Source organism: Oncorhynchus mykiss, chromosome 18, assembly GCF_057628025.1.
Source record: "Oncorhynchus mykiss isolate SJ-2025 chromosome 18, ASM5762802v1, whole genome shotgun sequence".
Lineage (NCBI taxonomy): Eukaryota > Metazoa > Chordata > Actinopteri > Salmoniformes > Salmonidae > Oncorhynchus > Oncorhynchus mykiss.
The window spans coordinates 65,552,153-65,696,331 of record NC_143039.1 but is presented as its reverse complement, the minus strand read 5'-3'; the positions used below and the strand labels follow the sequence as shown (position 1 = coordinate 65,696,331).

The 144,179-nt window shown below is 45.0% G+C and overlaps 4 protein-coding genes across 7 annotated transcripts in view; 2 read left to right on the top strand and 2 right to left on the bottom strand.

Annotated features, from left to right (window-relative positions):
- The window catches only part of LOC110496867 (DNA-binding protein SATB1), a 22,660-nt gene extending 4,093 nt beyond the window's left edge, over positions 1-18,567 (top strand). Inside the window, exons 6-12 of the mRNA XM_036953347.2 lie at positions 6,075-6,186; positions 6,345-6,889; positions 10,805-11,014; positions 11,120-11,191; positions 11,355-11,975; positions 16,035-16,232; positions 16,405-18,567. Coding sequence (XP_036809242.2) covers positions 6,075-6,186; positions 6,345-6,889; positions 10,805-11,014; positions 11,120-11,191; positions 11,355-11,975; positions 16,035-16,232; positions 16,405-17,271 — 2,625 coding nt within the window. The 3' untranslated portion in view covers positions 17,272-18,567. The remainder of the gene's footprint in view (positions 1-6,074; positions 6,187-6,344; positions 6,890-10,804; positions 11,015-11,119; positions 11,192-11,354; positions 11,976-16,034; positions 16,233-16,404) is intronic.
- A 28,272-nt stretch (positions 18,568-46,839) lies between these two features.
- On the top strand, positions 46,840-74,635 carry LOC110496593 (TBC1 domain family, member 5). 2 transcript variants are annotated; one of them, XM_036953348.2, is made up of 23 exons: positions 46,840-46,964; positions 54,019-54,077; positions 56,764-56,885; positions 57,587-57,650; positions 57,828-57,936; positions 58,618-58,707; positions 58,785-58,859; positions 59,610-59,677; positions 59,868-59,970; positions 60,289-60,377; positions 60,491-60,541; positions 60,678-60,747; positions 60,912-61,084; positions 61,190-61,332; positions 64,684-64,790; positions 65,283-65,368; positions 65,496-65,773; positions 65,983-66,039; positions 67,314-67,519; positions 67,640-67,739; positions 71,136-71,215; positions 72,906-73,157; positions 73,272-74,635. In XM_036953348.2, exons 3-23 carry the CDS (start codon positions 56,783-56,785, stop codon positions 73,551-73,553), a joined length of 2,586 nt encoding a protein of 861 aa, XP_036809243.2. In that variant the 5' UTR covers positions 46,840-46,964; positions 54,019-54,077; positions 56,764-56,782; the 3' UTR covers positions 73,554-74,635. The 2 variants fall into 2 exon arrangements, with proteins under 2 accessions (XP_036809243.2, XP_036809244.2); XM_036953349.2 differs by lacking the exon at positions 65,983-66,039.
- Positions 74,636-74,968: 333 nt separating this feature from the next.
- Positions 74,969-118,672, bottom strand: LOC110496592 (inactive phospholipase C-like protein 2). 2 transcript variants are annotated; one of them, XM_021572574.3, is made up of 12 exons: positions 117,788-118,672; positions 100,230-100,331; positions 99,856-100,005; positions 99,354-99,514; positions 98,179-99,052; positions 93,779-94,993; positions 93,201-93,450; positions 92,616-92,902; positions 89,750-89,953; positions 87,583-87,658; positions 79,944-80,053; positions 74,969-79,824 (listed from the first exon to the last, which is right to left on the bottom strand). In XM_021572574.3, the coding sequence occupies exons 1-12, from the start codon at positions 117,983-117,985 to the stop codon at positions 79,642-79,644; spliced, it is 3,810 nt and encodes a 1,269-aa protein (XP_021428249.3). In that variant the 5' UTR covers positions 117,986-118,672; the 3' UTR covers positions 74,969-79,641. The 2 variants fall into 2 exon arrangements, with proteins under 2 accessions (XP_021428249.3, XP_021428252.3); XM_021572577.3 differs by lacking the exon at positions 117,788-118,672 and adding an exon at positions 106,476-106,580.
- Positions 118,673-134,627: 15,955 nt separating this feature from the next.
- Positions 134,628-144,179, bottom strand: part of LOC110496591 (butyrophilin subfamily 3 member A2) — a 19,938-nt gene continuing 10,386 nt past the window's right edge. The window contains exons 2-13 of one of the 2 annotated variants that reach the window (XM_090209099.1): positions 143,194-143,559; positions 142,686-142,967; positions 142,141-142,260; positions 140,416-140,457; positions 140,220-140,240; positions 140,100-140,132; positions 139,855-139,887; positions 139,738-139,758; positions 139,512-139,546; positions 139,154-139,171; positions 138,752-138,775; positions 134,628-138,584 (exon numbers count right to left, since the gene is read on the bottom strand). In XM_090209099.1, coding sequence (XP_090065225.1) covers positions 138,480-138,584; positions 138,752-138,775; positions 139,154-139,171; positions 139,512-139,546; positions 139,738-139,758; positions 139,855-139,887; positions 140,100-140,132; positions 140,220-140,240; positions 140,416-140,457; positions 142,141-142,260; positions 142,686-142,967; positions 143,194-143,559 — 1,100 coding nt within the window. In that variant the 3' untranslated portion in view covers positions 134,628-138,479. The remainder of the gene's footprint in view (positions 138,585-138,751; positions 138,776-139,153; positions 139,172-139,511; positions 139,547-139,737; positions 139,759-139,854; positions 139,888-140,099; positions 140,133-140,219; positions 140,241-140,415; positions 140,458-142,140; positions 142,261-142,685; positions 142,968-143,193; positions 143,560-144,179) is intronic. The other variant, XM_021572572.3, reaches the window with a different exon arrangement.

Below are 144,179 nucleotides of genomic sequence, written 5' to 3'. Positions count from 1 at the left end.
AAAATTATCAATGGAAATCAAAATTATCAACCCATGGAGGTCTGGATTTGGAGTCACACTCAAAATTAAAGTGGAAAACCACACTACAGGCTGATCCAACTTTGATGTAATGTCCTTAAAACAAGCCAAAATTAGGCTCAGTAGTGTGTGTGGCCTCCACGTGCCTGTATGACCTCCCTACAATGCCTGGGCATGCTCCTGATGATGGTCTCCTGAGGGATCTCCTCCCAGACCTGGACTAAAGCATCCGCCAACTCCTGAACAGTCTGTGGTGCAACGTGGCGTTGGTGGATGGAGCGAGACATGATGTCCCAGATGTGCTCAATTGGGTTCAGGTCTTGGGAACGGGCGGGCCAGTACATAGCATCAATGCCTTCCTCTTGCAGGAACTGCTGACACACTCCCAGCCACATGAGGTCTAGCATTGTCTTGCATTAGGAGGAACCCAGGGCCAACAGCACCAGCATATGGTCTCACAAGGGGTCTGAGGATCTCATCTCGGTACCTAATGGCAGTCAGGATACCTCTGGCGAGCACATGGAGGGCTGTGCGGCCCCCCAAAGAAATGCCATCCCACGACTGACCCACCGCCAAACCGGTCATGCTGGAGGATGTTGCAGGCAGCAGAACGTTCTCCACGGCGTCTCCAGACTCTGTCACGTCTGTCACATGTGCTCAGTGTGAACCTGTTTTCATCTGTGAAGAGCACAGGGCGCCAGTGGCGAATTTGCCAATCTTGGTTTTCTCTGGCAAATGCCAAACGTTCTGCACGGTGTTGGGCTGTAAGCACAACCCCCACCTGTGGACGTCGGGCCCTCATACCACCCTCATGGAGTCTGTTTCTGACAGTTTGAGCAGACACATGCACATTTGTGGCCTGCTGAAGGTCATTTTGCAGGGCTCTGGCAGTGCTCCTCCTTGCACAAAGACGGAGGTAGCGGTCCTGCTGCTGGGTTGTTGCCCTCCTACGGCCTCCTCCACGTCTCCTGATGCACTGGCCTGTCTCCTGGTAGCGCCTCCATGCTCTGGACACTACGCTGACAGACACAGCAAACCTTCTTGCCACAGTTGGCATTGATGTTACATCCTGGATGAGCTGCACTACCTGAGCCACTTGTGTGGGTTGTAGACTCCGTCTCATGCTACCACTAGAGTGAAAGCACCGCCAGCATTCAAAAGTGACCAAAACATCAGCCAGGAAGCATAGAAACTGAGAAGTGGTCTGTGGTCACCACCTGCAGAACCACTCCTTTATTGGGGGTGTCTTGCTAATTGCCTATAATTTCCACCTGTTGTCTATTCCATTTACACAACAGCATGTGAAATGTATTGTCAATCAGTGTTGCTTCCTAAGTGCACAAACACGTACACACACGCACACACACACACACACACACACACAGGCATAAACACATACATACACACACTCACGCACGCACAAACACGTACACATACACACACACACACACACACACACACACACACACACACACACAAACAGGCCTAAACACGTGCACGGATTGCTGAGACAAATAAGGTTTGCGGGCAGAGAGAGATATAAGGGATGTTTATCTTTTAATAGGGATAGGCGTCCCGTCAACGTGGCAGTTGTAAATCATGCAGCGCTGTGTGTCACGATCGCAGATGTCAGAGAAACAACAAATGTGGGTACATATAAGTGTCTTATATCGGCTGAAAGCTTAAATTCTTGTTAATATAACTGCACTGTCCAATTTACACTAGCTATTACTGCGAAAAAATGCCATGCCATTGTTTGAGGAGAGCTCCTAACAACAAAACACTTTTTTCCCCGCGACAAGTTTGATAAATTCACCTCTGAAGGTGAAATGTGTACTTACATTCTGAAATCTTGCTCTGATTTATCATCCCAAGGGTCCCAGAGATAACATGAAGTGTCGTTTTGTTAGATAAAATCCTTTTTCATATCCTAAAAATGTCCATATAGCATGATCCATTTTATATTTCCACACGTTCAATTTGCAAAGAAAGGAATCTGTGAAAATCTCACCCTAATGTTGTTTCAACCAGTCAAATCACATTCGTATTTATTCCTCAGAGATCCTAGAATGTAACCAGACTTACCTATATCATTACGAGTGTAGTATATCCTATAGGACACCATTTCAAAGATGGTGGTAGAATTTTTATTTTTTAAATGGTTGATTTTTTCTTTATATTTTCTTCTTTTTTTATTTATTTTACCTTTATTTAACTAGGCAAGTCCGTTAAGAACAAATTCTTATTTTCAATGACGGCCTAGGAACAGTGGGTTAACTGCCTGTTCAGGGGCAGAATGACAGATTTGTACCTTGTCAGCTCGGGGATTTGGACTAGTAACCTTCCGGTTACTAGTCCACCGCTCTAACCACTAGGCTACCCTGCCGCCCCTTCTACCAGATCTATTGTGTTATATTATTCTACATTCAATTCACATTTCCACAAATTCAAAGTGTTTCCTTTCAAATGGTACCAAGAATATGCATATCCTTGCTTCAGGGCCTGAGCTATAGGCAGTTAGATTTGGGTATGTCATTTTAGGCTCTGCTGGCACATACTATACCACTGTACCCTTCTGCTACTGTCTGTCTCTTCCTAGTCAATCTCTGTCTTTCTCTTTCTTTCTGTGTGTGTTTCTCCTACTTGTTGCATGCCCAGCCTTTAGCTCAGCGGGCTAAAACAGCCTTGTAACAGGCAGGCAGGTGACCCAAGTTTGAACCCAGTCGGCCACACATGCACAGCATCTAACTCACACACTGAATTGCTTTCCACACACACACACACACACACACACACACACACACACACACACACACACACACACACACACACACACACACTTGTTACTGTGAAGGAACACAGTGTAGAGGCACCTGCTGTTGGAGAACAGATGGATGTGTGTTGTGAATATTTATAACAATCAAAATAGTCTGTCTGTTACTCACCCTGAGAGCAACAACTACAGCCTCAGTCTAATAAACAGACATTCTCTCTCTCTTTATTTTTATGTTTGCTCCCCCTCCCCTCTTTCTAGCTCATTCTCTCCCTCCAACTGTCTCCCTCTCTCTTTCTCTCTCTCTGACTCTGCCCCCCCCCCTCTCTTAATTCAATGGGCTTTATTGGCATGGGAAACATATGTTTACATTGCCAAAGGAAGTGGAATAAAGAAAAGTTTCTCTCTCTCTCTCTCTCTTTCTCTCTCTTTCTCAGATTAGAATAAATATGAAGTGATTAAAGGTGTAATCAGATGTTAAAATGACACAGGATTGTCTTGAGGGATTAACTTCAGCATCCATTTCTTAAATGACTGATGCCACCTAGATGAGGTAGCATACACACACACTCATCTGTCTTTGTGAAAGAGTTTACCTGCGGGTGTGTTTTAATAACCCCGGTCTGAATCTGTTATCATCAAACATTCTATGTTCAGCTGAGACACACACACACCCAGGGAGAGAAATGGAGTCTGTTAAAACTAAGACAAAATGAGAGACAGAGCGATTATTTCAAATGTGAATTGTTACTTATTTGTCGCTTTTTTTGAAACTGATGTATAATAACTTATTTCTGACTTCAAGTGCAATTATTGCCCAGTTCTTGAGCTCTGTTGCCAAAAGGAAAATAGACTGGGCCTCAGGCTAGCGTATGTACAGTATATAACATGCATTCTATTTAATAGACTGGGCCTCAGGCTAGTGTATGTACAGTATATAACATGCATTCTATTTAATAGACTGGGCCTCAGGCTAGCGTATGTACAGTATATAACATGCATTCTATTTAATAGACTGGGCCTCAGGCTAGCGTATGTACAGTATATAACATGCATTCTATTTAATAGACTGGGCCTCAGGCTAGCGTATGTACAGTATATAACATGCTTTCTATTTAATAGACTGGGCCTCAGGCTAGCGTATGTACAGTATATAACATGCATTCTATTTAATAGACTGGGCCTCAGGCTAGCGTATGTACAGTATATAACATGCATTCTATTTAATAGACTGGGCCTCAGGCTAGCGTATGTACAGTATATAACATGCATTCTATTTAATAGACTGGCCCTCAGGCTAGCGTATGTACAGTATATAACATGCATTCTATTTAATAGACTGGGCCTCAGGCTAGCGTATGTACAGTATATAACATGCATTCTATTTAATAGACTGGGCCTCAGGCTAGCGTATGTACAGTATATAACATGCATTCTATTTAATAGACTGGGCCTCAGGCTAGCGTATGTACAGTATATAACATGCATTCTATTTAATAGACTGGGCCTCAGGCTAGCGTATGTACAGTATATAACATGCATTCTATTTAATAGACTGGGCCTCAGGCTAGCATATGTACAGTATATAACATGCATTCTATTTAATAGACTGGGCCTCAGGCTAGCGTATGTACAGTATATAACATGCATTCTATTTAATAGACTGGGCCTCAGGCTAGCGTATGTACAGTATATAACATGCATTCTATTTAATAGACTGGGCCTCAGGCTAGCGTATGTACAGTATATAACATGCTTTCTATTTAATAGACTGGGCCTCAGGCTAGTGTATGTACAGTATATAACATGCTTTCTATTTAATAGACTGGGCCTCAGGCTAGCGTATGTACAGTATATAACATGCATTCTATTTAATAGACTGGGCCTCAGGCTAGCGTATGTACAGTATATAACATGCATTCTATTTAATAGACTGGGCCTCAGGCTAGCGTATGTACAGTATATAACATGCATTCTATTTAATAGACTGGGCCTCAGGCTAGCGTATGTACAGTATATAACATGCATTCTATTTAATAGACTGGGCCTCAGGCTAGCATATGTACAGTATATAACATGCATTCTATTTAATAGACTGGGCCTCAGGCTAGCGTATGTACAGTATATAACATGCATTCTATTTAATAGACTGGGCCTCAGGCTAGCGTATGTACAGTATATAACATGCTTTCTATTTAATAGACTGGCCCTCAGGCTAGCGTATGTACAGTATATAACATGCATTCTATTTAATAGACTGGGCCTCAGGCTAGCGTATGTACAGTATATAACATGCATTCTATTTAATAGACTGGGCCTCAGGCTAGCGTATGTACAGTATATAACATGCATTCTATTTAATAGACTGGGCCTCAGGCTAGTGTATGTACAGTATATAACATGCATTCTATTTAATAGACTGGGCCTCAGGCTAGCGTATGTACAGTATATAACATGCATTCTATTTAATAGACTGGGCCTCAGGCTAGTGTATGTACAGTATATAACATGCATTCTATTTAATAGACTGGGCCTCAGGCTAGCATATGTACAGTATATAACATGCATTCTATTTAATAGACTGGGCCTCAGGCTAGCGTATGTACAGTATATAACATGCATTCTATTTAATAGACTGGGCCTCAGGCTAGCGTATGTACAGTATATAACATGCATTCTATTTAATAGACTGGGCCTCAGGCTAGCATATGTACAGTATATAACATGCATTCTATTTAATAGACTGGGCCTCAGGCTAGCGTATGTACAGTATATAACATGCATTCTATTTAATAGACTGGGCCTCAGGCTAGTGTATGTACAGTATATAACATGCATTCTATTTAATAGACTGGGCCTCAGGCTAGCGTATGTACAGTATATAACATGCATTCTATTTAATAGACTGGGCCTCAGGCTAGCGTATGTACAGTATATAACATGCATTCTATTTAATAGACTGGGCCTCAGGCTAGCGTATGTACAGTATATAACATGCATTCTATTTAATAGACTGGGCCTCAGGCTAGCGTATGTACAGTATATAACATGCATTCTATTTAATAGACTGGGCCTCAGGCTAGTGTATGTACAGTATATAACATGCATTATATTTAATAGACTGGGCCTCAGGCTAGCGTATGTACAGTATATAACATGCATTCTATTTAATAGTACTATATGTTGCGTTGATCTGCTGTGGTTTAGTATTCATAATGCTTTTCCCTGCCACTGTTACGACTCCATCTTCTATTTTTTTGTGTCTTTTGTCCCTCTTTCTCAGAGTATGATCTCCTCCATTGTTAACAGCACCTACTATGCAAATGTGTCGGCCTCCAAGTGCCACGAGTTTGGCCATTGGTATAAGCACTTCATGAATACCAAAGGCATCATGGGTAAGACTACAGGGGGGATTAAAGGGGTAGTTCACTTATATTGATCCTCAATGCTAATGTTAGCAAATAGTAGCTTTGACTTTTTTATATTTACTCCCCCTCTCATTTCTGTTTCTCTTCCTTCATCCCTCTCTCCACTATTCTTTTCCTCACTTCAGAGATTGACAGCTTCTCTGACCAATCCCAAACGAGCTCCACACACCCATCAACCAAACAATCATTCCCAGGCAGCACAGCCGAGCAGGTCTGCACCTCACCCCTCCCCTTTCCTCACGGGGGTGCCACCCACACTTCTGGGCGTAGTTGTCTGGCCCCAAGTCTCTGCCCCCCGGGGCTGGTGACCGCCCCCCTCAGCCCCCAGCTAGTCAGCCCCCAACAGATAGTCATGGCCCAGTTCCTCAACCAGCAGTATGCAGTCAGCCATATGCTAGCCCAGCAAAGCCTGTCTGTATCTGTTTCCACCTCCCCCCAGCAGTTCCTCAACCACCCCCCTGTGGGGAGGCCTCCCCCCTCCCTGGCCCTAGCCAAGGGCCTCGACCCCCCGCCCCAGGGTGGACCACCAGGACCTGGGTCTGGGTCCCAGAGCCAGGTGTGTGGACCATCAGACATCTCATGTGAGATCTACCAGTGGGTGAGAGAGGAGCTGAAGAGAGCAGGCATCTCCCAGGCTGTGTTCGCCCGTGTGGCCTTCAACAGGACCCAGGTAGGAGACAGACAGGGAGATAGGGGTACTGTATGTATGGGACTGTGCTGTAAACTAAGGGTTTAAGTAATTAGGGGGTGGGGTTAGTGAAGGACAGAGTGTTATGGTGTGTGTAAACTGTGTGCTGGTGTTATCGGATTGAGTGTGTGCGCGTGTGCATGGTGATTAGCTCTTGGCATGGCCTTTGCCGCATTGTCTGTTCTGTGTGTGTGTCTCTGTGTGTGTGAATACATGTGCTGGTGAATGTGTGTGTGTGTGTGATCTGTCTGTCTGTGTGTGCGTGTGTGCCAGCTCTTCTCTGCAGTAGGAACTCATGCCAGCGGTGAAGCAGCTGCTTGGTCAGCTAGTCACTCTCCCTCAGAGAGTCTCTACCTCTCCCTATCTAATCACACTTACCCAGAAAGTCTGTACCTCTAAAATCACACTTCCCCAGAGTCCCTACCTCTCCCTCTCTAATCACTTCCCCAGAGAGTCTCTACCTCTCCTTCTCTAATCACGATTCCCCATAGTTCCTACCTCTCCCTCTCTAATCACTTCCCCAAAGAGTCTCTACCTCTCCCTCTCTAATCACGATTCCCCAGAGTCTCTACCTCTCCCTCTCTAATCACTTCCCCAGAGAGCCTCTCCCTCTCTAATCACGCTTCCCCAGAGAGTCCCTACCTCTCCCTCTCTAATCACTTCCCCAGAGGGTCTCTACCTCTACCTCTCTAATCACACTTCCACAGTCTCTACCTTTCCCTCTCTAATCACTTCCCTAGAGAGTCCCTACCTCTCCCTCTCTAATCACTTCACCAGAGTCTCTACTTCTCCCTCTCTAATCACACTTCCCGAGAGTCTTTACCTCTCCTTCTCTAATCACACTTCCCCAGAGTCTCTACCTCTACCTCTCTAATCACACTTCCCCAGAGTCTCTACCTCTACCTCTCTAATCACACTTCCCCAGAGTCTCTACCTCTACCTCTCTAATCACACTTCCCCAGAGTCTCTACCGCTACCTCTCTAATCACACTTCCCCAGAGTCTCTACCTCTACCTCTCTAATCACACTTCCCCAGAGAGTCTCTACCTCTCGAATCTCACTTCCCGAGTCTCTACCTCTCCCTCTCTAATCACACTTCCCCAGAGAGTCTCTACCCCTACCTCTCTAATCACGCTTCCCCAGAGAGTCCCTACCTCTCCCTCTCTAATCACACATCCACAGAGAGTCCCTACCTCTCCCTCTCTAATCACTTCCCAAGAGAGTCTCTACCTCTCTAATCACGATTCCCCAGAGTCTTTACCGCTCTAATCACACTTCCCCAGAGAGTCTCCACCTCTCCCTCTCTAATCACACTTCCCCAGAGAGTCTCTACCTCTAACTCTCTAATCACACTTCCCCAGAGTCTCTACCTCTACCTCTCGAATCTCACTTTCCGAGTCTTTACCTCTCCCTCTCTTATCACACTTTCCCAGAGAGTCTCTACCTCTACCTCTCTAATCACACTTCCCCGGAGAGTCTCTCCATCTCTAATCACACTTTCCAAGAGAGTCTCTATCGCTCTAATCACAATTCCAAAGAGTCTCTACCTCTCCCTCTCTAATCACACTTCTCCATAGAGTCTCTACCTCTCTAATCACAATTCTCCAGAGTCTTTACCTCTCCCTCTCTAATCACACTTCCCCATTGTCTCTACCTCTCCCTCTCTAATCACACATCCACAGAGAGTCCCTACCTCTCCCTCTCTAATCACTTCCCCAGAGAGTCTCTACCTCTACCTCTCTAATCACAATTCCCCAGAGTCTTTACCTCTCTAATCACACTTCCTCATAGTCTCTATCATTCTAATCACAATTATCCTGAGTCTCTACCTCTCCCTCTCTAATCACACCTCCCCAGAGAGTCTTTACCTCTCTATTCAAACTTCCCAAGATTCTCTACCTCTCCATCTCTAACCACACTTCCCCAGAGAGTCTCTACCTTTCCCTCTCTAATCACACGTCCCCAGAGTTTCTACCTCTCTATTCACACTTCCCCATAGTCTCTACCTCTCCCTCTCTAATCACACTTCCACAGTCTCTCCCTCTCCCTCTGTTTCTCTCCATCCCTCCATTATGCTTTCTCATCTCTCTATCCATCTCTCTACATCTACTTCTCTCTATATCTTCTTTTCTCTGTCCATCACTTATTATCTTCCTTTCTTTTTAGATTTCCTATATGTATTTCCACCTTTTCTCTGTATCCAACTTCATGACGTCTCCATTTGACAGGTCTATCCCTTGTTTTTCTCATTTCATTTAAATCTTTCTCCTTTCCCCATTTCATACCTTTCTCGCTCCCTCCCTCCCTTCCTTCCTCCCTCCCTCCCTCCCTCTGTCTATCCTGTCTGCTCCTGCAGTTAGAAGGCACTCACATTAATGGCTTCGAGAGAGACCTAGCCCACTGTTACTATTACCGTCATTATCACCAGCATCATCATGGGTGTCATTATAATGATCAAAGGCCGCAATTATAGCCACCTGCCCCGCATTTCTCTGTCGCTGTGACAACTGGGCTCTTCGAACAGGTAAAAGGGAGTGGGGCTGAGGAAGGAATGTCTCACATGGGCAAGGTGCCAAGGAGTAGAGTGGATGGGGCTTGGAGTGTAAAGACCTTATTGGAGTGTGAAGGCTTAATAGCTAGGGTGTGTGTGTGTGAGGAGTGAGGGGGGTCTACATTAGAGGGGTATAGTCCTAACAAAATTACATATATTTTGGGTGGGAGGGAGAGCAGAGTAACCCCCTATTAGAGTCCCATTGTATGGAAGAGTGAGTGACTGCTGTACGAGCTGGAGCTGACAGATAACAACTTAATAAGGGACTAATCCGTTTATTAGCAGTGCTTTAGAAGGTGTCTGGAGTTGGTCATCTGCTATGTTGACTCCAGCACTGTAAAGGGAAAAACACTACCTGTGAGGACGTGTGCTGTCTGGGTGGGTGTGAGTCTCTATGTTCAGAGGCTATCCTAGTCTAGACTAATGGCCTTCAGCCAGTTTTAGTATGAAACTTGCAGGTTGACGTTTATTAGCTTTTTTAATGTTAGAGTTAGACATTAGGGTTAGCAGTGTGGTTAAGGTTAGAGTTAAGATTAGGGTTAGGTTTCAAATCAGACTTTATGACATTGTGGCTGTGCCAGCTATTGACCACTCTACAGAGCTTCCTGCAGAACAACATTTATAACCAAAATACTAACCTGCACAAAACTTTCCATTAGGGTTTTGTTTGATGGTGTTAATAATGTATCTTTATCATTGTCTATAAGTTTCTTTTGGCCTGGTCAACATTACAGGGCTGCAACCCTGGAAGTCTAACTTGCCAAGTGTGACACACTCTCATTCATTTAAATCAGGGGTCTTCATCTTTCTCTTGCCCAGGAGCCCCCACCCAGGTTGATAAAGTGATTCATTCTTTGCCTGGCTACACAAACTCCTTGCTCCAGCCAAACTCTACAACATGCCCATGGACATGAGTTTATTCTCCACAATGAGTTTGGATCTGAGTACCTCCCAACGATTTCTAGAATGGAAATCCATCCTAGACCGTCTGATTGGTCCCAGAAACTGATGGGTTGGGCCAGAGCCAGAACACACGTGGGTAAAGCGGCGTGGATAAAAATTGTCATTGGCTGATTGATACTCTGATTAGACCAATCGCTGATGGCTTTGGTTTGTACAGTGCCCCTCGTCACCACAAATTACTTCAATGATGGCAATCCCAACCTGAAGTATGTAGCGAACGACAGAGCTGCGGAATAATTCAGTTTGAGTCGTCAGGCAAATTCCTGCTCTGCTCATGCTGACAACAGTTGCATGTCCAGTGTAGCAGCTGTTTTCACGACGTAGTGATTCTATTTCCATGGTGTGTATCTTGTCTTCATGTGTCTTTCTATCCTGTGTGTCAGGGCCTGCTGTCTGAGATCCTGCGTAAGGAGGAGGATCCTAAGAGTGCGTCTCAGTCTCTCCTGGTCAACCTGCGGTCCATGCAGAGTTTCCTACAGATACCGGAAGGTGACCGCGACCGTATCTACCAGGAGGAGAGAGAGAGGAGTCTGACCACGTCGACCATTATCAACCATTCACCCAACAACACTACCACACCACGCCACACACAGGTCGGACAGACAGAGCGAGATGGAGTGTGTGTGTGTGCATGTGTGTGTGGGTTGAAGTTATATCTTGTTCATGATAGTCTAAGATGTATTCCTCTGATGTTTCAGACCAGAAAGGAAGAGGGAGACTTTGTTAAGGCTGAAGATTGGCCCTCCCAGGTTTCCATTGTATTTCCTAAAGTAAGCTCTCTCTCTCTCTCTCTCAAAGTGTAAATGCTTTATAGCCAAAGTGACAATGGCAACTTCTCTGCTAATCAAACTGAAATCAGAACAGAAGTATCTTTACTAATCAAACGATACAGCTGTTTTAGTAACCACATCAACGCCTCTCTCCCCTCTGCAGGTGAGGCTGTCTCCAGTAGCAGTAGTAAACAGAGGGGTGAAGAGCGAGGGATGTGTTCTAGACAGAGGGGTGAAGAGCGAGGGATGTGTTCTAGACAGAGGGGTGAAGAGCGAGGGATGTGTTCTAGACAGAGGAGTGAAGAACGTGGGATGTGTTCTAGACAGAGGGGTGAAGAGCGAGGGATGTGTTCTAGACAGAGGGGTGAAGAACGTGGGATGTCTTCTAGACAGAGGGGTGAAGAGCGAGGGATGTGTTCTAGACAGAGGGGTGAAGAACGTGGGATGTGTTCTAGACAGAGGGGTGAAGAACGTGGGATGTGTTCTAGACAGAGGGGTGAAGAACGAGGGATGTGTTCTAGACAGAGGGGTGAAGAGCGAGGGATGTGTTCTAGACAGAGGGGTGAAGAACGTGGGATGTGTTCTAGACAGAGGGGTGAAGAACGAGGGATGTGTTCTAGACAGAGGGGTGAAGAACGAGGGATGTGTTCTAGACAGAGGGGTGAAGAACGTGGGATGTGTTCTAGACGTCAACAGTTCTATCTATGAGGAGATCCAACAGGAGATGAAGAGAGCCAAGGTTTCTCAGGCCATGTTTGCCAAGATGGCCGCGTCCAAGAGTCAGGTATACACAGACACGCACACACAACACACACAAGCACGTGTACACACACACACACACACACACACACACACACACAAACACTCACACAAGCACAAAGAAAAGAGAGTATGGTACTCACTGACTGAGGGATACCTATGGAAACAATGCTAATCTTGCCCTGAAACAGAACAAAACGTTTATTACAGACTGATATTAGTAAGTGTGTAACACACACACATTTCCGCAAGGTCCTATAATATCAGATTTCGTATGTGATGTATGAATTTATGAAAACATCTTTACACAGAGCCACGTTGGGCAGTAACCGGTTGTGTAGGAAATGATCAACTAGCAGCTGCTGTCTATGGAGAGCTCTGATCACCGCATCAGACAGTTATTGTTCTATAAATCACCAGTGTACACACACCCGCTTGCATGAATGCGCACACACCCATAAACACGCACATGTCACACACATGCGCACACACTTATACACAAACACACACACACACACTTGAACACACACCAAATGCGTGCCAACACACAGACACACTGGTGGTTCCATTGTGCTAGTTTTCCAGGCAGAACCATCAGCTTGTTATTGTCTTTTGTTTTGGGATCATTTCCCTCTGTAGAATGGAGTGATTTCTGTCTTTCTCTCTCTGCCTTTCTTTCACTCTCTTTCTAGCTTCCCGTCTTGCCTGTTTGGCAGGCAGCACCATGGAGCTCACGTTAGTGTAGGGCTGTTTGGCAGGCAGCACCATGGAGCTCACGTTAGTGTAGGGCTGTTTGGCAGGCAGCACCATGGAGCTCACGTTAGTGTAGGGCTGTTTGGCAGGCAGCACCATGGAGCTCACGTTAGTGTAGGGCTGTTTGGCAGGCAGCACCATGGAGCTAACGTTAGTGTAGGGCTGTTTGGCAGGCAGCACCATGTTGGAGCTCACATTAGTGTAGGGCTGTTTGGCAGACGGCACCATGGACCTCACATTAGTGTAGGGCTGTTTGGCAGGCAGCACCATGTTGGAGCTCACGTTAGTGTAGGGCTGTTTGGCAGGCAGCACCATGGACCTCACATTAGTGTAGGGCTGTTTGGCAGGCAGCACCATGGAGCTCACGTTAGTGTAGGGCTGTTTGGCAGGCGGCACCATGGACCTCACATTAGTGTAGGGCTGTTTGGCAGGCAGCACCATGTTGGAGCTCACGTTAGTGTAGGGCTGTTTGGCAGGCAGCACCATGGACCTCACATTAGTGTAGGGCTGTTTGGCAGGCAGCACCATGGAGCTCACGTTAGTGTAGGGCTGTTTGGCAGGCGGCACCATGGACCTCACATTAGTGTAGGGCTGTTTGGCAGGCAGCACCATGTTGGAGCTCACATTAGTGTAGGGCTGTTTGGCAGGCGGCACCATGGACCTCACATTAGTGTAGGGCTGTTTGGCAGGCAGCACCATGTTGGAGCTCACATTAGTGTGGGGCTGTTTGGCAGGCGGCACCATGGACCTCACATTAGTGTGGGGCTCTTTGGCAGGCAGCACCATGTTGGAGCTCACATTAGTGTGGGGCTGTTTGGCAGGCGGCACCATGGACCTCACATTAGTGTAGGGCTGTTTGGCAGGCAGCACCATGTTGGAGCTCACGTTAGTGTAGGGCTGTTTGGCAGGCGGCACCATGGACCTCACATTAGTGTAGGGCTGTTTGGCAGGCAGCACCATGTTGGAGCTCACATTAGTGTGGGGCTGTTTGGCAGGCGGCACCATGGACCTCACATTAGTGTAGGGCTGTTTGGCAGGCAGCACCATGTTGGAGCTCACATTAGTGTAGGGCTGTTTGGCAGGCAGCACCATGTTGGAGCTCACGTTAGTGTAGGGCTGTTTGGCAGGCAGCACCATGGACCTCACATTAGTGTAGGGCTGTTTGGCAGGCAGCACCATGGAGCTCACGTTAGTGTAGGGCTGTTTGGCAGGCGGCACCATGGACCTCACATTAGTGTAGGGCTGTTTGGCAGGCAGCACCATGTTGGAGCTCACATTAGTGTAGGGCTGTTTGGCAGGCGGCACCATGGACCTCACATTAGTGTAGGGCTGTTTGGCAGGCAGCACCATGTTGGAGCTCACATTAGTGTGGGGCTGTTTGGCAGGCGGCACCATGGACCTCACATTAGTGTGGGGCTGTTTGGCAGGCAGCACCATGTTGGAGCTCACATTAGTGTGGGGCTGTTTGGCAGGCGGCACCATGGACCTCACATTAGTGTAGGGCTGTTTGGCAGGCAGCACCATGTTGGAGCTCACGTTAGTGTAGGGCTGTTTGGCAGGCGGCACCATGGACCTCACATTAGTGTAGGGCTGTTTGGCAGGCAGCACCATGTTGGAGCTCACATTAGTGTGGGGCTGTTTGGCAGGCGGCACCATGGACCTCACATTAGTGTAGGGCTGTTTGGCAGGCAGCACCATGTTGGAGCTCACATTAGTGTAGGGCTGTTTGGCAGGCAGCACCATGTTGGAGCTCACATTAGTGTGGGGCTGTTTGGCAGGCAGCACCATGGAGCTCACGTTAGTGTAGGGCTGTTTGGCAGGCAGCACCATGTTGGAGCTCACGTTAGTGTAGGGCTGTTTGGCAGGCGGCACCATGGACCTCACATTAGTGTAGGGCTGTTTGGCAGGCAGCACCATGGAGCTCACGTTAGTGTAGGGCTGTTTGGCAGGCGGCACCATGGACCTCACATTAGTGTAGGGCTGTTTGGCAGGCAGCACCATGTTGGAGCTCACGTTAGTGTAGGGCTGTTTGGCAGGCAGCACCATGGAGCTCACGTTAGTGTAGGGCTGTTTGGCAGGCAGCACCATGTTAGAGCTCTTTGTTGTATCTTCTCACTGCGTCCGCATGGCTTTGTGTGCTATTGCTGGGCTACGGCCAGGTGTTTGTGTGCCAAAGTAATTGTGTAGAGGACAAGAGCTTGGCACTGTCGCTACTTTCCCTCACTGCCTCCTCCTCTCCCTCACTGCCTCCTCCTCTCCCTCGTTGCCTCCTCCTCTCCCTCTCTGCCTTCTCCTCTCCCTCACTGCCTCCTCCTCTCCCTCATTGCCTCCTCCTCTCCCTCACTGCCCCCTCCTCTCCCTCTCTGCCTCCTCCTCTCCCTCACTGCCCCCTATTCTCCCTCTCTGCCTCCTCCTCTCCCTCTCTGCCTCCTCCTCTCCCTCTCTGCCTCCTCCTCTCCCTCTCTGCCTCCTCCTCTCCCTCGCTGCCCCCTCCTCTCCCTCGCTGCCTCTTCCTCTCCCTCTCTGCCTCCTCCTCTCCCTCTCTGCCTCCTCCTCTCCCTCTCTGCCTCCTCCTCCCCCTCTCTTCCTCCTCCTCTCCTCCTCTGCCTCTTCCTCTCCCTCGCTGCCGCCTCCTCTCCCTCTCTGCCTCCTCTCCCTCTCTGCCTCCTCCACTCCCTCTCTGCCTCCTCCTCTCCCTCTCTGCCTCCTCCTCTCCATCGCTGCCTCCTCCTCTGCCTCCTCCTCTCCCTCTCTGCCTCCTCCTCTCCCTATCTGCCTCCTCCTCTCCCTCTCTGCCTCCTCCTCTCCCTCTCTGCCTCTTCCTCTCCCTCGCTGACTCCTCCTCTCCCTCTCTGCCTCCTCCTCTCCATCGCTGCCTCCTCCTCTGCCTCCTCCTCTCCCTCTCTGCCTCCTCCTCTCCCTATCTGCCTCCTCCTCTCCCTCTCTGCCTCCTCCTCTCCCTCTCTGCCTCTTCCTCTCCCTCGCTGACTCCTCCTCTCCCTCTCTGCCACCTCCTCTCCCTCTCTGCCTCCTCCTCTCCCTCTCTGCCTCCTCCTCTCCCTCACTGCCTCCTCCTCTCCCTCTCTGCCTCCTCCTCTCCCTCTCTGCCTCCTCCTCTCCTCTGTTGACTAGTCGTTTGAACTGTAGTTATTTTATATAAAACATCAATAACAATGTTGTTTTCTGGTCATAAAAACAGAAGCTGTGTTTCAGTATCTTTACAAAAGATAGTATATTTTAGTATCTTACTTGAATGGGTTCTGAGAAGGTTTGTATTTCTATTCTATGGGTTCTCTGTCCGGGTTCTGATGTGGGTATGTGTGTTCTGCAGGGCTGGCTGTGTGAGCTGCTGCGCTGGAAGGAGGATCCGTCCCCGGAGAACCGAACCCTGTGGGAGAACCTGTGTATGATCCGGCGCTTCCTGAGTCTGGCCCAGATGGAACGAGACGCCATCTATGAACAGGAGAGCAACACTCTGCAACAACACTGTACAGACAGACTCACACAGCTGGTCAACAACAACACACTGGTCAGTCTACTCTGGATAGCCTACATACACACATACACGCATGGAAGCACACGCACACAACACAAACACAATTCAACAGTGTAAATGTACATGCATATATACACACTCAAATGTGTATATCATCAGCTTCCATTGGTTTGTTTGTAACTTAACATCCATCTGTCTCCACCAGCTCCAACGCCACTCCCCATTGCAACAACAACACCATCAACGAACACTGACCGCTCTGTCCCAGCTGCCCTTGCAGCCCCAGGCGGAGCCTCGCCTGCCGCCACGACAACCATCCACAGCATCACCGGCCGAGACTGAGGGGGGTAGGGGGCAACTGAGGACCTGGTGGGGAAGTAGTCAGGGTGATGGGAGGGAAGAGGATATTACTGGCAGGGGCTGTAGGGGTTGGGGCCAAGGCAGGGTTAGGGGTGTGTGTAACAATGACAAGGAAGGGGGAGAGGGACAGTGGGCGGGGGGCAGACAGACTAACGGCGAGGGCGATGGTGGGAGTGATGGCGAGGGGTTTCGGGTGTCCCGAGAGGCACAGGGGATCCTGCAGAGCTTCATCCAGGACGTTGGTCTGAACCCAGACGAGGAGGCTGTCCACACACTGTCAGCCCAGCTGGGCCTGCCCAAACACACCATCCTCAGCTTCTTCCACAGCCAGCACCACAGCTACACTCACCAGAACCATAGACAGCACTACAGTGAGATCCAACACAACCAACATCCGAGCCAGGACCACAACCACAGAGAGAATCACAACCAACACCACACGGACCAGGACCAGCTCTTCTATAATGGAGCAGGCCCAACCCAGCCTAAGAGAACTACACGGGAGGAGTGGACCGTAGATCTCACTGGACAAATGGGGGTGGGGGGGGGGGATATGGAGCGGGAAGAGGAAATAGAGGGGAAGGGGGAGGAGGACGCCATTTTGAAAGAGTTGGATGTGAGCAGTCAGACTAATGCCGTCGCCACCCTAGAGGAGGAGCAACATGATTCTAACCAATCTGAGACTGCCCAACCACATGACTCTGATGAATAACATGAGTCCATCCACTAGTTGTCCCCTTTAACCCAATGAGAAGGCATCAATTTGATAGACTCATCTAGCTCTGCAGAAAATAATATTAGCCTTTTCTGAAGAACTTTAGTAATGAATGATGTGGTGTTATAGGTGTTTCCCTTATTTGTAATGAAACATTTCAATTAAAGACTAACTGTGAAAATAAATGAAATGGTGTAGTTATACATGTATGCAGAGTTAGTTTAAAGGCCCAGTGCAGTCAAAAACTAGATTTTCCTGTGTTTTGGATATATTTCCTCACTGAGGTTGGAATAAAACAGTGACATTGTGAAAAGTATGATAATGCCCTTTCAGTGTAAGAGCTGTTTGAACATGTTTGCCTGTTTTGGTGGGGTGGAGCTTTGGCCTGCCTGGTGACATCACCAGACGCTAAATTAGTTAATACACCAATAAGAAAGAGAGTTCCAAACCTCTCTGCCAATTAACAGCAAATTTTCAGTTTTCCCGTACTCACTCAGACCACTCCCAGACAGTCCTAGCAAAATTCTTGCTTGAGAAATTGCTATTTGCTAATAAGCTATTTTTGTTTCTTTTTGACCATTTTAACTAAAAACAACCACAGTAAGGTACTTAATTGTTACCTAGAAATTCTTTGACATTGAGATAAAAATGGCTGCATTGGACCTTTAACTGTTGAGGATCTAATTTGAAAGACATTATGCCAACAAATGCCTTGTTGTATGTGGCACTACCCATCTGTTCTATGCCTAGATCATCCTCTCTGGATTTAAAAGACATTGAAATGTGAATATTGATATTGATCCACTGTCAACAGCTGTATTATAGACACATGATACAGTATAGTGTTTTGGTTTCTTTCTCTTTTACAAAACTCTGACAACTATGCTTTCTTACATCGATCTGTCATAATGTCCACGTACTTGTCTCTTTGACTGACAGTAAAATGTAAAAGTGTCTTAAAGTCTTTGCTGATCAACATAGTTGAGGGACATCACTCAAATGTTGTATGCAAATTATTTCACTCTAGCAAATGTAGTGTAGGTCAATTGTCTAATTGTAGAAGAAAAGGCTAAATATGCAAAGGGTGTGTGTGTGTGTGCATTAATTCGTTCCTATCTTTGAATCTGTTTTTGTTGAAAATAAAATGTATTATTTGTTTTAAGAGTTCATTCCATTGATGCATGAGTTATATTTGAAGTGGTCGTTTTAAACAGCAATGCATTGGATGCAGAATAACATTAAAGCTGTGATTTACTATTTGTTTCATCACACATTAAACACTTATAAAATGGAGCTGCTACTGATGAGTGTTTCTGTAATATGGTACAAATCTCCTGTCTCCATGCTGAACCACAAAGTTCCTGATCAGTCAACTCTACTTTTACCAGACAGACTAAGCTAGGTAGATAGGCATGTTCTCACCTGCTCAGTTATTATTCCATTGAAAAGAAATGAACTACTGTAAAAAGTTGTTTTGATTAGAAGTCAGTCTTGTCATTTCGCAATGAATGTAACATGGGGAAATGGAAATAACATTTCACATATTAGTGACCTGTAAGATCCAAGGTCGTGGGGGGTCAGTGTTAATGGCTTGAATGGCAGCTACAGCTTACTGTAATTACAAGCAAAAGTTTTCCAATACCATGGAATCATAAAACTTCTTATCAGACATGATTGGAGGTATGTGTGTGTGTGTGTGTGTGTGTCTGCTCACATACAGTACAGTCACGCACACTTACACAAACACTTGATGCATAAACACACACCCACACGGTCACATGCACAGTTAATCAGAGTTATTTACCAAACACGTTTTACTATTGAAAACATATGAACATTTATTGTATCCAAATTAAGACTGACCTATGCCCATAAACATACACTTTGACCTTATTTGATAACGCATCAGCAAATCTATTGATAGATGGGTAATTCCAAGATATGAGTGCCTTTTCCGTCCACTTTGATATTTTAAGTAGAAACGGCACCAATATTGAATTTTAAAAGCCTTTTATATTCAATGAAGTGCCCTTTAATATAGACAACATGGAGAATTAAATAAATCTGATTTTATATATGAATAAAGACTTGCGAATGTGCCAATATTCAGCATTTTGACATGTCCTTCCGTGTACCAACTGTGACTTCCAGGAAGTTTTTAACTCACTTAACCCCAGAAGTTTTCACAAAGTAATTTCTGAAGATATCATTTATTTTATGAGTTTAGTGGTTAATTTTAAGGTAAAATAACAACAACCTGTTTCTCATCTTAAGGTCAACCCTGGTACGTGGACTGAACTCTCATTTTAATATGGTGAAAGTATAGAACATAGAACATCTAATAGTAATATCATGGTGGTTCTACTATTATTAGCATTTTTTATATTTTTGTGATGGAAAACTGAGTGGGATGAGCACAACACGTCAGCCCTATTACTCACAGATGGACAGGCTAGGAATGTTTGAATTGTTACATTTTCGGGATGAAGTTTGCATTCAATTGCCCCTCCCTGTTGCACCCAGCTTCTTTCACCTGTCACAAGGGGATTTATGGCTGATTTACAGTGCATTTAGCCTTTTCTTATGTTACAGCCTCATTCTAAAATTGATTAGATTGTTTTTTTCTCATCAATCTACACACAATACCCATAAAGACAAAACAAAAACAGGTTTTTAGAATTGTTTCCAAATGTATTTAAAATAAAAATGGAAATATACATTTACATAAGTATTCAGATCCTTTAATCAGTAATTTGCTGAAGCACCGTTCGCAGAGATTACAGCCTTGAGTCTTCTTGTGTATGACCACAAGCTTGGGACAGTTGTATTTAGGGAGTTCCTCCCATTCTTTTCTGCAGATCCTCTCAAGCCTATCTTGGATGGGAAGCTTCGATGCACAGCTATTTTCAGGTCTCTCCAGAGATGTTTGATCGGGTTCAAGTCCGGGCTCTGGCTGGGCCACTCAAGGACATTCAGAGACTTGTCCCGAAGCCACTCCTGTGTTGTCTTGGCTGTGTACGTACTTAGGGTTTTTGTCCTGTTTGAAGGTGAACCTTCGCCCCAGTCTGAGGTCCTGAGTGCTCTGGAGCATGTTTTCATTAAGGATCTCTCTGTACTTTGCTCCCTTCATCTTTCCCTCGATCCTGATTAGTCTCCCAGTCCCTGCCGCAGAAAAACATCCCCACAGCTTGATGCTGCCACCACCATGCTTCACCGTAGGGATGGTGCCAAGTTTCCTCCAGACGTGACACTTGGCATTCTGGCAAAATAGTTCAATCTTGGTTTCATCAGACCAGAGAATCTTATTTCTCATGGTCCGAGAGTCCTTTAGGTGCCTTTTGGCAAATTCCATGCAAGCTATCATAGATCTTGCACTGAGGACAGGGCTCCGTCTGGTCACTCTACCATAAAGGCCTGGTTCTGATTCTCCCATCTCCACAGAGGAACTCTGGAGCTCTGCTAGAGTGACCATCAGGTTCTTGGTCACCTCCCTGACCAAGGCCCTTCTTCCCCGATTGCTCAGTTTGGCCGGGCGGCCAGCTCTAGGAAGAGTCTTGGTCACCTCCCTGACCAAGGCCCATCTCAGTTTGGCTGGGTGGCCAGCTCTAGGAAGAGTCTTGGTGGTTCCAAACTTCTTCAATTTTAGAATGATGGAGGCCAATGTGTTCTTGGGGACCTTTAATGCTGCAGAAATGTTTTGGTGCCCTTCCACAGATTTGTGACTCGACACAATCCTGTCTCGGAGCTCTACAGACAATTCCTTCGACCTCATGGCTTGGTTTTTGCTCTGACATGCACTGTCAACTGTGGGACCTTATATAGACAGGGGTGTGCCTTTCCAAATCATGTCCAATCAATCAAATTTACAACGGGTGGACTCCAATCAAGTTGTAGAAACGTCTCAAGGATGATCAATGGAAACAGGATGCACTTGAGCTCAATTTCAAGTCTCATAGCAAAGGGTCTGACTACTTACACTATGCAGATAAGGTATTTCTGTTTTGAAGGTTTAATAAATTAGAAAACATTTCTAAAAAATCTGTTTTCACTTTGTCATTATGGGTTATTGTGTGTAGATTGATGAGGATTTTGTATTTTTTAAATCCATTTTAGAATAAGGCTGTAATGAAACAAAATGTGGAAAAAGTCAAGCTGTCTGAATACAAATTCCATGCGAGCTATCATAGATCTTGCACTGAGGACAGGGCTCCGTCTGGCCACTCTACCATAAAGGCCTGGTTCTTATTCTCCCATCTCCACAGAGGAACTCTGGAGCTCTGCTAGAGTGACCATCAGGTTCTTGGTCACCTCCCTGACTGTAAGATGAAATTGTCAACCCTGTTACTTTATTGGGCACTTAATTGGCACTTACTATAGTAATTTTTTTATTTAACCTCTTGAGATGGGATTTTTTTATTTATTAAGTTGAACATGTGTTCTTATGACAGAATGTTAAAAAGAGGTGAAATCAAAAATATTCTTCACCAATATACACATCTTAAAAGGCACCGAATTGTTAGAATGACCTACGATGCACAGTTAGAGTTATTTATCAGACACGTTTTACTATTGAAAACAAATTAAGATTTATAAATGTTGTACTAAACCACATGTTAAATATTAGCAGCAGGTAATGTAAATGTTATAAAACTGTTATAAAACCAAGGTCAAAGTGTATGTTATGGGCAAATGAAGACCGATCTATGCCCATAAACATACACTTTGACCTTAGTTTAATAACAGTTTTACAACATTTACATTACCAAATCAGTACCTGCTACTAGTATTTAACACGTGGTTTAGTGCAACATGTATAAAAGGCAGTGGGACTGAGGAGTAGAAAAAGAAGACTGACTTAACTGTAGCCTACAGAAGAAAAACAATACTTAACTTCCAGCACAGAATAATGATAGAGTGAGCAATAACTCTTACTCTAGTGTTTCTGTGCCTGCTTTGAGCACAGGGTCTCACTAATGATCCCATGGAGAAACAGGTCCTCACAGGAGAAGGACAGATAGAGGGAGAGAGGGAGTGGGGTTAGGGTCAGAGAAGAGGAGAGATAGTGAAAGCGAGGGGGTGGGGTAAGAGAGAGGGAGAGACGGTGGGAGAGAGAGAGAGTGGGTGCCAGAGGATGAGGATGAATACCATTCAGGCTGAGGTGCAGGGGGTAGAGGAGTTGTCTGAATCCCCGTTTCTGGAGGCCAGGCTGACAGCTGCTGAGGGTCTCTTAGAAGAGGAGAGAGTCCTGGTGTCTGAGCTGAGAGCTACACTAGAGAAACAGAGCGTCATGCTGCAGAGGCTGAGCGTACAGAGAAGAGGTACAGTATTTTACCATACCAGTGATGTTCTATACTGTGGTTGTTCTTTTGTAACAGAGGAGACTTTCAGGCAAGTTGAGAACAAGTTCTCATTTACAATTGTGACCTGGCCAAGATAAAGCAAAGCAGTTCGACACATATAACAACACAGAGCTACACATGGAGTAAAACAAACATACAGTCAATACAGTAGAAAAATAAATCTATATACGATGTGAGCAAATGAGGTGAGATAAGGGAGGTAAAGGCAAAAAAAAGGCCATGATGGCAAAGTAAATACAATATAGCAAGTAAAACACTGGAATGGTTCATTTGCAGTGGAAGAATGTGCAAAGTAGAAATAAAAATAATGGGGTGCAAATGAGCAAAATAAATAAATACAGTAGGGGAAGATGTTTGGGCTAAATTATAGATGGACTATGTACAGGTGCAGTAATCTGTGAGCTGCTCTGACAACTGGTGCTTAAAGCTAGTGAGGGAGATGTGTTTCCAGTTTGAGAGATTTTTGTAGTTTGTTCCAGTCATTGGCAGCAGAGAACTGGAAGGAGAGGCAAAGATATAATTGGTTTTGGGGTGACCAGAGAGATATACCTGCTGGAGCGCGTGCTACAGGTGACCAGCGAGCTGAGATAAACGGGGACTTTACCTAGCAGGGTCTTGTAGATGACCTGGAGCCAGTGGGTTTGGCGACGAGAAAGAAGCGAGGGCCAGCCAACGAGAGCGTACAGGTCACAGTGGTGGGTAGTATATGGGGCTTTGGTGACAAAACGGATGGCACTGTGATAGATTGCATCCAATTTATTGAGTAGGGTATTGGAGGCTATTTTGTAAATGACATCGCCGAAGTCGAGGATCGGTAGGATGGTCAGTTTTACGAGGGTATGTTTGGCAGCATGAGTGAAGGATGCTTTGTTGCGAAATAGGAAGCCAATTCTAGATTTAATTTTGGATTGGAGATGTTTGATGTGAGTCAGGAAGGAGAGTTTACAGTCTAACCAGACACCTAGGTATTTGTAGTTGTCCACATATTCTAAGTCAGAACCGTCCAGAGTAGTGATGCTGGACGGGCGGGCAGGTGCAGGCAGCGATTGGTTGAAGAGCATGCATTTAGTTTTACTTGTATTTAAGAGCAGTTGGAGGCCACGGAAGGAAAGTTGTATGGCACTGAAGCTCGTCTGGAGGGTTGTTAACACAGTGTCCAAAGAAGGGCCAGAAGTATACAGAATGGTGTCGTCTGCGTAGAGGTGGATCAGAGACTTACCAGCAGCAAGAGCGACATCATTGATGTTTGCAGAGAAGAGAGTCGGCCCAAGAATTGAACTGTGTGGCACCCCCATAGAGACTGCCAGAGGCCCAGACAACAGGCCCTCCGATTTGACACACTGGACTCTATCAGAGAAGTAGTTGGTGAACCAGGCGAGGCAATCATTTGAGAAACCAAGGCTATCGAGTCTGCCGATGAGGATGTGGTGATTGACAGAGTCGAAAGCCTTGGCCAGGTCAATGAATACGGCTGCACAATATTGTTTCTTATCGATGGCAGTTAAGATATTGTTTAGGACCTTGAGCATGGCTGAGGTGCACCCATGACCAGCTCTGAAACCAGATTGCATAGCGGAGAAGGTGCGGTGGGATTCGAAATTGTCTGTAATCTGTTTGCTGATTTGGCTTTCGAAGACCTTAGAAAGGCAGGGTAGGATAGATATAGGTCTGTAGCAGTTTGGGTCAAGAGTGTCCCACCCTTTGAAGAGGGGGATGATTGCAGCTGCTTTCCAATCTTTGAGAATCGAAAGATTGGTTGAACAGAGGTTGAACAGGCTAGTAATAGGGGTTGCAACAATTTCGGCAGATCATTTTAGAAAGAAAGGGTCCAGATTGTCTAGCCCAACTGATTTGTAGAGGTCCAGATTTTGCAGCTCTTTCAGAACATCAGCTGACTGGATTTGGGAGAAGGAGAAATGGGGAAGGCTTGGCCAGGGTAGGGGTAGCCAGGTGGAAAGCATGGCCAGGCGTAGAAAAATGCTTATTGAAATTCTCAATTATAGTGGATTTATCGGTGGTGACAGAGTTTCCTATCCTCAGTGCAGTGGGCAGCTGGGAGGAGGTGTTCTTGTTCTCCATGGACTTTACAGTGTCCCAGAACTTTTTTGAGTTTGTGTTGCAGGAAGCAAATTTCTGCTTGAAAAAGCTAGCATTGGCTTTTCTAACTGCTTGTGTATATTAGTTTCTAACTTCCCTGAAAAGTTGCATATCACGGGGGCTGTTCGATGCTAATGTAGAACGAAATAGGATGTTTTTGTGTTGGTTAAGGGCAGTCAGGTCTGGAGACAACCAAGGGCTATATCTGTTCCTGGTTCTAAATTTCTTTAATGGGGCATGCTCATTTAAGATGGTGAGGAAGGCATTTAAAACAAATGAGGATGAGGATGCCTGGTCGGTAGCATCCCACCTGCCCATAAGAAGTTTTAAGACTGCACTTTTAAAGAATGACCAGGCATCCTTACTGACAGGATGAGGTCAATATCCTTCCAGGATACCCGGGCCAGGTCGATTAGAAAGGCCTGCTCGCTGAAGTGTTTCAGGGAGCGTTTGACAGTGATGAGTAGAGGTCGTTTGACCGCTGACCCATTACGGATGCAGGCAATGATGCAGTGATCACTGAGATCTTGGTTGAAGACAGCAGAGGTGTATTTAGAGGGCAAGTTGGTTAGGATGATATCTATGAGGGTGCCCGTGTTTACCGCTTTGGGGAGGTACCTGGTAGGTTCATTGATCATTTGTGTGAGATTGAGGGCATCAAGTTTAGATTGTAGGATGGCTGGGGTGTTAAGCATGTTCCAGTTTAGGTCGCCTAGCAGCACGAGCTCTGAAGATAGATGGGGGCAATCAGTTCACATATGGTGTCCAGAGCACAGCTGGGGGTGAAGGGTGGTCTATAGCAGGTGGCAACAGTAAGAGACTTGTTTTTAGAGAGGTGGATTTTTAAAAGTAGTATTTCAAATTGTTTGGGTCCAGACCTGGATAGTAGGACAGAACTCTGCAGGCTATTTCTGCAGTAGATTGCAACACCGCCCCCTTTGGCAGTTCTATCTTGTCTGAAAATGTTGTAGTTAGGGATGGAGATTTCATAGTTTTTGGTGGTCTTCCTAAGCCAGGATTCAGACACGGCTAGGACATCCGGGTTGGCAGAGTGTGCTAAAGCAGTGGATAAAACAAACTTAGGGAGGAGGCTTCTAATTTTAACATGCATGAAAGCAAGGCTATTACGGTTACAGAAGTCATCAAAAGTAGAAAAAAGCTGCAGTAGTTTATGTGTCGGGGGGCTAGGGTCAGTTTGTTATATCTGGAGTACTTCTCCTGTCCTATTCGGTGTCCTGTGTGAATCTAAGTGTGCGTTCTCTAATTCTCTCCTTCTCTCTTTCTCTCTCTCGGAGGACCTGAGCCCTAGGACCATGCCCCAGGACTACCTGACATGATGACTCCTTGCTGTCCCCAGTCCACCTGGCTGTGCTGCTGCTCCAGTTTCAACTGTTCTGCCTTATTATTATTCGACCATGCTGATCATTTATGAACATTTGAACATCTTGGCCATGTTCTGTTATAATCTCCACCCGGCACAGCCAGAAGAGGACTGGCCATCCCACATATGCTCTCTCTAATTCTCTCTTTCTTTCTCTCTCTCGGAGGACCTGAGCCCTAGGACCATGCCCCAGGAATACCTGACATGATGACTCCTTGCTGTCCCCAGTCCACCTGACTGTGCTGCTGCTCCAGTTTCAACTATTCTGCCTTATTATTATTCGACCATGCTGGTCATTTATGAACATTTGAACATCTTGACCATGTTTTGTTATAATCTCCACCCGGCACAGCCAGAAGAGGACTGGCCACCCCACATAGCCTGGTTCCTCTCTAGGTTTCTTCCTAGGTTTTGGCCTTTCTAGGGAGTTTTTCCTAGCCACCGTGATTCTTCACCTGCATTGCTTGCTGTTTGGGGTTTTAGGCTGGGTTTCTGTACAGCACTTTGAGATATCAGCTGATGTACGAAGGGCTATATAAAATAAATTTGATTGATTGATTGATCAAAAGAGAGCGCCTGGGAAATAGGAGTGGAGCTAGGCACTGCAGGGCCTGGATTCACCTCTACATCACCAGAGGAACCGAGGAGGAGTAGGATAAGGGTACGGCTAAAAGCTATGAGAATTGGTCGTCTAGGACGTCCGGAACAGAGAGTAAAAGGAGATTTCTGGGGGCGATAAAATAGCTTCAAGGTATAATGTACAGACAAAGGTATGGTAGGATGTGAATACAGTGTAGGTAAACCTAGGCATTGAGTGATGATGAGAGCGATATTGTCTCTAGAAACATCATTGAAACCAGGTGATGTCATCGCATGTGTGGGTGGTGGAACTGAGAGGTTGGATAAGGTATAATAAGCAGGGCTGGAGGCTCTACAGTGAAATAAGCCAATAAACACTAACCAGTACAGCAATAGATAATGCATATTGACATTACGGAGAGGCATGCTTAGCCGAGTGATCATAAGGGTCCAGTGAGTAGTGATTAATTAGGTAACATTGATAAATAAGATGTTTTGTCAATTTTCATAAGTATACTTAAGTGGGAAAAGTTACTCGGGCCCCAGAGAGGGGAGAGGTCAGGTTTGTCTTCATATGTGAACGTTTAAACCATGTGAAGGGATGATTGAGGGGGAACCAATTATCTCTCGGCTCCACAATGTCTGTGGAGTCACTCCCTACTTTTCCCATTGGGGGAAGAGTATGGCAGTGTCTGGAACCATTGTATGTCCCCTCTGATGTTGACCTAGTATATGACCTAAGAGGCTCACTGTCTCGTTGGGGTTGTATTTGAGATGGGAGTAATTGACAATTGATATATGCTATTGGATGAGGTAATGGTTTTTGTGTGTGTGTGTAGCGAGCATGCGAGCATGCGTTGGTGGGTGTGTGTGTGTGTGTTTGTGTTGATGCATCTGAAGTACGATAATTTACTGTACGTGCTCTGGTTGTAATACACCCTCTCTCTTGGTTCAGGATTATTCACAGCACCAGTGAGAGGAGTATACTTCTTCACTTTCTACAGCCATGCAGGAGGTGAATGGAGAATAGTGTGAGCCTTGTTCAAAAATGGGCAAAGAGTGGTCACTGCTATGGATCATTCCAGTAGAGCAGACATTGCTGACACAGTGGCGAATGGAGCTACCTTTCAGCTGAACAGGGGAGATCAGGTGTACATGCGTCTTGCGGCCAACACACACATCTTTGACGATTCACAACGCAAAAGTACATTTAGTGGCTTCCTGCTTTTCACTGTGTGAGTCCCTTATGATTCAAGATCATTTGGTCACGATAATGTCACCTATATAAAAATATCTGTATTTCAATCTTATTTTGTATGCATGTCATTTGTATGTGTTGTACTGTATGTAATATCTCTTACTGATGTGTCCTTTGTTTGTATGTTCTACCTCTTTTTGGTCACTAAAAAGTCCAGCCACACAGGTTCAGTTTTATCAAGTGAAGGCTGCTGAGGGGAAGACGGCTCATAATAATGTCTGGAACGGAACAAATGGAATGGCGTCAAACACAAAGAAACCATGTATTTGATACCATTCCACCGACTCCGCTCCAGCCATTACCACGAGCCCATCCTCCCCAATTAAGGTGCCACCAACCTCCTGTGGTCTCATCAAATGTTGTTCTGTGTTTAACTCCTACTGTACATCCACCCCTCACAGACACACATGTTCTGGGGTACAAGATAACTTGTTGGTTTGATGAGCAGATAGTGTAAAGAACAAGAAGGCCCGCACACTGTTAAAGCTCCCAATTCACTGATTTATCGACGTTTCCATTCCAAACAGATCTTCGTCAAGTCAAACAAACAAACTTAGTGTTCACATCCCAAAATATACACGTCACCTCACATGACTATTGCGGACATGACACATAGTAGATGGTGACCAGAAACGTTATAATTTGGTATCAATGTTAGCTCTAGTGTCAGGAGTAATCTAACCACAAACTGTTGTAAATGATGAAGGCAGGTAATAAACACAAGTCATAAACACCATTCAAAGGAGATTAAATCCTTCAGAGAAGCTATTTTTATATTTTTAAAAGCACCTCCACACAGTAACTGGAGTGAAATCATCTTAATTATTCTTTATTGTTGTTCAAGGCGAGGACTTTTTCATCAACTGCCCATTTTCTCTCTTTAGATTATTTTTAGTTTATAAAAAATAAAAAAAATCTCTCAAGACAAAAAAAAATATTGTTTTCAAAGATCATTTCTCACATATTAATGCGGGAACAGGATTTATGCATTGTGCGCAGAGAGACTATGAGACAAACTGCCTCTAATTCCTTAATTTATACTCTGCTGTAGAAGAGAGAAGTAGAACACGGGCACATGACAGTTCATAGATCAAAAAGCTTTCATTAGTCACACATTAGCATACAGTTGACTTTATATATATATACAGTGGGGAGAACAAGTATTTGATACACTGCCGATTTTGCAGGTTTTCCTACTTACAAAGCATGTAGAGGTCTGTAATTTCTATCATAGGTACACTTCAACTGTGAGAGACGGAATCTAAAACAAAAAATCCAGAAAATCACATTGTATGATTTTTAAGTAATTAATTTGCATAAGTGTTCTGTGTCTTCTTAGTTAAGATTTCCCTTCACTGGAACTAAGGGGCCTAACCCAAACCCTGAAAAACAGCCCCAGACCATTATTCCTCCTCCACCAAACTTTACAGTTGTCACTATGCATTGTTATAGGTAGCATTCTCGTGGCATTCGTCAAACCCAGATTAGTCCGTCGGGCTGTCAGCCGGTGAAGCATGATTCATCACTCCAGAGAACGCGTACGCGTCCACTGCTCCAGAGTCCAATGGCGGCGAGCTTTACACCACTCCAGCCGAAGCTTGGGACTGCGCATGGGGATCTTAGGCTTGTGTGTGGCTACTTCATGAAACCCATTTCATGAAGCTCCTGGCGTACAGTTACTGTGCTGACGTTGCTTCCAGAAGCAGTTTGGAACTCGGTAGTGAGTGTTGCAACCGAAAGACAGGCAATTTTTACACGCTATGTGCTTCAGCATTCGGCTGTTCGGTTCTGTGAGCTTGTGTGGCCTACCACTTCGCGGCTGAGTCGTTTTTGCTCTTAGACGTTTCCACTTCACAATAACAGCACTTACAGTTGACCTTGGAAGCTCTTACAGGGCAAAAAATTGATGAACTGACTTATTGGAAAGGTGGCATCCTATGACGGTGGCACGTTGAAAGTCACTGAGCTCTTCAGTAAGGCCATTCTACTGCCAATGTTTGTCTATGGAGATTGCATGGCTGTATGCTCGGTTTCATACACCGATCAGCAACGTGTTTGGCTGAAATAGCCAAATCCACAAATTTTAAGGGATGTCCATATACTTTTGTATATACAGTGTAGCTGGGAAGGGGTGACGATACCAGCCACTACAACTTCCTGAGTGATTTACCACAATGTACTTTCCCACCGTGCCTGACTACTTTGATAGATCAGACCAGATAGATCAGAAGTGTTGAGTTGATGGATGATTTCAACAGATGAACACGTTTTCCCATCATGCACATTTAACTATTTCAATGAATGCTCAACCAACCTGTAACTCTCCGACACAGGGCATTGATAGAAACTGGTGTTTTATTGAAGAGAGGTGGCATGCACAGTTTAGCGGCTTTATCTAGTTCTAATGTGTATTGTGTGACAATGCAACAACAAAAAAAGTTGATCTGTCCGAGTGAATCTGTGTCTTGTCAGACATAGGCTATGGCCTCTCAGTGCTCTGTCTGACTGCAGTCTCTCTCTCTCTCTCTCTCTCTCTCTCTCTCTCTCTCTCTCTCTCTCTCTCTCTCTCTCTCTCTCTCTCTCTCTCTCTCTCTCTCTCTCTCTCTCTCTCTCTCTCTCTCTCTCTCTCTCTCTCTCTCTCTCTCTCTCTCTCTCTCTCTCTCTCTCTCTCTCTCTCTCTCTCTCTCTCTCTCTCTCTCTCTCTCTCTCTGTGTATGTCTGCTCAATGATGTCATCAGATTGCGAAGAGTTCAAGCCCCATTTGCTCTGAATGGCTTTTAGCGTAATTCAATAAAGATTTGTGGCATTCTGTCATCTGCTAGCATGACGACGTCTCTGCCGGGGCCAGCCAGGGGCCGTGGAATCCTCGTCATCGGTAATATTAGCGATAATAATGGTGTTTCTGAAAATGCAGCACATCTGAGTATTATGATGATGATGACGATGGTAATGGTGATGATGATTAGACATTGTTGTTTCGTTACTCTGCCCCTCCTCCCCGCCGCCCATATCAACATCCTTCTACATTACTCTTTAAAGGTCCAATGCATCTGTTTTATCTCAATATCACATCATTTCTGGTTAACGACTAAGTACCTTACTGTGATTGTTTTAAATTTAAATGGTCAAAAAGAAACAAAAATAGCTTCTTAGCTAAGAGCACTTTGTCAAGCAATAATTTTGAGGACTTTCTGGGAGTGGTCTGACTGGGGAGCGGGTAAATGAAAATTTGATGTTATTAACACAGAGGTTTGGAACTCTCTTTCTTAATATTGGTCTGTTAACTAATTTACTGCATGGTGATGTTACCATGGAAGGCCAAAACTCCATCCCACTTAAACAGGCTGAAATTTAAGGCATTCTTTTCAAACAGCTCTTACACTGAAAGAGCATAATCCTAATTTTCACAATTTCACAGTATTATTTCAAACTCATAGTTTGGAAATGAATATACAACAGTTGAAAAATCATGTTTTGACTGCACTGGGCCTTTAATGCAGGACAGGTTGATGACCCCTTATACCCCCACTCTCTCCCCCCTCCCCTCTTTCCCCCCTCTCTCCCATCAGACATTACTGAGGTTCTGAAAGGGGCTGTAGACTTGTTGCCTTTTACTGTGATGACCTTCCTGACTGTGACCAAGAAGTCAACTCTGAGAAGTATGAGGCACTATGAGCATTGAAGTATCATCAACACTGGTCAAAAGCAATCTTAAAAAGAGACCCCAGTACAGATGGTTTCTCTCTTGCACACTCACACTCACACACACACACACACCTTTTCTCATATAAACTTCCGTCGTACTTTGTACTTTATATACAGTGGGAAGAACAAGTATTTGATACACTGCCGATTTTGCAGGTTTTCCTACTTACAAAGCATGTGGAGGTCTGTAATTTTTATCATAGGTACACTTCAACTGTGAGAGATGGAATCTAAAACAAAATCCAGAAAATCACATTGTATGATTTTTAAGTAATTAATTAGCATTTTATTGCATGACATAAGTATTTGATACATCAGAAAAGCAGAACTTAATATTTGCTACAGAAACCTTTGTTTGCAATTACAGAGATCATACGTTTCCTGTAGTTCTTGACCAGGTTTGCACACACTGCAGCAGGGATTTTGGCCCACTCCTCCATACAGACCTTCTCCAGAACCTTCAGGTTTCGGGGCTGTCGCTGGGCAATACGGACTTTCAACTCCCTCCAAATATTTTCTATTGGGTTCAGGTCTGGAGACTGGCTAGGCCACTCCAGGACCTTGAGATGCTTCTTATGGAGCTACTCCTTAGTTGCCCTGGCTGTGTGTTTCGGGTCGTTGTCATGCTGGAAGACCCAGCCACGACCCATCTTCAATGCTCTTACTAAGGGAAGGAGGTTGTTGGCCAAGATCTCGCGATACATGGCCCCATCCATCCTCCCCTCAATACGGTGCAGTCGTCCTGTCCCCTTTGCAGAAAAGCATCCCCAAAGAATGATGTTTCCACCTCCATGCTTCACGGTTGGGATGGTATTCTTGGGGTTGTACTCATCCTTCTTCTTCCTCCAAACACGGCGAGTGGAGATTAGACCAAAAAGCTCTATTTTTGTCTCGTCAGACCACATGACCTTCTCCCATTCCTCCTCTGGATCATCCAGATGGTCATTGGCAAACTTCAGACGGGCCTGGACATGTGCTGGCTTGAGCAGGGGGACCTTGCGTGCGCTGCAGGATTTTAATCCATGATGGCGTAGTGTGTTACTAATGGCTTTCTTTGAGACTGTGGTCCCAGCTCTCTTCAGGTCATAGACCAGGTCCTGTCGTGTAGTTCTGGGCTGATCCCTCACCTTTCTCAGGATCATTGATGCCCCACGAGGTGAGATCTTGCATGGAGCACCAGACCGAGGGTGATTGACCGTCATTTTGAACTTCTTCCATTTTCGAATAATTGCGCCAACAGTTGTTGCCTTCTCACCAAGCTGCTTGCCTATTGTCCTGTAGCCCATCGCAGCCTTGTGCAGGTCTACAATTTTATCCCTGATGTCCTTACACAGCTCTCTGGCATTGGCCATTGTGGAGAGGTTGGAGTCTGTTTTATTGAGTGTGTGGACAGGTGTCTTTTATTCAGGTAACAAATTCAAACAGGTGCAGTTAATACAGGTAATGAGTGGAGAACAGGAGGGCTTCTTATAGAAAAACAAACAGGTCTGTGAGAGCCGGAATTCAAATCAAATCAAATCAAATTGATTTATATAGCCCTTCGTACATCAGCTGATATCTCAAAGTGCTGTACAGAAGCCCAGCCTAAAACTCCAAACAGCAAGCAATGCAGGTGTAGAAGCACGGTGGCTAGGAAAAACTCCCTAGAAAGGCCCAAACCTAGGAAGAAACCTAGAGAGGAACCAGGCTATGTGGGGTGGCTGTGCCAGGTGGAGATTATAACAGAACATGGCCAAGATGTTCAAATGTTCATAAATGACCAGCATGGTTGAATAATAATAAGGCAGAACAGTTGAAACTGGAGCAGCAGCACGGTCAGGTGGACTGGGGACAGCAAGGAGTCATCATGTCAGGTAGTCCTGGGGCATGGTTCTAGGGCTCAGGTCAGTTGAAACTGGAGCAGCAGCACGGCCAGGTGGACTGGGGACAGCAAGGAGTCATCATGTCAGGTAGTCCTGGGGCATGGTCCTAGGGTTCAGGTCCTCCGAGAGAGAGAAAGAAAGAGAGAAGGAGAGAATTAGAGAACGCACACTTAGATTCACACAGGACACCGAATAGGACAGGAGAAGTATTCCAGATATAACAAAATGACCCTAGCCCCCCGACACATAAACTACTGCAGCATAAATACTGGAGGCTGAGACAGGAGGGGTCAGGAGACACTGTGGCCCCATCCGAGGACACCCCCGGACAGGGCCAAACAGGAAGGATATAACCCCACCCACTTTGCCAAAGCACAGCCCCCACACCACTAGAGGGATATCTCCAACCACCAACTTACCATCCTGAGACAACAAAGCCCACAAAGACCTCCGCCACGGCGCAACCCAAAGGGGGGGGGGCCAACCCAGACAGGATGACCACATCAGTGAATCAACCCACTCAGGTGAGGCACCCCCTCCAGGGACGGCATGAGAGAGCCCCAGTAAGCCAGTGACTCAGCCCATGTAATAGGGTTAGAGGCAGAGAATCCCAGTGGAAAGAGGGGAACCGGCCAGGCAGAGACAGCAAGGGCGGTTCGTTGCTCCAGAGCCTTTCCGTTCACCTTCCCACTCCTGGGCCAGACTACACTCAATCATATGACCCACTGAAGAGATGAGTCTTCAGTAAAGACTTAAAGGTTGAGACCGAGTTTGCGTCTCTGACATGGGTAGGCAGACAGTTCCATGAAAATGGAGCTCTATAGGAGAAAGCCCTGCCTCCAGCTGTTTGCTTAGAAATTCTAGGGACAATTAGGAGGCCTGCGTCTTGTGACCGTAGCGTACGTGTAGGTAGGACCAAATAGGAGAGATAGGTAGGAGCAATGGTCAGAGCTAATGGTGGGAAGCTTCGGCGTCTCAGACCACGTAACGGGAGGAGTAGAGACCAGAGAAGACTCGGCCTCTGACTCCGACCCGGCCTCTGACTCCGACCTGCTGCTTAATGGGGAAAACCGGTTGAAAGTTCCTGTCGGCTGAATGAGCGACACCGGTTGAGCGTTCCTACAGCATTTCCTTCCAGAAACCGAGAGAAAGTTGTCCGGCTGCGGGGACTGTGCCAGAGGATTTATACTACTATCTGTACTTACTGGTGGCACAGACGCTGTTTCATCCTTTCCTACACTGAAATTACCCTTGCCTAACGATTGCGTCTGAAGCTGGGCTTGTAGCACAGCTATCCTCGCCGTAAGGCGAGTACAGCGACTGCAATTAGAAGGCATCATGTTAATGTTACTACTTAGCTTCGGCTGTTGGAGGTCCTGACGAATCGTGTCCAGATAAAGCGTCTGGAGTGAAAAAGTTGAGTAAAAAAATATATATATATAAACGGTAATTAAAAGGTAAAAACCGTAAATTTGTCAGTAGCAAAACAGGTTGGCAACAAAACGCACAGCAACTCGAAAACAAGTCTGCAAGTTGTGACCGGAAATGACTTCAGTGTTCCATCAATCAGGGATCATAGAATTCCTACTGGTTGGTAGGTGATCAAATACTTATGTCATGTCCCCGCTGTTTATTTTCTTAGTGACTTCTCCAACAATTATCATCAATTGTCTCTAATTATCTCGTTAACTTTATCTTAATCAGCACTAATGAGTTTGATTGTTCTGAGAACCGCCTCGCTGCTCTTAATAATCAGTGTCTGCTTCTCTATCAGTGTTTCAGGTGCTCACCAGAACCCTACAAGGCTCTTAGCAACGTACATGTATGTATACTTTACCTACCAACAGTATATATAGGTCATAACTCAGTTATTACCCAATAATACTATAAATTGTCCCTTCCTGTATTATACTTATGCTAAAATCTTTATTGTATTCTGTTGCCATTTACTTTATGTTCGTATTCTTATTTTAGTGCTATTTCTTATTGTTGTTGCATTGCTGAGAAGGAACTTTCAAGTAGGCATTTCGTTTGATGATATACAGTATAAAGGAACTAACAAGACTGCCCCGGTAGAGCTCCTAATCGACAGCTGTACTTGTTGCATTGAGTTGGGTGGAAGCTCTCCAGCACTCTAATAATAAAAAATGATTCATTTAAGATTGACTTAGAGTGGTAAAATTTTACATAACAGTGGCAGCATCATGCTGTGGGGATGTTTTTCAGCAGCAGGGACTGGGAGACTAGTCAGGATCGAGGGAAAAATGAATGGAGCAAAGTACAGAGAGGTCCTTGATGAAACCTGCTCCAGAGCACTCGGGACCTGGGGCAAAGGTTCACCTTCCAACAGGGAAGTGACCCTAAGCACACAGCCAAGACAACGCAGGAGTGGCTTCAGGAAAAGTCTCTGAATGTGCTTGAGTGGCCAAGCCAGAGCCCGGACGTGAACCCGATCGAACATCTCTGGAGAGACCTGAAAATACAGTGCCTTGCGAAAGTATTCGGCCCCCTTGAACTTTGCGACCTTTTGTCACATTTCAGGCTTCAAACATAAAGTTATAAAACTGTATTTTTTTGTGAAGAATCAACAACAAGTGGGACACAATCATGAAGTGGAACGACATTTATTGGATATTTCAAACTTTTTTAACAAATCAAAAACTGAAAAATTGGGCGTGCAAAATTATTCAGCCCCCTTAAGTTAATACTTTGTAGCGCCACCTTTTGCTGCGATTACAGCTGTAAGTCGCTTGGGGTATGTCTCTAGCAGTTTTGCACATCGAGAGACTGAATTTTTTCCCATTCCTCCTTGCAAAACAGCTCGAGCTCAGTGAGGTTGGATGGAGAGCATTTGTGAACAGCAGTTTTCAGTTCTTTCCACAGATTCTCGATTGGATTCAGGTCTGGACTTTGACTTGGCCATTCTAACACCTGGATATGTTTATTTTTGAACCATTCCATTGTAGATTTTGCTTTATGTTTTGGATCATTGTCTTGTTGGAAGACAAATCTCTGTCCCAGTCTCAGGTCTTTTGCAGACTCCATCAGGTTTTCTTCCAGAATGGTCCTGTATTTGGCTCCATCCATCTTCCCATCAATTTTTACCATCTTCCCTGTCCCTGCTGAAGAAAAGCAGGCCCAAACCATGATGCTGCCACCACCATGTTTGACAGTGGGGATGGTGTGTTCAGCTGTGTTGCTTTTACGCCAAACATAACGTTTTGCATTGTTGCCAAAAAGTTCAATTTTGGTTTCATCTGACCAGAGCACCTTCTTCCACATGTTTGGTGTGTCTCCCAGGTGGCTTGTGGCAAACTTTAAACAACACTTTTTATGGATATCTTTAAGAAATGGCTTTCTTCTTGCCACTCTTCCATAAAGGCCAGATTTGTGCAATATACTTACAATATATATACAATATATATTGTTGTCCTATGGACAGAGTCTCCCACCTCAGCTGTAGATCTCTGCAGTTCATCCAGAGTGATCATGGGCCTCTTGGCTGCATCTCTGATCAGTCTTCTCCTTGTATGAGCTGAAAGTTTAGAGGGACGGCCAAGTCTTGGTAGATTTGCAATGGTCTGATAGTCCTTCCATTTCAATATTATCGCTTGCACAGTGCTCCTTGGGATGTTTAAAGCTTGGGAAATCTTTTTGTATCCAAATCCAGCTTTAAACGTTTTCACAACAGTATCTCGGACCTGCCTGGTGTGTTCCTTGTTCTTCATGATGCTCTCTGCGCTTTTAACGGACCTCTGAGACTATCACAGTGCAGGTGCATTTATACGGAGACTTGATTACACACAGGTGGATTGTATTTATCATCATTAGTCATTTAGGTCAACATTGGATCATTCAGAGATCCTCACTGAACTTCTGGAGAGAGTTTGCTGCACTGAAAGTAAAGGGGCTGAATAATTTTGCACGCCCAATTTTTCAGTTTTTGATTTGTTAAAAAAGTTTGAAATATCCAATAAATGTCGTTCAACTTCATGATTGTGTCCCACTTGTTGTTGATTCTTCACAAAAAAATACAGTTTTATATCTTTATGTTTGAATCCTGAAATGTGGCAAAAAGTTTGCAAAGTTCAAGGGGGCCGAATACTTTCGCAAGGCACTGTAGCTGTGCATCGACGCTCCCTATCTAAACTGACCGAGCTTGAGAGGATCTGCAGAGAAGAATGGGAGAAACTCCCCAAATACAGGTGTGCCAAGCTTGTAGCGTCATACCGAAGAAGACTCGAGGCTGTAATCTCTGTCAAATGTGCTTCAACAAAGTGCTGAGTAAATGGTCTGAATCCCTTTTTTTTCTTTTTTTACATTTGCAAACATTTCTAAAAACCTTGCTTTGTCATTATGGGGTATTGTGTGTAGATTGATGAGGAAGAAACAATTTTGGAGCTAACATAGCAAAATGTGGAAAAAGTCAAGGGGTCTGAATACTTCCTGAATGAGCTGTATATCATGCATATCCTGTGCATACAACTAATAAACTCATTGTTTTTCTCAATCCACTTGTCTGTCTGTTCTCTGTATCTCTCTATCTCTCTCAACCTCAGCCTCCCTCAGTCTCTTGTCTCCTCTCTTTATCTCTTACCCCTTTCTCTACTTCAATAAACATATGTCTAATGCTCTAATCCGTCTACTTCTTCTCTCTCTTTGCCATTACTTCCCTTCTCCTCCCTCATTATGAGAGGAAGTCCTGTGTAGCTCAGTTGGTATAGCATGGCGCTTGCAATGCCAAGGTTGTGGGCTTGATTCCCCTGGGGGACCAGTATGAAAGAAAATATATATTTATTTTATTTTTATTTTTTATTTCACCTTTATTTAACCAGGTAGGCTAGTTGAGAACAAGTTCTCATTTACAACTGCGACCTGGCCAAGATAAAGCATAGCAGTGTGAGCAGACAACAACAGAGTTACACATGGAGTAAAAAATAAACAAGTCAATAACACAGTAGAAAAAATATATATACTGTATGCACTAAATATTTATACATGCACTCACTAAAAAATGTATATATATATATATTTTACCTTTATTTAACTAGGCAAGTCAGTTAAGAACAAAATCTTATTTTTATTGATGGCCTAGGAACAGTGGGTTAACTGTCTTGTTCAAGAGCAGAACGACAGGCTGAACAACCTTGTCAGCTCGGGGATTCGATCTTGCAACCTTTCAGTTACTAGTCCAAAGCACTAACCACTAGGCTACCTGCCACCCCTGTTGACTGAAATGACTGAAATGTAAATGTGCTAAGGGGAAGGAAGAGAGGTAGAAGTGACCTTGAGGGAAATAGGCCTACATCTATCCGATCTAATCTACAGAGGAACATTCAGTGAATCTCCACAGAGCACCAGCAGCGAGGATTTATTGCTTAAACACACTATTCAGATACTTGATACCAGTAGGCCTATGTCTATCAGTGAGTTGGCCACAGAAGTGAGGAAATGTAGGCCTGTTCATCCAAAGATTATGTGAATATCTTAAAAGGTAATAAAACTGTGTTTTATTGTGTTTTTTTCACATTGTTTGTAACTTATTTTGTACATAATGTTGCTACTTCCGTCTCTTATGACCAAAAAGAGCTTCTGGTTATAAGAACAACAATTACTCACCTCGAACTGGACAAAGATTTTTTCTTTAATGAGTCCGACGCAAGGAATATACTGCTTAACATGGGACTGAGATCGGGATGCCTTGTGAGAATTCGTTGCTGTCTTGTCTTTTACATGTCTGGTAATATGCATGTTTGTCTGGATTTTTTTGTTGTTATTCTGTCTCTCACTGTTCAAATAAACCTACCATTAAAATTATAGACGGATCATGTCTTTGTCAGTGGGCAAATGTACAAAATCAGCAGGGGATCAAATACTTTTTTCCCTCACTGTATGATTCGGGAGACAGATGCAGGAATGCGTAATAGTTTTTTTTTATTAAGCCCCAAATTACGGTGTGCCGTGTAAAGGCATGGGGATGAAGACCAAACAAACACGTAACAAACACAAACAAAAGAGTGAGGAGTACCTCTAATAAATAACACTAGTGCACAATGATTTTCCCACGGGACGAGACCCGTAATCATCTGCGTAATCCACAAGGGCACAAAATCCCAAAACACACAGCACAGGTACCCACACGCACCGACGGACATTGTAACAATAATCGACAGCAACATGGTGAACAAAGGGCACATATATAAATATACAATCAGTGGGAGTAGGGGCCAGGTGTGCGCAATGAAAGTTCCAGAGGGATCCGTGACACTATTTATGGAAAAATCACATTGATAAACTCTTTGGTCCTATCACAGTTTAGTTACTTACTAATGGCACTGCCTACTCTAGGTGGCTAAAATGATTAAATATTAAAGTTTTAAACCTCTCACTAAAAGCTTCACTCACACATAAATTATACTTAAACCCAAACTGGTTCCACAGTAGATTATTAAGAAAGGCTCATCGTTAGTTCAAAAACTTCTCATTTCCGACTAACTGAAAAATACATTTTATTTAAAGTATCGCCCTTTCTTAAAGCCATACAAAGCTGGTTACAATTTCAGTTTTATCCTCCAGAAAAGATAGAACAAATATTACAACCAAATGTTATGGTTAAATTCAAATCTACTGATTAACAAAAAAAACATTCTTTATGGAAAACATGTATAAAAATGTTATTATATTTGTTAATGTTTCTTCTTCTGTATTATGTTCTGATAATTTTATTAAAACACTCACTCCCCGAAGTTCCTTCCTGACTCTCAGCGCATATCGTTACACATGTTTAAAATAGTCCATCTCCATGAAGTGCTTTGAAAGGCAGGTCATGGCTCACATGAGGCAGGTCAACGCCCACTCCAATTCACATACCGCCCCAACAGATCCACAACTGAAGCAATCTCAATCGCACTCCACAGTACTCTTTCCCTCCACAGTACTCTTTCCCTCCACAGTACTCTTTCTCTTCACAGTACTCTTTCCCTCCACAGTACTCTTTCCCTCCACAGTACTCTTTTCCTCCACAGTACTCTTTCCCTCCACAGTACTCTTTCCCTCCACAGTACTCTTTACTCTTTCCCTTCACAGTACTCTTTCCCTTCAGGGTACTCTTTCCCTCCACAGTACTCTTTCCCTCCACAGTACTCTTTCCCTCCACAGTACTCTTTCCCTTCAGGGTAGTCTTTCCCTCCACAGTACTCTTTCCCTCCACAGTACTCTTTCCCTTCAGGGTACTCTTTCCCTCCACAGTACTCTTTCCCTCCACAGTACTCTTTCCCTCCACAGTACTCTTTCCCTTCAGGGTACTCTTTCCCTCCACAGTACTCTTTCCCTCCACAGTACTCTTTCCCTCCACAGTACTCTTTCCCTCCACAGTACTCTTTCCCTTCAGGGTAGTCTTTCCCTCCACAGTACTCTTTCCCTTCAGGGTACTCTTTCCCTCCACAGTACTCTTTCCCTTCAGGGTACTCTTTCCCCCCACAGTACTCTTTCCCTTCAGGGTAGTCTTTCCCTCCACAGTACTCTTTCCCTTCAGGGTAGTCTTTCCCTCCACAGTACTCTTTCCCTCCACAATACTCTTTCCCTTCAGGGTACTCTTTCCCTCCACAGTACTCTTTCCCTCCACAGTACTCTTTCCCTTCACAGTACTCTTTCCCTTCAGGGTACTCTTTCCCTCCACAGTACTCTTTCCCTCCACAGTACTCTTTCCCTTCAGGGTACTCTTTCCCTCCACAGTACTCTTTCCCTCCACAGTACTCTTTCCCTCCACAGTACTCTTTCCCTTCAGGGTACTCTTTCCCTCCACAGTACTCTTTCCCTCCACAGTACTCTTTCCCCCCACAGTACTCTTTCCCTCCACAGTACTCTTTCCCTCCACAGTACTCTTTCCCTCCACAGTACTCTTTCCCTCCACAGTACTCTTTCCCTTCAGGGTACTCTTTCCCTCCACAGTACTCTTTCCCTCCACAGTACTCTTTCCCTCCACAGTACTCTTTCCCTTCAGGGTACTCTTTCCCTCCACAGTACTCTTTCCCTCCACAGTACTCTTTCCCCCCACAGTACTCTTTCCCTCCACAGTACTCTTTCCCTCCACAGTACTCTTTCCCTCCACAGTACTCTTTCCCTCCACAGTACTCTTTCCCTTCAGGGTAGTCTTTCCCTCCACAGTACTCTTTCCCTCCACAATACTCTTTCCCTTCAGGGTACTCTTTCCCTCCACAGTACTCTTTCCCTCCACAGTACTCTTTCCCCCCACAGTACTCTTTCCCTTCAGGGTACTCTTTACTCTTTCCTACCCTCACACATTGACTCGGTACTGATACCGAGTATAGGTCCTCGGTATTGCTTTTATTATGTTATTTTTTATTTAAATGTTTACTTTAGTTCATTTAGTAAATATTTTCTTAACTCTATTTCTTGAATTGCATTGTTGGTTAAAGGCTTCTAAGTAAGCATTTCACGGTAAGGTCTACTACACCTGTTGTATTCGGCGGATGTGACAAATAAAATTTGACTTGATTTGATATCCATACCTGGGTGCTTTTCCAAAATGAAGGCCTCAAGTTGTCACGCATCCCAAGATAACTGTAAGTGTCTGTTTCCGAATATTTAAAGATCTTTCTACTGAGTAGATAAATCTGGTAAAAGGCCAAGCCTACTCCCACAATTCAAGTTACCATTACAATGTGCACGTAGTTAGCCTAATGAGATCACTATTTCCATATTGCAAAATGTTTAGGACTTACCTGTATATCCTCGTAATTGAAAAGGTCAAATGTTTGTTCCTCTCGGAGCTGTGTTCAGGAGCGCCAATTATCCTGCGGTGTTGGGTAATGCCCATATTGCAAATCCCAAGGAGCTGAGTAATGAATACCCTACCTCTGGAGTACTTCTGCTTAATGCAGGATTCTACACTGAGGGTTCAACTAAATATAGAAAGGTGTTCTTAATGTGTAGACTCAGTAATGACAAAGCAATAACAGGTTTTTAGAAATGTTTGCAAATTTATATAACAAAAAAACACAGAAATATCACATTTACATTTGTATTCAGACCCTTTACTCCGTGCATTGTTGAAGCACCTTTGGCAGCGATTACAGCCTGGAGTCTTCTTGGGTACACCTGAATTTGGAGAATTTCTCCCAATCTTCTCTGCAGGTTGGATGGGGAGCGTCACGTCGCTGCACATCTATTTTCAGGTCTCTCCAGAGATGTTTGATCGGGTTCAAAACCGGGCCACTCAAGGACATTCAGAGACTTGTCCCAAATCCTCTCTTGCATTGACTTGGCTGTGTGCTTAGGGTTGTTGTCCTGTTGGAAGGTGAACCTTTGCCCCAGTCTGAGGTCCTGAGCGCTCTGGAGCCGGTTGTCAGCTCTGGGATTCGATCTTGCTAGTCCAACACTAACCACTAGGCTACCTGCCGCCCCAAAGGTTGACTCCAATCAAGTTCTAGAAACATCTCAAGGTTGATCAATGGAAACAAGATGCACCTGAGCTCAATTTCGAGTCTCATAGCAAAGGGTCTGAATACTTATAAGGTATTTTTTTATATTTTTAATACATTTGCAAAAATCTCTAAAAACCTGTTTCACTTTGTTATTATGGGGTATTGTGTGTAGATTGATGAGGATGTTTAAAATTTAAATCCAAGTCAGGATAAGGCTGGAACGTAACAAAATGTGAAAAAAGTGAAGGGGTCTGAATACTTTCCAAATGCACTGTATACTAGCCTAATGGTTGATTGGTGCACAATGCTATCTTCCAAGGTGAGGCCTTGATAGAAGGTATAAACTCTGTCATACCTGTCGCGGCCAGACAGGGGTAAGGTTGCCATAATGACTCAGGATATGATCCAGACGCAGACACAAGGGGTAGATAGTTTGGTTCTCAGAATATTTATTATAACAAAGCGGCAGGCAAAGGGCAGGTGGAGCGCGGGCAGAGGTTCGTAATCCAAGGCAGAGTCAATCAGGGACTAAATGGCAGGCAGGGTCAGGACAAGCAGAAAGGTCCGAACTGGGAAGACTAGAAAACAAAAACTTGTGTAACGCTCGTCGTTGGGAGAGAGAGGAGGACCAAGGTGCAGCGTGGTAAATGTTCATCCATTTAATAACCTGAACACTAAATACAAAGTAACAAAAGAGCCCAAACAAAACAGCCCCGTCAGGTGCAACACACACTAAACAGAAAATAAATCACCCACGAAACACAATAGAAAGCAGGCTACCTAAATATGGTTCTCAATCAGGGACAACGATTGACAGCTGCCTCTGATTGAGAACCATACCAGGCCAAACACAGAAATAGCAAATCAGAGAAAAACTGACATAGACAACCCACCCAACTCACGCCCTGACCATACTAAAACAAAGACATAACAAAAGAACTCAGGTCAGAATGTGACAACTTGAGAACAGGAGAAATGGGAAGCACACTGATAAGACCTGATAAAACAAGACGAACTGGCAACAGACAAACAGAAAACGCAGGTATAAATATATAATAATGGATAATGGGGAAAATGGGAGCCACCTGGTGGGGGGTGGCACAAGACAGGTGAAACAGATCAGGGTGTGACAGTTGTGTTTTCTGTCATGATTGATGCCTGCGTTAATTAGAGCTCTGTATTTTGTGTTATTGATTATTTGTTTCATTTTATCTGAGTTTGTGTATAGTAAGGAGTCTACTTCCTGTTTGTTATAATTGTTGTACATACAGTATGTAGCCTACATAGTATACAGTTCTCACAGAGTTGATTTCACCTCCTGCAAATAAACACCCTGAGTGGTTATGGGGCTCTTCAGGGTCTGTCTCATATTATGCTGCAAACCCTAACTGTAAAACAATGTGAGCATTGTTCCTCAGTCTGTCTGGGAATAATCAACAGCAAGTTATTGTACTGTATAACATTTTACCATTTATAATCTCTTATCCTCAACAGACATTGGCTTTGAATGTAGGCCTCCTGTGTTGAACATAATAAATGGCTCCCTATCTACCGGATGTGAACCAAACTCACCAAAGGTGGGAGTAAGAAAGCCTCTCTTGAAAAGCCAAACCTTGACCTGGAAAATGTTTAAAAAACTATCAGCCCATATATCGAATCTCCCATTCCTCTCAAATATTTTTGAAAAACTGTTGCGCAGCAACTCACTGCCTTCCTGAAGACAAAAAATGTATATGAAATGAGACTGCACTCGTGAAGGTGGTAAATTACATTTTAATGGCGTCAGACCAAGGCTCTGCATCTGTCCTCGTGCCCCTAGAACTTAGTGCTGCTTTTGATATTATCGATCACCACAATCTTTTGGAGAGATTGGAAACCCTAATTGGTCTTCACTGGCAAGTTCTTGCCTGGTTTAGATCGTATCTGTCGGAAAGATATCATTTCTCTGTGGATGATTTGTCCTCTGACAAATCAATTGTACATTTCGGCGTACCTCAAGGTTTCGTTTTAGGACCACTATTGTTTTCACTATATATTCTACCTCTTAGTGATGTCATTCGGAAACACAATGTCAACTTTCACTGCTATGCGGACGACACACAGCTGTACATTTCGATGAAACATGGTGAAACCCTACAATTGCCTACCCTGGAAGCTTGTGTTTCAGACATAAGGAAGTGGATGGCGGCCAATTTTTTACTTTTAGAACAAAGAACAAAGAGATCTGCTGTTGGATCTGACAATTAATCTTGATGGTTGTACAGTCGTCTCAAATAAACTGTGAAGGACCTCAGTGTTACTCTGGACCCTGATCTCTCTTTTTGTAACATTGCAAAAATCAGAAAAGTTTTGTCCAAAAATGATGCAGAAATGCTAATGCTAATCCATGCTTTTGTCACTTCTAGTTTAAACTACTGCAATGCTCTACTCTCCGGCTACCTGGAAAAAGCACTAAATAAACTTCAGTTAGTGCTAAACACGGCTGCTAGAATCTTGACTAGAACCCCAAAATATGATCATATTACTCCAGCGCTAGCCTCGCTACACTGGTTTCCTGTTAAGGCTAAGGCTGATTTCAAGGTTTTACTGCTAACATTCAAAGCATTACATGGGTTTGCTCCTACCTACAGTATCTCTCCGATTTGGTCCTATCGTACAAACCTACACGTACACTACGGTCACAAGACGCAGGCCTCCTTATTGTCCCTAGAATTTCTAAGCAAACATCTGGAGGCAGGGCTTTCTCCTATAGAGCTCCATTTTTATGGAATGGTCTGCTAATCCATGTGAGAGACGCAGACACGGTCTCTACCTACAAGAATTTACTGAAGAATCATCTCTTCAGTAGGTCCTATGATTGAGTGTTGTCTGGCCCAGGGGTGTAAATTGGTAGTCTGTTGATATCCCTCTAGTGGTGTGGGGGCTGTGCTTTGGCAAAGTGGGTGGAATTATATCCTGCCTAGTTGGCCCTGTCCGACCCCCTCCTTTCTCAGCCTCCAGTATTTATGCTGCAATAGTTTATGTGCCTGGGGGCTAGGGTTAGTCTTTTATATCTGGTGTAATTCTCCTGTCTTATTTGTTGTCCCCTCCCGGAGGATCTGAGCCCTAGGACCATGCCTCAGGACTACCTGGCCTGATGACTCCTGGCTGTCTCCAATCCAACTGGTCGTGCTGCTGCTCCAGTTTCAACTGCTCTGCCTGCGGCTATGGAACTCTGACCTGTTCACCGGAGCATGCTACCTTGACCCAGACCTGCTGTTTTCAACTCTCTCTCTCTCTCTCTCTCTCTCTACCACACCTGCTGTCTTGACCTCTGAATGCTCGGCTATGAAAAGCCAACTGACATTTACTCCTGAGGTACGGACCTGCTGGTCATCTATGAATGTTTGAACATCTTGAAGAACAATCTGACATTAATGGCTATATACTCTCACAATCTCCACCCGGGACAGCCAGAGAGAACTGGCCACCCCTCCGAGCCTGGTTCTTCTCTAGGTTTCTTCCTATGTTCCTGCCTTTCTAAGGAGTTTTTCCTAGCCACTGGTGCTTCTAGTCTGCATTGCTTGCTGTTTGGGGTTTTAGGCTGGCATTCTCTATAGCACTTTGTGACATCAGCTGATGTAAAAAGGGCTTTATAAATACATTGGATTGATTCATTCATTAGTTCACCACCACACACTCATCATCATCTTCATCAGCATGGGCCTATTCATTACATGACAGAGGAAATACAGTGAAGCCCATCTCATGCGTGCTATGTTTTGAGGTAGGATATGTTAGACTATGTAAATGAAACATATCACAAGGTTACTATTTTGCAAGCCCGTTCTGTCTTTTTTATGATGTATTATTTCAGGGATTATTATGCATCTCGCGCACGCGCTGAAATCACTTAATCTCCCTAGTCACATGTTCTATCAGCTGTGCCTCAACACACTTTACTCGCGACTGTTTACTATCAGAAGACAGCACAGAATGGGGAGCCCCGCATGAGCAGAACAGGTAAAATGCACTCTCACATTAAACGACGGAATATGCAATGGGATTTTTAATAACTGGAAATAACCCGTGCGTTTGTATGAAGTTGCTATATTGATTTGTCTTTAGCCACAGAGCTGTATGTCGGAAGTGTAGCGCTAGGCCTGTGTGAAAGCTCGTGCAGCTAGCCTGAACGCTAACCCGAAAAATACTTGCAAAACAGTTTGACGACTAGATTATATAGCTAGCTAGAAGTCAGCTACGTAAGTATTTTCTAGCGATTGTAAATATGCATGGCGTTGCTACCTAGTTAAAGACATGTTTGTTTTTCTACCACCATGCTGGACATCTAACTAGTAGAGCTAGTTGCTAACTATATCATGCCGATATATTGCACATCGACAGTCATTGCGGTGGAAATTGGTCTGATCACCCTTTCTATAAAGAAAACCGTGCAGGTTGATTCAAGCGTTTATTTTATAGCGAGGATCAAATTTCACTTTAAATATAGTTCCTAGAGATTATAAATATGCCTTTGTTGACAGATCGTTTTTTTGTGTGTGTAGCCGGCTATTTTTTGGTTGGGGATATTTTCCTTCTCCAACCACCAGAACGATTCACAAATCAGGGAGTCCAAACAATAGACTCCCTATGTTGTCCCAAAGCTGTTTGCTAGCTATGTTGCTTCTTATTTTAAACAATGGCTAGCTAGTGCTTGCCATGTCTACCTGTTTTTATTATGTCCAAGTTACAGGTGCCAACAACACTATCGTGACCCAGCATAGTCCAGTGACAGTACCAAAGATAGGTTGTATAAGAGTTGTTTTGGCCAGAGGCCGCCCAGAAAGGAGAGGTCTTTACCATAAGAGAAGCGTTCTGTCAGTATCGAACCTTTGATCTCTGAGCGAGGTGCACTGACTGCAGAGACTGAAATGAGCAGCCAGCCAGCACATAGCCTACTCAAACGAAACGATCTGTGTATTGTGAGGTAAACCACTAATGAGAAACTGCAATAATATAAGACCAACCGCCTTGATTCGGTCTTATGTAGCAACATTTGAAATAGTTATTTTACATTAGATAAAAGCAGAGTCACAGAGCTACACAATGGTATATCATACACTGCATTTGAGGAACAATGAAAAAGTAATTCTGCTTTGAAAGTTGATAAACTTATAACCTCACTTTTGAGAAAATGGCCTTGGAATGTTTTGGAACCTACTGTAGAGCTCTTCTTTGTCTACACCCATTCAGCATCATTCACACCCTCTTTAGCTTTAGCCCCCACCCAAACTCTGACCACTTTACTCGGCCTAGGGTGTTGAGAGTTCGTAAATTCATTAGTTATTCTGCGCCCTGGCACACTCAGACGAGAGTGCTCTGAAATCGGAGTAGCTGGTCAGACTGAATTTACGAACGCACCAGAAATGGTTATTTGAATAGTGGAGTCTTTTGTTAAGACATTTAGCTAGCTAGCTAGCTAAACAATGAGCCATAATCCCAACTCATGACGTTACTACCCTGCATGAATCTGCAGGTAGCTATCCAACCAGGTTAAATGTTAGCTAGCTAACATTAGGCTTTAACTAGCCAAGCAAATGGCTCTGAGATTCATATAATAAGATCATACATGTAATGTTAGCTAGCCAGCCAGCTAACGTTAGCTAGCTAACAGTACACTTTAACTTGAAATTAAACTACTTTCTGTCCAAATTCGAAACGTGTAATATCTGAAAATGTAGCTAGCTAGACTATCTTACCCGGGATACATCATAGATGGACGTGTCTCCTGTCACGGATGCCATGGTTGCCATAAATTTGAAGATGTAATCCAGAGACCGGTGTTTTCTCCATCTCCTTAGCTATTTATACTCAGATTCCACTGATTTCAAAACGTGGTTCTCTAGAAAGTGGAGAACAACTCTTATGCAGTTTTACTGTGAGATACACGCATTTTGATTTAAAAAAAAGTTTACGTTCAAACGGCTCTTCTGTGATGTAGTGACCCGTGACATACGCCTATTTTCCTGAAACGGGTGACGTGTGTCATGTTGTTTTGACCCCTCACTGTTCAGTCACCGAACAATGACTATTGGCTAGTGTAGGACTTTTTTTTACCAATACATTTGTCCCAAATTGCTTATCAGAAACCTCAGCATAACCTCTATAGAGCAAGCGGATGTGACAGTCTCAGAGAAACAACTCCCTGGGTAGTGAATAGATTGTGTAGATAGATGAGGGGGGGAAACTATTTAGTCCATTTTAGAATATGGCTGTAACCTAACAAAATGTGGAAAATGTCAAGGGGTCTGAATACTTTCTAAAGGCACTGTACCAATACAAACATTGTCATAGCTGTAGTATGAATCTGCAGGTAGCTAAAGCTAACCAACTAGGTTCAATGTTAGCTAGCTAACATTAGGCTTTAACTAGTAATGCAAAGGGATTTCTGATTTGAATAATATTATTACACAGATCATACAAGTAACCTTAGCTAGCATGCCAACGTTCGCTAGCTAGCTAATGCTTTAACTTGGAAAGAAAGTTTCAAATTTAGTTTAAAAAGTGATATATCTTTGAAAATGTAGCTAGACTCTTACCAGCATACATGGATGAACGCTTCATGGCAGACTGGAACCATTTAACTATTTTTGTTTGTAGGTACATCTTGTTTGGCCAGCGTTGTTAAGTCACTCCGGTTCAAACTGACTGTGGCGTGTGCAGAAAGTGTTGTTGTTGAGAAAAGTAGCAAAACTTTTGTTTTTCTCGATAGCTAACATTATATCTTTCAAAAACGGTACAGTAAAAAGGGCTGCCAATACATGCTGAACAGCTCATGTTATAGACGGAAGCATGGCAGACCAATCCAAACTCATCTCCCAGCATGTCCAGCCCATCCATAATCTCAGCCAATCATGGCTAGCTGGAATGTTCCTGTCTTTTCCCCTTGCTAAACCAACTAGGCTTGTAATTTGACAATTTTATTCGTATTTACGTATGGAATACAAGTTTGTTATTAATGCACAGGAAAGTTCCATTTCGTTGTTTCGAAGTCCTCTTGATAGCAATCTGTATAGTGTACTACATCCACTAAAATGGACCCTCAGTCACATGAAAGACGTCAGGCTCGTCCTCTCTACTGGCACTGAAGTACCCTTCTCTGTTTCTGGTTTTCCCTCAGTATATTCTGCTGTACTGCTGTTGTCTCCAGTGTTGTCATAACTCAGAATGCCCAGGGCCTCTCAGCTGATCTGCTGTTCTAAAACACCATAATCAAAGCCTCACAGAAAGCAGAAGAGCTTTATGGCTCTGGGCAGAGGCTACTCAGCCTCTATGTCTAGCTCAGTTTATACCCAATTGGTTTTCAACCGTTTTGGGCCTTCCGAGTCCTACGTCTCGCTCTCTCTCACACACACACACACACACACACACACACACAAAAACTAACTTCACCTCTTAACAGCAAGTGATGTTCTCAATCTGTTTATAGTAAAGAGGAAGTGAATGATAATGGTGCTCTATTAATATCCCTGATGGTATGAAGGTGTATGTATTTCACTTGCATTTCTCATTTTATTTTCTAAGGTGTTTGTCTAATTTAGCCTTCTGTTTCTTTAATGTGTTCTCATCGTACCTTCTTCAATCAACTAGGATAATGTATCTAGGCTACTGGCTGAGGTCATGTACAGGTCAGGGCAGGAGGACTCAAATGTGTCATGATGATTTCTATTAATGGCTTACAGACTATCTTCAAATGCCTGGGTTGTGTTCATTATTGCACACGTAGCAAAATGTTTTGCAAATTAATATGAAAACAAGCTTTTCTTATTGGACAAGTTAAGGTAGGTCCCTCCCTGTTTTGTTCCGTTTGTTCCCAGTGGACCCTTTTTTCCCACACAGAGGTGGGATTCAGTGGACCTTGTTACAGTAGGCTAAATCACAGGCAAGTACACTACATGACCAAAAGTATGTGGAGATTAGTTTGTTGGACTGCCAGATGGTGAAGCATCACGCCATAGAACGCTCTTCCGCTGCTCCAGAGTCAAATGGCAGCAAGCTTTACACCACTCCAGCCGGCGCTTGGCATTGCACATGGTGATCTTAGGCTTGTGTGCAGCTGCTCGTTCCCAGGACAAACAGTTATTGTGCTGACTTTGCTTCCAGAGGCAGTTTGAAACTCAGTAGTGAGTGTTGCAACCGAGGAAAGACGATTTTTACCCGCTCCTGCTTCAGCACTGCGGTCCCGTTCTGTGACCTTGTGTGGCATACCACTTCGCGGCTGAGCCTTTGTTGCTCCTAGAAAAACGGAATTGTTGGAAAGGGGGCCATCTGTGACAGTGCCACTTTAAAAGTCACTGAGCGCTTTCATAAGGCCATTCTAGTGCCAATCTTTGTCTATGGAGATTGCATGGCTGTGTGCTCAATTTTTATACACCTGTCAGCAACGGGTGTGGCTGAAATGGCCAAATCCACTTATTTGGAGGGATGTCCACATACTATATATATATATATACACAAAGTATCTTCTCATCCCAATGTAAGTTTGTAGATAGCAGTGCAAGCAATTTACCTATTGGTTTATTAATGCCTTCCATTATGTATTTATTTGATTACATCATAAAAAAAGAATTCAGTGAATTATTGACGTATGTCCTGGTGATATGTAGTACATTATGCAGTACCTAATGTGTTATTTGCGCTGAGAAGTTTGCCGTTGTTGCAGAGCAGAGGATTACTCTCTGGAGGATAACTTTTAGAAAGGAAGTGAAACCTTCCACCAGACATGGCCGTGAACACGCAACACGCAACACGTCTCAGTAGTACAGTCCGTCTGTTACATTCCCTTACATGGCCTGACTAGTGAGTGATTTTATATGAGGATCTCAACATCCTGTTCAGAATTACAAGATTGAGTGATTTAATCAGTTATTCCTCAAGTTTCCTCTTCCTGGAATTCAGAATGTTGGAATAGCCTCTGGATTCTGGGAGTAGAGGCATAATGAATGAAACAATTAAACTATGGTAAAGAAGAACTCCTCTATAAGGATCCTCAACTATAGTTCTGAGATTCGAGCCCTTCGGACACTTCTGAAACATGCCTAACTCTGAGAAAAATCTGCTCAACTTCATCATGATGAAATGCAGTGCATTATTATTGACCTATTCACAGCATGTCTCTAGCTATTGTTGGAGATTAGTTTGAATTATTTAATGGGATATTGTCTTTTAAAAGGGGGAAAAACTCAGATAACTTGAAGGCATTAGTCTTTGTGAGGAACAGATGTTGCAGAGCCAAACAGGAACATAGAGTACGCATATAACATTATTTATATTTTGATAGTGTGCGCGGTTGATTTATCAAAGCCGGGTTCCATGCGCCTCGTTAATGGGTTTAAGGAGATGCTTTTGTTGGGTGATTTCCATAATTAATAAAGGAAAATGCATAATGCTCTCACTGCTGCAGTGGAAGGAATTGTGTGTTAGGCTTAGCCTACATATGTGTACGCACTAGGGTTGTCACCATACCAGCATTGCAATACTCAGAGGAATCATGGCAAGGAATTGTTTTTGCTTTCCTTTTTGCCATGGAAAATCAGGTATTGTAGTATTGTGATAACCCAAGTACGTACACACGCACACGCATACATAACCATGGAAGATGCCCATCCAGGATAAATAATGGAGAGGTGGCGGTGTTTAACACATATATATATATATATATATATTTTAGTTCTTTTTATTTTGGGAGGTACTTTTTACCCCTCTTTTTTGCTGCCCAATTTGTCATACCCAATTTGGTATTTACAGTGTTGTCCCATCCCTGCTATTCCCGTACGGACTCTGGAGAGGCGAAGGTCGGGAGCCATGTGTCCCCCGCCCAGCCGCACTGTTTCATGACACACTGCTCGCTTAACCAGGAAACACTGTACAGCTGGCTACCGAAGTCGCTAGAGTGTGACAGGACGAGGACGTCTGGCCAAACCCTCCCATAATCCGGCGACTCTGGGCCAATTGTGCACGGCCTCATGCCTCTCCTGGTCGCGGCCGGCTACAACACAGCCTGGGATCGAACCCGGGTCTGTAGTGACGCCTCTAGCACTGCGATGCAGTTGTTTAGACCACTATGTCCCTCGGGTGGCCCACGGGTTTAACCTTAATTAAATCAACATGGTTTGAGGACAATTTTAAGACTTTGGCGTCTTTTGATGAACGGCATGTCGTCGACTAGTTCTGTAAGTTCCTGCTCAATGTCCGTGTCATTGTACTGTTATGTGAAACGTCTTGATTGGTCATTTCTTTTATTTTGGTAGGAGCATGTAGTGTCAATGTTTTGTCTTTCTTTCGTCACAGATCTCCCACAGAGCTGTCAGTCTTAAATGCCATAGTGAATATGGGGTGAGAATTCCCTGGGCTATCCCTGCTCTGTGCTCTTCCTCCATGGAAGTGGTTGTTTTTATGCACAAGCCACTTGACTGTCTTTATATGTGATTAGAATGTTTTCCTTTGTAAATTGAGATGTGTTATTTATCAAATCTTGTCCATTCTGTCTTATTAAATCAGTGTATCCTATGTCAGTGACGTTTCAAAGCCACTCAACAGACATTTGAGTAGCCTACACTAGGGTTGGCCGGTACCCACACTTTCATACCGTTCCTGTACCATAAGGAGGTATTCGGTATTACTGGCAATGCACACAAGGGGCACTATTACTTTCCAAACATGCATTTGATGCACAAAACCCATTTAGGCTGCAGGGATTTTGATCCAGGAAGGAATTGATCGTATCTGTCGTAACCAAGAAGCTCGATCTGGCAAGCTAGCCATTTGGTTAGCAAACCATGTGGATAGTTGGAGACCTGAGATGGAGTAGTTTATTTGGCATATCTTTGATAGTTCACTTGTATGAGTAGTTGTGTACGGTATACCGCACAAGCCTAGCCTATACTGCGTAGCCTTATGTTGTGTTGAATTCCCCCAAGTGATCCTATTTATACCCAGGGACAGAGGGAAAAATGCCAAGCCTTTGCCTTTTTCGTTTCTCTTTTTGTCCTGAATGTCTCTTTTGTGTTTCTCTCAGATAGCCTAAACCCTCATCTTTCCTGAGTCTCGGCTGAGGAGGAACACAACGTTGTGACTGTAAGTACTGACATGGAACAAAGACAGACAAAAAGCATAGGCCTGGAGCTGAACTGGATAATATTATTAGTAAATCTAACTTTATTTATACAGCACATTTCAGACAGGGAATGTAACTCAATGTGCTTCACAGGAAAAAAAACGAATGAAAATAAAAACTGCACAAAACGCTTAAGAGGATAAAAAAACAAAATAACAATAAAAACGAACGACTAAAAAGCACACTAAGGAAAAGCAAAGCTAAAAAAAAATCCACAGTTTAGGCCCCCTCAGGTTCTCTGGCAGGCTATTCCAGAGACTGGGGCAAAATAACTAGAGGCTGCCTCTCCATGCCTCTTGGTCCTGGGCTTTGGGATCGTTAAAAGGCTGTCTCCATGCCTCTTGGTCCCAGGCTTTGGGATCGTTAAAAGGCTGTCTCTCCATGCCTCTTGGTCCTGGGCTTTGGGATCGTTAAAAGGCTGTCTCCATGCCTCTTGGTCCTGGGCTTTGGGATCGTTAAAAGGCTGTCTCCATGCCTCTTGGTCCTGGGCTTTGGGATCGTTAAAAGGCTGTCTCCATGCCTCTTGGTCCTGGGCTTTGGGATCGTTAAAAGGCTGTCTCTCCATGCCTCTTGGTCCCAGGCTTTGGGATCGTTAAAAGGCTGCCTCTCCATGCCTCTTGGTCCCAGGCTTTGGGATAGTTAAAAGGCTGTCTCTCCATGCCTCTTGGTCCAAGGCTTTGGGATAGTTAAAAGACTGACTCTCTCCATGCCTCTTGGTCCTAGGCTTTGGGATAGTTAAAAGGCTGCCTCTCCATGCCTCTTGGTCCTCTGCTTTGGGATAGTTAAACGGCTGCCTCTCCATGCCTCTTGGTCCCAGGCTTTGGGATAGTTAAAAGGCTGTCTCTCCATGCCTCTTGGTCCAAGGCTTTGGGATAGTTAAAAGGCTGTCTCTCCATGCCTCTTGGTCCTGGGCTTTGGGATAGTTAAAAGGCTGCCTCTTGGTCCAAGGCTTTGGGATAGTTAAAAGGCTGCCTCTCCATGCCTCTTGGTCCTAGGCTTTGGGATAGTTAAAATACTGTCTCTCCATGCCTCTTGGTCCTAGGCTTTGGGATAGTTAAAAGGCTGCCTCTCCATGCCTCTTGGTCCAAGGCTTTGGGATAGTTAAAAGGCTGCCTCTCCATGCCTCTTGGTCCTGGGCTTTGGGATAGTTAAAAGGCTGTCTCTCCATGCCTCTTGGTCCTGGGCTTTGGGATATTTAAAAGGCTGTCTCTCCATGCCTCTTGGTCCAAGGCTTTGGGATAGTTAAAAGGCTGCCTCTCCATGCCTCTTGGTCCTGGGCTTTGGGATATTTAAAAGGCTGTCTCTCCATGCCTCTTGGTCCTGGGCTTTGGGATAGTTAAAAGGCTGTCTCTCCATGCCTCTTGGTCCTGGGCTTTGGGATCGTTAAAAGGCTGTCTCTCCATGCCTCTTGGTCCTGGGCTTTGGGATAGTTAAAAGGCTGTCTCTCCATGCCTCTTGGTCCTGGGCTTTGGGATCGTTAAAAGGCTGCCTCTCCATGCCTCTTGTTTCTAGGCTTTGGGATAGTTAAAAGGCTGCCTCTCCATGCCTCTTGGTCCTGGGCTTTGGGATATTTAAAAGGCTGTCTCTCCATGCCTCTTGGTCCTAGGCTTTGGGATAGTTAAAAGGCTGCCTCTTGGTCCTAGGCTTTGGGATAGTTAAAAGGCTGTCTCTCCATGCCTCTTGGTCCAAGGCTTTGGGATAGTTAAAAGGCTGTCTCTCCATGCCTCTTGTTTCTAGGCTTTGGGATAGTTAAAAGGCTGCCTCTCCATGCCTCTTGGTCCTGGGCTTTGGGATCGTTAAAAGGCTGTCTCTCCATGCCTCTTGGTCCTGGGCTTTGGGATAGTTAAAAGGCTGCCTCTCCATGCCTCTTGGTCCTGGGCTTTGGGATCGTTAAAAGGCCAGTGCCAGAGGACCTGAGTGACCTACTGGGTACATAACATGGGTATATTTGTTCTGTTTTTAATTGCTCTACTAAACTTAGTCCCAGTGGTGTAAAATACTTAAAGTACTTTAAACTACTGCTTAAGTAGTTTTTTGGGGCTATCTGTACTTTACAATTTATATTTGACCATTTTTACTTCACTACATTAAGAAAAAAGTATTTGTACTTTTTACTCCAAACATTTTCCTTGACACCCAAAAGTACTCATTACATTTGGAATGTTTAGCAGGACAGGAAAATGGTCCACTTCACACATCCACAGAACATCCCTGGTCATCTCTACGGCCTCTGATCTGGCGGACTCACTAAACATGCATGCTTCGTTTGTAAATGATGTCAGAATGTTGGCGTGTGCCTCTGAGTATCTGTACATTTTAAAAACAAGAATGTTGCTGTCTGGTTTGCTTAATATAATTTATGTGAAATTATTTATACTTTCTTTCGATACTTAGGTATATTTGATACTTGAGTAAAAGTTTTTGGTTTAAAATATACTTAAGTAGAATTTTACTGGGTGACTTTTACTTGAGTCATTTTCTATTAAGGAATCTTTTATCAGATGAGTCCTCTTGCTCTGTGGTGTTTTGTTCTTACTCTATGGTGTCTACTGCTGCAGTCATCCTACTCTTGTTCTGTGGTGTTGTGTTTCTTGTTCTGTGGTGGTACACAGGTAGTTTTAACCCCTCCTGTTGTTCTCATCCCAGGTTCTGTTGTGTGGTGGTCATGCAGCACCCTAACTTCGAGACCCACCACCCTCTCCAGCCTGATGGAGAGCAGGAGCCTGGCTTCGACCCTCTCCACAACTTCAACAAGAACCACAGCCGTGGTGGGTCAACATGTTCATTAAAGCTATATTTACATGTTAACCCTTTATGGCAACCATTTGAGGCTTAATTAAGCAGTTATTAACACTTCATATTCATAACCAAACACCATTTAATGACGAGCGAAGGAGAGTCGGGGGGGATGCGAGGTAGTTGAATGTGGGGATAACGAAAGACTGTGACAAAGGAAATATTGACGGAGAAAGGTATGGAGTGTGTAGTGGATTGTATAACGGTGAGTTATGAACACAGCTGATGACGCCTGCGGACGAAAGATGGGTTAGCGTGTTTAGCTAATGAATTTTCATAGTGAGTGTCCCCAGAGCAACGTCACATGATACACTTCTGTAACTAATGTTGATTGACAGCTCCCAGGAGTGTGTGTGTGTGTGTGTGTGTTAACCTGCAGGGCAAATGAGTTATTATGTATGATGATGATTTTAGGTTTGTGACTTCCCTGCGTCTTACTCACGCTTGAGAAATGCCCTGAGACATACCGCTGTCCTTTTCCCCGTGACATGATTTCATTGGTAAATGTAATGTGGTAGAAACCATGCTATTGAACATGCCTATTGAAATCTGTCAGAGAGAAGGATGCGTTTAAACATCCATTACTTTGAAGATGAGCCTCACTGATCATGTAATTGGTGTCAATGCCGCCTTCTAGTGGCTGCGTGTGTGAACTGCTTGGTTTGTTTTACAGGAGGATCTCTGGATAGTAGCAGGTTGTCTTACTCGGAGTCTGAGTCCACCTTCCTTTCCTACAGGTAAGAACTCATGTTGCTGTGCTGTGTGTGTTCATGCTTAATGTGTGCGTGTGATTTATATTTCGGTCCATGTCACATGCAGATCTAATTCTCTGTGTATTGCACATTAGATTAAATAAAATTGCACAAACTCACCAAAACTTCTCATCTCTCCCGTTACCCAACCTCCCTCCGAAGGAAAGAATGGGATGACTTGTTCTTGAACAGTAATTATCTGGCCAGGATTCGGCAGGCAGGCATCAGTGGCCGATTGCGGAGCAGCCGATTCCGCAGTGTGTGCTGGAAGGTAAACCACTCACAAAGATGGCTCTCAGGTTTCTCTCTCTTCAGAATACTCTGTGTATGGCTGTGTCTTATTTGATTATCTAGACCTAGGTAATGGGATTGAACGGTTTTAATTAAAAAAATGTATAACCCCTTTTTCTCCCTGATTTTTGTCATATCCAATTGGTAGTTAGTCTTGTATCATCGTTGCAACTCCCGTACGGACAAAGGAGAGGCGAAGATCGAGAGCTGTGCGTCCTCCGAAACAAAACCCTGCCAAGCCGCACTGCTTCTTGACACAATGCACGCTTAACATGGAAGCCAGCCGCACCAATGTGTCGGAGAAAACACTGTACAGCTGGTGACAGTGTCAGCATGAATGTGCCGTGCCTGCCACAGGAGTCACTAGTGTTACGGGACAAGGACATCCTGGCTGGCCAAAACCTCCCCTAACCCGGATGACACTTGGCCAATTGTGCGTCGCCTCATCGGTCTCCCGGTCGCGGCAGGCTGCGACATAGCCCGGTATCGAACCAGGATCTGTAGTAACACGCTGCGCCACTCGGGAGGAACAATGGATTAAAAGTTAACACTGATATGACTTGTGTGAAAGGTGTTTTAGCTATAGTGTTTAATGTTTTATTTGCTACTGTGCGGTCGATGGTATCTGAAGGAAGTTCTAGCATGTCTTGTTGTCTTCTAGTTGTACCTGGAGGTCCTTCCTGAGGATAAGAGCCAATGGCTCAACAAGACAAAGGAGCTGCGAGCCCAGTATGAGAAGATCAAAGAGACTGTGAGTTATTGTGTGTGTGTCTCTGTGTCTCTGTGTGTGTGTGTGCCAGTCACTGACTCTCTCCCCTCTCGTCTCAGCACATCACCAACCCCCGTAAAGCTGCAGGCCAGCAGGACCTGGTGGTCAACAATCCACTCTCACAAGACGAGGGGGTAAGTGTAGTGAAGCCTGAGTTTCTCTGAATACAACTCCTTATCCATAATGGGGTATATGGACGTCCTAAATATCCCTCTATCACAGGACTATGGGGGTATCCCTGTTGTAAATGTATATCATACCTTTATTATGATGTAGAGCTAACTGCCAAAATAAAGGAAACTCCAACATAGTGTCTTAATAGGGCGTTGGGCCACCACGAGCCAGAACAGCTTCAACACACCTTGGCATACATTCTACACCTTCTTCCACAAGAAATTCCATAATTTAGTGTTTTGTTGGTGGTTGAAACCGCTGTCTTAGGCACCGTCTCCAGAATCTCCCATAGGTGTTTAATTGGGTTGAGATCTGATGAATGAGTGGGCCATCACATGTAGTTTACATCATTTCCATGCTCATCAAACCATTCAGTAAACACTCGTACTCTGTGGATGGGGCATTGTCATCCTATGGGGGCATAGCCATGGTAGCCAAAATAGTGGCCTACCCAACATTTTTTATATATGACCCTAAGCATGATGGGATGTTAATTGCTTAATTAACTCTGGAACCCAACCTGTGTGGAAGCACCTGCTTTCAGTATACTTTATATCCCTAATTTACTCAAGTGTTTCCATTATTTTGGCAGTTACCTGTATGTCCCTATATTGTGTTATAATGTATTGTAACATATAAGTATGGTGAATGGGTTTATGGTGTATTTCCTGGTTCATATGTCCCTGTGCTCTCCTTTCCCTCCTGTCCAGAGCCTGTGGAACAAGTTCTTCCAGGACAAAGAGCTGAGAGGGATGATCAAACAGGATGTGATGAGAACGTGAGTCTGCTACACTTTTAAATACAGCTCTGGTTATCAAATAAAGTCACTAAAGTCCTTCTCCGGTCTACTCTATGCCTCTCATATAAACACCATCTTACCTTTCCCATCACTTCTCTCTCCTCTCCCCTCTTTTTAAATGTTTTCTCTTCTCTCCCTCTATCCTCTTGTTCCTCTTTTCTGTCTGTAGCTTTCCTGAGATGCGTTACTTCCAAGACGAGGCTGTCAGGACCAAGCTGACAGACATCTTGTTCTGTTACGCCCGAGAGAACGAACTGCTACTGTACAAACAGGTACCACTACACCAGGCACACAATGTTCAATTTGCACACCATGACAGGGCCACCAGGCATGCTGTTGCAACTCCTAGACTAGACCGTATACTGTCCACATTGTGCTACACAGGGAGAGCATGGATGCCCAGTCAATGTTCTAACAGGAAGTGACATACGGCTGGCCACTGGTTAATTAAGTTTAATGATGCTCTGTCAAAACTGATAACACAACTCGTGCATCACGCTGAGAGAAACACAGGCCATGCTGAATCATGTTCTCTTTCTGTCTCTCTCGGTATCTGTGACCTCGCTGACTCTGACTCTCTCTGTCTGCAGGGAATGCATGAGTTGTTGGCTCCTATCGTGTTTGTCCTGCACTGTGACCATCAGGCCTTTCAGCACGCCAGCGAGACCGCGTACCCCAGGTCAGTCACACCGGCACCCCTACTTCACATCTATCTCCTACCCTTCAGTTACACCCTATGCTGTCCATTCCTCCAAATCGGTTTGTGTTGATCTAATGCTGTTTGGTCCACAGTGAGGAGATGCTGTCTCTACTGAATCCTATGTTCCATGAGCATGATGCCTAGTGAGTGAAATATGCATTTGACATTCTTCTACATTCTAAATGTGGAAATCCTATGGACAGGTCAGACTTCTAACATGTTCTTGTTGAGACCCAGTCCATATCACTCTGTTCTCCTCTGTGTGTCTGTGTTCTGCAGTGCCATGTTCTCCCAGCTGATGGAGACAGCAGAACCCTGGTTCTCCAGCTTGGAGAGAGAAGTCAGAAGGGTCAGTGCTCTTGTTAAAGTTGTAGCACTCACCGGCTACTGAAGCTCCATTGTAGCTGCTGCTTCTGCTATTCTAACGTATATCAGCGTTGTATTTTATGTTCATGTTATTCCACTGTTGACATCATCTGAACACTGTTGATGTTGTCTGAACGTTCTCCTCAGGGGAAGGACGAGATGCTGACCAGCATGCCGTTCGCCCGTCCGCAAGACTCGGGGCCGTCTGTTGCCATAGTGACCAAAGTGAACCGCATCCAGGACCAACTGGTGAAGAAGCACGACGTGGAGCTGCACATGCACGTCAACCGCCTGGAGATCGCCCCGCAGATATACGGCATGTGAGTACTGCCACCTGTCTGTGAATTGTCTCTCTAGTGTGTGTCTGCCTGCATCTGTTTAAATGTGTGTGTCTGCCTGCGTCTCTTTAAACGTTGCGTCTCTAGTCGCTGGGTGCGTCTGCTGTTTGGCCGTGAGTTCCCCCTGCAGGACCTGTTGGTGGTGTGGGATGCCCTGTTCGCTGACAGCATCACTCTAGACCTGGTGGACTATGTCTTCGTAGCCATGCTGCTCTACATCAGAGATGCCTGTAAGGACCTCCCTCACTGCCCATCAATACATGTCAGTCACATAGATGGTTGGTTGCCAGTCGTATTCAGCCGCCCTTAGTCAGCTATTCAGCCGGCCATTATCTGCCGGCCGGCCATTCAGCCATTGTCAGCAAGACATTCACCCATTGCCTGCCAGCCGTTGCCAGCCGTTGCCAGCCAGCCGTTGTCTGTCTGTCTGCTCTTGTCTGTCTGTCTGCTCTTGTCTGTCTGTCTGCTCTTGTCTGTCTGTCTGCTCTTGTCTGTCTGTCTGCTCTTGTCTGTCTGTCTGCTCTTGTCTGTCTGTCTGCTCTTGTCTGTCTGCCCTTGTCTGTCTGTCTGCCCTTGTCTGTCTGTCTGCCCTTGTCTGTCTGTCTGCCCTTGTCTGTCTGTCTGCTCTTGTCTGTCTGTCTGCTCTTGTCTGTCTGTCTGCCCTTGTCTGTCTGCCAGCCCTTGTCTGTCTCTGTCTGTCTGCCAGCCCTTGTCTGTCTGTCTGCCAGCCCTTGTCTGTCTGTCTGCCAGCCCTTGTCTGTCTGTCTGCCAGCCCTTGTCTGTCTGTCTGCCAGCCCTTGTCTGTCTGTCTGCCAGCTGTTGTCTGTCTGTCTGCCGTTGTCTGTCTGTCTGTCTGCCGTTGTCTGTCTGTCTGCCGTTGTCTGTCTGTCTGTCTGCCGTTGTCTGTCTGTCTGTCTGCCGTTGTCTGTCTGTCTGTCTGCCGTTGTCTGTCTGTCTGTCTGCCGTTGTCTGTCTGTCTGTCTGCCGTTGTCTGGCTGTCTGTCTGCCGTTGTCTGGCTGTCTGTCTGCCGTTGTCTGGCTGTCTGTCTGCCGTTGTCTGGCTGTCTGTCTGCCGTTGTCTGGCTGTCTGTCTGTCTGTCAGCCTGTCTGTCTGCCGTTGTCTGGCTGTCTGTCTGCTGTTGTCTGGCTGTCTGTCTGTCTGTCTGCCTGTCAGCCCTTCTCTGTCTGTCTGCCTGTCAGCCGTGGTCTGCCTGTCAGCCTCTGTCTGTCTGTCTGCCTGTCAGCCGTTGTCTGCCTGTCAGCCGTTGTCTGCCTGTCAGCCGTTGTCTGCCTGTCAGCCGTTGTCTGTCTGTCTGCCTGTCAGCCGTTGTCTGTCTGTCTGCCTGTCAGCCGTTGTCTCTGTCTGCCTGTCTGCCTGTCTGCCTGTCTGCCTGTCAGCCGTTGTCAGCCGTTGTCTGCCTGTCAGCCGTTGTCTGCCTGTCAGCCGTTGTCTGCCTGTCAGCCGTTGTCTGCCTGTCAGCCGTTGTCTGTCTGTCTGCCTGTCAGCCGTTGTCTGTCTGCCGTTGTCTGTGTCTGTCTGCCGTTGTCTGTCTGTCTGTCAGCCGTTGTCTGTCTGTCTGTCTGTCTGCCTGTCAGCCGTGGTCTGTCTGTCTGCCTGTCAGCCGTTGTCTGTCTGCCGTTGTCTGTGTCTGTCAGCCGTTGTCTGTCTGTCTCTGTCTGTCAGCCGTTGTCTGTCTGTCTGTCTGTCTGCCTGTCTGCCGTTGTCTGTCTGTCTGTCAGCCGTTGTCTGTCTGTCTGTCTGTCTGCCTGTCAGCCGTGGTCTGTCTGTCTGCCTGTCAGCCGTTGTCTGTCTGCCGTTGTCTGTGTCTGTCAGCCGTTGTCTGTCTGTCTCTGTCTGTCAGCCGTTGTCTGTCTGTCTGTCTGTCTGTCTGCCTGTCAGCCGTTGTCTGTCTGTCTGCCTGTCAGCCGTTGTCTGTCTGTCTGCCTGTCAGCCGTTGTCTGTCTGTCTGCCTGTCAGCCGTTGTCTGTCTGTCTGCCTGTCAGCCGTTGTCTGTCTGTCTGCCGTTGTCTGCCTGTCAGCCGTTGTCTGCCTGTCTGCCATTGTCTGCCTGTCAGCCATTGTCTGCCTGTCAGCCGTTGTCTGTCTGTCTGCCTGTCAGCCGTTGTCTGTCTGTCTGCCTGTCAGCCGTTGTCTGTCTGTCTGCCTGTCAGCCGTTGTCTGTCTGTCTGCCTGTCAGCCGTTGTCTGCCTGTCAGCCGTTGTCTGCCTGTCAGCCGTTGTCTGCCTGTCAGCCGTTGTCTGCCTGTCAGCCGTTGTCTGCCTGTCAGCCGTTGTCTGCCTGTCAGCCGTTGTCTGCCTGTCAGCCGTTGTCTGCCTGTCAGCCGTTGTCTGCCTGTCAGCCGTTGTCTGCCTGTCAGCCGTTGTCTGCCTGTCAGCCGTTGTCTGCCTGTCAGCCGTTGTCTGCCTGTCAGCCGTTGTCTGCCTGTCAGCCGTTGTCTGTCTGCCTGTCAGCCGTTGTCTGTCTGTCTGCCTGTCAGCCGTTGTCTGTCTGTCTGCCTGTCAGCCGTTGTCTGTCTGTCTGCCTGTCAGCCGTTGTCTGTCTGTCAGCCGTTGTCTGCCTGTCAGCCGTTGTCTGCCTGTCAGCCGTTGTCTGCCTGTCAGCCGTTGTCTGCCTGTCAGCCGTTGTCTGCCTGTCAGCCGTTGTCTGCCTGTCAGCCGTTGTCTGCCTGTCAGCCGTTGTCTGCCTGTCAGCCGTTGTCTGCCTGTCTGTCTGCCTGTCAGCCGTTGTCTGTCTGTCTGCCTGTCAGCCGTTGTCTGTCTGTCTGCCTGTCAGCCGTTGTCTGTCTGTCTGCCTGTCAGCCGTTGTCTGTCTGTCTGCCTGTCAGCCGTTGTCTGTCTGTCTGCCTGTCAGCCGTTGTCTGCCTGTCAGCCGTTGTCTGCCTGTCAGCCGTTGTCTGCCTGTCAGCCGTTGTCTGTCTGTCTGCCTGTCAGCCGTTGTCTGTCTGTCTGCCTGTCAGCCGTTGTCTGTCTGTCTGCCTGTCTGCCGTTGTCTGTCTGCCTGTCTGCCGCTGCCTGTCTGTCTGCCTGTCTGTCTGCCTGTCTGTCAGCCGTTGTCTGCCGTTGTCTGTCTGCCGTTTGTCTGTCTCTGTCTGTCTGTCTGCCGTTTGTCTGTCTCTGTCTGTCTGTCTGCCGTTTGTCTGTCTGTCAGCCGTTGTCTGTCTGTCTGTCTGTCTGTCAGCCGTTCTGTCTGTCTCTGTCTGTCTCTGTCTCTGTCTCTGTCTGTCTCTGTCTCTGTCTGTCTCTGTCTGTCTGTCTCTGTCTGTCTGTCTCTGTCTGTCTGTCAGCCGTTGTCTGTCTGTCTGTCTGTCAGCCGTTGTCTGTCTGTCTGCCTGTCAGCCGTTGTCTGCCTGTCAGCCGTTGTCTGTCTGCCTGCCTGCCAGCCAGCCGTTCGTCCGTCGTCGTTCGTCCAGCCGTTGTCTGACATAGTCAGCCGTAGACTGTCAGCCATTCAGACAGTCAACCAGCTATTCAGCCAGCCTGCCTGATAGCCTAGCCGTCTGTCTGCTAGCTAGTGTCTGTCACGGAGCCTTGCTAACTCTTTGTTTTTTCCTGTGTCTCAGTGATAGCGAGTAACTTCCAGACCTGTCTTGGCCTTCTAATGCACTACCCACCTATAGGAGACATCCACACCCTACTACACAAGGCTCTGTTCCTCAGAGATCCCAAGGTAAGAACACACATAAGCTGTCCTGTCCAGTCTCCTCCATTTGACCACTGACCCGTGTAAACTGTGACTGCTTGGTCCCATCATGGTGTGGTGTTCCTGACAGACGTGCAGGTCTGATCCGGTGTGACACAACCGCCCCGGGTCGGACTGCATTGTCCAGACGCATCCCCATCTCCCCCTGGGGTGGTACAGGGGGAGATGGGATGGATTGGTGACATTTGAGGCGGAAGAGAGGGTGGAATGAGGGTTAGGGAAAAGGGGGGTGGAGAGGAGAAGGGAAAGATGGAAAAGTGGCTGAATCATGTGATTTTCTGATATTTATCCATTTTAAGGCGGTTGGGACGTGACCATGATAGTCAGAGTAGTTGGCTAAAGCACAGATCTGGGACTAGGCTATGTGGGGGAGCCCCCACCCAACGTCTCTATTTCATCACTTTGTATTGATTTGATCACTATTTAATGAGCTGTATTCACTGATGCCTCTTCCTTTAGAACAATCCTCGGCCAGCCAACTACCAGTTTCAACAGAATCTGGACTATTACAAGACCAGAGGAGCGGACCTGGTCAACAACACCCGGTAAGCAGACACACACACAGTACAGCATGAGGAACAGTCATGGTAACAAACACACACACACACACACACACTGTTGTTTCACAATATTCTGCTAAACTAAGCCTTTCTCTCTTTTCTCCTCTCTCAGTGCCAGTGGCAAGATGGCTCCTCTCAACATCAACAAGGTCTCCAGCAGTCTGCTCAGCTTCGGTAGGAAGCTCATCGCCCCTGCTCTGTCAGGGGGTGGCTCCAGCGGCATCTCTCCAATTAATAGCGAGGTCCTGTCTGCCCCCTCCCCCGTCACTGTGGGTCCTCACCCCCAGGCTGAGCCCTTGTTGTCTGGCCATGCACCCCTGCAGACACCACCCCATTCCCAGCACCACCGCCTACTCAAGTCTGAGAGTATGCCTGTCCACCTGAGCAAAGGTGAGGGTCGGAAACACACGCACGTGCGCACACACACACAATTTTACGCTGAACAGGTACACTGAAGCTCGCATGACCATACATACAAGTGCTTAGTTGCGTCACGAGAAGGTTTACTCAATAAGCACATGATAGCAGTACTGGACTCTGGACTGTGTGTGTGTCCACGAGTGACACGATAGCCTTACTCTCCTGTCTGTTCAATGTAGTTTCAGGAGGAGTCTCTCAGGTTCCTGTCCCAGCCCACATTTTCTCTGACACAAAAGGTAACTGCTACCGCAGCACCTGCTTGCTTGTGTATGTGTGATGTGCTTGCATTCCCTTTGACCAGTTAGTTTCAACCCTGACCTCTGACTGTCACAGTACTGCTGGCTTTCTGTACTCTTTTCCTCCTGGTTACTTAATCAACCAATAAATGGCATTATTGATCAGCCGTAGTGTTCAAATTCACCCTTGTCTTAATCAATCACTGAACGCTACAAGCCAGCAGTACTGTGGCAGTCCAGAGTTTTGTATTTATGGATCCCCATTAGTTCCTGCCAAGGCAGCAGCTACTCTTCCTGGGGTCCAGAAAAATTAAGGAAATGTATACAATTTTAAAAACATTACAATAATTCACAGATTTCACAACATACTGTGTTCTCAGGCCCCTACTCCACCACATCTACAGTACTAAATCCATGTGTAAGTGTGTATAGTGTATATGTTATCGTGTGTGTTTGTTGCTTCACAGTCCTCGCTGTTCCATAAGGTGTATTTTGATATTTTTTTTTATTTATTTTGCTGCTTGCATCAGTTACTTGATGAGTTCCATGTACTGGCTCTATGTAGTACTGTGTACCTCCCATAGTCTGTTCTGGACTTGGGCATTGTGAAGAGACCTCTGGTGGCATGTCTTGTGGGGTAGGCATCGGTGTCTGAGTTGTGTGCTAGTCGTTTTAACAGACAGCTCGGTGCATTCAACATGCCAATACCTCTCATAAAAACAAATAGTGATGACGTCAATCTCTCCTACACTTTGAGCCAGGAGACATGCATATTATTAATATTAGCTCTCTGTGTACATCCAAGGGCTAGCCGTGCTGCCCTGTTCTTACCTAATTGCAATTTTACTAAGTCCCTTTCTGTGGCACACGACTGAACAGTTTTCCAGGTGTGTCAAACCTTGATGGTGTTAAGAAGGTAGAGCAGTGCTTTATTATGGACAGACTTCTACCCATCTTAACTACTGTTGTATCAACATGTTTTGACCATGACTGTTTACAATCCAGGGTTACTCCAAGCAGTTTAGTCACCTCTACTTGGTCAATTTCCACATGATTTAGTTGAGGTTTAGGATTTAGTGAATAATTTGTCCCAAACACAAGGTTTTTAGTTGAAATATTTAACTGCTTCATTGTCACCCACTCTGCATGTTGTATCTACCTGGAAGTTCCCCCTGGTACAGGCTCTCCAGGACCAAGGTTGTCGACAACTGGGTTGGTCCATCTGTTCTTCTCCTCTCTCTCTCTGCTAGCCCACATGTCTTTCTCTCTTTCAGGCCAAATCTCCAGGACAGCTAGCTCCTCCCCCAGCATAGAGAGCCTCTCTGGAGGGCGGGGTCACACCACTGCATCCCCACCCCTTCCTGTCACCAGTGACACCAGCACGTCGTCTCCACCCCTCTCGGCCACCAAGAAGGATTCCTTCTTCAACATCACTCGCTCCCGCTCCCACAGCAAGACCATGATGGGCAAGAAAGAGGCTGTGAGTTCACTAGCTCTGTCTCTCTGTCTCTGCAAGTCTCTCACCTATCTCCTATTTCTCTCCTCGATCTCCCTCTAAGGATCCACACTCTCTCTAACGCTGTCCCCTCTGTGTTGTCAGGAGGAGGAGTTGGAGGCCCAGGTGTCCTTCCTGCAAGGTCAGATCAACGACCTGGAGGCCATGAGCAAGTACTGTGCCAAGATGATGAACACACATATTGGTAAGTCTACCTACTACCAATACAATAGTAGAAAAATCTGCTGTTCTGCCCTTTAGCAGTTAACCCCCAACAGACAGGGGCGGCAGGTACCCTAGTGGTTAGACCGTTGGGCCAGTAACCGAAAGGTTGTTGGATCAAATCCCTGAGCTGACAAGGTAAAAATCTGTTGTTCGGCTCTGAACAAGGCAGTTAACCCACTGGCTTGCCAAGTTAAATAAAAAAAAACAGCAACTGCTCCCCGGGCGCCGATGACATGGACGGTGGTTTAAGGCAGATACCCACACCTCTGATTCAGAGGGTTATTTGAAATTCTTCAAAGTAGCTACCCTTTGCCTTGACAGCATTGCACACAATCAACCAAATCTGCCAAATAGTGCTTCTAATAACTATATTGTAAATACTGTGAAGAGAAATAGTTCAGAGGTTAAGTTGTTTAAAAATATTAGGTCCATTGTCATTTCTACACACATGCACCTCAACACTTGGCCCGACAAATAATATTGTTGACCAATCAGGACCTGAATATGACTGCACGTCACATAATTTAACACGTTCATTAAAAAAAAATTACCGTAGTTATTAAACATTGATTGCACTCACTCGTATTTTCTAGCCATTCACCGATACTTATGCTATGATGCTGGTCAAGTTTGGTGTCGCACACCTGACGCTGCCGCATGAGACAGACACACACCTCCCCAAGCTCTGGGACAGTGCTGGTCAGAAACAAAGAAAGCTTGCTGATGGATGCAAACAATGTTCTCCACAAAAAACCTAGCAAAACGACAATCTGTTTCAGTAGCTATAGTTAGCTATCTACCTAGGTTTAATTTAAAATACCCATAATTTGGCCTCCTGAGTGGTGCTTGAGGCGTCACTACAGACCCGGGTTCGATCCCAGGCTGTGTCACAACCAGCCGTGACCGGGAGTCCCATAGGGCGGCGCACAATTGGCCCAGCGTCGTCTGGGTTAGGGGAGGGGAGGGCTAGGTTTGCTTTACTTGGCTCATCACGCTCTAGCGACTCCTTGTGGCGGGCTGGAAGCCTGCAGGCTGACTCTGGTCGTCAGGTAGACAGTGTTTCCTCTGACACATTGGTGTGGCTGGCTTCTGGATTAAGTGGGCGGGTGTTAAGAAGAGTGGTTTGGCGGGTCATGTTTCGGGGGATACGTGACTCAACCTTTTTCCCATAGTCAGTCCTGCAAGAGCTACGCTGCAAAAATGTGTGGACTCTTTACAGTTGTGTTCTGTGGGTGTCACTGAGTAGACTGATACCTATGGATTGTGGATCAATGAAATTGGGTAAGGCTTTACAGTGAAATACAAGTATGCCCCAATGCATACTGAAGTCTAATACATCAACAGCGCAATTTCAACACATTTGTTTTGTCAAATTAACTAATTGTCGTTTGTTGAATTTACATAACATTTCAACCTTGTTCAGTATTATCTAGTCCAAATATTGCGTAATTACACTATTTGTATCCATTTGGATTACTTTCAAAGAGGGACCTTTTTATTTCGAAAGCGAATTGCAAATTCCACTTGACTAATCCTTATTGTGGCTAGCTTCACATAAGTGTCGGGTCCAGTCTTATTAGATTAGTTTGGGGGTAACAGGGCTAGGTAGCTGGCTAGCTTGTTTATTTACTTATCTATCTAGCTAGTTATTTTAATTATTGATTTAGAATAGGAGAACAAGTGGCTGCCTGGGTAATACTTAGTCACATGGATTCCTAAATCATTGCTAAGAATATTGAAAATGGTTGCAGTTTCTGATCACTATTTTCAGGGTGGTTGCATTGGTGCTAGCGAGATACCAAGCTAAAGCTAGCTAGCAATCCCAGAAGTTGCTAATAAAATCTGTATCAAAGATATTTATGAGTGACTTTATCATACTGCAAACCCAAAGTCAACAAAGTAGGGTGACAGCCTGGCTCCAATTTCCAAACTGTTATCAATGTTGACAAAATGCGTCATTATTATTCTGTATTTAATTTTGACTAGCTAGGTTGAATCAGGTACAATTGCTTGGGATGTGGCTGGCAGGCAGAAGCGGTAGGATCCCCATCCGTTCCCCCCCAGCCTCTGGGATTGTTGCACGTCTGGGAGAATGTTGGACTACCTTTGTTTTATCCTGCATCTTATTTCAAATGTTTACAGTTTAATGTTTTCCCATTCGGTCGAACAAATAAACGTCTTATTACCAAAGTGCTAATGAAAACACATCGTGGCCGGTGTGTGCTTGTTTGTAGAGGTCTTCATTTCTTCAGCTTTAACAGTGCTGCTGATCGTAGTGGTGGTGGTGCTTGTTTGTAGAGGTCTTCATTTCTTCAGCTTTAACAGTGCTGCTGATCGTAGTAGTGGTGTGTGCTTGTTTGTAGAGGTCTTCATTTCTTCAGCTTTAACAGTGCTGCTGATCGTAGTGGTGGTGGTGCTTGTTTCTAGAGGTCTTCATTTCTTCAGCTTTAACAGTGCTGCTGATCGTAGTGGTGGTGGTGCTTGTTTCTAGAGGTCTTCATTTCTTCAGCTTTAACAGTGCTGCTGATCGTAGTAGTGGTGTGTGCTTGTTTGTAGAGGTCTTCATTTCTTCAGCTTTAACAGTGCTGCTGATCGTAGTGGTGGTGGTGCTTGTTTGTAGAGGTCTTCATTTCTTCAGCTTTAACAGTGCTGCTGATCGTAGTGGTGGTGGTGCTTGTTTGTAGAGGTCTTCATTTCTTCAGCTTTAACAGTGCTGCTGATCGTAGTGGTGGTGGTGCTTGTTTGTAGAGGTCTTCATTTCTTCAGCTTTAACAGTGCTGCTGATCGTAGTGGTGGTGGTGCTTGTTTCTAGAGGTCTTCATTTCTTCAGCTTTAACAGTGCTGCTGATCGTAGTAGTGGTGGTGGTGCTTGTTTGTAGAGGTCTTCATTTCTTCAGCTTTAACAGTGCTGCTGATCGTAGTAGTGGTGGTGGTGCTTGTTTGTAGAGGTCTTCATTTCTTCAGCTTTAACAGTGCTGCTGATCGTAGTAGTGGTGGTGCTTGGCTTGCACATGCAAATTCAGCGAGCACAACATTCTATAATATAGTTGTTATTTGACGGCTCAAATTAAAAGCTTATTTCACATTTTTTGACACGCAAAGACCCAAACGGCATTCCATATCTACATAGTTTTAGTTGATTTATGTTAAGACTGGAGTTTTTTTTTCTTCAGAGAAACGTTTAGAAAAAACAGAGTCATGACCCACCAGTTGAGAATCGCTGAGTTAAGCTATGCTCAAAACATCACTGTAGTTAATCTAGTGATTTTAAATCCGTATACACATGTGCTCAGTTGTGTGGTTAAAACAGGCTTTATTTTGTTTAATTGGTTGGCTGTGTGTTACTGCTATATCTGTGATCTGATGTCTGTCTCAGGTAAGATCCAGGAGGTGATCCTACAGGAGCACCTGGAGAAAGAAGACGAGGTGTTGGTGTCACTGGCTGGACTCAAACAGGTGTGTGTGTGTGCATGACAAATCACATTTTACAGTGAAATGCTTACTTACAAGCCCTTAACCAACAATGCTGTTAAGAAAAAGGAGTGAGTAAAAAATAGAAATAAATAATTAAAGAGCAGCAGTAAAATAAAAGTAGCGGGGCTATATACATGGGGTACCGGTACAGAGTCACTGTACGTAGGTATCATTAGTGACTGCGTAGATAATACGCAGGGAGTAGCAGCAGCGTAAAATAGGGGAGGAGACAAAGCACATAAGTCTGGGTAGCTATTTGACTAGATGTTCAGGAGTCTTATGGCTTGGGGTTAGAAGCTGTTTAGAAGCCTCTTGGACCTAGACTTGGCACTCTGGTACAGCTTGCCCTGCAGTAGCAGAGAGAACAGTCTACGACTAGGGTGGCTGGAGTCTGACAAAACATTTTTTAGGGCCTTCCTATGACACCGCCTGGTATAGAGGTCCTGAATGGCAGGAAGCTTGGCCTCGGTGATGTACTGGGCCGTACGCACTACCCTCTTTAGTGCTTTGGGGTCAGTGGCTGAGCAGTTGCCATACCAGGCAGTGATGCAACCAGTCAGGATGCTCTCTGGTGCAGCTGTAGAACCTTTTGAACATCTGAGGACCCATGCCAAATCTTTTCAGTCTCCTCAGGGGGAATAGGTTTAGTCGTGCGCTCTTCACGACTATCTTGGTGTGTTTGACCATGTTAGTTTGTTGGTGATGTGGACGCCAAGGAACTTGAAGCTCTCAACCTGTTCCACTGCAGCCGCATCGATGAGAATGTCTTGATCACGTTGAGGGAGAGGTTGTTGTCCTGGCACTACACGGCCAGGTTTCTGACCTCCCTATAGGCTGTCTCGTTGTTGGTGATCAGACCCTGTTGTGTTGTTGGCAAACTTAATGATGGTGTTGGAGTCGTGCCTGACCATGCAGTCATGAGTGAACAGGGAGTACAGTAGGGGACTGAGCACGCACCCGAGGAGCCCCCGTGTTGAGAATCAGCGTGGCAGATGTGTTGCTACCTACCCTTACCACCTGGGGGTGGCCTGTGGAAGTCCAGGATCCAGTTGCAGAGGGAGGTGTTTAGTCCCAGGATCCTTAGCTTAATGATGAGTTTTGAGGGCACTATGGTGTTGAACGCTGAGCTGTAGTCAATGAATAGCATTCTCACATATGTGTTCCTTTTGTCCAGGTGGGAAAGGGCAGTAGAGTGCATCATCTGTGGATCTGTTGGGGCGGAATGCAAATTGGAGTGGGTCTAGGGTTTCTGGGATAATAGTGTTGATGTGAGCCATGACCAGCCTTTCAAAGCATTTCATGGCTACAGACATGAGTGCTACGGGTTGGTAATCATTTAGGCACGTTACCTTGGTGTTCTTGGGCACAGGGACTACGGTGGTTTGCTTATTCTTCCAGAACGAGGTGAGTAATCGCTGTCCTGATATCTACAAGCTCTTTTTGGTCATAAGAGACGGTGGCAGAAACATTATGTACAAAATAAGTTACAATTAACGCAAGAAAACACAATAGCACAATTGGTTAGGAGACCGTAAAACGGCAGCCATTTCCTCCGCCGCTTGTAAATATTGGCATTTAACCATATGTGTTGTCAGTTCATGTGTTCTTTGTACTCTGTGTGTGTGTGTGTTCATCATGACTTGCTCTGTGTATTTTTGAATGAATCCGTCAGATCAAGGACATCCTGAAGGGAGCGCTGCGTTTCAACCAGAGCCTGCTGGAGGCTGATGAGAACGAGGAGATCACCATCGCTGACGACCACTATGACATCGCCTCCAATGCCGCTGCAGCCATCGTAGAACAGCTCGCCAACCGTCACCATGCCAAACACCCCTTCCAGGCCACACCGCAGCGTGGCGACGGTGATGGAGAACAGAAGGACCGAGAGGAGGAAGAGCATGAGCACACGGAGTCAGAGCAACAGGTGGGTATACACACATGGTTATATTCATACATACTCATACTCTCTGATACAAGGTGATTTGTAGATCAGCCTGTCAGCAGCAGTGTTGAACAAGCCCCTTGTCTCCCCATGCAGGCGTCTCCCCCAGAGTCATCTCTGTCTGTGGGTTCTGAGGGGAAGAACTGGGACGACTACATCCTGGTCTCGCAAGACGGAGAGCTGCAGCCCACCGAGGGAGGGGCCGAGAGGACCCCTCCAATCAGACAGCTCCGTGGCTCGCTCAGGGTGGAGCCGGAGGGCGTGGGGGTGTTTCAGGACCCCCTAATGGGTGCAGCGTCTGGCTCCTCCAGCCCAGACGAGGGCAGCACTCACAGCAAAGACTATGACTTCACCATCGTCAACCCCCAGGACCTGTGAGAGACTATACTGTACTGATTTGGGTGGGAGTTACCCCTAACCAGAGATGTAGGATCAGTTTATCAATCCCCTTATCCCCACCTTAACCATTAGGGGGAGAAATGCAAAACTGACCTTAGATCAGTCTTTAGGGGGTTACTTCATCCCAACCTGGAGGATATGCTGTTTCACAGGGGCAAACCAATGTGCCACTGCTGGATGAAACTTGCACATGTGGACTGGGCTATGACAGCCAACCTACTGTCAGGCAGTCGCCAATACTTTATCATTTCCCGTCTGTCCTCATGTCTGACACATTACCCTCTCTAACCTGATCTGTATTCCTTGAATACTATAGATCTCTCCTATGCCTATTGCCTGCCCTCCTGTATGCTTGGGTCTTAGTAGTTATCCAACCCCACCTCTGACTTCAAGACAAGTGACTTTAATAGTAATACCCATTTTGCCACGAGATGGCACCACTAGACAGTTCACTACAGGCTACCCTCAGGAGCTGGAATTCATACTGCATTTATCAGTGTGGGGAATCCTTTTCCTTCTCTCTGTATGTAGCAGTAATTGAAGGGTAGGGTAGTACCCTGTTTCTCCAGGTAGGGGAGCTGTCTGTCCATCTAATGCCTGTGTCTAAAGATAACTTGTCTTACCGCCATTCATCTCTTATTTGATTGGTCTTTAACTGTTCAAGAGAAGTTGCTCCTAACAGATCTAGGATCAGATTCCCAATCGCTAGTCCTTCACCTACCATTAGGGGGATTTTAAAATATCTGATTCTGTATCGGTTGTTAGGGACAACTTCTAACCAGTGCCTGTAAATCATTGACAGATTACCTGACTCCCTCTTTCTCCTTGACGTTGTTAGAAGCTATTTTAACCTGCACTGCATTACAAGGTGAAAGTTTTTGTTTTTTTAAGAAATTAATTCAAATTTATCTATGGAATAATAACATAGGTTTCATTATTTCCGGTGTCCTTGTATTTAGTTCTCTTGCTTCCTGTGGTAGCCAAGTAAAGCATTGCACATAAGGGATGTCCCTATAACCCAGATTAACTAGACCAATAAAAGCATTGCTCTTGCTAAAGTATGCCTGTGTCGTTGTGGCTTTGTACTGCTTTTCAACAGGACATTATAGTCTATAGCAACATGCTGAATTGTGAGTACAACTTAACTCTTCAGCCGTACAAATTGAATAGAGCCGGACCCCTTAGTGTGTTTGGTGAGTGTTGTCGGTCAGTGATCACCAGACTGATGTGTGTGTGACATTTTGAAAATGCCAGTTCAATACTTTGTGGCTTCCCTTTGATGTCAGGCCCTAGTCGTGTCTCTCTGATTGCATGTGTGGCTATCAAGAGTCCAGGGTCAAAGCTGTGTGATTTTTGAAAGCACTGTTTTATGGTAATAAAGACACAGCCAGATGATAAATTAGCTGGTTTATTTGCATATAGTTTTTTTTTTTATCCAGGTAGGCCATTTACAACTGTGAACTAGTTAGGTTGTGGTAATACATCTAATGGATATGGTTTGGTTGAGATATTGATGTCAATTTATCAAGAGACAACTTGTCTTATAACATCAGGTGAATAACCACCTGTCTTCCGACAGGTGGCATCTAGGCAACGCTCATCCCTCAGTGCAGGCAGATGTGTCACACTGACTTAAGACAAAAGGCCAATGATTGAAAATTACAATTTTGTAAAAAGCAGTAATATTTTACTCAACGAGGATAAAACCAGATATTAAAATAGCGTAATGTGACAACACCATAACAAAACAGTGGTCTAAGTGCCATGGAAGGAGAACTTGAAATACTGTTACAGTTTCTGATGGTTGAATCATCACTGTCTGGTTGAGTTAAATTAATCCTATGCCACCGATAGACATCCATAGAATTAGTAGAACATTCGTGGACCTTCTGACCATAGCTTATTCTCATGCCGTTTCTGACCAGCATCCCATTGACAGCCCAACTAGTCCAAATCTGAAACGGACCCTAACCAATTCAGAAATTAAATATGGGTTTAACACATCTCAGTTGGTAGACTGCTGGCGTTTGCAACTTCAGTATCGTGAGTTTGATTCCAGCCAGGGCAACCAATATGTAAGTGTATGTACGCACTGCTGTAAGTTGCTTTGGATAAAAGTGTCTGCTAAATGGCTTATTATTATTAGATATCAGTAGCATTCACACATTCTGTATCAGCCTCCGGAATCACACACACTTCTGTCAATCAGTTTCACTTTGTGCTACAGGCCTTCAAAACATATTCACACCCCTTTTTCCGGTAACACTTAGTTTGAAGGGGTCCTTGTTACGTCGTGGTTAACTAGCAACAGTGTGTAAATACAAGGGTGTTACCAATGGGCAGGTTTCCACTAAAATCATCAGCTTAGTGTTTCGCCTCTTCTCAGCTGCATACAGTAACAACTGTCTCACAGGTTGTGATCAGTCGTGGATGTGCTGGGTATCTGAGAGATTATAGCTTATGCTCAATAGGCTGTAATTACTTAGCCTTGAATGTGCACTGTTCAAACTATATCTCCGCTCAGTGTTGTTGCTGGCACTTGACCCCAAAATAAAGTGCAGCATCTGGGTTAACTTGGTTGATCAGGTAAAAACAGATCAGTAGGTCAAACTCAATGACTTGGGTGGCATCCCAGATGTGGAAAAACACAGTACATGTAATGTTTGCCTAATTACAATGTAATTACTAGTTGTTACACTTCATTTTAACTAGCTAAATCCTGTGTATCTTGAAGGGTGCTTAGTTGTAATTAATGTGTACTCATACAGTACACTACCCATCCTGACAATCTGGCCCTCATTTTAAAGCTTCTGGAAGCTACATATTTCACAATAAGGTACAGAAATGAAACTTCCAAAAGCTTCAGGGCCAAGTTATCAGGATGGGTAGTGTCCTAAATTGAATCAATTTTAAGTAGAGGCTGTAACTCAACAAAATGTTGAAAAAAAATCAAGGGGTGTGAATACTTTCTGAAGGGACTGTATAGTTTCATGACCCTGAAAACCCTCTTCACTCCCCCCAAAATAAACACAAACCAAGAGTAACAAACATTGCACATAGGGCCCGATTCAGACTTAGGAAATGCACACACCCCTTTCCTACTCACTTGTCAGTAGTTGGTATTCAGACTTACCTTATGTAGGTGCGTAATTGGCTTTGCAGGTGTGGTTCACTTACGCGAGTGAATAAATGTAATTACACAGCTGAAAATCTTCCCACTGGCTGACCAACAGATTTTCTTGCAGAGTTTTCAGTACATTTATCTAAAGCCACCCCTTAAAATTTTGCGTACCTTTTAATTAGAATTTTCTCGGCAGTCAATATATGGAAAGAACTGTTCAGAATATTAGGGATTAATGAAAGAAAGCCATGTAAATACATATCTCCTTTTCAGCACCAATTGGTAGATTTAAAAATACTCAGATCATTGTATATTTTTTAGGGTTAGGAAAGTATTTCTGAAAAATAAAAAAAAAAGTACGTTTGGATGGCTTTTATGCACAAAATATATTGGTGAATCAAAAATAGTGGTTATAAATGGATGTGGGTAAAACGGACGGTGGCTACCGATAGTGGCTGATATTTAACAGAATACAAATTGTAAAAAAATACGGTGAGAAGTCGGGGCATATAATTAAAACATTCTATAAATCAACTTGGTAGGTTAGGCGCTATACTATTATCAACCTACAGCTTGAGTCTCCGCATTTCATCCCTGCAAGTTTTAAGCCCAGCATTTCATCAAATTCACTGGAAAAGATGACATGTTGATATGCTTCAGTTTACTGACATATGACTGGTTTCACATTCATCTGGAGCGATCATCAAGGTAAAATAGTTCTAAACAATTGTAATTTATATTTACTATCCCCTTATCCAAATGGTTTACTCATTTCCCTAGACCAAATCAATATTACTTATCAATTTGTAAATTACAGTGTGTGGAGAATGGTGTTATTTGTATCAGGAAAGAATGAAGTAGATGTTGTTCCACCTGGAACCGACAGGTTGCTCGACCTTACCCATCCTTTCCTCGCACGTAAAGTTGGTGGAATTAAGGTAAGAATACAGCACACAGTGCCTTCGCAAAGTATTCAGACCCCTTGACTTTTTCCACATTTAGTTACATTACAGCCTTATACTAAAATGGATTAAATAAAAAAGATATTCAGAAAACTACACACAATACCTCACAATGATAAAGCAAACAGGTTTTTATACATTTTTGCAAATGTATAAAAAAAATAAACCTTATTTACATAAGTATTCAGACCCTTTGCTATGAGACTCAAAATTGAGCTCAGGTGGAGTCTGTTTCCATTGATCATCCATTATATGTTTCTACAACTTGATTGAAGTCCACTTGTGGTAAATTCAATTGATTGGACATGATTTGGAAAGGCACACACCTGTCTATATAAGGTCCCACAGTTGACAGTGCATGTCAGAGCAAAAATCAAGCCATGAGATCAAAGGAATTGTCCGTAGAGTTCCAAGAATGGATTGTGTCGAGGCACAGATCTGGGGAAAGGTACCAAAAAATGTTTGCAGCATTGAAGGTCCCCAAGAACACAGTGGCCTCCATCATTCTTAAATGGAAGAAGTTTAGAACCACCGAGACTCTTCCTAGAGCTGGCTGCCCGGCCAAACTGAGCAATCGGGGGAGATGGGCCTTGGTCAGGGAGGTGACCAAGAACCTTATGGTCAATCTGATAGAGTTCTTCTGAGGAGATGGGAGAACCTTCCAGAAGGACAACCATCTCTGCAGCACTCCACCAATCAGGCCTTTATGGTAGAGTGCCCACTCCTCAGTGCAAGACACATGACAGCCCACTTGGAGTTTGCCAAAAGGCACCTAAAGGCTCTCAGACCATGAGAAACAAGATTCTCTGGTCTGATGAAACCAAGATTGAACTCTTTGGCCTGAATGCCAAGCTTCAAGTCTGGAGGAAACCTGGCACCATCCCTACGGTGAAGCACATGGAGGCAGCATCATGCTGTGGGTATGTTTATCAGCAGCAGGGACTGGGAGACTAGTCAGGATCGAGGGAAAGATGAATGGAGCAAAGTATAGAGCGATCCTTGATGAAAACCCGCTCCAGAGCACTCAGGACCTCAGACTGGGGTGAAGGTTCCCCTTCCAACAGGACAACGACCCTAAGCACACAGCCAAGACAATGCAGGAGTGGCTTCGGGACAAGTCTCAATGTCCTTGAGTGGTCCAGCCAGAGCCCAGACTTGAATCGAATTGAACATCTCTGGCGAGACCTAAAAATAGCTGTGCAATGACGCTCCCCATCCAACCTGACAGAGCTTGAGAGGATCTGCAGAGAAGAATGGGAGAAACTCCCCAAATACAGGTGTGCTAAGCTTGTAGCGTCATACCCAATAAGATTCGAGGCTGTAATCACTGCCAAAGATGCTTCAAAAAGTACTGAGTAAAGGGTCTGAATACTTATGTCAATGTGATATTTCAGTTTTTTTAATTGATTCATTTCTCTGATCTCCACCCTGAAGGAATAGCTGGCTGAAACATTGTTTAAATTCAAGGTCAGAATACGTTTTAAAGAAAAGCGCATAAAAAGGGAATTAAGTTCCATTTACAAGTGCATAATTCGGGTCTGAATCGGCCCCATAGAGAGCAGGATTAAACATTTCTTATTTATAGCTGCATACAAAGTAGGGGACAGGGCAGTCTGATTGTCTCTCTCTTTCTCTCAGACCTCATTCCTTCATTCCTCTCTACATTCCTGTCTCCAGTGTCTTAGACATTACTCCTCCCTCTTGGCAGTGCTATAACAGGAGTTTTTCTCTTCAACTGAGTCCATCCTCCTTCTTCCTCATCGTTGTCTGGAGAAAATGGCAGACTAATCTCCAGCAGCCCCCGGGTGAGATGCAGAAGGAGCCTATCACTATAGAACGTATGTAGCAACTTCTTATCACCCTGACAATCCTCAGAATAGGACAATTGTGCCCTTAGAAACGGACCTACGGTCAGTTTTTACATTTTCCCCTTATGGTTCAATATATAATTTTAGACAGGTAAACTGTTCCTAGACCTGTCTGCCTAAGGGAAACTTCTTGCCGGAGCTGTACCCGACATTGAAGGAAGGGCGTCCAGGCTGCGCCGGGTGTGGGTTGTCTCTCCTGTCCCGCCCTTACTGAGGTTAGAGGTCAGGGCAGCGTAGTGGACCTGCTTTATGTTCTCCTGTACCTCCGTCTTAGCCCGTTTCAGCAGGTCTGCCTGCCCCTGAGAGAGAGAGAAGGGGAAGGATAGGAAGAGAGAGAGGAGTTGGTCTGAGTTGGCCAATGTCGGAACAGACTGGCAATATTCTGTGGTAGTCGTTGGTCTGGTGTGTGTATATTCACCTTCAGTATTGTGATGTTCCAGCTGAAACTCTCCACAGCTCTGGTGACCTTACGACCTTTAAGCCCCTCCTTCACTGCCATGGGCTTTAACTTATCATGGAACTCCATGGCTAGGTGACCACAGACACACATACACACACAATATTACAATCTTGAACCTTTCCCCCTTTGCCAACCTCTCCAGATCTTAACCAAGCCCCAAGACTGGCTCAACCTCTCCACGTCTTAACCAAGGCCCAAGGCTAGCTCAACCTCTCTGTGTCTTAGCCAAGGCCCAAGGCTAGCTCAACCTCTCCGCGTCTTAACCAAGGCCCAAGACTGCCTCAACCTCTCTGTGTCTTAACCAAGGCCCAAGACTGCCTCAACCTCTCCACATATTAACCAAGGCCCAAGACTGCCTCAACCTCTCCACATATTAACCAAGGCCCAAGGCTGCCTCAACCTCTCCACGTATTAACCAAGGCCCAAGGCTGCCTCAACCTCTCCACGTATTAACCAAGGCCCAAGACTGCCTCAACCTCTCCACGTATTAACCAAGGCCCAAGGCTGCCTCAACCTCTCCACGTATTAACCAAGGCCCAAGGCTGCCTCAACCTCTCCACGTATTAACCAAGGCCCAAGGCTGCCTCAACCTCTCCACGTATTAACCAAGGCTGCCTCAACCTCTCCACGTATTAACCAAGGCCCAAGACTGGCTCAACCTCTCTGTGTCTTAACCAAGGCCCAAGGCTGGCTCAACCTCACTGTGTCTTAACCAAGGCCCAAGGCTGGCTCAACCTCTCTGTGTCTTAACCAAGGCCCAAGGCTGGCTCAACCTCTCTGTGTCTTAACCAAGGCCCAAGACTGGCACAGGTCAGTGGTTTGGTGGTGTCTGGTATTTGGGATTCAATCAAAAGTCTTCACCAGTTTATTACACCACAGAGAGAAACAGTGGTGTGTATTCATGGATGCCAAGGGAAGCCAGAATATCTTTTGCCTCTATGTTTAATAAATTTGAATGCATCTAAGCGAGTGAAACAGCGCCCCCTCTGTCTCTGTACGTGTAGTGAATCGATTGGATGCGGTCTGGTCAAAAAAAGTATGACCTTGTTGCTGCTTGCATTGAATGCAAGGGAAGCCAGCGAGCATGTGGCCTACCTTGACAAAAAATATTAAATAATAGTCAATCAGCGTTGCGCTAAACTGAGTGAACTCAGCTGTGAATGGTTCTGGCGCACCAAAAAAAAGTGCTAAGGGAAACCAGATTGTATTTGGCTTCAGACCAATCACATCAGAAGCCAAACGTCACTGACAAAACAAAACATACATTTTTGCATCTCGTTGGGTCATTGTCTTCCGGTGGCTAGCTAGCCAGCTAAAATTAGCAATGGCGGGAAATAGGGATTTGGACTTGTGGTTTTACTTAATTCTCCGTACGGGCCAATGATGATAACAGTGATTCTGATGCAACCATAAATTCATACATTGTGTCCCTTGCCTGAAAGGATGGAAGTTCAAGTAGCTGGCGAGGCGCATCATTGCCCATGAAAGGAAGTTAGGCTAGTGAGCAAGCATTTTAGCCAGGTAGCCTAACACAACAAAATAATCAAAATCATAGACCATTTAGGCAACATGAAAGAGGAGGATGGCATTGGGTGAGTCAACACGCACACACAGAAATTAGTACCATGGACAGCCACATCATAGAGGATTTAGCTTGCGTTTATTGGACAAAATTGTTTTTGGTATCTTTTAGTTGTCACTGTGTTAATAACTATTATTAAAGGCTACTCTGACATTGCTCATCCTAATATTTATATATTCCTTAATTTCATTATTTTACTTTTGTGTGTAATGTTGTGTATTGTTAGATATTATTGCACTGTTGGAGCTAAACTCACAAGCAATTTGCTACACCCGCAATAACATCTGCTAAAAACATGTTTATGTGACCAATAAAATGTAATTTTATTAGATTAAGAATAGGTGATTAGATGATGTTGAAGTTGAAATGGTGCTGGACTAGTGGAGGCAGCTCCTGTCCGGAGGTAACTCTCCGGTGTTTATAGTTGCTGTAACTCTCAGGTGTTTATAGTTGCGGTAACTCTCCGGTGTTAATAGTTGCGGTAACTCTCCGGTGTTTATAGTTGTGGTAACTCTCCGGTGTTTATAGTTGTGGTAACTCTCCGGTGTTTATAGTTGCGGTAACTCTCAGGTGTTTATAGTTGCGGTAACTCTCCGGTGTTAATAGTTGCGGTAACTCTCCGGTGTTTATAGTTGCGGTAACTCTCCGGTGTTTATAGTTGCGGTAACTCTCCGGTGTTTATAGTTGTGGTAACTCTCCGGTGTTTATAGTTGTGGTAACTCTCCGGTGTTTATAGTTGCGGTAACTCTCAGGTGTTTATAGTTGCGGTAACTCTCCGGTGTTAATAGTTGCGGTAACTCTCCGGTGTTTATAGTTGTGGTAACTCTCCGGTGTTAATAGTTGCGGTAACTCTCCGGTGTTTATAGTTGCGGTAACTCTCCGGTGTTTATAGTTGCGGTAACTCTCCGGTGTTAATAGTTGCGGTAACTCTCCGGTGTTTATAGTTGCGGTAACTCTCCGGTGTTTATAGTTGCGGTAACTCTCCGGTGTTTATAGTTGCGGTAACTCTCCGGTGTTTATAGTTGTGGTAACTCTCCGGTGTTAATAGTTGCGGTAACTCTCCGGTGTTTATAGTTGCGGTAACTCTCCGGTGTTTATAGTTGCGGTAACTCTCCGGTGTTAATAGTTGCGGTAACTCTCCGGTGTTTATAGTTGCGGTAACTCTCCGGTGTTTATAGTTTTATTTTTTTATTTTTATTTTTTTTACCCCCTTTTCTCCCCAATTTCGTGGTATCCAATTGTTAGTAGCTACTATCTTGTCTCATTGCTACAACTCCCGTACGGGCTCGGGAGAGACGAAGGCTGAATGTCATGCGTCCTCCGATACACAACCCAACCAGCCGTACTTCTTCTTAACACAGCGCGCATCCAACCCGGAAGCCAGCTGCACCAATGTGTGGGAGGCAACACCGTGCACCTGGCAACCTTGGCTAGCGCGCACTGCGCCCGGCCCGCCACAGGAGTCGCTGGTGCGCGATGAGACAAGGAGATCCCTACCGACCAATCCCTCCCTAACCCGGACGACGCTAGGCCAATTGTGCGTCGCCCCACGGACCTCCCGGTCACGGCCGGTTACGACAGAGCCTGGGCGCGAACCCAGGGACTCTGATGGCACAGCTGCGCCACCCGGGAGGCCCGGTGTTTATAGTTGCGGTAACTCTCCGGTGTTTATAGTTGCGGTAACTCTCCTGTGTTAATAGTTGCGGTAACTCTCCGGTGTTTATAGTTGCGGTAACTCTCCGGTGTTTATAGTTGCGGTACCTCTCCAGTGTTTATAGTTGTTTAGTCGTCCGAAAGAGTTGGAAACCTTACCTTGCTTGGCCATGCTGTTGGTCATGTAACTGTTTGTTACATGCAGTAACGGTACATTCAGACCACTTGACTTTTTCTACATTTTGTTAAGTTACAGCCTTGTCCTAAAAAAATGTCAATTGTTTTTTCCCCTCATCAATCTACACCCAGTACTCTATAATGACAAAGCAAGTTTTTGACATCTTTGCAAAAATATATTTCCATAAGTATTCAGACCCTGTACTCAGTACATTGTTGAAGCACCTTTGGCAGCGATTACAGCCTAGAGTCTTCTTGGGTATGACGCTATAAGCTTGGCACACCTGCATTTTATGAATGATGGCGCCAGAGGGGATGGCTGACATTTTACGGGCTCCTAACCAATTGTGCTATTTTGGTAGTTTTTTCAATTATTTTGTACATAAAGTTGCTGCTACCATCTCGTATGACCGAAAATAGTTTCTGGACATCAGAACATTGATTACTCACTTCGAACTGGAGAAAGATTTTTCTTTAATGAGTCTGACGCGAAGAATATACTGCTTTCCGGAGAACAGGCCCAAATCCCCTTCATTAGCGTGAAGAAAAGGAAGAGATACCGAGGGAGAAGGTCGGGGTGCATTGTTAGGATTCATAGGCGAGTGAGTAAATCACCATTACCATCGGTGCAATCACTGGAAAACAAACTCAATGATCTACGGTCGAGACTATCCTACCAAAGGGAAATTATACTGTAATATAGGCAACATCCGCACCGAGCTAGCTGACGCTTTCAATGAGCGGGAAACTTAATCAGGATGCTTATAAGAAATCCTGCTTCGCCCTAAAATGAACCATCAAACAGGGAAAGCGTTAATACAGGATGAAGATTGAATCCTACTGCACCGGCTCTGACGCTCATGGCAGGGCATGCAAACTAACAAGATTCAACAGACATAAACTGAACAAGTTCCACAGACAAATGACTAACAGAAGTCGAATAATGTGTCCCTGAACAAAGGGGGCGGGGGGGGTCCCTGTCCCTGTCCCTGTCATTTCCAGGGAGAATGGCCCTAACCCTCACCCTCCGATCCAACATGTCCCAGACGTGCTCAATGGGATTGAGATTCGGGCTCTTTGCTGGCCATGGCAGAACACTGATATTCCTGTCTTGCAGGAACTCAAGCACAGAACAAGCAGTATGGCTGGTGGCATTGTCATGCTGGAGGGTTATGTCAGGATGAGCCTACAGGAAGGGTACCACATGAGTGAGGAGGATATCTTCCCTGTAACACACAGCACTGAGATTGCCTGCAATGACAACAAGCTCAGTCCGATGATGCTGTGACACACCGCCCCAGACCATGACGGACCCTCCACCTCCAAATCGACCCCACTACAGAGTGCAGGCCTCGGTGTAACGCTCATTCCTTCGACGATAAACGCGAATCCGACCATCACCTTGGTGAGACAACAGCCACTCGTCAGTGAAGAGCACTTTTTGCCAGTCCTGTCTGGTCCAGCGACGGTGGGTTTGTGCCCATAGGCGATGTTGTTGCCGGTGATGTCTGGTGAGGACCTGCCTTACAACAGGCCTACAAGCCCTCAGTCCAGCCTCTCTCAGCCTATTGCGGACAGTCTGAGCACTGATGGAGGGATTGTGCGTTCCTGGTGTAACTCGGGCAGTTGTTGTTACCATCCTGTACCTGTCCCGCAGGTGTGATGTCCGGATGTACCAATCCTGTGCAGTGATTTTACCCACGCACCTGGAGAGAAAGGTAGAGAGATATCTGAATACAAGAATAAAGAGGTTGAGACCGGGAGTGGGGACTGCGCATTGCTTTCGACTTTTAAAGGTAATTTATGGTTGAGCCAACATCCTCAATGTTTGCAGTGAATCTCCGCAAACGTTGGAAATATTTTCTTTACAATGTGCATTGTCCACAGTGGAATGAGCTTGTTGACAATGTGCCTTTGGTTTAATCCTGGCCTGAATTAAAGAGAGAGAGAGAGAGGGCAAACTCCTCATCCTCACGTCCCTCTGGTCAGATTGAGCGTGTGGTGCAGTGTGTAAATTCTGCCTGGCTTTCTCTGTTCGCCCCAGGACACTGTCACACTTTATCACCATCTCCATGGAGACAAGGAAGTGGGTTAACACCGGTCACACACTGCTAGGAGCGATAATGTGAGGGTACTTTTAAACACAGCATCCTGAGCAACACCACACAACGCAACGCAGACCTGAATGCAACTCAGTAGATATTACTGTTTAATGCTCTACCTCAGCCTTTCCCTCAAACTTTCCCTCCCTCAGCCTTTCCCTCCCTCCCTCAGCCTTTCCCTCCCTCCCTCAGCCTTTCCCTCCCTCCCTCAGCCTTTCCCTCCACCTTTCCCTCCCTCAGCCTTTCCCTCCCTCCCTAAGCCTCTCCCTCCCTCTCTCCCTCCCTCCCTCCCTCCCTTCCCTCAACCTTTCCCTCCCTCAGCCTTTCCCTCCCTCCCTAAGCCTCTCCCTCCCTCCCTCCCTCCCTCTCCCTTTCCCTCCCTCCCTCTCCCTTTCCCTCCCTCCCTCCCTCTCCCTTTCCCTCCCTCTCCCTTTTCTCTCTCTCTCTCTGTCTTACATACACCTGAAAACAACCCACTAACTGCAACACTCACTTATACACAATTACACATCATCTCGTATACACTGACTAAATCCACCCTCCCCTTCACACACAAACAAACACGCACACTTACACGCACCACGTTGCCTGCCTGCCTGCCAGTGCAGTTGCTAGGCGACGCTTGGCTTGAGTGCCAGGGCATTCCGTTGTGTGTGCATGTGAGAAACGTTCTATTTCCCTGTGTAGCCGAGCGGAACCGACAGAACAGAGAGAGATCAGCACGGGCCAGAACTCTTCTTCCCCTCCGACTCCTGGGGCCTCACAAAAACCCTGCACCACAATATATATGCTGACCTCTCATCCCCTCTCCTCAGACTCCTAGGGCCTCACAAAAACCCTGCAGCACAATATATATGCTGACCTCTCATCCCCTCTCCTCAGACTCCTAGGGCCTCACAAAAACCCTGCAGCACAATATATATGCTGACCTCTCATCCCCTCTCCTCAGACTCCTAGGGCCTCACAAAAACCCTGCAGCACAATTATCATAACTGTCTTTATGAAGAAGGTTTATTAAAAAGTCTGTGTTACAAATGGTAGCCTGTTTCCTATATAGTATACTATCTTTAACCAGAGCTCTATGAGGTCTGCTCATTAGGCCTATACAGCCAACAATGAGCCTTTTAAAGTTATTTTCCCCAACATTTGCGGAGATCACATTCACAGTAAATCCTGCACATGTTGGTTCAAGCGTAATTTACCTTTAAAAAGTATGTTATAGTGCACTGCGTTTTAACGCGTCTTGCATTGAATCCCGGCCAAATAACTATATATAGTTATTGAGCCTTTCTATCCAGACTTCCCACGCATCTCAAACCAACATCCTCTCCACAGACTACCTTTTCATCTGCGAATCAATCACCTTCTCCTGGCAACCACGGAATGCTCACTGTTTATCACCATGGCGATGACTGTCTTGCCAAGTTCTGTCAGCCTACCCATGATGCCCAGCAACCAGAGTCGCTGCGGGGTAAACAAACCTTGCTCCGCCTAGTTACCCCTAGAGACTGATCTAAGGTATGTTTTGCATTTCCACCTCTATTGGAAAAGGATAGGATTTGGGGAGGATACAGTGATTCTAGATTTGTGCCTAAGGCCATCTCGACCTGTACCCAGAGCTTATGCCAACACAAACTACAGATCGCCCACACAAATCAAGAGCTCAGTCAATAAACAAACTCATCTAATAGTAACATATTGACAGATCGGCCTCAGAGCCAGGATGAAAATAGCTCCAGTGATTGGTGAGGTAGCGAGATAATGTGAGTCCCAAATGGCCCATAGGGTTCTGGTCAAAAGTAGTGCACTATATAGGGAATAGGGTGCCATTTGGGACGGTACCATTTGGGACATAACCATGGAAGTCTCAGGAGACTACAGGCTTCAGGGTGTTGTTGACGATGTCTCAGCGGGAGAGTCTGTTGGCAGGGCCTGTAGGCAAGGCTTTCTCACAGCTACTGGGCTGTTGACTGAAGAAGAACATCCTGCCTGCTCTCTAACCACCTAACTAGCCAACACAACGTTCCTTCTTTCTCTCTATGTACAGTATATTCTCTCTCCCCTCTCTTTCCTTCTCTCTCACCTGTTGTCTGTATCTGTAGGATCCTGTCGTAGACTCCGTCTGACAGCTCGATCACCGCTCTGCTCGCCTGGATCATCTGTAGACAGAGTACACAAGATCAGTTCCTTACTTAGAGACACACAAAACATATGTATCAGTTAATCGTTACATTTCATGAATAACCCCAGAGAGATTAAGACCAAAAGCCTGATTAACTAAACACTTAGTGCAATGCCTTCTGGGACATGACCCCACTTTGTGAGTCTGGTGTTCGACAACTGAAGATAAACACTGCTGCTCCTAAGGGTCTGTCCACCACACAGACACACACTGCTGCTCCTAAGGGTCTGTCCACCACACAGACACATACTGCTGCTCTTAAGGGTCTGTCCACCACACAGACACACACTGCTGCTCCAAAGGGTCTGTCCACCACACAGACACACACTGCTGCTCTTAAGGGTCTGTCCACCACACAGACACACACTGCTGCTCCTAACGGTCTGTCCACCACACAGACACACACTGCTGCTCCTAAGGGTCTGTCCACCACACAGACACACACTGCTGCTCCTAAGGGTCTGTCCACCACACAGACACACACTGCTGCTCCTAAGGGTCTGTCCACCACACAGACACACACTGCTTCCACCCATTTATTTCTCCCCCAGGCAGGCATCCAAGTCAATGTGTGAGAGCCACTTAGCGGAATGAGATTCACATTTATGCTAATAATATTCAGGGCCAGGGTGAGCGTTTCTCACTCTGATCCATCAGGGATGAGGATGCATTCTCAAAGCACGCACGCACGCACACGCACGCACACACACACACACGTTGGGTTTACTATCTAAGTGGGACCAAAATAATTATTCCCATTCAAATTCCTCTTTCCCTAACCCTTAACGCTAGACCAGTAACCACCTTACCCTAACTCTGACCTTAACCCCAAACCCTAAACCTAACCTTAACCCTAACGCTTATTCTAACCTAACACTAATTTGAACCTAAACTTAACCCTTAAGCCTAAAACTGTGTGTAAGTGATTGTGTGTCATGGGAAATTACACACACACACACACACACACGACAGGCTACTTCAACTCGTTCGGGGGAGTTTGCGAAAGTAAGCACTTTTTAGTTAATCATTAATCAATTTAAAATCTCTCTGGCTTTACTCTGGGACACAGCTAAAGGTGAAAGCTATAAAGATACCTCTATAAACCAGAGGGAACAGAACAGAGACATATTGTCATCAGATATCAGACATCTTACATAACAAAACTACTTACATAATAATGACCTACAGGTGTCGGATCTTAATTTGATCACCCTGTTGCAGGAGAACATTCCCGCTATACAGGAAATGTAAAACTTGTAGTGTATTTGAGGTTTTAAATGCTTCTGAAGTGTGTAATTTTCCCTTTTGACATTTCTGACATGATTTTCCCTTTAAGAAAAATGGCTACAAAAATGTCCATTCATTTTATCCACTTCACATTTCCTTTTGCTGCAGGATTGTTTTCCTGCTGTATTAAACTGGCTCAAATGAAGATCCTATATCTGTAGACAGATGACCCCAGACATAATCTGACCAGTGGATTGTTCAATTAAAAGCACAGCTATCTGCCCAGTGGACGGTTCAATTTTTAAAAAAGCTATCTGACGGGCCAAGCATCCAAGCATCAATTACACTACTTCGAGGTATGGGAGAAAGAGAGAGAAGGGGGGTGCTGGCAAAGAGAGAGGCAGAGAGGGAGGCAGGGAGATGGAGGGGGAAGGGAGATAGAGAGAGGGAGGGGGGAGGGGGAAGGGAGAGTGAGAGTGAGAGAGGGAGGGGGAAGGGAGAGTGGGGAAGGGAGAGCGAGCGAGAAAGTGGGGGAAGGGGGAGCGAGGGAAGGGAGAGCGAGGGAGGGGGGGAAGGGAAAGAGAGGGGAAGAGAGAGAGCGATGGAGAAAGAAAGAGAGAGTGAGGGAGAGCGAGAGAGCGGGGGAAGGGAGAGCAAGAGAAGGCAGAGCGAGAGAGAGAGGGGGAAGGGAGATAGAGGAGAGGGCCATAGAGAAAGAGTAGTTAAAAACATCAAATAATCAGAAAGAAACAATCAACTTCATTTAATTTGTATTCACAACCCAAAGCCCTACAAAAAAATTGAATGTGAAGGATTGATTGATTAATTAATTATTTCTCACCATTTCGTAAGTGGACACCACCCTGCGTAGGACGTCCGGCAGGGGCCCCTGAGACTCCATGGAGGGGTACTGCTCCTTCAACTCAAACAGCAGCAGGGGGGCCCCGTCAGCACCCGAAACTCGGGCCCCCAGGGCCAACACACACTGCATGAGGTTAGCCACCGCTGACACCCCACACAGATCCCTGAACACTGCCACCGAGTTCTACAGGGACAGAGAGAGAAAGCGAGGCGAGGGGGGGGGGGGGTTAAGGCAACACGCATGTACAGTGCCTACGAAAAGTATTAAGACCTTTTGACATTTTCCACACTTTGTTACGTTACATCCTTATTCTAAAATGGATTAAAATAGTTTCCCCCCCCGCATCAATCTACACACAATATCCCATAATGAAAAAACTGTTAATAATTTAAATTTGCCAATTTATTAAAAATAAAAAATTGAAATATCACACTTAAATAAGTATTCATACCCTTTACTCAGTACTTTGTTGAAGCACCTTTGGCAACGATTTCAGCCTCGAGTCTTATTGGGTATGATGCTACAAGCTTCGCACACCTATATTTGGGGAGTTTCTCCCATTCTTCTCTGCAGATCCTCTCAAGCTCTGTCAGGTTGGATGGGGAGCGTTGCTGCACAGCTATATTCAGGTCTTTCCAGAGATGTTCAATTGGATTCAAGTCCGGGCTCTGGCTGGGCCACTAAAATACATTGAGACTTGTCCCGAAGCTACTCCTGCGTTGTCTTGGGTGTGTGCTTAGGGTCGTTGTCCTGTTGGAAGGTGAACCTTTGCCCCAGTCTGAGGTCCTGAGCGCTCTGGAGCAGGTTTTCATCAAGGATCTCTCTGTACTTTGCTCCGTTCATCTTTGTCTCAATCCTGACTAGTCTCCCAGTCCCTGCCTCTGAAAAACATTCCCACAGCATGATGCTGCCTCCACCATGCTTCACTGTAGGGAAGGTGCCAGGTTTCCTCCAGACGTGACCTTGGCATTCAGGGTAAAGACTTCAATCTTGGTTTCATCAGACCAGAAAATCTTGTTTCTCATGGTCGGAGAGCCTTTAGGTGCCTTTTGGCAAACTCCAAGTGGGCTGTCATATGCCTTGCACTGAGGAGTGGCTTCTGTCTGGGCACTCTACCATAAAGGCCTGATTGGTGGAGTGCTGCAGAGATGGTTGTCCTTCTGGAAGGTTCTCCCATCTCCTCAGAAGAAGTCTAGAGCTCTATCAGATTGACCATAAGGTTCTTGGTCACCTCCCTGACCAAGGCCCATCTCAGTTTGGCTGGGTGGCCAGCTCTAGGAAGAGTCTTGGTGGTTCCAAACTTCTTCCATTTAAGAATGATGGAGGCCACAGTGTTCTTGGGGACCTTCAATGCTGCAGACATTTTTTGGTACCCTTCCCCAGATCTGTGCCCTGACACAATCCTTTCTCGGACCTCTACGAACAATTCCTTCGACCTCATGGTTTGGTTTTTGCTCTGACATGTGCTGTCAACTGTGGGACCTTATATAGACAGGTGTGTGCATTTCCAAATTATGTCCAATCAATTGAATTTACCACAGGTGGACTCCAATCAAGTTGTAGAAACATCTCAAGGATGATCAATGGAAACAGGATGCACCTGAGCTCAATTTCGAGTCTCATAGCAAAGGGTCTGAATACTTATGTTAATAAGGTATTTCTATTTTTTATTTTTCATACATTGGCTAAACTTTCTGTTTTTGCATTGTCATAATGGTGTATCGTGTGTAGGTTGCTGATAAAATAATAATATTTAATCAATTTTAGAATAAGGCTGTAATGTAACAAAATGTGTAAAAAGTGAAGGGGTCTGAATCATTTCTGAAGGCACCATATATAAACACACACACACACACACACACACACACACACACACACACACACACACTTTCCCTGTATTGGTGATGCAGTGGGATTACATACTGTAATCCCCTACTGAGTGATTAGAGTTGCTGAGGGTTTATTCATGGAACAAACTGTCACATGGTTTCCTGGGATACCATCACTGAGAGAACATCTGATTGAATTTTAGAAGCTTTATGAGTACATAATTAAAGAGACAACCACAAATCGAATGTGTCACTACCACACTAATTAAATGAATTATTATTATGGTCATTCAACCTCTAAAATCTAAATCAAAAAGTTTGATTTAACAACTGACATTGTCAGAGAGGCTGTTCTAATCTCTTCATGATGTCATGATGCTTGCCTTCAGAGTTTACTTCTGTTTAGGTGTGTGTGAGTGTGTGTGAGTGTGTGTGTGTGTGTGTGTGTGTGTGTGTGTGTGTGTGTGTGTGTGTGTGTGTGCGTGTGCGTGTGCGTGTGCGTGTGCATGCATGCGTACCCAATCTGTTTGCATTAGTGCATTAGTCTACGACATCATAGTCTGGCATGAATCCCAGTCATCTCCAGACTAAACAGATTAGAGCAACTCCATATCACTTAGACAGCCAGACTAATGGTAACAGTTAAAGGTACCATAACCTTTCCATAACCTTTCCATAACCTGTCAGTCTAAAGCAGAGCTTCATAGATCAGGCTAAATTGCCAGTTTAGACACAGTAAATATTATCTCACTGGTTCTGTGTTGTTTTCCTCCATTCAGTCTATAGCTGTTGATGTCTCTGGAGAAATGACCATGTCAGCCATCTTTAGCTGAGTCATAATTTAGTGATCACTGAGATTGGACCCTCAAGGGGTTGGGATATATACCTGAAGTTGACTTGGCTATTCTGAGCTGGACATCATCTGTTGTAAATACAGGTATACAGGTATTTCTGTCCTTCAATCTGAAAATGGTGACTGTCTATATGACAAATGACTATCCTCCTCTCCTCCTCACCTGCATGTTCTCCCGCATGTCTGTGGCTTCCTTCAATGACGGGGCCGCCATTTTGAAAACATCATCCAAGGCTTTGACCCCCAGGTCCCTGAGTGCAGCGTACTCCCTCCCTCGCCTCGCCTTTCGCACAGACAGCCCTCGCTTGTGGGACTTGCCCCCTCCTCTCCGGTTGGTGAGAGCCACATGGACGAACAGCCGGGCGTAGGGGAGGTCCTCCCCCATCAGAGACTGTAATGGTACGTGCCGGTAGCCTGGCTGTAAGCACTCCAGGGGAATGGTATACTGACCTGTGGTAAAACAGGGGAGATTAAAATTGATGTACAGTGGTGTTAGACAATGAAATGACCATGAGAAGATAGTGAATGTTCACTCACTCTTTAACTGCTACCAAGTGTTTTTTTATCTTAGCTAGTGATACTTCCTCAGTGAACTAGTCGATGACCTTCATATGGCTGAAAAGTTGTTGTAGTATCACTAGTTCAACCCAAAGCAGACTGGACACCGGACTAGCAGTCCGTGCAGAGATGACCTTCGCCCTCCCGCCACTACTGACCTGCTGACCTTTGCCCTCGTTCCAGTACTAACCTATGAACTCGTCCCCTATGAATTCATCATCAAGCACCACGAAGCGCACCATAGCCAGCTCAGGCAGGTTGATCTGGAACTCAAAGCTTTCGTCGAAGATGGGGTTGTCTCCGTTCTCCACCACCGTGCGGGTGCGGCGCTCGGCACAGTCGGCAGGGATACCATGGATCTCCACGTAGACGTACGGGTCCACCACATCTCCTTTAGCTCCAGAACCACACGGGCGGGGCAAGTTCTGACCACTGATCACCTGCATGGATGGATTGGTTTGTTGATTGTTTGAGTGTCAATTTGTGTGTTAGTTTGTTTGTTTGATTGAAATGTTCCCACATCTTATTTTAATTCAGGTGCAAGAGAAGTGTACTAAATTACAAACAATACCATTCAACCATGAAGGAGTCAACCAGCCAGGCAGTGTGTAGGAGCCTCTATTAACCATGAAGGAGTCAACCAGCCAGGCAGTGTGTAGGAGCCTCTATTAACCATGAAGGAGTCAACCAGCCAGGCAGTGTGTAGGAGCCTCTATTAAACTGATAGAAATAGACAGACCACATGGTGGTAATCTGCTAGCCACTCACCTTAACATGGAGCAGCTGAGGGGACACACCCGGCACAGATTCTCTTGTATTGGCGCTGAAATATGAAACCTCCTGTCGCATGATGGTGGGTCGCAGCACGTACCCACAATTCCCGTTCTGGCGGAACCAGGCGATGTTTAGGTCCATCATCAACCCGGGCGTCTGGTAGTTCATAGCCACAATTTGGCAACCGCACTTCCACAGGTCCTGTGGGTTCATGTTGCTGGAGTCGATGCGCATGGCGCTGGGGTAGACCCGCGACAGGAAGCGCTTGTTGTAGTTGACAAAGTCTCCCGGGCGCTCGCTGGCGCAGCGCACCGCTAGGGTCTCGTTGAACGAGCAGAACTCCCAGGGTTTCTGGGTTGAGAAAGACTTCTGGAAGTCCGTGAAGCGTACCGACTTGCACAGAGTCACCAAGTCCGAGAGCTCCTTCAGAAGATGGAACCGTTTAGAGGGAGGAGCAGGGGTCAGGGTTTTCACGCTACTAGTAACACCCCCCCCGCCACCTTTCTGTCCCCCCTCCCCTCCTCCTCCTTCACTGTTACCAGCCTTCATCCTCTGGCACATCTCCGCCCCCTCGTCTTCATCAGTCACATCCCCCTCCGTCTCACCACACCCCTCCTTCAACTTCTGCCCCTTCAGAAGGATCTTGCCCCTCAGGGCATGGGGAGAGGGCAGGTACCCCTCCCCTTCCCCGAGGGGCCCTGTGTACAACCTCTCCCCTAGTATCCTCCTCAGGTGCTGGAGCATGACTCTCTGCTGGCAGGGGGAGCAGTGGTTCTCCAAGCACAGGATTAGAGGACACTCTGACGCTGCGAATGAAAAGCACCCAATCACGTCCAGGACACAGCGGAACAGGACAGGCGAGGTGAGGGTGTAACCAGTATAAACCACGGGTTCGTCGTCAGGGCCGTCCCACACGTCCACCTCCACACACCTGCAGCCCATCTTTAAAGCCCGGATGTAGCCGGTGATGTCAGAGGGCCCCCTGAACTGGTCCTCGATGAGGTAGGTGTTGTGGGAGGAGTTGATGTAGTAGTGGGATAAGGGCTGGCTCATGTCCTGGCACATCTTGCTGTGCTCCGGGTCAAACAAGTGGCACTCCATGGACGTAAGATAGCTGGTGAAACCGTCCAATGAGAGGCAGCCCTGGCGACGGCCCTCCTCCGACGGCTCGTGGGATTGGATGAGCTCCAGACTGGTGTCTTCAGTCACCTAGACAGGGAGGTGAGAGCAGAACAGAGAGATTCTCTTGAAGTGACATACAGTACCAGTCAAAAGTTTGGACACACCTACTAATTACAGGTTATTTCGTTATTTTTTACTATTTTCTACATTTTAGAATAATAGTGAAGACATCAAAACTATGAAATAACACATGGAATCATGTAGTAACCAAAAATTTGTTAAACAAATCAAAATGTATTTTATATTTGAGATTCTTCAAAGTAGCCACCCTTTGACTTGATGACAGCTTTCCACACTCTTGGCATTCTCTCAACCAGATTCATTAGGTAGTCACCTGGAATGCATTTCAATTAACAGTTGTGCCTTGATAATTTGTGGAATTTCTTTCCTTAATGCATTTGAGCCAATCAGTTGTGTTGTGACATGGTAGGGGTGATTTCCACCTCTAGGGGAGGGGGGAATCTGTGCCGTATACAGAAGATAGCTCTATTTGGTAAAAGACAAAGTCCATATTATGGCAAGAACAGCTCAAATAAGCAAAGAGAAATGGCAGTCCATCATTACTTTAAGACATGAAGGTCAATCAATACAGAACATTTCAAGAACTTGCAATCCAAATTTGAGATTTTTGGTTCCAACCACCGTGTCTTTGTGAGACGCAGAGTAGGTGAACAGATGATCTCTGCATGTGTGGTTCCCACCGTGAAGCATGGGGGAGGAGGTGTGATGGTGCTTTGCTGGTGACATTCATTTATAATTCAAGGCACACTTAACCAGCATGGCTACCACAGCATTCTGCAGCGATTCGCCATCCCATCTGGTTTGCGCTTAGTGGGACTATCATTTGTTTTTCAACAGGACAATGACCCAACACACCACCAGGCTGTGTAAGGGCTATTTGACCAAGAAGGAGAGTGATGGAGTGCTGCATCAGATGACCTGGTCTCCACAGTCCCCCAACTTCAACCCAATTGAGATAGTTTGGGATGAGTTGGACCGCAGAGTGAAGGAAAAGCAGTCAACAAGTGCTCAGCATATGTGGGAACTCCTTCAAGGCTGTTGGAAAAGCATTCCAGGTGAAGCTGCTTGAGAGAATTCCAAGAGTCTGCAAAGTTGTCATCAAGGGAAATGGTGGCTACTTTGAAGAATCTTAAATATACTTTGATTTGTTTAACACTTTTTTGGTTCTTACATGATTCCATATGTGTTATTTCATAGTTTTGATGTCCTCACTATTATTCTACAATGTAGAAAATAGTACAAATAAAGAAAAACCCTTGAATGAGTAGGTGTGTCCAAACTTTTGACTAGTACTGTAGTTCTATTCGGTAAAACCTGACACAACAACTGTCCATTGGAGTTATGGCTGTTATGGTGACCATTTTACCGCCATACCGGTGGTCACGAGTCATGACTGCAGTCAAATTCTACATGACCGTTTAGTCACGGTAACTAGGCATCTCCAAAACTGTGCTCTGATGCTGCTGATGGTTATTAGAAGCATACCAAACTTGCTAATTGCCCGTCTCTAATGGCCTGGTATTCAGAGCTCTATTGTTCCTCTAATTACTAATTGCGCAACATTTCTACGGGCTATGCAATTGTAGAGTTTTGATGGCCTCTATTAAAAAGAGGAGGATCCCATCAGATTTCTATAATCTAGGACTACTATATTTATTTCTCAACTTTACTAATATTAAGCACATTGCTTCGCTTTACAACATGAGTATAGCCTACCTAGCTGGCATGAAAATGAACTACGGGAAAAGCGTCCTCCATTATCTATTTAAGTGCAAAAATGATACGTATTTTTTCTAAATCAAAACTAATTTCACACATATATTATGTAATATATGTAAAGACAAGATTAAATTAAGAATAGTCTGATGGCTGACAATATTATAATTTGTGAATTATGTATTATCACTGAATGATGCCCAGCATAAGGCAAGAAGCAGCGCATTCTTTTTTTCCCCAGACTTTTTCAAATCGTAGCCACACACATCACGTAACCTAGCCCATAGGTCTATATGTTTTGATACGGTTTGTATCACAACTAAAGTGGCCAAATAACTCCAAATGTAGCCTAGGCCTAGCACCATGGAACACGCTTAGAGAGCACGTAGCCTACAGAGCCTAGTGAAAGATGTGTTCTTATAAACTCAGTCATTACACAATCATGTGTGAAAACAGTTTTGACTGGCCACTATTTAAAAGAGGATCCTAGCTTTCTCGTGCTGCTAGTAGGCCCAGGCTATAACAGATACGTTTCTTCTTCATTTGCATAGGAAAAATGTGGCCTTTTATAAACATATTTCAAGCAACTATACTGCACTTTATATGACTGGAGACATTAGCAGAATCTTTTATAATATGTCAAATTTAAGGCTAGTCAACTCTGCTGACACTGACAAGCAATCAATAAAAACGCCGTTGTCCATAAAATAGGCTGGAGAGAAGGGAAGACACAAATATAGTATGACGTCCATCTAAACTGGAGGACGAAATGATGGTCCAAAAACATACAGACCCAACAATGAGAAATATTGAATAGGCACAGTGCGCACAAATAACTCTAAATTAAGCATATGGGAGGACATGTGTCGTTGTTAACTGCTGAACACAGAATAGTGAGAACTCCCGCAGAAAATATCCTTTCTATTTTATTCAGCTACTGTATGTTCAATTGTATTATTCATACTATAAAATAATGCCACAGAATTCTAAGCAAATCTTGTCTGCTAAATGAACTAGTGTAGCCCACAGCCATATGGCATAGCCTCAGAATATGCTATTCTGTTATTCTGAAATAGGCTTCATTTCACTTCACTTTCTTTAGACCTGTCTAAAATAAATCATGGATTTATTGTGAAGGTGTAGGCTATATTACATGGATTTATTAGACTTTTTAAAATGTAGATGTTCCAAAGGTCTGCATCAGTGTCTTGCTTGTAGGCTGTGCGTTGAAGCCAGGAGATGCTAAATGTGTTTATGTTAATTGTTGGTCAATTACCGTGAGATCGGCAGTTATTGCATGACAATCACCGGCTGACAAAATTGACCGCCACAGCCCTAATTGCAGGGACACTTTATTTCTTATCATCTAGACAGAGCTAAGAAGGACAAAAGATAAGGAAAAGAGAGGAGAAACAGGGAGAGAGAAAACACAAGAACAGTTCTTCTGGTATAATTTTCCTCTTCCCAATCCTTACCTGAGCCACGCCCTGCTCAGCCTCCAGGAACTTCATCAGATCCTTGGTATCCAGGAACTCCTTGTTGCTAGAGAACTGCACAAGCAGGAAGTAGATCTCCGGTCGGGTGCAAAGTTCGTGAAATACCTCAATGAACTCCTCCTTGGTGACCCTGTCCTCTATTTCTCCTCTTCTGTTGTCTGAGTTTCCTTTACCCACCACCTCAGTTCTAGTCCCAGCCCCATCTCCTTTACCCACCACCTCAGTTCTAGTCCCAGACCCATCTCCTTTACCGACCACCTCAGTTCTAGTCCCAGCCCCATCTCCTTTACCGACCACCTCAGTTCTAGTCCCAGCCCCATCTCCTTTACCGACCACCTCAGTTCTAGTCCCAGCCCCATCTCCTTTACCGACCACCTCAGTTCTAGTCCCAGCCCCATCTCCTTTACCGACCACCTCAGTTCTAGTCCCAGCCCCATCTCCTTTACCGACCACCTCAGTTCTAGTCCCAGCCCCATCTCCTTTACCGACCACCTCAATTCCATCCCCAGAACCAGTCCCAGCTCCAGCTACAACTGAAGTCCCAACCATTGCTTCAGGTAGAGCCACAGCCCCAACATCAGTTCCAACTCCAGTTGTCCGAGCCCCCCTCGTCCTCTCTTTGATTCGATGGAGCTCCTTAAACCTGCGTTCTACTTTCCCACTCCTCACTCCAGGGTTAACACTCTTGATCAGTCCTACCGCCGACCGCAAACTGATCCCCTCCTCCTCTCTTCCACCGAGTCCATTTGAAACAACCTTAGAGGAGAACATCTCTGCTAGCCAGACGAGACGAAGGCTGTCCTCACTGCTGGCTATCATATCCATGGCATGCTTCCCATACAGAATCAGATACCTAGGATGAGACAGAGAAGGATTACAAGGAGATGTCGTCATAATTTAAAGATACTAGGGTAGGGAATAAAATGGGAGATGAGCCAACTCTTCCAATTGTTTTCATTCACTTCATTGTCTCACTGGGACTTCCATTTCGCTGCCAGTGGATCTTCAGGTTGTTACAGTATGACATCACTAGGCCATGGAGAGTTGGCTAAACTACAGCACAACCAGATCTGGCAACCCGGAAATACTTTGTCGACATGTATTCTACATCAAGATCTGGCAACCCAGCAAGACATTGACGACATGTATCCTACCTCAGGCCAGTTACCCAAACGTTGGCCACCTCTGCAGAGTTAGCTACCAGGTCCAGAGCTTCATAGGTCTCTCCATAGATGATAGAGAAGGCACAGTCCTCAGAGATCTGGTCATAGATGCTGTTGGTCCTAAATGTCTCTGTGTTGCGGCCGGTGCGGACCTGGAATGACACAAAGAAGGATCCAATCAAAAGTCAGTGAAGGAACTCGGTGAAACAATAGGAACAGTATACAAGGAGTCAACTGTTCCTATTGTTTCACCGAGTTCCTTCACTGACTGATTGTTCTATTTGGCTCCAAGACAGTGCTGAAGAATAGTCAACTCCTGATGAGTGCAAACTCCATTTTAATGTCTTGCAGATTATCCAATTAAAATAGTTCTGGTTCAGTGCATAAACTCACTCATGGCATTCCCCAGCCATTGCATTTATCAGGAGTTAACTCTATTATGATTAATAGCATCCCTGTCTCCACTTTGTTCTCCTCCTGGGTGTGTACCTACCTCTCTGATGGAGGAGACGGCGATGCGGGCCTTATCTGACTCCTTCTTGGAGGGCTCCCATCGCAGGGCCTGCAGACTTGACTCCAGCAGGTAGTAGCGTTGGTAGACACGTGAGTTGGAGCGCACCTTCCGCAGCTCAGTACCCCTCACCTGACACAAACAGCACGTCAATTATGCACAGACCTTGATCCTATTCACTGGGAAGCAAACTGGACGAAATAGACTACCTGGCCAATGAAAAACGTCTGTTTTCGTTTTCCGTTGCGAAACGTTTTTCAACGGTGTGCACTAATGAATAACTGAAACCAACAGACACTGCCACAGCAGAACTGTATAGTTTATAACTAGTGTGTGTAATAGGTGATGTTCCCCACCATAGCACTGATGCAGTCTGCAGCGCTGCTGATCTTCCTCTCAGAGAGACTGCTGCTGAAGGAGACCGTCTTCTTCCTCTCACGACCAGCACGAGAACCATCCTACAGAGAGACAGAGGGAGGTTCAAAGGGAGGGATGGAGGGAGGGAAACAGAGGGGAAGCGATAGGAGGAATTTGGGAAAGTGGAGAGAGAGTGGAGCAGAGGGAAAGGGAGAAAGATATTAATACAGATGAATCTACACTCCAACCAGCACAGGTTCATTACACTCTGTAGTTGTTTCTTCTGATATCATGTGTCAGAGTGCATTTGCCCTTCACCCTTAACCCATTAATCAAACACTGATGGGCTTTGAGAATTCTAAATCCAAATCGTCTGAGTTCTAAATCACTCTTCCGCACAATCAACCACTCAAAAGGGCAGCTTGAGAGAGAGAGAGAGAGAGAGAGAGAGATTAAAGGGAAGGATGACAACATTGTTTGGGGTGGTGGGGTGGGTTTATTTAATTACAGATATATCTAGCTCTAGAAAAAAAACGTCAAAGAGAATCAGTAGCAGCATCAATGATGGAGTCTGACAGAATGATGGAGCATCAGGAAAGACAGAGGGAACACTGTTGCGTCCTGTAATCCAATCACGTTAACACACATTGAAAAGTGCCCTGACGCGGCCAATGACGACTGGCGACCTTATCATTCAGCCTAGTCAGTACACAAGAACAGATTTAAACCTAAAAAAATGTGGGCCTCCCGAGTGGTGCAGCGGCCTAAGGCACTGCAGTGCTTGAAGCATCACTACAGACCCGGGTTCGATCCCAGGCTGTGTTACAGCCAGCTGTGACCCGGCGACCCAATTGGCCCAGCGTCGTTAGGGGAGGGTTTGGCAGACTGGAACTTCCTTGTCCCTTCGTGCTCTAGCAGCTCCTTGTGGCAGGACGGCCAACTTCAAGCTGACTTCAGTCGCCAGCTGCTCTGTTTCCTCTGACACATTGGTGAGGCTGGCTTCCGGGTTAAGTGAGCAGTGTGTCAAGAAGTTGTGCGGCTTGGCCTGGTCGTGTTTCAGAGGACGCATGGCTCTTGACCTTTGCCCTACGGACTCGGGAGAGGCAGTTGCAGCAGTGGGATAAGACTGTAACTACCAATTGGGGAGAAAAAGGGGTCAACCTTTTTATATATTTTTTATTATTCAGAATAAATTCAATCTAAACCCACACAAAAACCCATAGAGAAATTGACAAAACAAATAGATGTAGGACCTTAGCAGTTGTAAAGGCACAGCCTTCTTCAGAAGACCCTTCTGTCTTCTGCATCTCCTCATCACCGTGTTTCTACACCTGCATTGCATTGCTTGGGTTTTAGGCTGGGTTTCTGTACAGCACTTTGAGATTTCAGCTGATGTAAGAAGGGCTTTATAAATAAATTGGATTTGATCTCCTTCTGTCTTCTGCACCTCCTTCTGTCTTCTGCATCTCCTTCTGCATCTCCTTCTGCCTTCTGCATCTCCTTCTGCCTTCTGCATCTCCTTCTGTCTTCTGCATCTCCTTCTGCATCTCCTTCTGCCTTCTGCATCTCCTTCTGCATCTCCTTCTGCCTTCTGCATCTCCTTCTGTCTTCTGCATCTCCTTCTGCATCTCCTTCTGCCTTCTGCATCTCCTGCTGCATCTCCTTCTGTCTTCTGCATCTCCTTCTGTCTTCTGCATCTCCTTCTGTCTTCTGCATCTCCTTCTGTCTTCTGCATCTCCTTCTGCATCTCCTTTTGCCTTCTGCATCTCCGCCTGCATCTCCTTCTGCCTTCTGCATCTCCTTCTGCATCTTCTTATGCCTTCTGCATCTCCTTCTGCATCTCCTTCTGCCTTCTGCATCTCCTTCTGCATCTCCTTCTGCCTTCTGCATCTCCTTCTGCATCTCCTTCTGCCTTCTGCATCTCCTTCTGCATCTCCTTCTGCCTTCTGCATCTCCTTCTGCATCTCCTTCTGCATCTCCTTCTGCATCTCCTTCTGCCTTCTGCATCTCCTTCTGCATCTCCTTCTATCTTCTGCATCTCCTTCTGCATCTCCTTCTGCATCTCCTTCTGCACCTCATTCTGCCTTCTGCATCTCCTTTTGCCTTCTGCATCTCCTTTTGCCTTCTGCATCTCCTTCTGCATCTCCTTCTGCATCTCCTTCTGCCTTCTGCACCTCATTCTGCCTTCTGCATCTCCTTTTGCCTTCTGCATCTCCTTCTGCCTTCTGCATCTCCTTCTGCCTTCTGCATCTCCTTCTGCATCTCCTTCTGTCTTCTGCATCTCCTTCTGCCTTCTGCATCTCCTTCTGCCTTCTGCATCTCCTTCTGCATCTCCTTCTGTCTTCTGCATCTCCTTCTGTCTTCTGCATCTCCTTCTGCCTTCTGCATCTCCTTCTGCCTTCTGCATCTCCTTCTGCCTTCTGCATCTCCTTATGCCTTCTGCATCTCCTTCTGCCTTCTGCATCTCCTTCTGCATCTCCTTTTGCCTTCTGCATCTCCTTTTGCCTTCTGCCTTCTGCATCTCCTTCTGCCTTCTGCATCTCCTTCTGCCTTCTGCATCTCATTCTGCCTTCTGCACCTCATTCTGCCTTCTGCACCTCATTCTGCCTTCTGCACCTCCTTTTGTCTTCTGCATCTCCTTCTGCCTTCTGCATCTCCTTCTGCCTTCTGCATCTCCTTCTGCCTTCTGCATCTCCTTCTGCCTTCTGCATCTCCTTCTGCCTTCTGCATCTCCTTCTGCATCTCCTTCTGCCTTCTGCATCTCCTTCTGTCTTCTGCATCTCCTTCTGTCTTCTGCATCTCCTTCTGCCTTCTGCATCTCCTTCTGCCTTCTGCATCTCCTTCTGCCTTCTGCATCTCCTTCTGCCTTCTGCATCTCCTTTTGCCTTCTGCATATCCTTCTGCATCTCCTTCTGCCTTCTGCATCTCCTTCTGCCTTCTGCATCTCCTTCTGCCTTCTGCATCTCCTTCTGCATCTCCTTCTGCATCTCCTTCTGTCTTCTGCATCTCCTTCTGCCTTCTGCATCTCCTTCTGCATCTCCTTCTGCCTTCTGCATCTCCTTCTGCATCTCCTTCTGCCTTCTGCATCTCCTTCTGCATCTCCTTCTGCACCTCATTCTGCCTTCTGCATCTCCTTTTGCCTTCTGCATCTCCTTCTGCATCTCCTTCTGCATCTCCTTCTGCCTTCTGCACCTCATTCTGCCTTCTGCATCTCCTTTTGCCTTCTGCATCTCCTTCTGCATCTCCTTCTGCCTTCTGCATCTCCTTCTGCATCTCCTTCTGTCTTCTGCATCTCCTTCTGCATCTCCTTCTGTCTTCTGCATCTCCTTCTGCTTTCTGCATCTCCTTCTGCCTTCTGCATCTCCTTCTGCCTTCTGCATCTCCTTCTGTCTTCTGCATCTCCTTCTGCCTTCTGCATCTCCTTCTGCCTTCTGCATCTCCTTCTGCCTTCTGCATCTCCTTATGCCTTCTGCATCTCCTTCTGCCTTCTGCATCTCCTTCTGCCTTCTGCATCTCCTTCTGCCTTCTGCATCTCCTTCTGCATCTCCTTTTGCCTTCTGCATCTCTTTTTGCCTTCTGCCTTCTGCATCTCCTTCTGCCTTCTGCATCTCCTTCTGCCTTCTGCATCTCATTCTGCCTTCTGCACCTCATTCTGCCTTCTGCACCTCATTCTGCCTTCTGCACCTCCTTTTGTCTTCTGCATCTCCTTCTGCCTTCTGCATCTCCTTCTGCATCTCCTTCTGCCTTCTGCATCTCCTTCTGCCTTCTGCATCTCCTTCTGCCTTCTGCATCTCCTTCTGCATCTCCTTCTGCCTTCTGCATCTCCTTCTGTCTTCTGCATCTCCTTCTGTCTTCTGCATCTCCTTCTGCCTTCTGCATCTCCTTCTGCCTTCTGCATCTCCTTCTGCCTTCTGCATCTCCTTCTGCCTTCTGCATCTCCTTCTGCCTTCTGCATCTCCTTTTGCCTTCTGCATATCCTTCTGCATCTCCTTCTGCCTTCTGCATCTCCTTCTGCATCTCCTTCTGCCTTCTGCATCTCCTTCTGCATCTCCTTCTGCCTTCTGCATCTCCTTCTGTCTTCTGCATCTCCTTCTGCATCTCCTTCTGCCTTCTGCATCTCCTTCTGCATCTCCTTCTGCCTTCTGCATCTCCTTCTGCATCTCCTTCTGCCTTCTGCATCTCCTTCTGCACCTCATTCTGCCTTCTGCATCTCCTTTTGCCTTCTGCATCTCCTTTTGCCTTCTGCATCTCCTTCTGCATCTCCTTCTGCATCTCCTTCTGCCTTCTGCACCTCATTCTGCCTTCTGCATCTCCTTTTGCCTTCTGCATCTCCTTCTGCATCTCCTTCTGCATCTCCTTCTGCATCTCCTTCTGTCTTCTGCATCTCCTTCTGCCTTCTGCATCTCCTTCTGCCTTCTGCATCTCCTTCTGCCTTCTGCATCTCCTTCTGCATCTCCTTCTGTCTTCTGCATCTCCTTCTGTCTTCTGCATCTCCTTCTGCCTTCTGCATCTCCTTCTGCCTTCTGCATCTCTTTCTGCCTTCTGCATCTCCTTCTGCCTTCTGCATCTCCTTATGCCTTCTGCATCTCCTTCTGCCTTCTGCATCTCCTTCTGCCTTCTGCATCTCCTTCTGCATCTCCTTTTGCCTTCTGCATCTCCTTTTGCCTTCTGCCTTCTGCATCTCCTTCTGCCTTCTGCATCTCCTTCTGCCTTCTGCATCTCCTTCTGCCTTCTGCACCTCATTCTGCCTTCTGCACCTCATTCTGCCTTCTGCACCTCCTTTTGTCTTCTGCATCTCCTTCTGCCTTCTGCATCTCCTTCTGCCTTCTGCATCTCCTTCTGCCTTCTGCATCTCCTTCTGCCTTCTGCATCTCCTTCTGCATCTCCTTCTGCCTTCTGCATCTCCTTCTGTCTTCTGCATCTCCTTCTGTCTTCTGCATCTCCTTCTGCCTTCTGCATCTCCTTCTGCCTTCTGCATCTCCTTCTGCCTTCTGCATCTCCTTCTGCCTTCTGCATCTCCTTCTGCCTTCTGCATCTCCTTTTGCCTTCTGCATATCCTTCTGCATCTCCTTCTGCCTTCTGCATCTCCTTCTGCCTTCTGCATCTCCTTCTGCCTTCTGCATCTCCTTCTGCCTTCTGCATCTCCTTCTGCCTTCTGCACCTCCTTCTGCCTTCTGCATCTCCTTCTGCCTTCTGCATCTCCTTCTGCCTTCTGCATCTCCTTCTGCCTCTCCTTCTGTCTTCTGCATCTCCTTCTGTCTTCTGCACCTCCTTTTGTCTTCTGCATCTCCTTTTGTCTTCTGCATCTCCTTCTGCCTTCTGCATCTCCTTCTGCCTTCTGCATCTCCTTCTGCCTTCTGCATCTCCTTCTGCCTTCTGCATCTCCTTCTGCCTTCTGCATCTCCTTCTGCCTTCTGCATCTCCTTCTGCCTTCTGCATCTCCTTCTGCCTCTCCTTCTGTCTTCTGCATCTCCTTCTGTCTTCTGCATCTCCTTCTGTCTTCTGCATCTCCTTCTGTCTTCTGCATCTCCTTCTGCATCTGCGTCAACCTTGTTCAGAAGCTCTAGATGAAACTGTGTGTTAAATGACCATGTCATTTTGTTAAGGTTGCCTGCATCATCAACTGATCAGGGTCAAAGGTTAGTTGGCTAGTCAGGCATGAGCAAATGAAAAGCCCCTTTGCCTGTTCACTGTAAACTGTAGGACTGTTCAGTAGAAAGAGGGAGAGAAAGAAAGGGAAAGAGAGAGGGAAAGAGAGAGAGGGGTGAAAGAGATTGAGTGAGAGAGGAAGAAAGAGTGGGAGACGGGGGAAAGAGAGAATGTGGAAATTCCTGTTATGTATACTTGAGTGTGGTCACAGAGGTGAGAAGGGGAGAATTGGCCCAGCGTCGTCCGGGTTAGGAGAGTGTTTTCTCCGACACATTGGTGTGGCTGGCTTCTGGGTTAAGCGGGTGGGTGTTAAGAAGCGAGGTTTGGTGGGTCATGTTTCAGAGGACGCATGACTCAACCTTCGCCTCCCAAGCCCTTTAGGGGGCAAGTAAGACAAGGTTGAAATTGGGGAGAAAAATTGGGTAAAATACCCCCCAAAAAATATATAGTTGTCTATCCCTGTACCAAAACTAGATTTCCCATGTGGACACTATGAGAATGTTTGATCAGTGACACATTGTAACCACTGCATGAACAACCAGAAAGAGAGAGAACGGTGGTGGTGTTTAAGTCCCTGCTCCTTCATGTGACTCCACCTCAAACAGATGTTCTCCCAACAGGGATCAATGATGTCTGATCATCTTATCTTCTTTATCAACTCATGGTTCCCTCTTCTCTATTCCCTCTCTTCTCTTGTTCCTGGAAGAGAAAGAATGAGTATCCCTTGCCTTTCTGCTGTTTCTATGAGAATATCATGGCAGAAACACTGGTTGCACACACAGACAGACAACTGTACTAGATACAGAGCTGCACTGCTGTCAAAGAAAATCAATGTGGCACTAAATCTACAGTACCAGTAGGGTTTCTCCACAGCCATTCACACCCAAGTGAAATCACTGGACATACAGGAAATACCATCCAAATGCATTTAAAGACTTGTTTCTCTCGCAGTTCAAAGACCTGTGTCTATTCTATGTATAGCTTAAAAGTCCGATTAATGTTATTGGTACCAAATGGCACCCTACTCCCTATATAGTGCCGTACCCTATGGGCCCTGGTCGAAAGTAGTGCACTATAGGGAAATAGGGTGCTATTTGGGACGCAGACAGACAGTAACAGACTCTAGAACTAGGATATGTAGTTCTATGAGATTCATGTGGTAGCCTCACACCAGCAGAGGTTTGCGTGTCTGTTAGGCTAGAGGAGCAAATGCCATGTGACCTATTCAATAGACTGATTAAATTGAAGTCTGTATAGGGCCACTTCATACTGTATGTAATAAACTCACCAAAAAAAGTAACGTCCTCTCACTGTCAACTGAGTTTATTTTCAGCAAACTTAACATGTGTAAATATTTGTATGAACATAACAAGATTCAACAGACATAAACTGAACAAGTTCCACAGACATGTGACTAACCTGAACTGGGATAATGTGTCCCTGAACAAAGGGGGGTCAAAATCAAAAGTAACAGTCGGTATCTGGTGTGGCCACCAGCTGCATTAACTACTGCAGTGCATCTCCTCCTCATGGACTGCACCATATTTGCCAGTTCTTGATGTGAGATGTTACCTCACTCTTCCACCAAGGCACCTGCAAGTTCCCAGACATTTCTGGGGGTGAATGGCCCTCACCCTCTGACCCAACAGGTCCCAGACGTGCTCAATGGGATTGAGATCCGGGCTCTTCGCTGGCCATGGCTGAACACTGACATTCCTGTCTTGCAGGAAATCATGTACAGAACGAGCAGTATGGCTGGTGGCATTGTCTTGCTGGAGGGTCATGTTAGGATGAGCCTGCAGGAAGGGTACCACATGAGGGAGGAGGATGTCTTCTCTGTAACGCACAGCACTGAGATTGCCTGCAATGACAACAAGCTCAGTCCGATGATGCTGTGACACACCGCCCCAGACCATGACGGACCTTCCACCTCCAAATCGATCCCGTTCCAGAGTGCTCGGTGTAACGCTCATTCCTTCGATGATAAACGCAAATCCGATCATCACCCCTGGTGAGACAAAACCGCGACTCGTCAGTGAAGAGCACTTTTTGCCAGTCCTGTCTGGTTCAGCAACGGTGGGTTTGTGCCCATAGGCGATGTTGTTGCCGGTGATGTCTGGTGAGGACCTGCCTTAAAACAGGCTTACAAGCCCTCATCAAGCCTTTCTCAGGCTATTGTGGACAGGCTGAGCAGTGATGGAGGCAATGTGCGTTCCTGGTGTAATTCGGGCAGTTGAGATGTTTATACATGTCCCGCAGGTGTGATGTTCGGATGTACCGACCCTGTGCAAGTGTTGTTACACGTGGTCTGCCACTGCGAGAACAATCAGCTGTCTGTCCTGTCTCCCTGTTGCACTGTCTTAGGTGTCTCACAGTACGGACATTGCAATTTATTGCCTGGCCACATCTGCAGTCCTCATGCCTCTTTGCAGCATGCCTAAGGCACGTTCACGCAGATGAGCAGGGACCCTGGGCATCTTTCTTTTGGTGTTTTTCAGAGTAAGTAGAAAGGCCTTTTTAGTGTCCTAAGTTTTCATAACTGTGGCCTTAATTGCCTACCGTCTGTAAGCTGTTAGTGTCTTAACGACTGTTCCACAGGTGCATGTTCATTAATTGTTTATGGTTCATTGAACAAGCATGGGAAATAATGTTTAAACCCTTTACAATAAAGATCTGTGAAGTTATTTGGATTTTTACAAATTATCTTTGAAAGACAGGGTCCTGAAAAAGGAATGTTTCTTTTTTTGCTGAGTATATGTCTACACACACACAAACACACAACTTCATTACACGTATCAATACAAAACACACACACACTAATCTCTGACGTCAATATAGACCCTGAACACATTACCTTGAAAAGAGATGAGCTGGTCACACACAAACACACTCATTCAGTTGTAAATAAGTGGCCAATGTGCACATGTAAACGAGCACAGTGAGAAAACACACTTACATACACCCTGTGTTCACTGTCTTCTAACATTTTCGTCAAAGAGCCATGTAACCTTTTAAGGTCTGTAACCTCTGCTTGAATTATATAATTAGCCACGCTACTTTAGACTGAGGGGTGGGTGTGTGTGTGTGTGTGTGTGTGTGTGTGTGTGTGTGTGTGTGTGTGTGTGTGGGTGGAAGACAGAGCAAGAGAGGAAAAAAATAAAAATAAAAAATAAACAAAGCTTTGGTCCTGAACTGTTGTCCTTTGAGGCAACGTCCATGACAGGCATTGTAGTCCCCTTAGCTTGCTATGTAACTTCTGAGTGATAGGAAGCACAAGCACCACCACAAATCATCCTATACCACTGCACACACACTCGTCGTAACTATGACAACTAGCATAGCCTTGTCAGCAAATGACTGCTGTCTGAACACACACAAGTCCGGTCACTTGTAACTTGCTGTTTGGCCAGTCAGTATTCCAAAACAGAATTGAAAAACAAAAGTGATTCGAGCATTAAGGCCTGCAGTGTGAACAAGGCTTTAGAGACTCATGATTGATGACATACTTTGCTCTGAAACACACATGCAGGTACCAGCAGGCTCAAACACCTGGCTGTGATCATCTGGGATTTCTGTGTTAAAACACAAACATATACACACCACCAAAAACCATCATGCTAAAAACATTATACATCTTCTGGACGGTGGCTTAGCATTCAAAAGGTTAGTACAAACTATGATCATATTTGTCTCAATTCTGCACCTGTATGTGTGTGTCTGTGTGTGTATCTGTGTGTTTGTGTCTGTGTGTCAGGGTTGAGGTCAATTCCATTTAAGTTCCAGTCAATTCAGAAAGTAAACCAAACTCCAATTCCACATTGTCCTCATTGAAAAGCATTGAATAGAATTGTTATTTCAGTGTACTTCCTGAATTGACTGGAATTGAAATGAAATTGACCCCAACTCTGTTGTGCATGTGAGTGTGTATGTGTGTTAATGCATCGATGCGTATTTGATACCGTATGGGACAGGAAGTCAATGTTACAACGCAGAGGATAAACAGGAAGTATGAAGTGGTCGTGTCATTCACTCAGCAACAACATGATTCAACACCATTTACTACGCAACGCCCAAACCAATTCAGAACCAGCAGATAGTCGAGTCAAAACCACCAACTAAGAGCTTACCAGAAGTGTCTCCTTCTTTACAAGTCTTTGATGTTCCAGATGAGATACAGGTTTGAGGCAGACATGAAAAGGTCATTGTGACAGCAATCTAACCACAGTTTCTGCTGAAAAGGTCACAGCCGGAGCTCTCTTGTAGGCCTTCAGCTAAGCCCCAAACCCACTGAAACACTAGAGGCTGCAGGGTACAGGAGTATGAGCAATCAATATGTGAATATTTGTTTGGTTGTTAGGGCATGAACAGAGTATTTGTGCCTTGGTGAGTTAGGGGCTGATGATGAATCTAGTGATGGTTCTCTCTCTCGCACACCAACATATTTTTTGTGAAGAGCCCTCACTTAACCTCAGCACTCCTCCATAGCAACAGCTGGATTACCATCCAGACTTCTGTACTCTCCTGCTGTGTGTGTGTGTGTGTGTGTGTTGCAGAGAACAGGCCTAGCTGTGTATTGTTTGGCTGTGGTTACTTGCTCTAAAACAGCCTGAAGCAATGTGAATTGATGTAAAGGTGGTCCAAAGCAGGCTAAAGTGGGCTAAAGATTCCAGTCAGTGTTAACTAAAGTAGCAGGTAAGAGGAGCTACAACTCAAACCATATCCCTCTCCAGCTGTCTGCCAACCCCCCAAGCTAACACTGTTCTCTCAGTCAGAAAACACATAAAAATAACTCTCTCTCAAACACACACGATCTCCCACATTACCATATATGGTGGTTAGGTTGTCTAAGACACGCACACACACATAATGAGGCAATCATTACTACTCATACAATACTACAAAGACTCAATTTGTTAGGTCATCAAACAGTTGAAAATAAAATAAATAAAACAAGTTCCAAAGAAACTCGCCACACCTGTGTGTGTTTTGGTGTCCGTAACTGTGACGAAACAGGAAGCAAAGACAACATTTTGTCTCTGTGATTCTTACAGGTAGATGACAGAGTCCTGTTGTCTTATCGTTATCTCCACTAACATGAACTTCAGTCTCAGAGACATAGGCACTACCCAGAGACAGGGCACTACCCAGAGACAGGTTACTACCCAGAGACAGGGCACTACCCAGAGACAGGGCACTACCCAGAGACAGGGCACTACCCAGAGACAGGGCACTACCCAGAGACAGGGCACTACCCAGAGACAGGTTACTACCCAGAGACAGGTTACTACCCAGAGACAGGGCACTACCCAGAGACAGGGCACTACCCAGAGACAGGTTACTACCCAGAGACAGGGCACTACCCAGAGACAGGGCACTACCCAGAGACAGGGCACTACCCAGAGACAGGGCACTACCCAGAGACAGGGCACTACCCAGAGACAGGTTACTACCCAGAGACAGGGCACTACCCAGAGACAGGGCACTACCCAGAGACAGGGCACTACCCAGAGACAGGTTACTACCCAGAGACACGGCACTACCCAGAGACAGGGCACTACCCAGAGACAGGGCACTACCCAGAGACAGGTTACTACCCAGAGACAGGTTACTACCCAGAGATAGGGCACTACCCAGAGACAGGGCACTACCCAGAGACAGGTTACTACCCAGAGACAGGTTACTACCCAGAGACAGGTTACTAGCCAGAGACAGGTTACTAGCCAGAGACAGGTTACTACCCAGAGACAGGTTACTACCCAGAGACAAAGTACTACTTAGAAGGCACAAGAGCACCCTTACCCACCCTGAGACAGGGTACTAACCAGAGCACCCTTAAATACCTTCCCACCCTGAGACAGGGTACTAACCAGAGCACGCTTAAATACCTTCCCACCCTGAGACAGGGTACTAACCAGAGCACCCTGACCTACCTACCCACCCTGAGACAGGGTATTAACCAGATCACCCTTACCTACCTACCCACCCTGAGACAGGGTATTAACCAGAGCACCCTTAAATACCTTCCCACTCTGAGACAGGGTACTAACCAGAGCACCCTTAAATACCTTCCCACCCTGAGACAGGGTACTAACCAGAGCACCCTTACCTACCTACCCACCCTGAGACAGGGTACTAACCAGAGCACCCTGACCTACCTACCCACCCTGAGACAGGGTACTAACCAGAGCACCCTTAAATACCTACCCACCCTGAGACAGGGTACTAACCAGAGCACCCTTACCTACCTACCCACCCTGAGACAGGGTACTAACCAGAGCACCCTTACCTGCCTACCCACCCTAAGACAGGGTATTAACCAGAGCACCCTTACCTACCTACCCACCCTGAGACAGGGTATTAACCAGAGCACCCTTACCTACCTACCCACCCTGAGACAGGGTACTAACCAGAGCACCCTTAAATACCTACCCACCCTGAGACAGGGTACTAACCAGAGCACCCTTAAATACCTTCCCAATCTGAGACAGGGTACTAACCAGATCACCCTTAAATACCTGCCCACCCTGAGACAGGGTACTAACCAGAGCACCCTTACCTACCTACCCACCCTGAGACAGGATAGTAACCAGAGCACCCTTACCTACCTACCCACCCTGAGACAGGGTACTAACCAGAGCACCCTTACCTACCCACCCACCCACCCAGCATGAGCATTAGACAAAAAGAGAGGAGAAAACAGGCCTGTGTTCCAAAGTAGTGCACTATATAGGGAATAGGCTACCATTTGGGACAGCTCAGGGGTGCAATTAGGACAGGAGGGAAGGTCTCGGACCAACTAAAAGGAGAGAGGAGGAGAGGGGTAAGACAGGAGGGAAGGTCTCTAACCAACTAAAAGGACAGGAAGAGAGGGGTAAGACAGTAGGGAAGGTCTCTAACCAACTAAAAGGAGAGAGGAGGAGAGGGGTAAGACAGGAGGGAAGGTCTCTAACCAACTAACAGGAGAGAGGAGGAGAGGGGTAAGACAAGAGGGAAGGTCTCTAACCAACTAAAAGGACAGGAAGAGAGGGGTAAGACAGTAGGGAAGATCTCTAACCAACTAAAAGGAGAGAGGAGGAGAGGGGTAAGACAGGAGGGAAGGTCTCTAACCAACTAAAAGGACAGGAAGAGAGGGGTAAGACAGGAGGGAAGGTCTATAACCAACTAAAAGGACAGGAAGAGAGGGGTAACACAGGAGGGAAGGGTCTCTAACCAACTAAAAGGAGAGAGGAGGAGAGGGGTAAGACAGGAGGGAAGGTCTCTAACCAACTAACAGGAGAGAGGAGGAGAGGGGTAAGACAGGAGGGAAGGTCTCTAACCAACTAAAAGGACAGGAAGAGAGGGGTAAGACAGGAGGGAAGGTCTCTAACCAACTAAAAGGAGAGAGGAGGAGAGGGGTAAGACAGGAGGGAAGGTCTCTAACCAACTAAAAGGAGAGGAAGAGAGGGGTAAGACAGTAGGGAAGGTCTCTAACCAACTAAAAAGAGAGGAAGAGAGGGGTAAGACAGGAGGGAAGGTCTCCAACTAAAAGGAGAGAGGAGGAGAGGGGTAGACAGGAGGGAAGGTCTCTAACCAACTAAAAAGAGAGGAAGAGAGGGGTAAGACAGGAGGGAAGGTCTCTAACCAACTAAAAGGAGAGAAGAGGATAGGGGTAAGACAGTAGGGAAGGTCTCTAACCAACTAAAAGGAGAGATGAAGAGAGGGGTAAGACAGGAGGGAATGTCTCTAACCAACTAAAAGGAGAGGAAGAGAGGGGTAAGACAGGAGGGAAGAGAAGTAGACAGAAGAGAGAATGAGCAATAGGGGGAGAGAAAAAAAGAAGAGAGGTGAGTTTGGGTTGTGTGAGGCATAACAGCATGTGGAGCTTCTCCCCTACTGACATGCTCCTATCCAAAAACACACACAGAAGCCAAATCCTCTGACTTACATTCAAAAGGCCAGGAATGTCATATGCCCAGTTTTCCTACATGCTGTACCAGACAGGGATTGATCCCACCCCGAGGAATTCTTGAGATGAACCATACAGGTTGTTTTCATGGGGGCAGCAGGGCTGTGCAAGGAGGAATGGGCAGGGGAATGAGAATGAGCAACTAGGGTGCTAGCTAGTGCATGGTAGTCAACTACTTGTGGTAAGCCTAAATGTGTTAGTCTTCAGTGTGTAGGCTATGTGGCTCACTGAGCATGGTGCTTGCAACGCCAGTATGGGGGGTTTGATTCCCGCTGGAGACGCCCATATGAAAATGTATATTTGTATTTTGCGCTGCGTTGTTGTTCCATACTGTGTCGTACTCTGCTGCCCTTTAAAGATGCACAGTTTGTGTGTTGCAAGTAAGACATGTGATGTAGCTAACCACCACATCAAACAAACTTGTGGAATGTAGCGGCGTATGTCGAGCAGCAGCGAAGAGAAGTCATTTAACGTCACTTACAGCCCAGCGTGGGACGGAGCTGGTTATTGTAGACGCAACACAACTTTCCTGAAGCGTGAGAGAAAGCTAAACACATTTCTGTTTCTGACAATCCTATCCTGGCAACGCAGAAACGAATGAAGTCAATGGGTAGAAGGAGAAAATGGAGATGGAGAGTTTTACGACCCAGCGAGCACATAATGTTCTGAGAACCATATGTTTCTTAGAGTTGGTTGTCCCATGGTTATTCTGGGAATGGTGCTGGACAGTTGCTTGGCTTTGGAACATTCTCAGCACATTTAAGGAACTTTCTTGCTATTTCATTACTTTAACATTACGTTTCCTAAAAGTTCAAACATGTTTACATTTAATAACATTTTTGGTAATGTTCTGAGAACATTCTACAACTGGTTTGACATTGGAAATCGTTCAGAGAACATTAAGAAATAACCTTAAATAACCTTAATAACCTTAACCTTAATAATTTCTATACTTCCTCATAACACTTCCATCAGGTTTCCTCAGGATTCTATTTAAAGTCATGTTCTCAAATTGTTCCTGAGAACGTTAAGAAACAGTGTTATTTGTGTAATTTAGCATATCGTTTTCTGTAGGTTTCCTCAGGATTCTATTTAAAGTCATGTTCTCAAATTGTTCCTGAGAACGTTAAGAAACAGTGTTATTTGTGTAATTTAGCATATCGTTTTCTGTAGGTTTCCTCAGGATTCTATTTAAAGTCATGTTCTCAAATTGTTCCTGAGAACGTTAAGAAACAGTGTTATTTGTGTAATTTAGCATATCGTTTTCTGTAGGTTTCCTCAGGATTCTATTTAAAGTCATGTTCTCAAATTGTTCCGAGAACGTTAAGAAACAGTGTTATTTGTGTAATTTAGCATATCGTTTTCTGTAGGTTTCCTCAGGATTCTATTTAAAGTCATGTTCTCAAATTGTTCCTGAGAACGTTAAGAAACAGTGTTATTTGTGTAATTTAGCATATCGTTTTCTGTAGGTTTCCTCAGGATTCTATTTAAAGTCATGTTCTCAAATTGTTCCTGAGAACGTTAAGAAACAGTGTTATTTGTGTAATTTAGCATATCGTTTTCTGTAGGTTTCCTCAGGATTCTATTTAAAGTCATGTTCTCAAATTGTTCCTGAGAACGCTAAGAAACAGTGTTATTTGTGTAATTTAGCATATCGTTTTCTGTAGGTTTCCTCAGGATTCTATTTAAAGTCATGTTCTCAAATTGTTCCTGAGAACGTTAAGAAACAGTGTTATTTGTGTAATTTAGCATATCGTTTTCTGTAGGTTTCCTCATGTTTGTATTTAAAGGCATGATCTCAGAACAGTAAGAAACATTTCCATAAAAACATAAGAAAATATTGGTAATGTTCAAAAAACATTCTAGGAATGTTATAGAAAAAACATCTGCATTCCGTTCTCAGCATCAACAAAACTCTCTCTATCCTCTCTCTTGTTAAGTGTGTTCAGGGGTTGGCCGCGTCCACTAATTGGCCACATCTGAGAGAGAAAGAGTGAGAGACAGACAGAGATACAGAGAGTGAGGAGGAAATAGATAGAGGTTGAAGAGAGAGAGAGAGAGAGAAGGAAATAGATGGGAGGTTTAAGACAAAGAGAGTGAGAGAATGAAAGAGCGATACAGAGAGGAAAGAGATAGAGGTTGAAGAGAAAGAGCAATTAGACCCAACCAAATCATGAAAAAACAAAAAGATAATTACTTGACACATTGGAAAGAATTGGCTCTCAAGAGAAGACAGGCTATGTGCACACTGCCCACAAAACGAGGTGGAAACTTCCTAACCTCCTGGCAAATGTATGACCATATTAGAGACACATATTTCCCTCCGATTACACAGATCCACAAAGAATTTGAAAACCAACCCAATTTTGATAAACTACTGGGTGAAATACCACAGTGTGCCATCACAGCAGCAAGATTTGTGACCTGTTGCCACGAGAAAAGGTCAACCAGTGAAGAACAAACACCATTGTAAATACAACCCATATTTATGTTTATTTATTTTCCCTTTTGTACTTTAACTATTTGCACATCGTTACAACACTGTATATAGACATAATATGACATTTGAAATGTGTCATGTTTACTGTTAATGTATTGTTTATTTCACTTTTGTTTATTATCTACTTCACTTGCTTTGGCAATGTTACCATATGTTTCCCATGCCAATAAAGCCCTTGAATTGAATTGAGAGAGAGACCGAGAGAGGGGCAGAGAGAGAGGGGCAGAGAGAGAGGGGCAGAGAGAGAGAGGCAGAGTGACAGAGAGAGAGAGACAGAGCGACAAAGAGAGAGAGACATAGAGAGACAGAGACATAGAGAGACACAGAGACACAGAGAGAGAGCGACATAGAGAGAGACAGAGAGAGAGAGACAGAGAGAGACAGAGTGTAAGTAAGGGACCATCTCTATCTCTAACTGCTCATGACTCAAAGCAACATTGCAACATGAACTGTGAGGAAATTGGCCAACTGGCCAACTTCCTGCCCTGCCAAGTGCTGGGAGCGAATCAGACGGGCCCAGAGCCGACGTTGACGACAAGGCCAACCAACTCATTCCTCTGTATTAATCAGCATCATACAAAACTGGCAACGACAAGAGATCAATAAAAAGTATAATAAAACATTCAACAATCCTATGACACAAGATAAAGTGTTTGGACGAGCCCAGAGGTCACGAATGACAATATCGTCCCATTAAGAAACTGGGAACCTTCTTATTGAGGAATGTAATAGTTTTTCTTTCATATTTGTGTTTTGCTATATTCTACCTGTTTTATATTGTATTTGATTTTAGATTTTGTCTATGAAATTGTATATGCAGGGCTCCTTTGTGAAAGGGACTGTGGTCTCAATGATGACTCCCTGCTTAAATAATGGTACCAGCTTGGATCGGTGCAAGTAATGACTCCAGCACAGTAACTGGGTCAAGGGTCAGGTGCGTCATTCCATCCAGCCAAGTCCAAAGATCTAGGAATCAATCTCGGGCTTTCTGTCTTGACAACGAACCGCAACAAGGCTAATTTAGTAGTAGGCCTAGAGATGGGCATGGTGCTCAAGGATCTAGGATGCATCTCAATAGTATAAAGGGGATTCCTCTCCTTGTATCCTTCCCTTTATAAGCATTGATCTGAGAAGACAAAAAAGCTGAAAGCTACTGTATGGTCCAAGGAGAGAATATAGGGAGAAGGAGAGGAGACAGGGAGAAGGGGGGGGGGGGAGAAGGGGAGGAGACAGGGAGAAGGGGAGGAGAAAGGGCGAAGCAGTCACTTCAGACTCTATCTAGACCCACAGATCAACTATTTCGCAATTAGCAGAGTGACAGTACCAAAACACCTCTCAATGACTAGATCGGAGTGTGATCTAACGCTACTGTATGTGTGAATGTGTGTGTGTCTGTTCATGAACAGTTAAGGATCCATTTAGTATTGTCAGTTTGGTGTATTTAATATCCCCCCAACTTTTACCTTGATAATACTGCTCCGCCGCGGGATTCCTTTGGCGTCTGTATCTCCTCCTGCTCCCGGCTTGTCAGTCATGGGGGATCCGGGACCAGTGTCGGTTTGGACAGCTGTCACGGTGTCTGACATTCCGCAGCCTCCGTTGGACACCAATTCTTCTCGATGAGTCTGGAGGTTCACCCCGTTGCCTGGAGAGGGTTTCATCACAGCAACCGGTGGGCGCGCACCCTACCCGTCTTTCTGAAGTCCGCTACAAATTTGGAATTTTATAGCTGTGGGTTTTGTTTGGTGTTCGCTTCGCTACGTGAAATAACTGACAATCATCTTATCCACGATGCTTTAGCGCGCCAAAGCGACTCCGTGCTTGACAGACAGCCACACACTCTTGCTCTCGCAAAGTAGACTATCCAAAATATATCCTCTGCAAATCATGGTTCTCTGTCAGTAGCCTAGGCATCGCTTTACCCGACGAGAATGGGAATATTTTACATAGCTTTAACCATCATCTACTGCTGAGGTGCGTTCCGTTGTGATGTCGTCGGCGACTCGTCATTATAGAAAGTCAAAAAGAGATTCAGTGACCCGAATGGCGCACAACTCAAATGCGCAGTAATGAGCGCTGCTGCCGGCGCTATTGTCTTTCATGATATGGAAATGAAAGCAAAAGCCTTGACTTGATAGTTCTCAGTGCGTTCTGGAACTTAGCCTTCCCACTGGGTACAGATGTCAATTCATCATATATTCCACGTTGGTTCAACGTTGAAATTACGTGGAAACAATAACGTTGATTCAACCAGTGTTTGCCCAGTGGGTTGTCCCTAAATATATCTTCCTTGAGAGCTGGGGTAGCAGGTGAGCATCATGTTTCCAGCCGTGTCGAATTCTGTCGCTGTCTATGCTGACAGAGGCGCGAATATATCATTTAATTTGACCAACATTCAAATGTACATCAATTATGGAGGACCAAACGTGCCGTAATTTGAAATAAATATGTAAATGCACACATAAATAGACAAATGAATGAATAAATAAATAAATACACCCACAAATAATTAAATAAATGTGCAAGGAAATACTAAAATACTGACCAAAATTCATTCATTTTCTCAACATATCTGTATGTACTGAATTATTTATATATGTATTATATAATTATTCAAACTTTAATTAATTGTAATAATTTAAATATTTATTAATGTATTTCTTTCTGTATTTCTTTCTCCAAAATGATAATGAGGGGGTGTCAGTCAAACGTCTGTGGGTGGTATCTAACATACCATTGGTTGATCAATGTCACGGGACATTGCTTGATCGCTTTGCCTGCTTTTGCACCACCTATGTGAAGCTAGCCACAATAACGATTAGCCACAAGTGGAATTTGCAGTTTGACTTCAAAATTTAAGTCCCACATTTAAACTGATGCAAACAGATACAAATAGTGCAATCATGCCATATCAGGACTAGAAAATGCATAACAAGTTTAGAATGTTGTTATATAAATTCAACAAAATACAATAATTAATAGGCTTAATGGTTAGGTGATTTCCCACAGTTAAAGTCCTGTAATAAGAGCTACAACACTAACATTTGTGTAAACTCTTCACCGCTGTGAACATTTCATGGGATCCCGATCCATAGGTAAGGCTGTGCATTGCAATATGAATGTTCAATATAGTCTTGGCCAAAAGTTTTGAGAACGACACAAATATTTATTTCCACAAAGTCTGCTGCCTCAGTTTGTATGATGGCAATTTGCATATACTCCAGAATGTTATGAAGAGTGATCAGATGAATTGCAAAGTCCCTCTCTGCCATGCGAATGAACTGAATCCCCCCAAAAACATTTCCACTGCATTTCAGCCCTGCCACAAAAGGACCAGCTAACATCATGTCAGTGATTCTCTCGTTAACACAGGTGTGAGTGTTGACGAGGACAAGGCTGGAGGTCAGGCTGATTGTGTTCGAATAACAGACTGGAAGCTTCAAAAGGAGGGTGGTGCTTGGAATCATTGTTCTTCCTCTGTCAAATATGGTTACCTGCATGGAAACACGTGCCGTCATCATTGCTTTGCACAACAAGGGCTTCACAGGCAAGTATAATCAACTATTTAGCAGATCATCAAGAACTTCAAGGAGAGCGGTTCAATTGTTGTGAAGAATACTTCAGTGCGCCCAAGAAAGTCCAGCAAGCGCCAGGACCGTCTCCTAAAGTTGATTCAGCTGCAGGATCGGGGCACCACCAGTACAGAGCTTGCTCAGGAATGGCAGCTGGCAGGTGTGAGTGCATCTGCACGCACAGTGAGGCGAAGACTTTTGGAGGATGGCCTGGTGTCAAGAAGGGCAGCAAAGAAGCCACTTCTCTCCAGGAAAAACATCAGGGACAGACTGCAAAAGGACAGGGATTGGACTGCTGAGGACTGGGGTAAAGTCCTTTTCTCTGATGAATCCCCTTTTCGATTGTTTGGGGCATCTGGAAAAAAGCTTGTCTGGAGAAGACAAGGTGAGCACTACCATCAGCCCTGTGTCATGCCAACAGTAAAGCATCCTGAGACCATTCATGTGTGGGGTTGCTTCTCAGCCAAGGGAGTGGGCTCACTCACAATTTTGCCTAAGAACACAGCCATGAATGAAGAATGGTACGAACACATCCTCCGAGAGCAACTTCTCCCATCCATCCAGGAACAGTTTGGTGACGAACAATGCCTTTTCCAGCATGATGGAGCACATTGCCATAAGGCAAAGTGATAACTAAGTGGCTCGGGGAACAAAACATCGATATGTTGGGTCCATGGCCAGGATACTCCCCAGACCTTAATCCCATTGAGAACGGTTGATCAATCCTCAAGAGGCGGGTGGACAAACAAAAACCGACAAATTCTGACAAACTCCAAGCATTGATTATGCAAGAATGGGCTGCCATCAGTCAGGATGTGACCCAGAAGTTAATTGACAACATGCCAGGGTGGATTGCAGATGTCTTGAAAAAGAAGGGTCAACACTGCAAATATTGACTCTTTGCATCAACTTCATGTAATTGTCAATAAAAGCCTTATGAAATGCTTGTAATTATACTTCAGTATTCCATAGTAACATCTGACAAAAAATATCTAACAACACTGAGGCAGCATACTTTGTGAAAATTAATATTTGTGTCATTCAAAACTTTTGGCCACGACTGTACACATAGTAGGTTGACTGGTGAGCTAATGTGGCTCATTTCACAGTGGTGTCAAAGTCCTGCAATAAGAGCTACACTGTGCCTGTGAGTTTGCCAGTGAGAATCTGGAGAGGGCGCAAACTAAAATGAAAAAATGAACACATACTGACTAATGAGGTGACACCAACCTCAAAACATAAATGGAAAAAACAAAGCCTGTAACGTCTTCCCCTTATTTTTAATTTATTTCACCTTTATTTAACCAGGTAGGCTAGTTGAGAACAAGTTCTCATTTGCAACTGCGATCTGGCCAAGATAAAGCGTAGCAATTCGACACATACAACAACACAGAGTTACACATGGAATAAAAAAAACATACAGTCAATAATACAGTAGAACAAAATAAAACAAAACGTCTATATACAGTGAGTGCAAATGAGGTAAGTTAAGGAAATAAATAGGCCATGGTGGCGAAGTAATTACAATATAGCAATTAAACACTGGAATGATGATCGGCAGAAGATGAATGTGCAGGTAGACATACTGGGGTGCAAAGGAGCAAAATAAATAAATAAATACCAGTATGGGGATGAGGTAGGTAGATAGATGGGCTGTTTACAGATAGGCTAAGTACAGGTGCAGTGATCTGTAAAATGCTCTGACAGCTGGTGCTTAAAGCTAGTGAGGGAGATGTGAGTCTCCAGCTTCAGAGATTTTTGCAATTCGTTCCAGTCATGGGCAGCAGAGAACCGGAAGGAAAGATGACCAAAGGAGGAATTGGCTTTGGGGGTGACCAGTGAGATATACCTGCTGGAGCGCGTGCTACAAGTGGGTGCTGCTATGGTGACCAGTGAGCTGAGATAAGGCGGGGCTTTAACCTGTAGCCAGTGGGTTTGGCGACGAGTAAGAAGCGAGGGCCAACCAACGAGAGCGTACAGGTCGCAATGGTGGGTAGTGTATGGGGCTTTGGTGACAAAACAGATGGCACTGTGATAGACTGCATCCAGTTTGTTGAGTAGAGTTATGGAGGCTATTTTATAGATGACATCACGAAGTCGAGGATCGGTAGGATGGTGAGTTTTATGAGGGTATGTTTGGCAGCATAATTGAAGGATGCTTTGTTGCAATATAGGTTCTAGATTTAATTTTGGATTGGAGATGCTTAATGTGAGTCTGGAAGGAGAGTTTACAGTCTAACCAGACACCCAGGTATTTGTAGTTGTCCACGTATTCTAAGTCAGAGCCGCCCAGAGTAGTGATGCTGGACGGGCAAGCAGGTGCGGCCAGTGATCGATTGAATAGCATGCATTTAGTTTTACTTGTGTTTAAGATCACTTGGAGGCCACGGAAGGAAAGTTGTATGGCATTGAAGCTCCAAGGAGGGGCCAGAAGTATACCGAGTGGTGTCATCTGCGTAGAGGTGGATCAGAGAATCACCAGCAGCAAGAGCAACATCATTGATGTATACAGAAAAGAGAGTCGGCCCGAGTATTGAACCCTGTGGCACACCCATAGAGACTGTCAGAGGCCCGGACAACAGGCCCTCCGATTTGACACACTGAACTCTATCAGAGAAGTAGTTGGTAAACCAGGCGAGGCAATCATTTGAGAAACCAAGGCTGTCGAGTCTGCCAATAAGAATGTTGTGATTGACAGAGTCGAAAGCCTTGGCCAGGTCGATGAATACGTCTGCACAGTAATGTCTCTTATCGATGGCGGTTATGATGTCGTTTAGAACCTTGAGCGTGGCTGAGGTGCACCCATGACCAGCTCTGAAACCAGATTGCATAGCGGAGAAGGTATGGTGGGATTCGAAATGGTCAGTAATCTGTTTGTTAACTTGGCTTTCGAAGACCTTAGAAAGACAGGGTAGGATAGATATAGGTCTGTAGCAGTTTGGGTCTAGATTGTCACCCCCTTTGAAGAGGGGGATGAACGCAGCAGCTTTCCAATCTTTGGGAATCTCAGATGATATGAAAGAGAGGTTGAACAGGCTAGTAATAGGGGTTGCAACAATTTCAGCAGATCATTTTAGAAAGAGAGGGTCCAGATTGTCTAGCCCGGCTGATTGTAAGGTTCCAGATTTTGAAGCTCTTTTAGAACATCAGCTATCTGGATTTGGGTAAAGGAGAAATGGTCGGGGGCTTTGGCGGGTTGCTGTGGAGGGTGCCGGGCAGTTAAAACAACAAATGTATCCTATATTTTTGTTGTACAAGTTTCTCACCACCAACAGAAAATAACTTCCATTTTACAACATAATCAGCTTAAATGCGTCGCTACTCAAATGTGTCACCTTCTCCAATGTAAACAGGCTGTCAACCATTAAATATAAGACAAAAACAGCCACTTTTTTTGTAAATATGACTTTTATTTATTTAATATTTTTTATACAGCTGGTACAGAGACCAAAGGGGTATTTGTCTTCTCAAAACCCTCCTGACAGTTGGGGCTTCAACAGAAAGTAACTTTCAGACTGGTCAAATCTGTTAGTGGCGCAACAACCTGGAAAAAGTTCTTGCAAAAATCCAGTTCGTAACTGGCCATTCCCAAGAATTGGCGCCGTTCCTGGCGAAAAGTTGGCACTTGACGACTATTGATGGACTCCATTTTTGTCAGAACTGTCTTCCCCTTGCCTCACCACCTTCCAGAGATACTGTATTTGACTGTTGCTCAGCCAATTTCGCTCTTAGCCAGGTTAACTGTCAGGTTGGCAGCTGCGAAAGGCCTGAACAGACTGCCAATATCCTGAAGGTGTTGGGGCCAATATCCTGAAGTGTGCTAAATACGACCACATAATCTAAATTTTCTTCAGCAATTTCTAGGCCGCGTGTCACGATGTGCATAAGCCTTTGAAACATAAGCCTTTGAAACTTGGCTCCGGCATATTGTAACCGGAGGGAAACGGGAAATGAAGGTAGAAAAATACAAACCATCAGGAGTGACAAAACTCTTTAGCTCAGTTAGAGGGACCTGATAATATCCCTTCAGAAGATCGAACTTGCTAACGTACTTAGCAGCGCCAACATGGTCCACACAATTGTCGACCCTGGGCAAAGGGAAGGAGTCTGACTTAGATACGACATTAAGTTTCCGAAAATCAAAACAAAACTGCAAAGACTCGTCTGCTTTAGGTACTAATATACAGGGCGAACTCCTCAGACTGTTGCCATGTTGTGCGATGTTGTGCACAAGCATGAACTCCAACTCCATGTGGATCTTCTCTCTCTTTTCAGAGTTCACTCGATAGGCATGTTGTTTGATCGGGCCGAGTCCCCAATGTCATCTGAGAATAAACCCTGATATTCTAAAAACAGTGCAACATCATTGCCTTTTTCCTCCGGAGACAAGTGTGCCAAAAAGACCTCATGTTTGTCTAGAATCTCGGAGTTACTCAACCGGCACAGGATGTATTGGGCTTTCCTCGTACTCTTGAAGAAGACTAGTCAACGGTGACAGCAGTGGCCACAGGCAGAACATCACTACTGCTTTTCCTAATATTCAGTTGCACCCCTTTTGCCCTAAGAATAGCCTCAATTCGTTGGGACATGGACTCTACAAGGTTCGAAAGCATTCCACAAGGATGCTGGCCCATGTTGACTCCAATGCTTCCCACAGTTGTGTCAAGTTGGCTGGATGTCCTTTGGGTGGTGGACCATTCTTGATACACACAATAAACTGTTTAGTGTGAAGAACCCAGCAGTGTTGCAGTTCTGCACACAAACCTGTGCTCCTGGCACCTACTACCATACCCCATTCAAAGGCACTTAAATCTTTTGTCTTGTCCATTCACCCACTGAATGGCACACATATACAATCCATGTCTCAATTGTTTCCAGGCTTAAAAATCTTTCTTTTACCCGTCTCCTCCCCTTCATCCAGACGGAAGTGGATTTAACAAGTGACATAAATAAGGGGATCATAGCTTTCACCTGGATTCACCTGGTCAGTCTATGTCATGGACTGTGTTCATAATGTTTTGTACACTGTTTATTTGCTAGCTATTCATCTGATTGATAAAGTTGATACAAATGCCATTAAAGGTGGAATATGCATCTGTTATTCTCATTGAAAGTAAGTGTGTCTTGAAACTGCTGGGGGAAAGCTAGCTAATGTTAGCTTAATTCCACCATCAGTTCACATTAGCTATCCATCTAGTTAACTAAGTGGACTCTAGCTAGTTTTCTAGAAAATAACAACCAGCTATATAATTGGTAGCTACATTTTAAAGACTAGTTAGTGACTTATTGAACAGTTTTTGTCAAATGACTTTGTTCCCCTGTCCATTTATTGATGCATTGGTGACTGAAAGTTGGCAAGAAAAATGACCCTCCTAATTTCACTGCAAATGGGCTGTGTTGTTTTCTTATCATTTGGCTGATTAGGCTTGTGCACATTTACACAAATGTTTCATTAGCTAGTCAGCTAAGTTACTGACTGACTATGCTAATTCTTATTCATATTTTTTGTTGTTGTTACATTTCAGGTTGAGTGGCATTGCTGACAGGCCAGCATGCTGACAGGCCAGGGCCCATATTAGAGCTGTGGTGGTCGCAACGTGATTTTTTTCTCACGGTAATTGACCGGTAATTAACATAAACACATTTAGCATATTCTGGCTTCCACACATAGCCTACAAGCCACTATGGAACATCTACATTTTAAAAAGTCTAATAAATCCATGTAATATAGCCAACACCTTTACAATGAATCCATTATTTATTTTAGACAGAGAATAGCAAATAGCATATTTCTAAAAAAATATGATATGAAGAAAATGTAGTGTATTTCAGAAGAACAGAATAGCATACTCTGAGTTTTCCTTATGTTAGGTCCTGATATGGCTATACCATATGGCAGTGGGCTACACTAGTTCATTTAGTAGACAAGATTTGCTTAGAATTCCGTGGCATTATTTTATAGTATTTTATGGCATGAAGAATACAATTGAATAAAATAGAAAGGATATTTCCTCCAAACAATTTGAGGGAATGCACACATGCGGCTGGCTATTCATTGTTTAGAGGTTAACAAAGAAACATACTCCTAAATGCTTAATTTAGAGTTACTTATGTAACTTTAGTTGTGATACAAATGTTGGGCTATATGTTTAGATTTTTTGTACATTCTAAGGCTGCATGACGTGCCTAATGATGGTTTGAAAAAAGTCTCATGAAAAGCATGAGCTCTGCTTGTTTTTATGTGCAGACTGTACACACTTCAGTCTCTCATTCACAATTTGACTAGCACTTGATAATGCCTCGAATTTGCGGTGGCATCCCCTTTGTGTGGCCGTAATGACCCATAAAAAAATCCATGACTTTTGCGGCCAGTGGCTGTTGTGCCCTTGGGCTGAATAGAATAATAATTCCCTTCTCCCTGCCTTGCTCGAAGCACCTCTCACTCAAATGGCTCTGTCACGTGATCGGGTCTTTCTCACAGGCTACAAGTGAAAACAGACACAAACTGAGAAATTGTGGAAGAAGGGGCTTGGTCAGGGAGGTGATCAATAACCAAATTGTCCCTCTGACAGAGCTCCAGAGTTCCTCTTTGGAGAAGGAAGAACCTTCCAGAAGGACAACCATCTCTGCAGCACTAATCAGGCCTTTATGGTAGAGTGGCCAGGCGGAAGCCACTCCACAGTAAAAACCACATGACAGCCCGCTTGGAGTTTGCCAAAAGGCACCTAAAGGACTCAGAACATGAGAAACAAGACTCTTTGGCCTGAATGCAAAGCATCACATCTGGAGGAAACCTGACACCATTCCGATGATGAAGCATGGTGGTGGCAGCAATATGCTGTGGGAATGTTTTTCCCGCGGCAGGGACTGGGAGAGTTAGGATCGAGGGAAAGTTTAACTGAGCAAAGTACAGAGAGACCCTTGATGAAAACCTGCTCCAGAGCGCTCAGGACCTCAGACAGGGGCGAAGGTTCACCTTCCAACAGGACAATGACCCCAAGCTCACAGCCAAGACAAAGCAGGAGTGGCTTCGGGACAAGTCTCTGAATGTCCTTGAGTGGCCCAGCCAGAGCCCGGACTTGAACCAAATCGAACATCTCTGGAGAGATCTGAAAATAGCAGTGCAGCAATGCTCCCCATCCAACCTGACAGAGCTTGAGAGGATTTTAAATATATATACTGTATATATATATATATTTAACTTTTATTTAACTAGGCAAGTCAATTAAGAACAAATTCTTATTTACAATGACAGCCTACCCCGTCCAAACCCGGACAACACTTGGCCAATTGTGCGCCGCTCTATGGGACTCCCAATCACGGCCGGATGTGATGCAGCCTGGATCTGCAGAAAAAAATGGGAGAAACCCCCCCCCCCCCCCCCCAAATACAGGTGTGCCAAGCTAGTAGTGCCATACCCAAGAAGAATCTAGGCTGTCATCGCTGCCAAAGGTGCTTCAAGTACTTCAAGTACTGAGTAAAGGGTCTGAATACTTATGTACATTTTATATTTCAGTTTTTATTTTTATACATTTGCAAACATTTTTAAAAACCTGTTCTTGTTTTGTTATTATGGGGTATTGTGTGTAGATTGATGTGGGGGAAAAAACAATGTAATACATTTTAGAATAAGGCTGTAATGTAACAAAATGTGGAAAAAGTCAAGGGGACTGAATACTTTCAGTATACACTGTATGGGTGTAGTCCGGTGTCTTGTTGTCAAAACAAACCCACTCCTAACGCAGCCACTTGGTGTAGTCAATGGCTCAGTGTTCCAAAACTGTTGACCTGTTTCCAGTGCTGGAAAAAGTACCCAATTGTCATACTTGAGGAAAAGTAAAGATACCTTAGTAGAAAATGACTAAAATAAAAGTAAGTCACTCAGTAAAATTCTATTTGAGTAAAAGTCTTAAAAGTGTTTGGTTTAAAATATAAAAGAGTCAAACGTAAAAGTATAAATCATTTCAAACTACTTATATTAAGCAAGCCAGATGGGACCATTTTCTTGTTTTTTATTTTATTTACAGATAGCCAGAAGCACGCTCCAACATTCAGACATCTTTTACAAATGAAGCACGTGTGTTTAGTGAGTCCGCCAGATCAGAGGCAGTAGGGATGACCAGGGATGTTTTCCTGTCCTGCTAAACATTCAAAATGTAATGAGTACTTTTGGGTGTCAAGGAAAGTGGAAGGAGTAAAAAGTACAAATATTGTCTTTAGGAAGTATTTTACACCACTGCCTGTTTCTACGCCAAGCAAGGACAATGTTCTTTTTGTGTGTTTTCATGGTGTGCGTACGGCACAGCAGCATGTCATCGATTTTATCTCCAATTTCCAATGTAAAAAAGGTGAAATATCATATTGATACATAGTTATTTGCGCTACATAATATTGGTTGGTGAGGGTGCTAATGTGAAACATAGTCTTTAAATGTTGAACACATGTACCAGGCAAATGCAATCGAGCAATTTGTTATTTACCACCCATATACGTTTGCTTGACACCCCCTCATTATCATATTGGAGGAAGAAATACATAAATAAATAAATGAAGAAAGAATATAAATGAAGAAAATTAAGAATTTAAATAATTATTAATCTATTTGTGTGCATGTATATATTTATCTATTTATATGTGCATTTATTTATTTATGTATTTATCTATGAGTGCATTTCTTTCTTTCTAGTTACGGCAGTTTTGGTCCTCCATAATATGTAGACTACAGAATATAAACACTATTCTATTCTGTAAGACAAAAACTGTGTTATGCAGAATATGCAAGTGACCCTTTTCTTATCTGCACTGACCTGCTCCAAATGTCATTGTTGTTTGTTGTAGGCAAACATTATTACATGCCCTTCTCAAAAGAATTGAATGTCATGGGATGAATATAACAATAAATTACATTTGTTGGGCTTCAGACGGGATTATTATTGAGCCTTTCTTTTTCAAGGGTAAATGCCAGCCAGATGGAATGAATGAATCTCTGTGTTTTATTTTGTTCTTCCTTCCTAACAAAAGAACACTAGTCTGTTCCTGTGAGGACAAGTTGCAGCAAGGGCATCCAGTATCTATAGGTACAGGAGAGACAATCCCTGTCCTGCCCCTTGCAGTGACTCGTTTGTACACCTGCATAACTGAATAGCTACGGAAAGATTGGCCATAAAGCAGTTTGGGCAAGTGCCAGAGGGGCTTGTCCATCTTTAGCCCAGTGGGCCTGTCTAAATGAAGGGTTTTGTGCAGAATGATCATTATTTGGCTAATAATGGGGGCCTCAAGGGAAAAAAAACAGGTGTGTGTGTGTTCATTTCTCCAGAGAAGTTGAATAATGGTGAGTAGGTCTATCCTTTATACTTTGTGCCTATTATTCTGAAAGCAGGGGTCAGACACAAGCTCGTCATCAAGCTCGAGACCCTGGGTCTCAACCCCGCCCTGTGCAACTGGGTACTGGACTTCCTGACGGGCCGCCCCCAGGTGGTGAGGGTAGGCAACAACATCTCCTCCCCGCTGATCCTCAACACTGGGGCCCCACAAGGGTGCGTTCTGAGCCCTCTCCTGTACTCCCTGTTCACCCACGACTGCGTGGCCACGCACGCCTCCAACTCAATCATCAAGTTTGCGGACGACACAACAGTGGTAGGCTTGATTACCAACAACGACGAGACGGCCTACAGGGAGGAGGTGAGGGCCCTCGGAGTGTGGTGTCAGGAAAATAACCTCACACTCAACGTCAACAAAACTAAGGAGATGATTGTGGACTTCAGGAAACAGCAGAGGGAACACCCCCCTATCCACATCGATGGAACAGTAGTGGAGAGGGTAGCAAGTCCTCGGCATACACATCACAGACAAACTGAATTCGTCCACTCACACAGACAGCATTGTGAAGAAGGCGCAGCAGCGCCTCTTCAACCTCAGGAGGCTGAAGAAATTCGGCTTGTCACCAAAAGCACTCACAAACTTCTACAGATGCACAATCGAGAGCATCCTGGCGGGCTGTATCACCGCCTGGTACGGCAACTGCTCCGCCCTCAACCGTAAGGCTCTCCAGAGGGTGGTGAGGTCTGCACAACGCATCACCGGGGGCAAACTACCTGCCCTCCAGGACACCTACACCACCCGATGTCACAGGAAGGCCATAAAGATCATCAAGGACATCAACCACCCGAGCCACTGCCTGTTCACCCCGCTATCATCCAGAAGGCGAGGTCAGTACAGGTGCATCAAAGCTGGGACCGAGAGACTGAAAAACAGCTTCTATCTCAAGGTCATCAGACTGTTAAACAGCCACCACTAACATTGAGTGGCTGCTGCCAACACACTGACACTGACTCAACTCCAGCCACTTTAATAATGGGAATTGATGGGAAATGATGTAAATATATCACTAGCCACTTTAAACAATGCTACCTTATATAATGTTACTTACCCTACATTATTCCTCTCATAGGCATACGTATATACTGTACTCTATATCATCGACTGTATCCTTATGTAATACATGTATCACTAGCCACTTTAACTATGCCACTTTGTTTACATACTCCTCTCATATGTATATACTGTACTCGATACCATCTACTGTATCTTGCCTATGCTGCTCTGTACCATCACTCATTCATATATCCTTATGTACATATTCTTTATCCCCTTACACTGTGTACAAGACAGTAGTTTTGGAATTGTTAGTTAGATTACTTGTTGGTTATTACTGCATTGTCGGAACTAGAAGCACAAGCATTTCGCTACACTCGCATTAACATCTGCTAACCATGTGTATGTGACAAATAAAATTTGATTTGATTTGACAGGGGTCAGACACTGAGGGCAGGGGTCAGACAGGGGTCAGACACTGAGGGCAGGGATCAGACACTGAGGGCAGGGGTCAGACACTGAGAGCAGGGGTCAGACACTGAGGGCAGGGGTCAGACACTGAGGGCAGGGGTCAGACACTGAGGGCAGGGGTCAGACAGGGGTCATACACTGAGGGCAGGGGTCAGACAGGGGTCAGACACTGAGGGCAGGGATCAGACACTGAGAGCAGGGGTCAGACACTGAGGGCAGGGGTCAGACACTGAGGGCAGGGGTCAGACACTGAGGGCAGGGATCAGACACTGAGAGCAGGGGTCAGACACTGAGGGCAGGGATCAGACACTGAGGGCAGGGGTCAGACACTGAGAGCAGGGGTCAGACACTGAGGGCAGGGGTCAGACACTGAGGGCAGGGGTCAGACTCTGAGGGCAGGGATCAGACACTGAGAGCAGGGGTCAGACACTGAGGGCAGGGATCAGACACTGAGGGCAGGGGTCAGACACTGAGAGCAGGGGTCAGACACTGAGGGCAGGGGTCAGACATTGAGGGCAGGGATCAGACACTGAGAGCAGGGGTCAGACACTGAGAGCAGGGGTCAGACACTGAGGGCAGGGGTCAGACACTGAGAGCAGGGGTCAGACACTGAGGGCAGGGGTCAGACACTGAGGGCAGGGGTCAGACACTGAGGGCAGGGGTCAGACAGGGGTCATACACTGAGGGCAGGGGTCAGACAGGGGTCAGACACTGAGGGCAGGGATCAGACACTGAGAGCAGGGGTCAGACACTGAGGGCAGGGGTCAGACACTGAGGGCAGGGGTCAGACACTGAGGGCAGGGATCAGACACTGAGAGCAGGGGTCAGACACTGAGGGCAGGGATCAGACACTGAGGGCAGGGGTCAGACACTGAGAGCAGGGGTCAGACACTGAGGGCAGGGGTCAGACACTGAGGGCAGGGGTCAGACACTGAGAGCAGGGGTCAGACACTGAGGGCAGGGGTCAGACACTGAGGGCAGGGGTCAGACAGGGGTCATACACTGAGGGCAGGGGTCAGACAGGGGTCAGACACTGAGGGCAGGGATCAGACACTGAGAGCAGGGGTCAGACACTGAGGGCAGGGGTCAGACACTGAGGGCAGGGGTCAGACACTGAGGGCAGGGATCAGACACTGAGAGCAGGGGTCAGACACTGAGGGCAGGGATCAGACACTGAGGGCAGGGGTCAGACACTGAGAGCAGGGGTCAGACACTGAGGGCAGGGGTCAGACACTGAGGGCAGGGGTCAGACTCTGAGGGCAGGGATCAGACACTGAGAGCAGGGGTCAGACACTGAGGGCAGGGATCAGACACTGAGGGCAGGGGTCAGACACTGAGAGCAGGGGTCAGACACTGAGGGCAGGGGTCAGACATTGAGGGCAGGGATCAGACACTGAGAGCAGGGGTCAGACACTGAGAGCAGGGGTCAGACACTGAGGGCAGGGGTCAGACACTGAGAGCAGGGGTCAGACACTGAAGGCAGGGGTCAGACACTGAGGGCAGGGGTCAGACACTGAGGGCAGGGGTCAGACAGGGGTCATACACTGAGGGCAGGGGTCAGACACTGAGGGCAGGGATCAGACACTGAGAGCAGGGGTCAGACACTGAGGGCAGGGGTCAGACACTGAGGGCAGGGGTCAGACACTGAGGGCAGGGATCAGACACTGAGAGCAGGGGTCAGACACTGAGGGCAGGGATCAGACACTGAGGGCAGGGGTCAGACACTGAGAGCAGGGGTCAGACACTGAGGGCAGGGGTCAGACACTGAGGGCAGGGGTCAGACACTGAGGGCAGGGATCAGACACTGAGAGCAGGGGTCAGACACTGAGGGCAGGGGTCAGACACTGAGGGCAGGGGTCAGACACTGAGGGCAGGGATCAGACACTGAGAGCAGGGGTCAGACACTGAGGGCAGGGATCAGACACTGAGGGGAGGGGTCAGACACTGAGAGCAGGGGTCAGACACTGAGGCAGGGGTCAGACACTGAGGGCAGGGGTCAGATTCTGAGGGCAGGGGTCAGACACTGAGGGCAGGGGTCACACAGGGGTCAGACACTGAGGGCAGGGATCAGACACTGAGGGCAGGGGTCAGACACTGAGGGAAGGGGTCAGACAGGGGTCAGACACTGAGGGCAGGGATCAGACACTGAGGGCAGGGGTCAGACACAGTGTACATGTAGTGGTTCTCTATGAATTGATGTTGATATAATAATCAGTGGTGTAAAGTACTTATGTAAAAATACTTCAAAGTACTACTGAAGTCGTTTTTTGGGGTATCTGTACTTTACTTTGCTATTTAAGTTTTTGACAACATTTACTTCACTACATTCCTAAAGAAAATTATGTACTTTTTTCTCCATACATTTTTCCTGACACCCAAAAGCACTCATTACATTTTGAATGCTTAGCAAGACAGAAAAATAGTCTAATTCACACACTTATCAAGAGAATATCCCTGGTCAATCCTACTGCCTCTGATCTGGCGGACTCAATAAACACATGCTTAATTTGCAAATTATGTCTGAGTGTTGGAGTGTGCCCCTGGCTATCCGTACATTAATAAAACAAGAAAACGGTCTCGTCTGGTTTGCTTAATATAAGGAATTGGAAATTATTCATACTTTTACTTTTAATACTTAAGTTTATTTTAGCAATTACATTTACTTTTGGAACTTAAGTATATTTAAAACCCAATATTTTTTAACTTTTACTGAAGTAGGATTTTACTGGGTGACTTTCACTTTAATCATTTTCTATTAAGGCATCTTTACTTTGACTCAAATATGACAATTTGGTACTTTTTCCAGCCCTGATAATAATAACTTGGTGGGTGCATCTATTTGTCCTATTTCACACATGCACAAGTGTGTATTATACAGATGTATGAATTGGAAATGTGTTTTTTTGCATATCCCAACTCCCCCTGAGACACCCTCAGAGAGTGGGGTCACAGCCAGGGTCAGCCATTATCAACAGCAACCATGGAGCAATTAGGGTTAAGTGCCTTGCTCAAGGGAACATCAACAGATTGGCTCAGGGATTTGAACTAGCAACCTTTCATATACTGGCCCAAAGCTCTAACCGCTAGGCTTCCTGACACGGTACAGTAGGTCGCAGGAAAAGAGATTGGCTGGTTATTCTTCTTAGCTGCTGTTAAGCTATGTGATGTCAGTTCTAAATCAAAAATGTTCCTGTACATATGAGAATGTGTCTGACTGAGAACGCCATTCTCTCTCCATCTCCCCCCTCTCACGCGCGCACACACACACACACACACACACACACACACACACACACACACACACACACACACACACACACACACACACACACACACACACACACACACACACACACACACACACACAGAGCAGACAGCACATTCAACAATGACTCTACAGTGAACTCTAGTGGCCATTGGGAGCACTGAAACTCAACAGTATGGAATACAGCCATAAGGGAGCACCCTAGCCTTGTCTAGACTAGAGCCACATCTGTCCTGCATGCCACTCTCCCTCCCTGTTCATCTCTGAGCAATATCAATATGTGGCAGCTCGATTGATCATCACCTGACTCGGATTATATTCAATCAAAGGAATAGACTTGATTGTCGTTCCTGACACATTGTGGTTATTTGTTATTTTTGGTCTCCTGAGTGGCGCAGTGGTCTAAGGTACTGCATTTCAGTGCTTGAAGTGTCACTACATACACCCTGGTTTAATTCCAGGCTGTATCACAACTGGCTGTGATTGGGAGTCCCATAGGGCGGCACACAATTGACCCAGCGTTGTCTGGGTTTGGACGGTGTAGGCCGTCATTGTACTACTTACTTATAGTCTACTGTACTACTATTTTCTATATCTATAGTAAAGACATGAACAGAGTGATTTTCAAATGATTGTCAATTTTTATTGTGGACAAATCACTTCCACAGACCCAGCAGGAGGTTCTGAGGTATGAGAGATCAGTCTCCAGAGAGCGGGTGAGAGAGTGACAAGAATTAACAGCACAACACTTGCTAAAACAGACTATACAAACTGGACACAGTACTAAAAAGTCATAAACTTAAATTAATTAGCACCTTTTATACAAACAGCCCAAGATATATGCGCTACACTTTATGTACAGTCTTTCTGCATGTGCTTGATCTGATGAGTGTTGTTTAGTGAGAATTCCCACTCTTTAGTATTTGTATTGAACAAAGCACAGGGTAGTGAGTAGAGTTCTAGAACACTCTAGAACAAAATATAAAATAAAGGGAACCCTTTTTGTGGCCTTGGAAAACCTTATTTAGAACCGTAAGTAGCATCAAGGTTCTAAGTAGAGACCCTTATCGTGCCGTCTTGTTTTGCACACATTGTACATGCATAATGACAGGATCTTCGTAAACCACAGGAGGTTGGTGGCACCTTAATTGGGAGGACAGGCTTGTGGTAATGGCTGGAGTGGAATAGGTAGAAATGTATCAAAGACAAACACATGGTTTCAATAGGTTTGGTGACGTTCCATTCACTCCGTTTCGGCCATTATCACGAACTGTCCTCCTCAGCAGCCTCTGGTGTTGTAAACATAGCTACTTTAGTAACTGGCATGTTCATATTCATGTCTCTGGCCCTGATGAACTGCAATGACCTACGACCTGGGTGGTCTAAACTATGTAAGCAATGATTATTCAGTATGTTAAAGGCCCAGTGCAGTCAAAAATATGTTTTCCTGTGTTTTATATTTATTTTCATACTATGAGGTTGGAATAATACTGTGAAATTGTGAAATTGATGATTATACCCTTTTAGTGTTGGAGCTGTTTGAAAAGACTGGCATTTCAGCCTGTTTTAGCTGGATAGAGTTTGGCCTGCCTGGCACTTAACCCTAATTTGTTCCACTACTATGGATGACCCTGTAAAACACCACATTTCACTGCACCTATCCGGTGTATGTGACAATAAAACATTATTATTATCATCATCAGTATCATCATCATCACCAAGCAGTGAATTAGTTAATAGACAAATAATAAAGAGAGTTCCAAACCTCTCTGCCAATAACAGCTAGTTTCCCCTCCCCACAACACTCCCAGACAGTCCTAGCTACATTTTTTGCTTGCTAAAAAACTATTTTTGTTTGTTTTTGACCATTTTAATTGAAAGTAATCACAGTAAGGTACTTAATTGTTACCCAGAAATGATTTGATAAAAACGTCTGCATTGGATCTTTAGCAAATATGAATAAAGGTTATTCAAAGGTTAAAGGTTAAAGGTTCTACTTAGAAACCACTTTTGGAGAACCAATAGGGTTCTTTGATTTGTCCCTGTAGGGGAACCCTTTGTGGTGCTTTGTAGAACCCTCTCATGAAATATGATTTATATTTCCAGGTAGAACTAATACAAGGTGCTATCTAGAGGCGTACTAGTACTGCAACAATACTAATAATAATAATATAATAAGAGAATAAAGCCGGGATTCAATCCAAGGAAATTGATCGGCGATGAAAAGCCAACTGACATTTACTCCTGAGGTTGACCTGTTGCACCCTCGACAACCACTGTAATTATTATTATTTGACCATGCTGGTCATCTATGAACATTTGAACATCTTGGCCATGTACTTTTATAATCGCCACCCGGCACAGCCAGAAGATGACTGGCCACCCCTCAGAGCCTGGTTCCTCTCTAGGTTTCTTCCTAGGTTCTGGCCTTTCTAGGGAGTTTTTCCTAGCCGCCGTGCTTCTACACCTGCATTGGGGTTTTAGGCTGGGTTTCTGTACAGGACTTTGAGATATCAGCTGATGTAAGTAGGGCTTTATACATACATTTGATTTGATTGATTTGATTCTTGGGTGTGACGCTACAAGCTTATTAACACACCTATATTTGGGGAGTTTCTCCCATTCTTCTCTGCAGATCCTTTCAAGCTCTGTCAGGTAGGATGGGGAGCGTTGCTGCACAGCTATTTTCAGGTCTCTCCAGAGATGTCTGATCAGGTTCCAGTCCGGGCTCTGGCTGGGCCACTCAAGGACATTCAGAGACTTGTCCCGAAGCTACTACTGCGTTGTCTTGGCTGTGTGCTTAGGGTCGTTGTCCTGTTGGAAGGTGAACCTTCACCCCAGTCTGAGGTCCTGAGCAAGGACCTCATCAAGGACCTCTCTGTATTTTGCTCCGTTCATCTTTCCCTTGATCTGGACGAGTCTCCCAGTCCCTGTTACTGAAAAACATCCCCACAGCACGATGCTGCCACGACCATGCTTCTCCGTAGGGATGGTGCTAGGTTTCCTCCAGACGTGACGCTTGGCATTCAGGCTAAAGAGTTCAATCTTGGTTTCATCAGACCAGATAATCTTGTTTCTCATGGTCTGAGAGTCCTTTAGGTGCCTTTTAGTAGACTAAGAGGGCTGTAATTTGCCTTTTACTGAGGAGTGGTTCCATCTGGCGAATCTACCATAAAGGCATGATTGATGGAGTGCTGCAGAGATGGGAGAACCTTCCAGAAGAACAACCATCTCCACAGAGGAACTCTGGAGCTCTGTCAGAGTAACCATCAGGTTCTCAGTCACCTCCCTTACCAAGACCCTTCTCCCCCGATTGCTCAGTCTGGCCGGGCAGCCAACTCTAGGAAGAGTCTGTGGTTCCAAACTTCTTCCATTTAAGAATGAAGGAGGCCACTGTGTCCTTGGGGACCTTCAATGCTGCAGAAATGTTTTGGTACCCTTCCTCAGATCTGTGCCTTGACAAAGTCCTGTCTTGGAGCTCTATGGACAATTCCTTCAACATCATGGCTTAGTTTTTGCTCTGACATGCACTGTCAACTGTGGGACCTTATATAGACAGGTGTGTGCCTTTACAAATCATGTCCAATCAATTGAATTTACCACAGGTGGACTCGAATCAAGTTGTAGAAACATCTCAAGGATGATCAATGGAAACAGGATGCACTGGCTCAATTATCGAGGCTCATAGCAAAGGGTCTGAATACTTCTGTAAATAAGATATTTCTGTTTTAGGTATTTTATATTTGCAAAAATGTCTAAAAACCTATTTTCACTTTGTCATTCTGGGGAATTTTGTGTAGATTGATGAGGACTTGTTTTATTAATTGAATCCACTTTAGAATAAGGCTGTAACGTAACAAAATGTGGAAAAGTTGAGGGGTCTGAATACTTTCCGAATGTACTGTAGATGCTGACATCCCTTAAGGTTCCTGACCAACAGAACCCAAAAGAACCCATGAACATAAAGAGGCAATACAGGTAGAATAAAACAATCAAAAACACAGGCCAAGCGATGTGAAATAATGCAACATAAAAACAGGAATTCACCCACAACCTTCTAGCAAGACGATTATTTTGCAACCATTCAGAAAGCAAAGAACCTAATGAAGAACCTTCTCCAAAGAAAGGCTTCCTCGAGGCTACATAGTGTGACATAAAATTAGTGTGACATAGAAAGTGTGAAATAGTACCATTGCTCCAATAAAAAATAAAAAAATTGGTATTTGTTTCATTAGTCCAATGTTGATACAGCCCCAAAAATGTTTGCAAGTCAGTAGTCAGGTTTTCAAGATATAGCACTTTCAAGAAGCAAAGTGCAGCATACGATCATGGAGACATCATCTTGAAAGTCCTATGTATTGAAAACGTGATTGCTGACATGCAAAACATTCAGCAACAGTGGATTAAATAAAAAAAAGTTTAAAAAAAGATACGTTTGTGTGGACTATTCCTTTAACCCAACTAGCGACCTCGTCAAGCGGTTCTGATCGTTTGGTGTAACGGGTTCGTCTCTTCATCCTCTTTGACATCTGCCTTCTCAGTCATTGAATGTGCCATTGTATTTCTTCTAAGTGGTTTCTGAAAAAGTCACACATACCGGTGCTGACAAATACAAACGTTTTCCTGTGACAGACTTTGACAATCTTTTTGAGATTGTCTAATACTAATTTCCACCCACACATGCATACCCGCACACGCACACAAACACAGGCTTTTAAAAGCCCAGTCATACACATGATACTTACGTTTGACAGTGACATTGATAACGTCTGTAGAAGTAAGAAAATCAATGCATGTCATACATGTTGAGATATTCATTAAACTGACCTGGTGTTTGTTACAGTCAAATTATTAGTACAAATGTCTTGACTTTAAGTCAAGTAAGTGCAAGTAAAAAATATATTAAACATTTTCCCATAGTTATTGCTTCTGTGAGTTGCCTGCCTGTTGGCAGTGGTGAACTGTGATATTCTCCCATGGAACAGTGAACACAACTATGAAAGATGTTCGGCTACAATGAAGAAAGTGATGTCTGTTAAGAGTCCAAAATCAACAGGGTTCTCTAAGAACAAATCAATCTCTCCATGTAATTCAATCACAATAAAGCCAGACTTTGACAGTGTTTTAAGACCAAGCCAACAACTTACCCTTGAGAATGAAAATCTCTGGAAAAGTGAGAGAATAAAGGAATTAAGAAATTAGGTTCGATGGATTGTAGTATTTTGTTAGTGTAGTTACGGTCAGACTGCCATTACGGCTGATATTCAAGATATACCACGGCCTTGAGTCCCTTATAGTACTGTTTTCACCACGTTTTTATAATAAGGACAATTCACTAGAATTCACCCGTCATCAGAGACGATATTTGTAATTTAAGTTTATATCCTGAATTCTACTGAATTTATTTTGTAAATTTATACTGTAATAATCTATATAGATTTTTAAAAACTGAATGTGGATGTCTACACACACACACACACACACACACACACACACACTACTTACATGGCATCTGTTATCAACTGAAGAGACAAGTGCAGCTGAAGATGGGAAAACACAATTTAAAGAAACAATAATAATAAATTATAAATGAATATAAGTAAGAATTTAAATCATTGGCTTTTGTTCTCTATGGTATTGACAAACCCTTATTGAACTAGTTAACATTTTCACCCTACCTGGAGAGTATAACTCACGCATAGCACACATACGGTACATACACACGACTTACCCCTCTCTTGTTTGAGTTTAGCTGTAGGTAAGTAACACGGAACAATTAAAGTGAGAAGGCCGAGATAATCACTAGAGACGAATACGCCACACACACACATACACACACACCACTTACCTAGCTGTTCAGTGAGCTCTTGTTCGCGTGTACCTACAGAGAATAATAAAACCCAAACAAATCATGAGCTCTGTAACCCAAACGATGCACACACACCTCTTTTGTAACTGTCCGTAGATGAACAGTAAAACTAAGTATTAAAGTGAGAACACATGGATAAATCATCACAGACACACAGAAAGACAGGCATATAGACAGACAAACACACAGAGACAGACAAACTAGTTATTTTCCACAGCACTTACCCAGCTCGTCAGTGAGCTCTTTTATACGTTGATCTGCATAGTATAAGAAAACACAAATTAAAATAATTATTCAAATCATGAGTTCACACACGTGTACGCACGAGCACACACACAACTTACCAGATTTTATTCTGGAACTGTCTGTAGATGAACAGTAAAACAAAGTATTAAAGTGAGAACACATTGATAATCACACACACACACACACACACACACACACACACACACACACACACACACACACACACACACACACACGACAGAGAGACAAACAGGCCGGCACACACACACATACGTTATTTTCCATACCACTTACCCAACTCATCAGTGAGTTCTTTTATCTGTTGATCTGCAACGTCTAAGAAAACAAATTAATATAATTATTATATTATATAATTATGAGCTCTCGCACACACACTTTTCCCTCTCGTCTGGCGTTATCCAGTGATTTACAATAAGACTAAGGCCAGGATCCAAACCAAGTAAACCCTTGAATGATCTGCACACAGCTATACACTGGAGAGATCATGTACGCTGTTCACTTATGTCAGTTCAAACAGAAATCACCTTTAAAAGTCAATCACACAGGCTGTTACACAGGTTGTTTATTTACATTGGCTTGGATCCCAGCCTAAAGTGTGAAGACACATAGAGAGGAGAGAGACACGAGAGAGCGAGAGACAGAGAGAGACAGATCTGTAAGATTCTCCTACATGTCCAGAGGAAAACTACAAACAATGCATGCAGGGCAGAGTTAGGCCAATATCCACTAATAATAAAAACTAAAAAAATAGCAATTACATTTAGGAAACATCTAAAATACAGTGACATTACTAAGCCCTGTCATGTCATTACCAAGCCCTGCAATAGCAAAAGCTGAGTTCACAAACCTGTTCTACTAACACACTGAAGCCTCAGGGCCAGAACATCCAATCAATCAGAATAAAACAACTTACAACACAGTCAAAACAAAACTACATTACTTATTGGGAAACACAAGCACCAAGCAAAATGCAGTGCTATCTGGCCCTAAATCGACAGTACACAGTGGCAAACTATTTGACCATGGTTACTGATCAAAACCTTGAAAAGTACAGGCTCAGTGAGCACAGCCTTGCCATTGAGAAGGGTAGACACAGGAAAACCTGGCTCCCTGTAGAGGAAAGGCTGTGCAACCACTGCACAGCAGCAGAACCCAGAGCTGCATTTCCTGACAAAATGTAAAAAATATAAAACACTTAAGAGTTTAATTTCCCCAAATCTGATGAGAGTAGGCTACCCATCCTGTTGGGGGAGGATGCAGAGAGCTGTGGGTTGGCAGGTGTCTGACACATGTCATTGTTATTGTTCAATGTATGGTTATTTTGACCCTTGATTATTGTTGTTACTGTTGTCCAGTTGACAATATTGATTATGTTAATATTGTAAATCTCCAAAGTAAGCTTTGGCAATATGTACATTGTTACATCATGCCAATAAACAATTTGAATTGAGAGAAAGTGAGAGAGACAGACAGAAGGAGAGCACGAGAGAGGGGGGGAGAGAGAGAAACAGACAGAAGGAGAGCGAGAGAGAGTGGGGAGAGAGAGAGAGAGAGAGAGGACAGGGAAAGAGGGAGATACAGACAGAGAGACAGAGACAGGCCTGTTGCCATAAGAAAAGAGCAACCAGTGGAGCACAAACATTGTAAATACTACCAATATTTATGTTTATTTATCTTCCCTCACTATTTGTACTACAACTATTTGCACATTGCTAAAACAATATACATAGCTGATAATATAACACTTGAAATGTCTATTTTTTTCAGTGCAATGTTTCCTGTGAATTTCTAATAGTTTTTTGCTGATGGTAAATTGGTTTCTTCTCACTTTTGTGTATTGTTTATTTTACTTGCTTTGGCAATGTAAACATATGTTTCCCATGCCAATAAAGACCACTGAATTGAATTGAGTGAGTGAAAATGTCCTATATTTCTCTCTGTGGTGATTGATGTTAAAAATGCCCCCCTGAAGGTTAGGTTATACCAACCATAACTTACCTATCTTTTTTCTCAGTTTCTGGTATTTTATCCACATGAAACCAACCACAAGTCCACAAACACATACTATCAAAACAGGAACAGCAATCCACACCCAGGGAACTGTGGGAAACATCTCATCTGAAACACAGATGTCATATTAAACCATCATATCACATTACAGAGTGCAGCTCCAAAGAGAAGTGTGTTATTTCCCGACATGTGTGGGATTTGATTCAATTCAAGTTTCCAGCTTGATGGTAAATGTTCACAAATAAAAAAGGCACAATTTAAATAGTAGTGCTTTCACGGTGGTAACCACCATACAAATATCAGAGGCTTGTAGTTTTGTTCTCAAATCCTTCATGCCTATGAAACAGAGTGGATTATATTCTGCCCTAAGCAGGGCGCTAACACAATCTTCTGCGCAACAACGCAAAGGCAACTATCTTAGCCAATAGAGTATTCTGTCACTCTGTGAGCGACAGCTGCCTTTAGACACCTTAGGGAAGGTGTGATGTCACTAATGTACTGTGTTTTTATTTTTCTCAATAGAAGAAGCTCACCTGGAACATTGTACTCTGTCTCCCTCGTAAAATTAAACTTTTGAAGCTGAACTCTACAGGTGAACGTGTTGGTGACATTCTTGTTCACGGTGACATGGCGTCTCACAATGTAGAGGCCCTCTGTGTCCCTGTGTGTCTCAGCGGATCCAGCAGGGAGGACCTGTCTCTCACTGTCCAGCCAGTTCATCTCGGGTTTGGGGTACCAGCTTTTAGCCTCACACTTCAGGACCACCCCACTGCCTTTGGTTCCATTGATGGAGATCACTGGGTTGGACACAGCAACTAAACAGACAAGGTAAAACAATGATCAGAGATATGTACTCAATACATGTGCTTATGATACTGTAATAAAAGTACACATGTAACAGAGTTGAATTGGTAAATCTCACTCCTCCCCTTGAAATACCACCACCCACGCATTGAACTGTTAGCTTTTCGGTGACGCAGCTGACTAAGAAGTCAAGAGGGCGGTCTTGTGTGTTTAAGAGACAGAAGACCCATGACTCACCAACAATGAGTTGAATGACGGTTTCATGAACTAGACTGTTCGGTTCCGGAACTAGAATGTAACACATGTAGTTGCCTTCATCAGAGAGTTTCACTCGGGACAGTTTTAAGGAGACGTTGCCATTCTTCAGTTCTTTAAGCAGGGACGTCCTTCCCCTGTAGGATTCATCCTGATCCACATTGGAGTCACGAGCGTCACGGTAAAAATGGACAACCTTGTCTTTCCCAGTTGGGTCTTTCAGGTTGGATCTCGACCATTTCACTATCAAGCCAGCACTCTTGGTGAAATTCAACAGGGAACATGGTAGAATGACATCATCATCAGCAACAGCAACAACGGGATCAGGCGAAACAACATGAGATGTCTCTGAAAAGATTAAGAACAAATCACATCATAGGATACTTTAAAATTCACATATTTACAGTCACCCTGTCAAGTAGGCCTGCCTTTAACTGTGATTGTTATCTATAAGTAAATAATTGGGTAAAAACTCAATTAAATAATGATTAAACTTAAAATAAACAGCAAACAGCACAGCGTGCAAAAACAATATGTGAAGTAAAATATATTCTAAGATATAAACCATGCTTCTAAAACCTGTAGCCTACAGCAGGCCCTACACACATTACATTATATTGATTTAGCTCGAAAAGCCGCTGCTTGTCGCCGTTTCATCCCTGTGCTACTGGCAGAATACTAGCCATAAACTTAGGCTCTACAGTGCACTCGGAAAGTATTCAAACACCTTCACTTTTTCCAAATTTTGTTACATTACAGCCTTATTCTAAAATTAATTAAATACATTTTTTCCTCATCAATACCCAATAATGAGTTTCTCCAATTCTTGCTTGCAAATCCTCTCTCAAGTTCTGTCAGGTTGGATGAGGAGTGTTGCTGCACAGCTATTTTCAAGTCTCTCCAGAGATGTTCGATCGGGTTCAAGTCCGGGCTCTGGCCGGGCCACTCAAGGACATTCAGAGACTTGT

What these genes read in the sequence shown, in the direction of transcription:
- LOC110496593 (XM_036953348.2), top strand. Translation starts at nt 56,783, where the DNA reads ATGCAGCACCCTAACTTCGAGACCCACCACCCTCTCCAGCCTGATGGA. An exon ending in CAACAAGAACCACAGCCGTG is followed by an intron (nt 56,886 to 57,586) that starts GTGGGTCAACAT and finishes TTTGTTTTACAG; the next exon opens with GAGGATCTCTGGATAGTAGC. An exon ending in ACACGGAGTCAGAGCAACAG is followed by an intron (nt 73,158 to 73,271) that starts GTGGGTATACAC and finishes CTCCCCATGCAG; the next exon opens with GCGTCTCCCCCAGAGTCATC.
- LOC110496592 (XM_021572574.3), bottom strand. Translation starts at nt 117,985, where the DNA reads ATGAAACCCTCTCCAGGCAACGGGGTGAACCTCCAGACTCATCGAGAA. An exon ending in GGCGGAGCAGTATTATCAAG is followed by an intron (nt 100,332 to 117,787) that starts GTAAAAGTTGGG and finishes GTCTCTCTGTAG; the next exon opens with GATGGTTCTCGTGCTGGTCG. An exon ending in GGAACATCACAATACTGAAG is followed by an intron (nt 79,825 to 79,943) that starts GTGAATATACAC and finishes TCTCTCTCTCAG; the next exon opens with GGGCAGGCAGACCTGCTGAA.